The sequence below is a fragment of the Coffea arabica genome, chromosome 8c (genome assembly GCF_036785885.1).
Source record: "Coffea arabica cultivar ET-39 chromosome 8c, Coffea Arabica ET-39 HiFi, whole genome shotgun sequence".
NCBI classification, from domain to species: domain Eukaryota; kingdom Viridiplantae; phylum Streptophyta; class Magnoliopsida; order Gentianales; family Rubiaceae; genus Coffea; species Coffea arabica.
Window position 1 is genome coordinate 5,465,582 of NC_092325.1, and position 141,635 is coordinate 5,607,216.

The 141,635-nt window shown below is 34.5% G+C and overlaps 15 protein-coding genes and 1 long non-coding RNA gene across 27 annotated transcripts; 9 read left to right on the forward strand and 7 right to left on the reverse strand.

Annotated features, from left to right (window-relative positions):
• Positions 1-13,051: 13,051 nt before the first annotated feature.
• On the forward strand, positions 13,052-14,029 carry LOC113706531 (cytosolic sulfotransferase 5-like). Its single transcript, XM_027228452.2, has one exon. The coding sequence runs from the start codon at positions 13,052-13,054 to the stop codon at positions 14,027-14,029; it is 978 nt and encodes a 325-aa protein (XP_027084253.1).
• A 3,533-nt stretch (positions 14,030-17,562) lies between these two features.
• On the forward strand, positions 17,563-21,663 carry LOC113704436 (uncharacterized). 4 transcript variants are annotated; one of them, XM_072063989.1, is made up of 3 exons: positions 17,563-17,846; positions 18,870-19,100; positions 20,885-21,663. In XM_072063989.1, exons 1-3 carry the CDS (start codon positions 17,818-17,820, stop codon positions 21,360-21,362), a joined length of 738 nt encoding a protein of 245 aa, XP_071920090.1. In that variant the 5' UTR covers positions 17,563-17,817; the 3' UTR covers positions 21,363-21,663. The 4 variants fall into 4 exon arrangements, with proteins under 4 accessions (XP_071920090.1, XP_071920087.1, XP_071920089.1 ...); XM_072063986.1 differs by having other exon boundaries at positions 17,564-17,846; positions 18,090-19,100; XM_072063988.1 differs by having other exon boundaries at positions 17,564-17,846; positions 18,314-19,100.
• A 989-nt stretch (positions 21,664-22,652) lies between these two features.
• On the forward strand, positions 22,653-25,670 carry LOC140013289 (cell division cycle 20.2, cofactor of APC complex-like). Its single transcript, XM_072062510.1, has 5 exons — positions 22,653-22,915; positions 23,077-23,355; positions 23,469-23,738; positions 24,467-25,060; positions 25,173-25,670. Exons 1-5 carry the CDS (start codon positions 22,826-22,828, stop codon positions 25,311-25,313), a joined length of 1,374 nt encoding a protein of 457 aa, XP_071918611.1. The 5' UTR covers positions 22,653-22,825; the 3' UTR covers positions 25,314-25,670.
• Positions 25,671-27,957: 2,287 nt separating this feature from the next.
• Positions 27,958-39,963, forward strand: LOC113703865 (MOB kinase activator-like 1A). 2 transcript variants are annotated; one of them, XM_027225347.2, is made up of 7 exons: positions 27,958-28,241; positions 35,277-35,325; positions 35,872-35,980; positions 36,580-36,673; positions 38,245-38,378; positions 38,516-38,679; positions 39,664-39,963. In XM_027225347.2, the coding sequence occupies exons 1-7, from the start codon at positions 28,219-28,221 to the stop codon at positions 39,736-39,738; spliced, it is 648 nt and encodes a 215-aa protein (XP_027081148.1). In that variant the 5' UTR covers positions 27,958-28,218; the 3' UTR covers positions 39,739-39,963. The 2 variants fall into 2 exon arrangements, with proteins under 2 accessions (XP_027081148.1, XP_071919099.1); XM_072062998.1 differs by lacking the exons at positions 27,958-28,241; positions 35,277-35,325; positions 35,872-35,980; positions 36,580-36,673 and adding an exon at positions 36,725-37,834.
• Positions 39,964-42,404: 2,441 nt separating this feature from the next.
• On the forward strand, positions 42,405-46,842 carry LOC113703736 (growth-regulating factor 4). Its single transcript, XM_027225205.2, has 5 exons — positions 42,405-42,773; positions 42,896-43,258; positions 44,141-44,519; positions 46,019-46,488; positions 46,608-46,842. Exons 2-5 carry the CDS (start codon positions 43,000-43,002, stop codon positions 46,613-46,615), a joined length of 1,116 nt encoding a protein of 371 aa, XP_027081006.1. The 5' UTR covers positions 42,405-42,773; positions 42,896-42,999; the 3' UTR covers positions 46,616-46,842.
• Positions 46,626-50,745, reverse strand: LOC113703737 (cadmium-induced protein AS8). Of its 2 annotated transcripts, none has more exons than XM_027225206.2 (4): positions 50,586-50,745; positions 49,861-50,107; positions 48,940-49,215; positions 46,626-46,751 (listed from the first exon to the last, which is right to left on the reverse strand). In XM_027225206.2, the coding sequence occupies exons 2-4, from the start codon at positions 50,099-50,101 to the stop codon at positions 46,723-46,725; spliced, it is 546 nt and encodes a 181-aa protein (XP_027081007.1). In that variant the 5' UTR covers positions 50,102-50,107; positions 50,586-50,745; the 3' UTR covers positions 46,626-46,722. The 2 variants fall into 2 exon arrangements, with proteins under 2 accessions (XP_027081007.1, XP_027081008.1); XM_027225207.2 differs by lacking the exon at positions 46,626-46,751 and adding an exon at positions 48,000-48,026.
• Positions 50,746-51,865: 1,120 nt separating this feature from the next.
• On the reverse strand, positions 51,866-52,973 carry LOC113705045 (uncharacterized). Its single transcript, XR_003451727.2, has 2 exons — positions 52,817-52,973; positions 51,866-52,277 (listed from the first exon to the last, which is right to left on the reverse strand). It is a non-coding gene; the product is annotated as an uncharacterized lncRNA (long non-coding RNA).
• A 3,661-nt stretch (positions 52,974-56,634) lies between these two features.
• Positions 56,635-60,232, reverse strand: LOC113704437 (G-type lectin S-receptor-like serine/threonine-protein kinase At4g27290). Its single transcript, XM_027226340.2, has 7 exons — positions 58,927-60,232; positions 58,697-58,801; positions 58,205-58,425; positions 57,847-58,057; positions 57,521-57,758; positions 57,249-57,396; positions 56,635-57,135 (listed from the first exon to the last, which is right to left on the reverse strand). Exons 1-7 carry the CDS (start codon positions 60,230-60,232, stop codon positions 56,830-56,832), a joined length of 2,535 nt encoding a protein of 844 aa, XP_027082141.2. The 3' UTR covers positions 56,635-56,829.
• A 4,824-nt stretch (positions 60,233-65,056) lies between these two features.
• Positions 65,057-68,645, reverse strand: LOC140013814 (G-type lectin S-receptor-like serine/threonine-protein kinase At4g27290). Its single transcript, XM_072063963.1, has 7 exons — positions 67,263-68,645; positions 67,014-67,142; positions 66,529-66,749; positions 66,201-66,411; positions 65,883-66,120; positions 65,638-65,785; positions 65,057-65,527 (listed from the first exon to the last, which is right to left on the reverse strand). The coding sequence occupies exons 1-7, from the start codon at positions 68,557-68,559 to the stop codon at positions 65,222-65,224; spliced, it is 2,550 nt and encodes an 849-aa protein (XP_071920064.1). The 5' UTR covers positions 68,560-68,645; the 3' UTR covers positions 65,057-65,221.
• A 7,121-nt stretch (positions 68,646-75,766) lies between these two features.
• LOC140013887 (uncharacterized) lies at positions 75,767-80,110 on the forward strand. Its single transcript, XM_072064108.1, has 5 exons — positions 75,767-76,264; positions 78,367-78,462; positions 78,540-78,588; positions 78,808-78,922; positions 79,786-80,110. Exons 1-4 carry the CDS (start codon positions 75,842-75,844, stop codon positions 78,903-78,905), a joined length of 666 nt encoding a protein of 221 aa, XP_071920209.1. The 5' UTR covers positions 75,767-75,841; the 3' UTR covers positions 78,906-78,922; positions 79,786-80,110.
• A 516-nt stretch (positions 80,111-80,626) lies between these two features.
• Positions 80,627-81,371, forward strand: LOC113705541 (protein PAM68, chloroplastic). The gene has a single exon (XM_027227432.2). The coding sequence runs from the start codon at positions 80,702-80,704 to the stop codon at positions 81,305-81,307; it is 606 nt and encodes a 201-aa protein (XP_027083233.2). The 5' UTR covers positions 80,627-80,701; the 3' UTR covers positions 81,308-81,371.
• A 7,476-nt stretch (positions 81,372-88,847) lies between these two features.
• On the forward strand, positions 88,848-97,098 carry LOC113707302 (protein Brevis radix-like 1). 5 transcript variants are annotated; one of them, XM_027229568.2, is made up of 6 exons: positions 88,848-89,227; positions 90,867-91,071; positions 93,655-94,052; positions 94,622-94,751; positions 95,570-95,949; positions 96,464-97,098. In XM_027229568.2, exons 2-6 carry the CDS (start codon positions 90,964-90,966, stop codon positions 96,540-96,542), a joined length of 1,095 nt encoding a protein of 364 aa, XP_027085369.1. In that variant the 5' UTR covers positions 88,848-89,227; positions 90,867-90,963; the 3' UTR covers positions 96,543-97,098. The 5 variants fall into 5 exon arrangements, with proteins under 5 accessions (XP_027085369.1, XP_071919379.1, XP_071919377.1 ...); XM_072063278.1 differs by lacking the exons at positions 88,848-89,227; positions 90,867-91,071 and adding an exon at positions 91,340-92,551; XM_072063276.1 differs by lacking the exons at positions 88,848-89,227; positions 90,867-91,071 and adding an exon at positions 92,775-93,402.
• A 1,639-nt stretch (positions 97,099-98,737) lies between these two features.
• On the reverse strand, positions 98,738-106,049 carry LOC113705696 (cyclin-dependent kinase F-4). The gene is made up of 19 exons (XM_072063275.1): positions 105,761-106,049; positions 104,511-104,768; positions 104,370-104,421; positions 103,674-104,264; positions 103,520-103,598; positions 103,268-103,336; positions 103,099-103,188; positions 102,870-103,008; positions 102,641-102,743; positions 102,502-102,554; positions 102,354-102,420; positions 101,798-101,906; positions 101,379-101,444; positions 101,134-101,202; positions 100,989-101,052; positions 100,789-100,905; positions 100,071-100,108; positions 99,871-99,943; positions 98,738-99,227 (listed from the first exon to the last, which is right to left on the reverse strand). The coding sequence occupies exons 4-19, from the start codon at positions 103,679-103,681 to the stop codon at positions 99,019-99,021; spliced, it is 1,353 nt and encodes a 450-aa protein (XP_071919376.1). The 5' UTR covers positions 103,682-104,264; positions 104,370-104,421; positions 104,511-104,768; positions 105,761-106,049; the 3' UTR covers positions 98,738-99,018.
• Positions 106,050-117,422: 11,373 nt separating this feature from the next.
• On the reverse strand, positions 117,423-124,046 carry LOC113705697 (mechanosensitive ion channel protein 10-like). The gene is made up of 5 exons (XM_072062596.1): positions 122,848-124,046; positions 119,664-119,787; positions 119,179-119,472; positions 117,972-118,174; positions 117,423-117,824 (listed from the first exon to the last, which is right to left on the reverse strand). The coding sequence occupies exons 1-5, from the start codon at positions 124,044-124,046 to the stop codon at positions 117,554-117,556; spliced, it is 2,091 nt and encodes a 696-aa protein (XP_071918697.1). The 3' UTR covers positions 117,423-117,553.
• Positions 124,047-131,220: 7,174 nt separating this feature from the next.
• Positions 131,221-132,423, forward strand: LOC113705698 (mitogen-activated protein kinase kinase kinase 20-like). The gene has a single exon (XM_027227617.2). It carries the CDS (start codon positions 131,221-131,223, stop codon positions 132,397-132,399), a length of 1,179 nt encoding a protein of 392 aa, XP_027083418.1. The 3' UTR covers positions 132,400-132,423.
• Positions 132,424-133,339: 916 nt separating this feature from the next.
• Positions 133,340-139,162, reverse strand: LOC113705478 (probable methyltransferase PMT20). Of its 3 annotated transcripts, none has more exons than XM_027227337.2 (8): positions 138,853-139,162; positions 137,138-137,430; positions 136,877-137,025; positions 136,575-136,770; positions 135,779-135,989; positions 134,768-135,443; positions 134,585-134,662; positions 133,340-133,967 (listed from the first exon to the last, which is right to left on the reverse strand). In XM_027227337.2, the coding sequence occupies exons 2-8, from the start codon at positions 137,405-137,407 to the stop codon at positions 133,745-133,747; spliced, it is 1,803 nt and encodes a 600-aa protein (XP_027083138.1). In that variant the 5' UTR covers positions 137,408-137,430; positions 138,853-139,162; the 3' UTR covers positions 133,340-133,744. The 3 variants fall into 3 exon arrangements, with proteins under 3 accessions (XP_027083138.1, XP_027083139.1, XP_027083140.1); XM_027227338.2 differs by lacking the exon at positions 138,853-139,162 and adding an exon at positions 137,850-137,988; XM_027227339.2 differs by lacking the exon at positions 138,853-139,162 and adding an exon at positions 137,772-137,792.
• Between the last annotated feature and the right edge of the window lie 2,473 nt (positions 139,163-141,635).

Here is a 141,635-nt window from a genome sequence, read left to right on the forward strand (position 1 = left end):
AGTTGGAAGTATATTGAACTCTCAACTGGAAGTATTCAACCTTTAACTGGCATTGGCACTTTAAGAACCAAAGATATAAATGAATTAAAATAGAATTGATAATAAAAAATATAATATATTAAGCGGAAGTTTTAGTTCAATTGAATAATTTTAGATGACAATAAAATAAATAAAATGTTGACCTTGGTCCCTATCTTTTGATGATTACAAAACAAATGGGTGTTGTTAACATCTCCTCAAAGGTTTTTTCAGAAATGAAACAAATCAGATTCAAAGATTAAGCACATTTGAAAAAGACAGAGTATGCTGAACCTGTCGGACGCTCAAGAAGACAGTACCGAACGTCCGATAATCATTGCACAACTTCGGACGCATTCTTCGGACGTCCGATAGGATCTTTCGAAGTCAACAAAACTATCGGACGCTGAATATGTCTCTACCGGACGTCCGATAGAAACAAGATAATTTCTCAAATCTCTTTGTTTGCTGTCGGACACACAAAAAGTTTGCACCGAACGTTCGAAAGAATTGAAGAAAATCTCTTAAACTCACTGTCTGCTTTTAGACGCATAAAACAGGGCTATCGGACGCCCGACACTCCAACGGCTAGTTGACTCTTCAGCTACTTTCTATCCGTTGGAAGTATTATTGAGGCACTTTCTTGATCCTATATAAATAGTGGTTGGTCAGATATTTCAAACAACTTTGGCACACTGAAGATACAAAAGATCTAGAGAGATTTTAATGAGAAAATACTCTTCAAAGAAGATTTGTAGTCTTAGTGGTGTGAGGTTCTTTGTAAGCTTTTCATTTGTGAGTGAATACTTCATGAGTGTAGCTCTTGTCCTGAGGGATAGTAAAACGTCCTGACTTGACCGAGTGGAGTTCGGGGCAAGGAAGAGGTGAACCTTCCTTTGTACACAAGAGTGATTGTAATTCATCAACTTGAAATAACTTGTTTCAATTAATCTACAATCTCAAGAGAAGTTGGGTAGTTAATTGGTTTGCAATCCTTTCCTTTTTATTTACTTACTGTTACATTTGTAATATTTGCATTGTTTATGTATTTCACTTGGTTGTTTTCGATCTTTACAATTGGTATCAGAGCTTGGTCTCCTAGAGATTAAGCTCAATCGGTTTGGGAGTAAAAATGACAACCAATAATGCTATATTTTTTGAAGGACATTCTGTCATTAGACCACCGATGTTTAATGGGTCAAATTATGTGAGTTGGAAAGAAAGAATGATTATTTTTTTGCAATCTATTGATATTGAATTGTGGTTTATTATTAGTGAAGGTCCATATGATGCCTCTCTTATAGATGAAAATACTCATAGATCTAGACCAAAAATAAGAAGTGAACTGACTGCTATAAATAGAGCTCATCTCACCTTAAATGCAAAAGTCATGAATGTATTATATTACGTTTTAGACTCAAATGAATATATTAGAGTCAAAGGCTGCAAGTCAGCCAAGAAAATTTGGGATAAATTGAGAGAAATTCATGAAGGTAGTGAGAATGTTAGAGAACAAAAGAAATCCATTCTAGTTACAAAGTATGAATCCTTCAAGATGCAACATCATGAAAACATTGATGAGATGTATTGTAGATTCAATGACCTCATTAAGAATTTGGAGGTGCTGGAAAAAGAATACTCTCTAGGTGAGAAAAATAGAAAAATCCTGAATGTCTTGTCCAATGATTGGGAAAATAAAATGACTGCTATTGAAGAGGCTAAAGATTTGAATACTATGCCTATTGAATCTCTTATTAATTCTCTAACCTCTTATGAGCTGAAACTTAAGTCCAAAGTGCAAGAGGAGGAGGATGCGAAAGTAAGAAGGAGCATTGCTCTAAAGGTATCTCAAGATGAAAATGATTCTACCTCCCTAAATGAAAAAGATGCAGAAGTTGATGACAGTGATCTTGCTCTCATAACAAGAAGTTTCAAGAGGATCCTTAACAAAAGGAGATTCAGAAGAGGAGGATCTAGCAATTCATATTCTAATCAATTCAATAATGCAAGAAACAAAGAAAAGTATGAGGCCAACAAAAAGCAAGATGACAAATGCTATGAATGTGGTCAGTTTGGACACTACATGGGTGAGTGTCCAATGAAGAAGAGAAAAGGTGAAAGAAAATCAAGATTCAACAACTTCTAGTTCACATGGAATGGGTGCAACTCGACGGTGATATTGAAGAGGAAGAAAAATCTGTTCAATTGGTTTTCATGGCCATTGGAGATGATGCGGTAACTTCTTCTAACTCTCAATTTGAAAGTGATGATAAAATTGATGATGATCTTGAATCTTTCATTATAAAACTGCATGTTGAAAGAATCTTATGCTAGAAACAAGGAATTAAAACATAAAATTAGCTTTCTTCTTCAGGACAATGCACGTGTTTTTCAAAAAAATAAAAGGTTGAAAACTGAAAGTGATTTCTTAAAAAGGAGTGAGACTGTTTTACACTTTGAACTTGATAGAAAAATAAGTTTTTGTGAAATGTTAAAAAAGGAACAAGATGATTTGAAAAGAAGGATGGATAATTTAAATGAGTTGCTCCAACATAAAAAACAAAACTGTTTTCAAAGTAATAAATCAAAATCTCATTTTAAGATAAATTCTGCTGCAAATGAATTTGCTATTTATAAGAGAAGACAAGTAAGATTTATTAAACCTGTTCATGTACAGAACTCTTTGGTTATATGTAATTTTTGTTGTCAAAAAGGTCACATGAAAAATGATTGTTATGTGAGAAATAATTTGAGAAGAGGTATGAAATGCATGTGGATAGTTAGACATGATACTAACAAGTAGGAGATATTGTTAAGTTTGATGAGATTCTTGTTCATAATGCTCTTTTATAATTATCTTTTGATGTTTCTGATGTTTTGAACTGAGTTTTTCCTCGATATTTTTAAATTTTACTGAATTTGTATGATATCAAAAAAGAGGAAGAAAAAATAATAATTTTGAACTTATGATGATTTGCTAAACTTTCTGTCATATGTTGATACCTCTTTTGATATCAAATTCTCTGTGATATGTTGGTGATTGCTGTCATTTTTTTGTTCTTATACTCTGTTATTGTTGCTGGATTATGATAATTGATTTTTTACTCTCATCTTATGATGACAAAAGGGGAGAGAAATGTATGCTATGTGTAAGGGGGAGTTATTCTGAATTCATAAGTTTAGATGCTTTGTGTGAGGGGGAGCTTATGCTTATATGCTCAATTTTTTTTTCCATCCATTGTTTTGTCATCATCAAAAAGGGGGAGAATGTTGACCTTGGTCCCTATCTTTTGATGATTACAAAACAAATGGGTGTTGCTAACATCTCCTCAAAGGCTTTTTCAGAAATGAAACAAATCAGATTCAAAGATTAAGCACATTTGAAAAAGACAGAGTATACTGAACCTGTCAGATGCTCAAGAAGACAGTACCAGACGTCCGATAATCATTGCACAATTTCGGACGCATCCTTCGGATGTCCGATAGGATCCTTCGAAGTCAACAAAACTATTGGACGCTGAATATGTCTTTACCGGACGTCCGATAGAAACAAGATAATTTCTCAAATCTCTTTGTTTGCTGTCGGACGCACAAAAAGCTTGCACTGGACGTCCGAAAGAATTGAAAAAAATATCTTAAACTCACTGCCTGCTGTCGGACGCATAAAACAGGGCTATCGGACGTCCGACACTCCAGCGGCTAGTTGACTCTTCAACTACTTTCTATCCGTTAGAAGCATTATTGAGACATTTTCTTGATCCTATATAAATAGTGGTTTGTCAGATATTTCAAACAAATTTTTTTTCACACTGAAGATACAAAAGATCTAGAGAGATTTTAATGAGAAAATACTCTTCAAAGAAGATTTATAGTCTTAGTGGTGTAAGGTTCTTTTTAAGCTTTTCATTTGTGAGTGAATACTTTATGAGTGTAATTCTGTGAGGGTTGTCCTGAGGGATAGTAAAATGTTCTGACTTGACCGAGTGGAGTTCGGAGCAAGGAGGAGGTGAACTTTCCTTTGTACACAAGAGTAATTGTAATTCATCAACTTGAAGTAGCTTGTTTCAATTAATCTACAAGCTCAAGAGGAGTTGGGTAGTTAATTGGTTTGCAATCCTTTCCTTTTTATTTACTTACTGTTACATTTGTAATCTTTGCATTGTTTATGTATTTCACTTGGTTGTCTTCGATTCTTACATAAAAATACAAAAAAATGTAGATTATATTGCCAGATTCCATACTTTGTTTATAATAGAAAGACAAATGTACATTTACATTACACTAAACAAAACTAATAATCTTATTCTTTATAATAGGATAGGATAAACTTTAAATATTCTTTGTTTTTCATTAATTTTAAACGATAACTTATTTTGACAAATATAATCTATATTTGTCAAATATAAGTTTAAATGTCAATGTAAATAGTAGTAACTATAAATTGTAATTGAATTATACCTATTGAAAATGTAGAGATTGAAAAGCTTATTTATGATAGGATACAATGAATTTTAAAAAATCTTTTGCTTCACATTAACTTTAAATGATAATTTATTTGTTATAAATTTAAAATAACTTATTTTGACAAATGTAATCTATATTTGTCAGATATAAGGTTAAATGTCAATGTAAATAGTAGTAACTATAAATTGTAATTGAATTATACTTGTTGAAAATGTAGAGATTGAAAAGCTTATTTATGATAGGATACAATAAATTTTAAAAATCTTTTGCTTCACATTAACTTTAAATGATAATTTACTTTAACAAATATAATTTAATTGATTTAAATGATAAGGTTGGAAACTGGAATAGAAATAATTAAATCTTATGTTAATCTATCTTCAAATGTTAATGTACAGCTGATATAATTATATAAATTGGATAATTGAATTATATTATATCCGTTTAGAATGTTCAGGTTAAAAAATCAGCTAAAAATGTAGAGGTTGAAAAGTTTGCTAAAAAGAATGCAACTTTATAAAGAAATGTTAACAGCAATCTAATTTAAGTCATTGAGCACATCTAAAGGAATGTTATTAATTTCATAAGACAATGTCAAGACTATAGACAAAGCTGAAGAAAAAGCTCCAAATTCATCCATTGTGCCATGTGTCAGCACAAGAAGCTGCTACAGTAACATTAGGCATTTGCTTATCTTATAGTAAGGCATATGTAGACACACGTACATACATACGTATTCATACATATATACACACACACATATGAGGTGTTGGGTATTGGATATTGAGTTTTTAAGGATCTCTTATCAAACCCTATTAGGTTACTTGTTGGTAACTCTTTGTCAATATCAAAGCGTGACGAACATGTAAGACTTACCTCCTTTAGAGGCAAATTATGACCTACATGATTGATTGATATTCTAATTAATTGATTGACAATTAATTGGTATCTCCCATTAGGCAATGATTGGTGATTGGTATCCTGATTAATTGATTGATATTTTGTTAATAATTAATTAGTATATTCCATTTGTTAGTGATTGATTGATATCTATTGTTAATTGATATCTTATTCAATCAGTTAATCAATCAATTGGTCAGAAAATATGAATTTCAGTTATGAATTTTGGCAAGATTTCCTTGATGGAAGGAAACCCTAGGGATTTTTGTATTTGCCAGTAAGGGTCCCTAGCCTATCCTATAAATAGCCTGTAGTATTCCATCAATTGTACACTTTTGGGTTAGGTATAGGCTAGAAGATCCTTACTCTAAATTCTCTTTCTACTTTTCCTTCTTCTACATATTTTATATTGTTAGAATAGACAAGGAGAAGTCAAAGATACAAGAAGAGATCAACTTGTGCTTGACAATAATGGTTAGAGGTAAGTATATTTAAATTTCCACTGCATAGTACATTCACATGTACATAGTTAGTTTAACATGTGGTATCAGAGCCAACCTCTAACCATGTTGTTTAGCTTATAATTTCATGGTTTATTGGCAATCTGATAAATGTTTTAGAGATTCGTATCAAGTTTAAATGAATCAAATTTAATTTGCCATGGGATCTATGGTTTATTTTCTCAATAATTGAGATTTATTGACTAATCCTATGTATATGTATCATTCATATGATACCTTATTTGGTTATGCAATTCATCCAGATTTTCTCTAATAATCTGGTATGATTGCAAGTAATTTGAATGTTTCTTGGACTTACATATTTGTGATTGTAAGAGTTATATGTATTGATTGTTATTATCAATACAATATAACAATTCGAGAAACATATAAAGAGTTGTTATATTCAACAATCAAAAGATTAATATCATATTAATCTATGCAAGATAATTGGTTGACTTTATATGAATGGATCTAGTGGTTTATTGAATCTTTGCTACCTTATTATGAGATAAATATCTGAAGGTATGATTTCAATATGAGTTTGCCTCCATGTTTCTATTGTTATTTGGAATTATGTAGTATTTTGTGCACTACACTTATGTTCATTTATCTCATATTATAAGGTCAACATTAGTATGATTGATTACATTTAAATTTCAGAAAATTTCCTTTATAAAGTGTGTTTTGCATCTCAATTATTTGATGCATGTACTATTTTAATCACATAAAGGCTGGTGGTTAAAAATGAATATAAGAAAAAAAAAGGAAATTATGAAATTCTTTTGTCAAAATACAGACTTTTGACTATTTTGATATCCTTAAAAAGTCTAGTACACTTTATGTTTGAGAGTAGCCATATCATCTCAAACATTGATATACTATAATTTTGATCACATATGGTTTAGTGATCAAAATCAATGATTTTTTGGTCAATAAATTAACTACTGATTTTCTATGAATTTTCATTAAAAGTTTTCTTACATCATATATTTGGGAGTAGCCACAACATTTCAAATATATGGTGTAAATAACTTTAATCATATAAGATTGAGTGATTATAAAAGGAAAGGAAAATTCAATGAAATTCAGTCAATATAAAGTTTTTTGACTATTGATAAAATACAAGATGCCATGTTAAGAATTTCACTTTTACATTACTATTTGGGAATAGCCAAAACATCTCAAATATTTGATGAGAAAATTTTTTCATCACATATAGTTTGGTGATTGAAATTATGAATTTTTAGTCAACATATTAACTAGTTGACAATTTTTCTTATAATGCCGTATACTTAGGAGTAGCTACAGCATCTTAAGTATATTGGTGCTTGGAGAAATTTTGCATTTTTTTTTCACATATTGTTGAGTGATTAAAGAAATTTAAAAAAAAAATTGGCATCTATATCAAGTTGCAATTAATTCATTGAGATAGTTATCCGGCCCCACAGGGAGGTAATTATTTTGATGAGATTAATTGACATAAGATGGTAAATTAGATAGTCAATTAAGAGATATTTCTATGCCCACAGGTACGAATTATTTCTTTAATTCATTGTTCTAGATTACTAATCTTATGATTAAGTAAAGTAAATTCTATGCATATTTGCAACCTTTGTCCACAGAAAGGTTCGAATTTACTATTTGAATTGACATAAGGTTGATTCAAAATCAAGGTACAAATTTTATAGTTTTTTTTTGATATAGTTATTGATTGTTAATTCAGTGTTTCATTCTAATGATTTTATGGTTCTTATTAGCTTGATTTTTAAATTCATTCTCTTTTGTTTTGGTGCAAGTTTTAAATTAGCACTTCCATGAAAATGAACAAACCATTCTCATAATGTGGATATATTTGCTAATATAGAGGTTGAGTATGAGAATTAGAAGCAATTTAATAATTTGCTCATTTTGTCTCATATTCATATAAAATAGGGTTCAAACCCTAATTATTTAAAGTTAAATCTTGCATGAAAGCCATAAAAGAAATTGTTGCAAGTTTTAACTAGCACCATTAAAAGGCTTTCTTTTGTGACACTTAAATATTGAAGTGTATTTTAGCTCATTTCTTAGAGTTGAGAATTTTGCTATATCATTAATTAAAGTCCCCTCAAATTGAGATTGAGTTATTTCTATCGCATTTCAACCTTGATTCTTTCATGCAGAATTTCTTAACCATTTAAACCTTTATAATACACATAAAGCTATATGGTTAATTACTTGTTTTAACCATGTGTATTAAGAAAGGATAAAGATGTTAAGAAATAAGAGAAACTTAACCTTCATGAAAGAAGAAATGGAAAGAAAGGTATTTTTGTTCTCATTAAATCAAACAGCGATAAAGACCAACGTTGTTTGTAAGAGAATGATATTTGATACTCTACTTTGAGAGAAAGTAACTCAAAAGAAAATCTCAATTGTTGAGTGTTATAAATTGTGATATATTTGGTGAATTGACTAAAACTGTCAATTTACGCTGCCAGTATAATAAATTTTTGATTATATGAAAAGTGAATAAAAGTTTCTTTGTAGAAACTAAAAAAAAAATGTTCACATAAAGATAAGTGATGTGTTATTACTCATTTAAGAAAATTTGTTTTTTCAAAAATATTATTTTCTTGTTACTTTAGAATTTCTATTTTCAAATTAATTACTATTGGGTATGATTATGAATCTCATTATCCAGTAGTAGATTTTGAAAATAGTAAAGTTATTAATTCTAAAGTTTCTAGTACTATCCTTTGAATTGAGCAATAAACTGCACTTGATCATAATAATTTTATTGACAGCAAGTATGTTTATCACTGGAGAAGCTCCTTAAATTTTGGCATAAGAGATTGAGATACATCTCTATAAGGAAATAAAAGAGTTGATAAATCATAAATCTTTAAAGATTTTAGATTTATTGACTATAATATTTCAGGTAGACTGCATAAGTAAAGCAGACTATTCAACCATTATGGATGCCATAAGAGTTTCTTTATAACGCTAAAATTTTGTGAATTATTTTCTATCATTTTTGATTGGTGAGAGATATTTATCTCACTATTAGGTAACCATTCATCAAATATAAAGTTCCTTTCTTATTTGATAAAGGATCAATATTTGATACCTTTGTAAGTGTTCAAACAAGAAAGGAAATTTGAAATTTGAGAGATAGAAAATGAAGGCACACAAAATTAGAGGACAATCCTATATGTGCTCATTTTACAAATTCCTTAATTATGAAGCATTGCTAATGAGTAAAACAATGCTTGATTAGTTACATCCAAAATGATGTATCTTAAGGAAATAATGAGATAGTTGTGGATATAGTATTTTGACAATCTTTATATCTTGTGAGTAATGCCTTGAAATTGAAGTATATACTTAAACAATTTCCTCCAATGTTGTTTAAACACCACTTTGATTTTGGTATGGATGGAAATTAAGTTTAAAATATTATGTTCAGTTTTGTGAGGCTAATCAACCTACACATAAATAAACTGTACAAAGGAAATAAGGCTATTTTACTTCAAGAAATTTAGATTCCTTTACACTTCAAGAATTATTAGAACTGGAGATTTAAATTTCTTAAGAACATGAAGTAAGTGGGAGTGTTTTGACTCTCGAATGGAGTTTTGAAATGATAAGGATTCATATTGACTCCTTTGCATATGAAAAATTGATAGCTTTTCTCAAAATAATTATTTAATTATTTTAGATAAGCAATCAATTGAAAAACTCCTTGTCAAACAAACACATAAAGATAAATCCACTTTTAACCTACTGGTTAAGTTATCTTTGACGCAGTGGGAGGCAAAATGTTTTCTATAGAGAATTGAAGTTCTCTGGTTACTATGTTGTATACCTACAAGAGTTTAATGATGAATTGGGTAATGTTTTCATAAGGTGCAAATGGAGAAATCTCCATATTCAGGAATAATGTCACAAATTACCACAAAATCTCTACCAAGTTTGAGAGATTTTATTTAGGGTAATTATGACACTAATAACTCACTATTAGAGTTACATTAAATATGAAAACAAATATCCTTAACGTGACTCTTGATAATTAGGTGTACACATGTGTCACCATAATACATTTGTAGAGAATGCAATTTCAAATTTTTTCCCAATGGTATTCTTCATTTGATCTTAGAAGAATTTTTTCTAGTAAATTAATATACATTAAGGTTAGTGGAAGTAATACTATGAGAGTTTTTCTCAATCATGATATTTGTGAAATCTTTCTATCATTGATATTCACAAAATAGAATCTTAAGACGTTCATGCAAGAATTCTTTGATTACTTTTAAGTAATAATAGTGAACAATTGCATAATATTCACATCATGCATTGGAATGAATATAAATTCACCAAAGATGCTATGAAGTTATACCACAGGCATCTACTATTTGGCATAAAGTTTGTCGATATTGTATTATAGCCATTATAGTTATTTGATTTGACTATTCCCTTTCATTATGTATACATGAAAGAGTGGGAGTCAAAATAGGCAAGTCGACATAAAGTATACAATAATTATTTGAAAAGCAAAAAGTAACTATTGAGTATACAGTAAAGAGTTATTATTATTGATCAAACAACTAAAGATTGCCGGCTGAATTGTCAATGATCAAATAACTCACATGGAACTCAATAGTTCATTTCGTATTTTGCTTTTATTCTCAAACTATTGTTATTGTCTAGACACTCGAGATATTTATATGATTTTGTGCACATTGTTGTTCATGTATAAAGTAAGGATCATGTGATCCATAAAGTTAGACATTGAATAACTTATATGAAGTTATTCATAAAGTTTTTAAAAAAGCACTTGATTAGGAAGTATAATACATTGTAATACATGGAAGGAAGTGTTTGCCATGAGAGCATAACCGTCATGATTCGTGTATTATTATTTTCTAATTAAGCAACTGTTACATAACTGCTGAATTTGGTGAGTGACAAACAAGATTTATGGCCATTTTTTAACTAGTTAGTCACTCATAAGTTATCTGACTATGGCATGTGGGTCAAGTAGGAGAATGCAAGACATACCTCCTTTAGAGGCAAATTATGACCCATTTGATTGATTGATATTCTAATTAATTGATTGACAATTAATTGGTATCTCCCATTAGGCAATGATTGGTGATTGGTATCTTGATTAATTGATTGACATTTTGTCAATAATTAATTAGTATATTCCATTTGTTAGTGATTGATTGATATCTATTGTTAATTGATATTTTATTCAATCAGTTAATCAATCAACTGGTCAGAAAATATTAATTTCAGTTATGAATTTTGGCAAGATTTCCTTGATAGAAGGAAACCCTAGGGATTTTTGTATTTGCCAGTAAGGGTCCCTAGCCTATCCTATAAATAGCCTGTGGTATTCCATCAATTGTATACTTTTGGGTTAGGCATAGGTTAGAAGATCCTTACTCTAAATTTTCTTTCTACTTTTCCTTCTTCTACATATTTTATATTGTTAGAATAGACAAGGAGAAGTCAAAGATACAAGAAGAGATCAACTTGTGCTTGACAACAATGGTTAGAGATAAGTATATTTAAATTTCCGCTGCGTAGTACATTCACATGTACATAGTTAGTTTAACAGAACAATCCATCGATTGTCTAATCGAATTAACCATCTAGTACCCACGGATATCGGACTTGAACCTATGCATTGCCATCCCTATTATTATAATTGTTATCATGCTTTATAAACACATAATTAAAGAAAGCATTCCACTCCTTTTAGTTTATTTTATCTTTTTTTCGTGAAAGGAATGCATTGCAGCTTAGAACTTTAGATGCCCTAATTTTTTATGGATTCCTAAATTTTTCTGTTATCATGTATTACTTGTTTCATTTTTGAAGTGCAATGAATTATCGTTTGTATGCTTGCAGCTACTAGTACGTTTGCACGAATTTTTGTTTGAATTTCTTATCTTTAAATATTACATCCTGTTTTGTACTTTGTTTTATTTCTTTGTGTTTTCCCTTTTGTGATTAGCTTGATCTGTAAAGCTTAAGAAGCTTGCGCTGCCATGCCAGTACACCTTGTGGATAAATAAGGAAAAATTTATACCTTTCTCCTTGTTAAATTAAGTGATGTTAAAATACAAAAAGTGATCAAGTCAAGAAATCAATGAAGGGACTGTATATGCTTCCATACAACTGTGAAATGTAGTTAAAGAGAGGAATCAAGTAGATTTGGTTTAGCATTCTTACTGAATACTTCCGTATTAGTATTAATTAATATTAATTATCAAGAAATAGAAGACGCTTGGGTTCAAATCCCCCATTCTCTCTCCCCTGGCTTCTTAACTCCCATTTGCTTGAAAAATAAAAAAGAAAGAATTGGGATTAGTCCTATACAGTGTATAAAAGTCCCAAAGGGACATGAGAGAAGCGATCCAAAATATTTTCAACAACCGCATATTCGGTTTTTTCTGGAAAAGATTCTCAATAGCTGGAGTCAGCTAGACCATGAGCTGAGGCAGAATAGGGTTGCAAACGAGTCGAATCGAATCGAGTTTTGGGTTAATCGAGCCAAGTCTCGACTAAATTTTACCAAACTCGAACTCGAACTCGAGCTCGACAAGCCGGCAATTTAAAGCTCGAGCTCGACTCGAATCAATTTGAGCCGAGCTCGAGTTCGAAAAAAAATTAATTATTTTATATTTTTAAAAAAATAAATAAAATAATATTTTTTTCTTAATAAATAATAAAATATTAAGGATATATATGTAATTTTTATATTAAAATAAGAAAATAAGAAAAAAAAATATATATATACACTTAAAATAAATATATATATGCTCGAGCTCGCGAGCCTAACGAGTTTAATATTTTGACCTCGAGTTCGAGCTCGATTTCGACTTGAGCCAGTTCGCGAGCGGCTTGATTCGTTTACAGCCCACCTGCTCTCAGATTTGTACATCTAAGAGCTTGTTTTATTAGTTGTCCATTTTTTATTGTCAAGTTGTTTATTAAAGTGAGTTTTCTTGAAGTCAGTAGGAGACCGCCCTGTTTTTGTGCATTACAGCTAATGCAACGTGCTTATAATAGTCTATATAATGCAACGTCCGTGAAGCTATATAATAGTCTACAAAAGCACCGACGGACATGAAACTTGGAGCAAGTAGATTCGTTAAAATTCTTAGAGCGCCAATATGTCCACAACTGCATCCCTAGTCCCTTGCTCAAAAGATCAAAAGCAAGAGGAACTAATGCAAGAATACTGCAAGAACCTGTTGTCAACCCTCCCCAGAGAGAGATGGTTTGGTTCTTCTTATCTGTACAAGTACAATGGCTTTTGGCTCGGTCCTAAAGGGATGCCGGGGCTCATTGCATGCCAAAACCATTTCCAAGCTCGGGACACTGATTTCCTACTAATTACCACTCCCAAATCAGGCACCACATGGCTGAAGGCCCTTATGTTCACCTTAGCCAACCGAAAGATTTATCCAATCAACCAAAACCATCCTTTGCTCAAGCAAAATCCTCACTCTCTGGTGCCATTCATGGAATTTTTTTGCTCACCAGAAAAAATGAACCCTGACTTTTCTTGCCCATTGGGAAGACTATATTCGACTCACTATCCACTTACCCTACTGCCCCAGTCGGTGCTGAATTCAGGTTGCAAGATTGTCTACCTATGCCGAAATATTAAGGATACTTTCGTCTCATATTGGCACTTCTCCAGGAAGTTAGGGGCTGAAGCTTCACTCGAAGAGTTTTTCGACATGTTTTGTGAGGGAGTGAGCCTTTCTGGACCAGTTTGGGATCATGTTTTAGGCTACTGGAGAGAAAGCTTGGAGAAGCCTGAAAAGGTCCTGTTTTTGAAGTTTGAAGCCCTGCAGGAAAAGCCAAGTTTTCATCTGAAACTTTTAGCTGAGTTCATGGGGTGTCCGATTTCACCCGAGGAAGAGACATGTGGTTTTGTTGATGAGGTTTTGGGGCTTTGTAGCTTTGATAACTTGAGCAATTTGGAGGTGAACAAGAGCGGGACCCAGCCGACTGCTAGAAATGAAATGTTTTTTCGGAAAGGAAAGGTTGGAGATTGGAAAAATTATTTGACAGGTGAGATGGAAGAACGCATTGATCATATCACTGCCCAAAAGTTCTTCGGATCTGGATTGAGTCTATAGGATTGTGTAAAAGATTCAAAAACCTATTCGTTTGGATCTGGATTGAGTCTCTAGGTATTGGCATTCCTTAATCCAAGCATGGTTGTGTTGTTCCAAATTTACATGTGTGTGTTGTTGTTATCACATGTCTTGTAGTGTAAATTACAAATATCATAAAAAATTAATACTTGTTATTGATATTAAAAAGTACTAGCGTTCTATTGAGTAATTCTTCATCCTCCTCAGAACCTGTATTTGTTGTTGAATTCAAGCTAAAAACAAGCTTTGAGGTAAATTGAGTCTTCATCCATCTCAAAGCTGCAATTCAGAAAGTTTGCTCACTTTGCTCCTCCAATAAATGATTTCTAAACTTTCTGTCCCCAAATTATGAGAAAGGTACTTTTGATTTGTTGGCCTACTAAAAATCTAACGGTACCATAGTTTGTTGACGGCCATTGTCACGCTGAAAATAAGATTTGGGGCTGTATTTCTAGCTCTAAGTTAGTCGAGATAAGTGTTAAATTTGCATATTTTTAGTGTGCTTTATCGATTAGTTTTTGGTGTGTTTTAGTTATTTTAAGAGCTAAGTAATTTAGGTTTCTAGTTATGAAAAACCTGAAGGGAGGTTTTTGAAATTAGGGAGAATTAGAGTTTTGGTCCCCAATTTATTACCAACGCGCGAAATTAGTCCCCAATCGATTGCATATAACAAATGTGGTCCCTAATCTATTCAATTTTGCTCAAAAGTGGACAATTGACGGGTTTTCATCATTTTTTGACGGAAATAAGTCACGTGAGAGCATGTGCCCGTACTTAAAATCCTTTTTCCATTTTTTTAGCGGGAAAATTCATAAAAAACTATTTCCTGCTTTCTGGTGCCCTTATTCCTAATTAGCAAAGACAAAACTCAATTAGCAAATGGAGTTAATTATATTAATTAGTGATAAGGACGCCAGGCTCGACCTGAGCGACCCATTCCTTGGGCTCGTCTTCTTCCATAAACACAACGAACTCTGTCCGGCCGCTGACAGAGGCGGGCGTGGTTTCGCCGCTGGAAAGCACTTTCAATCTGGATTCCATTTCCCTCCCCCAGGGCCGCCTTGGCGTAGAATTAGAGCTACCAGTAGCAGCAGCAGTAGCTCTAGCGTAGGAGAGGTGATAGCGGCGGGAGACAGAGCCGGGTTCGGAATTGGCGTAGTCATCCCCGCGGTTATTGTGGTGGTTGGAAGAGCCAGAACAGGGCTTGCAATTCTTGTACGTACCCGAAGCCTTTATTCCAATGTCCCTGATCTAAAACACAATAATAATGCCTAATGATCAACAAATGTAAAACTGGAATGAAAATATTACTCCGTAGAGAATTATGTAGCAGAATGAAAAAGGCAGAGTAATGGATGGACATCAGACTACAGTACTTGAGAAGTGAGGGCTTTGATGGCTTATCTAGTGGAAGGAGTGGAAATAGCGGCGGCGGCGGCGTCGTCGTCGTCGTCGTCATCATCATGCTGGGGTTGGGGAAGAGATGCGGCATTGAGGTGTTGCTTAGAGCAAGCTATACAAGTCAACATTATTTGCTGCTTGACTGGACCAGAGCTGCGCGCCGAGGAATTGAGAATGTAGAATAGTTTTGCCTTTTGGGTGTGGGATCTTCGCTAGTAAATCAAAGTTTAGCTTTCGCCCCCGGGGTACCAGGGAAAAAGTGGGTCAGCAAACCAATGGAGGAGTACATGTACTCGGGAATTTGATCAGGGCATGATCAAGTGCGAAGAAAAAACGAGGAAAATGACTCAACTTATGTTATGAAGCATGAAGGGTCGGTTCAGAAAATTGCAGTAGAAGTTGGAGAAGGAGAAGGTTGGAGAGAGAGAGAGAGAGAGGTAAGCGTTAGCTTCATTTGCAGCAGGATTCCTTCCATTTATTATTCTCTCTATTTTTTGTCTGTCTACTCGCCCTCCATCACACTGCCTTGTTGGATATCATCTTTCATTAAAAATCTAAAAGCGAATCAAATACTACTGGGAGGAGTTCATAATAACTAAAGAATTGTATACATAAAGAATTGTTTGATGTGATTCTTTACTTCTACTCCCACGGTGTTGACTACTTTAAAAGAGAAAAGAAAATAATAATAATAATAATAATAAATCAGAGCTAATAGTAATAATAATAAATAAGGCAATAAAAGAAGAAGAGAATGTGAAAGGGAAAACAAAGAAGAGCGAAGATGCAGAGAGAGAAAGAGACTAGTGTGAAAGAAAAGCTGTTGAGATTTGTGGGGTTTTCAATGCTCTCTCCGTGTGGTACTGGTGCATATAGTAGGGAGCATTTCTGCAAGGAAAAGATCATAAGAGAGGCGGGCAACGGGTTTTGCTGCAACCTGCAACTTTCGAGTTTTTCCCGTCCGTTTTTGTCACATTTTGGGTTTAAGTTTCTGAGAGAAACACTTCACAACCTCGTGGGGGCATGGCCTCATCTGGTTTTTTGTTCTCGTTTCTGGAGCCTAAAGAGAAAAAGGGGGGACAATTAGTGTGTTTTGTCTTTGCTAATTAGGAATGGGGGCACCAGAAAGCAGGAAATAGTTTTTTATGAGTTTTTCTGCTTAAAAAAATGGAAAAAGGATTTTAAGTACAGGCACATGCTTTCACGTGACTTATTTCCGTCTAAAAATGATGAAAACCCGTCAATTGTCCACTTTTGAGCAAAATTGAATAGATTGGGGACCACATTTGTTATGTGCAATCGATTGGGGACTAGTTTCGCGCGTTGGTAATAAATTGGGGACCAAAACTCCAATTCTCCCTTGAAATTATCCCTTTTGTACGTGCATATCAACGGAACAAGTACGTATACTAGCACATCTAAAGTGAGTACTAAACACTCAAACACGGGCACACATACACACACATTCTCATTTGGTCAAAAGTAGGGGATGCAATTGATTCGAATGACTCGATTCGAACTCGATTCAAGTTCAAAAATTTTTGCTAGAGATTGAATCTAATCAAGTTTAAGAAATATAAATTAATATAATTTTAAACAAGAAATAAAATAGACATTTTATACAAATATATATATACATATGAAAATTAATTGCAATCGTCGAGTTTTCAAGTTTTATATATTAGGCTTGGAGTTTATTAGGTATTTTGAATTGCTCGAACTCGATCATTGCAATTTGAACTTGAGCTTTGAATGAACCTGCTGGTAAGCTACTCGATTCAGGTGGACTTATTTGCACGTTTGTCTGTTACAAGTTTTTTAAAAACTTTAGTTATAATAATCTTAAAAAATTTCTCAAAAATTTTAAATTATACATTTCAAAATATTCAAAAAAAAATACACTTCAAAATTTTTTTAAAAAACTTCTACAATAAATTACAATAAAATTCTAGATAAACATTCAAAAAACTCATCTTCCAAACAGGCCTCAGTCCAGTCAAAAACTTCACATACAAACACGCATAAACACACATAGTTCCACGTGCACGTGTGAGATGGACACACAAACACAAAGATCCAATCATGCTTTTATAGTTGCCATCATTTTTTTTCCAGTTTTTATTCTGCCATTTTTTCACCTTTTTTTTCCATTTTCGATCCCTATCATCATCATCAATCTTTTCGCCGACTTCCACTTCTTTTTCATCAAAACTCCTATCCCATACAAAAAACAAAATTTAAAAAAAAAAAAATTTACCCTTCGGGCTTCGTTGGCGGCTCTGGTGGCCCTCCAAAAAAGCCTACTTTTTTTGCTTGCTTTTTCGGACTTGGATTTTGTATGATCATCTAACCACCACCACATCCATGACATGCAAATAGTCAATATCATATTATTAATGTAAGTAAATCGTTCCCCGTTCTCTTTATTTCTACGGTTACATGTAAAAATGGCCTAAAAGAATATTTAAACCCGAAAAAAACGCCTTTTTGTCCATTTTTTTTTGGGTCTGTTAGGCTATAAGAATACTTAGTTTGATGGGTTTTTGGTGTTTTTATGATTTGTTTCAAATTTTGATGAAGGAAATGGATCTGGGCTGTGTTTATTTCTTAATCTTGACCACTTTTTTAATGGTGGGTGCAGGTTGTTTTCTCGTTCTTTAGCATCCAATATTGACTGTATTGGTAGTATCGAGACTTTTGACTTTTAGAGCGGCACTAGAAGAAGTTTGATAACAGCTCATTATTGACTATTTGTTGTAGATTCTCAAATATGCAAATAAAAAAAAAATCTGCTATATTTGAGCCCTGCAATTCTTTTCAAGAAGTACTTAATGGAAGTAATGAAACTCTTGTTTGTTGGAATAGGAAGTTGGTTGTTTCCAAGAAGGAAAGAGATAAGTGAAGTATTGCATCAAGAAGAATCTTTTGCAGTTTATTTTGTCTGTCTTTGAGAATAGAAGATATGGGGAAGACCCGTTTGGGTTGTTATTAGCTGTCTCTGATTCTGCGGGAATAATTGGAAAGTAGTACGATTCTTATAGAAAAAGAAGGGAGAGGACAGGGGTGATCAGAAAGAGATTGATTCTGGTTTGGAAAGATTATGCTGAAGATATTGAAACCTTCATAAACATGGGGTCAATTTTGGAAGTTAATTTCGGTTACGAAATAGAGCAGATACAGCATCGTTCTTGCTTTTGAGAACTTGCAGTCTTTTTCCAGGAGTGAGAATAGTTATTAGAGAAGGGTAATCTTCTGTTAAATTTAAAAGAAAAAGACCGTTAATCATTTGATTGTGTTTTTGGAAGATGGGATCATTTCCTGGTCATGTTCTTCCAGGAACGTTATTTCTTCTTGTTGGAATATGGCATACATGGTGTTCTATAGAACGATACGTATTGAATCCGAAATCTTTTCGTGTCAGGGTATGGAATCCTATTCCCGGTTTTGATGGGAAACTCAAGTATTTGGAGCTGTATGTTATAACAATTGGATCTTTTATTGATATGTGTATAGAGCTGCTTTATTCTACCCATCTTAAGTGGTTTGTCAATGGAATGCTGAATCCCGGACACATGAATAATTTTGAGCATGGTGGAATGCTTCTCATGTTTTTCATCTTCGGCTTGATCGCATTGCTTTCTGAGAAGACAAGGTAAGTCATTCTTTGCGGCATTCTCCGCCTTTAGTCACAGATTTTTTATCAGTGTGTGTTTCATGTTTTAGTATTTACATTTGTCGGCATCTTTTCTTTTTGTTGCTGGGTGCCTGGATCAAATTCACTCTTGGTCTGCCATGGTGAATTATTGACTTTTCATCAGCCAATTTAAGGAGAACTTAGGATTTGAATTTTTGTAATATATTATTTTTTCTTCTGAGAGATGAGGTATTTGTAAAAGACATTGAATAGGATAACCTTTTTGGGGGCTGATAAGTAGGGGAAAGTAAACTTTCCATAATGATATGCTTTGTGTGGTGAACAAGAGAAAGCATGCTGAAGGAGATGAAACTGAATAGCTTATAGCCTGACCCATGTTTGCTTTTGCATGTGCTCTCCTCCACACTCGTGTGGATTTCATATATGGACAGCCTATTGTTTTGAATGTTAGGTGAGAGCATAAACTTGCCTTCATGATTAGATGAGATGCAACCCATAGAAACAGATAGAACATATCACACATTTACATTGCCACATCAAATTTTTAATTCTATTCTAGGATGGTAATTGCTGCTTTATTTTTTGAAGTTTGCTGATTAATAATTTTAGTGTTCTGGAGGCCAACTTGTGATTATTGTTTAAAATACTCACATTGCACTCCATAACAGCTGATATCTTTCTTGTTTGGAATTTTTGGTTCTCTTAAAAGGTATTTTTATATGAGAAATGTGAATTGTCAGTCTTACAAATGATTAACACACACTTAATTAGAATAGAAGTTACAATATACTATTTTAAAAGGACACTGCTATTGTTTAACATACCCATCTGGTTGAAATCATCTTGTACACAGAAAAGGATCTTTTACTCATCCAGAAGGCTAAGGATGATGAGTTTGTAATTTTGGACTTTGTTTCTATATAATTGTAAAATAGAAAAGATGTTCAACCTATTACGACATGCTTTAAGGAGAATATAAAGTTCATATTCTTTTGGGACCATATGGCATTTCAGGCATTGGGTTACTTATTAGTGACATGGGTGTTCTCTGTGGTTGTATCTTGGAAGTTATGAAGGAGATGTGCTTGAAGTAAAAAGTTTTCGGAGCTAATCAGTAGAACATACCTTGTGTTAAGGGTGTCCCTTTTGTTCTTATTGATTTTTCTTGGAAAGCAAATCATTTATCTGATAAGTTCATATATTTAAAGAAGCCATGTTATGGAGTTTCAGATTGTGACATACAAAGCGTGTTCTGATAACTTCTTGGGGCTTTAATTTGCTAAAGCACATCTAAGTTGTATGCATATCTTCACTTGTAGAATGTATGTATGCACAATGTGTCTTTTATCTGTTTTCCTTTATGGGCAACAAGATATTCAAATTGAGAATACTTCAAAGAGTTGACTGAACTCTTTGCTGCTCTATTCTCCATTATAAAGTAACATGAAATTTTGTTTTCCAGTTTGTAACCTTGAATGCCTGCTCGAGAATGTAGACCAAGTATTGCTCTGGCTCTCTCTCTGTGTCTGTTTTTGATGATTGTTACACATGTTTCCGTTATTCTCAACGTAATCCCTGTTGGTACTAAATCCCACTTGTATGTAAAGAAGGTCCATTTATATTTGCAATATGGTCTTTGTGGCCAAGAATTTGACAAACCAAGTATCCTCTCCTACAACCTAATGCTTGTCTTTAAGATGTTGAGATCTCTTTTCTAGTTTCTGTCTTTTTTTTTTCCTTTTTTCATGTTGAAATAGCTAATATGTTGTCTATTCCTTCAGCTATCTTCCCTTGCCAGATGGAGCTTTGTGCTTGATTGCTTCCACCGCATTTTGTGCCGAGTATTTCTTGTTCTACTTTCATTCGACTACCCATCAGGGCCTTGAGGGATATTACCACCTCATACTCGTTATCCTCATAGGCCTCTGCATTTTCTCTACGGTTGCCGGAGCCCTAATGCCAACTAGCTTCCCTGTGGATTTGTTTAATGGCATTGTCATAACTCTTCAAGGCCTCTGGTTCTACCAAACGGCGTTCACTTTGTATGGTCCGATGATGCCAAACGGCTGCTGGCTCAAGGCAGACCAAATAGCATGCCGTTCAAAGGAGAGTGAGATCCGGGGTGAGCTGCTTGCTAATTTCCAGCTATTTTCTCAAGTTCTTGGAGTCCTGGTTGCCACCATAGGAGCTTACTGTTTTGCACATTCAGTAAATAGTCACACTGATCTTAGGAGTTCACAAACACCTGAGGATGGATGAGATGGCATTCAAACTGTAAATCAATTTTGGATTCTACTCCATTTTTGCACACTCTGTTACAAATGAGGCATATAGAGATAGGGTTGTGTGTGTGTGTGTGTGTGTGTATGTATCTATATATATACATATATACACCCTTAACTGTCCTGATCTTTAGAGCTAGGTGTCTGTAGGTACAAATAGAATTAGTCTTGACTTTCATGAATTACAAGAATGTGTTAAAGGGTTGAAGCAATCTGTTATCTGCGATTTGAACATCCTTATCATATGTGTGAAAGAAATACTGTGACATTTCTTTTCCCATAGCCTTTTTAAGTCGATCATTTTCCTTATTTCAGTCAGTTAGGGGACAAATAAGGTTCATAAAGCTTTGGCTACTAATTTTTCTTGAAAGTGAAATCCTGTTCTCTTTTCATAATTAAGATTTATGGATGCGTCAAAGGGGTTTTTCAAAGCCTTTTTCTGTTTTGTTAGGATGAAAAACAAAACCCTGTGTAAGCGTTTTCTGTGTTTTAGGATGACAAGCAAATAAGAAGGCGAAAACAAAACCCCATTGAAACTGTAAAAAGGGAGAAAAAAAAATCAAAACTCATATTTTAGCATCAAAAGAGAAAACCACAAGTGTTTGAGTATTTTTTTGGTAGTCTTTTATAGAAACAAGAGTATTTTTAGAATCTTTTTTTAAAAATTTAATGTAGAAACTTGATTAATGTATGCGTTCTAAGATAAAAAGGTAACAGGAAAAAACATGTTTGAGATTTAAAAAAATATATATATTTCTACCAAACAGGTAGATATTATTAATATTGGTATTCTTAGAAGAGTATCTAGCATTCCATTCTCTCTTTAAAAGCAAAAGAATTGAAGTTTTACAAGTTACTTTTTTAGAAGTTGTTAATAATTATTTGTCAACAAATATGTAATAAAAATGGAAAATGAGAAACATAAGCCCTTTTCCACATACCAAAATCCGTGATAACAGGCATTTTAATCTTATTCATAGCTAAATGAGCTCAAGTAGAATTGTATAGGAAATTGAAAAAGGTTCAACATGACTTTCAAAAATATTCTTCACTATAGCATTCTTTAATTGGGGTCAATTGTTAAATGTTTCAAAAATATGTAATTAAATCGAGAATGTTAACAAAAAATTATTAATTCGTGTAAACTTTGGTAGTTATTAACAAAAAACTTTTTTTGAAAAAACAAAAAATCCCCTGTTCATCCCCGGAGGGTCAATATGGTAATTTCACATGACTTTCTCGTTCCACAGCAAACCGAAACCAAAGCTATAAATGTAGCCGTTACACTAACTTTCCATAACCTACTCTACTTGCAACGCTCTTTCCTTTTCTCTCTTTCAGTCTTTCTCATTCTCATTCGGGTGAATCAAGAATTGGAAAATTTTCATACGTTAATTTTGATCGTTAGCATCTGTTGTCCCTCGATGTGAGAATTCGACTATGGATGCAGAGAAAAAGGACGATCATTTAAGATTTCGTACTACAAAGAATGAAGCAATTCAGCGCAAAAGAAGCCGTTGTGATGAAAACGTAAGCCAATTGACTCTTAATTCTTTGACCCTTGAGTGCCTTATTACTGAATTACAAGTAATTCTTGGAGATTTGAACTTTTGGGTTTTTTTTTGTTTATGGTTTTGATCAGTAGGATTCAGGAGGGTTTTGATTTTTTTCTTGTTTTCTTGAAATTGCAGTTGGATAGATACATTCCTAATCGCTCTGCTATGGACTTTGATTTTGCGCATTATATGCTGAATGGAGGAAAGGTTACGAGGGAAACTGATAGTAGTACAAATTCGCCATGTTGTTCTCCATCAAAAAAAGCTTATAGGAAGCATCTTGCAGATATCTTTAACATGAACAGGACAAGGATTCTTGCTTTCAGCAATAAGCCCCCATCTTCTGTGGAGAAGAGCTTTGAAGAACCAGCTTTTTTACCCAAAAAACCAGTCAAGAGGAGGAGGATTCCTCAGGTGAGTTTTTTTTTTTTTTTTTTTTTTAAATGGTGGATTTGGTATGTTGGTTATTGAAAACTGTCTAATTTATAATGGGCTGTTTTTGTTTTTTGTGTTTGATTATGATGCAGGTAGCAGAAAGGACCTTGGATGCTCCTGATATTACTGATGATTATTATCTGAATTTGTTGGATTGGAGCACCAGCAACGTGATTGCTGTCGGTCTTGGGAATTCTATCTATTTATGGGATGTAGATACTGGATCTGCTATTCATCTTGTGGAGAACGAGGAAGACTTGGGACCAGTGACCAGTGTTAGCTGGGCACCAGACGGGAAGCATCTTGCTGTTGGCTTGAACAATTCACAGATTCAAATATGGGACTCTGAGTCTTCCCGCTTGGTAAGTCTCTTTTTTGCGGCAATTTTACTGCAATCTTAAAGTTTCTGTTTTTGGGTGAACTGCTTGGCGAAGTGTTAAACTTAAGTTGTTTTTTTCTTTTTGCAGAAGTATGTCCGTGATTAGATTTTTGACTGAATATAAATTTTTAACCCTTTGGCCGTAAGTATATTCAAGGTTTAATCTTTTGATTGATGGTTTGACCTGGACTAAGCAGTTGTATTCCTGTCACATAAAAGCTGTACAAGTCAGAAGCCCAAATACTATTTTGTACAATTTCCGTACTTTTTTCCTTTTTCTTGATTCAACCATTAGTGTGTAAACTTCACATAGTACTATATGAGGGTCTATGTAGGCTCATATATGATGTGCATGCAGCTTTATAGATTCGAGTTTTTGTGCGTGCTTTGTGTGGACGGATTTTGCTTTAGTTTCTTTGTCCTGGATTTACTTTGCATTCCCTATGATAGAGAAAAAAGGAAAACAAAGAAGTAACATCATCTATACGATTCTATGGAAGCATTTTGTGGCAGTGCTAGTTAATTTTACCGCCGAACTAGGTAGTCATGCTTCTAAATATGGAAAGCAAAATCATCAGAATGCGAAGTTCTTTTTCGGTCCTTGAGTCAAATTTTTTTTGCATTAAGCACCCTTTGTTGAATTGTTAGGCTCAATCTTTCTTCATATTTGGTTCCTCATGTGTATTCTTCTGTGTTTCCTCTTGGGTACAGGTGAGGATATTGCGAGAAGGACACAGAGCAAGGGTTTGTTCACTCGATTGGAATAATTATGTTTTGACAACAGGAGGAATGGACAGTATGATCATAAACAATGATGTCAGAATTAGATCCCATATTATTGGGACTTACAGGGGGCATACTCAGGAGGTTTGTGGGTTGAAATGGTCTTCTTCAGGACAGCAATTAGCAAGTGGGGGGAATGATAATTTGCTCCACATATGGAGCATATCAATGGCTTCTCCTTCTTCATCTTCTGGTTCTCGAAATCCATGGATCCACCGCTTTGAAGACCATACAGCTGCAGTAAAGGCCCTTGCCTGGTGTCCGTTTCAAAGTAACCTGCTAGCATCTGGTGGCGGCATGGGCGATCACTGCATAAAGTTCTGGAATTTCAACACTGGAGCATGCTTGAACTCAGTGAATGCAGGTTCACAGGTCACTTGTTTGCTTTGGAACAGACATGAACGCGAGATTTTGAGCTCTCATGGGATGAATGATAACCAACTCACTCTGTGGAAGTATCCTTCCATGACTAGGATTGCTGAGCTTCAGGGTCACACATCTAGAGTGCTCTCTATGGCTCAGGTATTCATGGTTATCTGTACTTAGTAATGTTTTCCACACAAAATTAAATTGCATTGTCCTTTTTTTTCCGTCTATGCATCTTACTGATCGTTGTTTGTTTCACATGATTCAGAGTCCAGATGGATACACTGTTGCAAGTGCAGCTGCAGATGAAACACTACGATTCTGGAATGTATTTGGATCTCCTGAAGTGGCTAAGCCTAAACGTGAGGCAACAACAGAGCCATTTCCTGACATTGCGCGCATCAGATAGTTCTAGCTGCTATATACGGTGGAATTTGTATAGAACAATTTTGTATAGGCAATTTCCTGTCACCTTGCCTGCACAAGATAAAAGAGCTGCCAAATGTTGTAATATTGGATTTTGAATGGGCAGGGAAAGCTCCATTGAAGCAACAAGGAGAATTGTCTATAATTCTATTCAAGTTATGGGTTCCTTCTTACTCAAAACTTGCTGTGGATGGTTTGCTTTCGGGAAACCATTTCGCTAACACACACACACACACACACACACAGATACATATGTATGTATATTCTATCTTTGTACTAAAGCAGTAATATGATACCACTACTCTTAGCCATTATCAGTTCAAATGATTTTGTTACCATATTTATTTTTCTCACCTCTGTATCTTTTGTAAGGTTCATGTTTTATCAACACTCTTTAACAGTAGTATATCTGTCTAAAGAAGCAAGTTTTTTGATTGCCTCTCTTTTATTTTTTGGGTGAAAAGATTTCTTTTAAAGAAACTAAACATACACATATCTCAAATCTCCTCCTCATTGTTAAATTAGATCAAAGACCTAAACATTCCAAATTAAATTGAATAACAAGAGATTTGGGATGAAAGTTGTTGTATTGAATGCACTCATATAGTGTTAATGAAAACAATGATTCGTCCAAATAGCATATGTTGACCACCTCTGCATTTGAGGGTAAATCTAATCCACCCTTTTTTGTTATTCATTTATTAGAACATTATGCATCTCACATTTCCAACCGGATTGAACTTGGCATTATTGAGGTAATTTTATGAGATTGAGGGGTGTAAAGAAATTGCTCATTGAATGTTTGGTTTAGACTCGGTCAACACCTAGTCAGACATAAATATCTCTGGTTAACTTTTATAGTCATGTGAATTAAAAGATACTCGACTTATAGATTAGCTAAGCCTAGTAATATATATTTATGTAATTTACTTTTTACAGTATTCATTAAAGTAAAAGTCTATTTTATCATTAAAAAATTTTATTTGAGCTCGATTAGGCTTAAAATTCAAGATTGGCTAAAGTCAAACTTCAGCTAGTAGATAGATTGAGGGTGCATTTGATAAAACTAAAATCTGAAAACTAAAATCTGAAATGTTGAATTCATTAAATTATTGAATTGTTAAGTTGCAAATCTAATGCATTTGAGTATATCACATTTAGTGATACGTGAATAGTTTATCACTTATTTTTCAAAACAAGTTTTGTCTAGGAGATTCAGTGCTACTTAATTAATTCAGATATTCAATTTTTGGTCATCAAACGTATCCGAACATGTTAAAATTTGAATCCATTAAATTTAAGAATACGTTTGATAAAAATGAAGTTTGAAAATTAAAATTTGACATCTGAAATCTGAAATCTGAATTCATTAAATTATTGAATTGTTAAGTAGCAAATCTAATGCATTTGAGTATATCACATTTAATGATAAGTGAATAGTTTATCACTTATTTATGGGTTAATTCCACTTTTGTCCCCCCAAACTTTGGACGATTACTCACTTCAGTCCCTAAATCTCAAAATGAGACACTTAAGTCCCTAAACTTATAAATACCTCCCACTTAAGTCCCTAAACTTATAAAATGGGACACTTAAATCCCTAAACTCTTATAAAATGAGACACTTCGACCACCAACGGCATTCAGGATTTGTTAACAATTTTCCTTAAGTGGGAGGTATTTATACGTTTAGGGACTTAAGTGTCTCATTTTGAAGTTTAGGGACTGAAGTGGGTAATCGTCCAAAGTTTGGGGGGACAAAGTGGTATTTTTATCATAGCAAGTTTTGTCTAGAAGATTTAGTGCAACTTAATTAATTCAGATGTTTAATTTTTGGCTATCAAATGCATCTGAACATGTTAAAATTTGAATCCATTAAGTTTACTGATGTGTTTGATAAAATTGAAGTCCGAAAATTGAAATCTTAAATTTGAAATATGAAGTATGAATCCATTAACTTATTGACTTGTTAAATATTAAATCTAATACATTTGAGTATATCACATTCAGTGATAAGTAAATAATTTATTAATTTTTTTTGGGAGCAAGTTTTGTCTAGGAGATTCAGTGTCATTTAATTAATTTAAATGTTCAATTTTTTGTTATCAAACGCATCTAAACATGTTAAGATTTGAATCCATTAAATTTAAGCGCTGAATTGGATTATCAAACAGGGCCTCTGACAAGGATGTACAAGATCTGAACATGTACAAGAATGACTTATATAGTTACATAATATTTCCAAGAATTCTTACGTACAGGATGTGTTTGATTGAAAAATTCAGATATTTTATCGAATTAATTGTTTTCCGGCCAAAATTTAATTTGGGTAGTTCAAACTTTCAAATAAAAGTTTGGACAATGATCGCATATTGACTTTGGAGGAAAAAATAAAAATAATTGAATTTTTAAAATTTTTATTATAAATATTGTTTGAAATATTTGATATTATATAAATAAAATATTTTTTAAAATATTTTTATTAATATATTATTGTAGCACCGTATTTGAAATACTTGTTTTAAAAAAAATGCCTTGTATTTTCCAGGAAGCATAATTAAACAACATCCGATTTTCTCTGATACTACGGTTTATAGTGGTGTTGTTGGATGCTAAAGTGAGTGCATGCCAGCTTTTTCTGACTCTTTTATGATTGTAGTCCAACACATGTACAGTACACATCATTTCTGCCATCATCACAGGCCCCGTGTACCGCTGCCCACCCCTGCCCGCTATTATTTCCCTTTCAACACTATAAATACCCAGTTTCCCCTCCATTCCCGGTCAGTTCTTTCTTTCTGCCCGCCCCCTTCCTTCACACTTCCTTGAACGATCAAACCAGAAAATCTTTCTTCTTTCTCTCTTTCTTTTTCCCTTGATTTCCCAGCTATGAGTCTCTTTGGGCTTGGCAGGTAAGCATGAAAAAGAAGTGTATAAATATTTGTTTGTTATTTTCAATTCTGTCGAATTGTTTTTGTTTCGATATTGATCATTATGTGTTTTCTTTTGTGTGTGTTTTTGGTATATGATTCTTGATGATCAGATCTATTGATTTGGGATTTGTTAAATTTGTTGAGATGGGTTTTGAGCTATGTTATCTGGGTTTTATGCATTTTGATTGATGATTGTGGTTTTGCATTGTAATATCAGGATGATGACAAAGTTTCTTAATTTGGCTGTTTCAGCTCTGAATGTTGAAGAAGAGCCGAACAAACTAATTAAGAGGAACTGTATTTCGATATAAAATGCTTTTGCATAAATAATTATATCTAAATTTGGCTGTTTCAGCTGTGAATATTAAAGATGAGTTGAAAATGCTATTTGAGAGGAACTGTATTTCTAAAGCATGTCTATAAGTTGATGGAAAATACACAAAATGTTTTTGCATAAATAACACATGCATGTACATTTGCATAAGTGGAGTAGTGGTTGTGCCAGGATTTCAAAAAGATCCTATAGGGGGTGCTTCTGATAGCATTCCTAATGTAAATTTTTGATTGACTACAGTGAAAAATTTTCTTGACTAGAATTAAGTTTACAATTTTATACTCCAAAACTGGTGGCTTAAAATCGGCTATAGAGTAATGTTGAAGCATTTGACTGTAGTGTGATGAAGATGATAAGTCCCTATGATTCCTTGTAACTGGAATGCTGAACTAACCATGGAAACAGGTGTACCCAAGTAGTGCAATTCTGCATAAAAAAGAAGATATGAAGTATGCTTATCAATTTTGTACAAGGAACCAATTTCAGTTGATGGTAGGACTACTTTAAAGTCTTGAACTTGGATGCTGGGGTCGCTCCATCTGCCTTCTTACCCCCCATTCCCAACCTCTGAGGGAAAAAGAAAAACGAAAGTGGAAAATTTAGTGGTTCTTCTGGTGACTGCTTTGGAAGTTGAAGCGTCGGGTTTAGAAGAAGCAGCAATGAGTTTGTTGCTCTCAAGAAATGGAGGGGTACTAGAGTGAAGTTGATTATTTGTCATTGTAGGTACTAGGTTGTCGGTGCTTAATGTATGTAAGGAGTGCATCTGTTGCTAATGCTGGCATCCATTCAGTTTCTATACGAAAAACACCATTCATGACCATACACGTGTGCAAATTGGGTTGGTTAATGGACATGTTATCTTTTCCCTAAACCAGATTGGTTCGTAATATTTAAGTTTTGGGAAGTAGGTTGAATTTGTGTCATAGTGTTGTTAGTTGACAACTGTTAGATACTGCACAATGGCAGACATGCTTTCCTGTCAACATATGATTGTCACTTCTTATTTTGTTGGATAAAGAAAAAATCGTTGTGGTGAGAAACAAAAGCAGTCACAAAATTTGATGGTGAGAAATCCTTATATAGAAAAGCTAAACATGCTAATAAATTCTATTCACTCACAATTGAAAGTTTACAAGCGTCTAGATGGAGAAATTTGTTTTTTTCCTGATTTTAACAAGTCTGTGTATTGATTGAAAGCTTTTACCTCTAAGGAAACTTTCAATCTGCTGATCATATCACAGATTTAGGATAGGCATTAGATATTAAAGTATAAAAATGTATTGCTTTAAGAGAGAATGAAGAGCAGTGGTTTTTAGTGAAGAACGAGGGATTTTAAAAGAGCTATTTAATCTTTATTTGGACTCCAACAATAAATGAAGAAAATGTATCTTTATGTAGATTTACATAAATTGTGTCAAAGATCCTAACGTAAAAATAATTTTTCTTTAGTATGAAAAGTGAAGATTTGTCATTGTTCTCATTTATAAGATCCTAAAACGAAGGGTACTAGAGTGAAGAAATGGAGGGTACTAGAGTGAAGTTGATTATTTGTCACTGGAGGTACCAGGTTGTTGGTGCTTTGTATACGTATGCGACTTGATTTAAGTACATCTGTTGCTAGTGCTGGCATCCGTTCAGGTTCTATACAAAAAACACTGTTCATGAAAATACATGTGTGCAATTGGGGTTGGCTAAAGGGCATGTTATCTTTTCCCTAAAATGGATTGGTTCATAATATTTAAGTTTTGGAAGTAGTTTGAATTTGTGTCGTACAATTGCTCTTTTGGAACAATCATTGGCATTAGTGTAAGTGGGTTATATAGGATTCAGGATGGAACAACATGAATTCAAATGCGCTCTGTTCCAAATATGGCAAATTGAGTACATTTGATTTCAGGCTGTTCCATTCCGACTCTTATATGGCTTACTTACATATGCAGAAGGTCTTAAAAGGTTGTTCGTCACAGCCATGTCTTATCAATCATTTGACAGAAAATCAAATAGTTTAAGAAGTTGTGGTTTTTAGTACAAATGAAAGTTTACAAGCTTCTACATGGAGAAATTTTTTTTCCCTAATTATAACAAGAAGCTTTTACCTCTTAAGGAAACTTTCAATCTGCTAATCATATCACAAATTTGGTATAGGCATTAGATATTAAAGTATAAAAATGTTTTGCTTTAAGAGAGAATGAAAAGTAGCAGTTTGAGTGAAGAACAAGGGATTTAAGAGAGCTATTTAATCTTTTTTTGGACTCCAACAATATATGAAGAAAATATTTCTTTATGTAGATTTACATAAATTGTGTCAGAGATCCGAACCCAAAAATAATTTTTCTTAAGTATGAAAAGTGAAGATATATTGTTTCTCATTTACAATATCCCAAAGCGGAGGATACCAGAGTGAAGTTGATTGTTTGTCACTATAGGTACTTGGTTGTTGGTACTTGATATATCTAAGCAACATGTTTGAAGTGCATCTGTTGCTATTGTTGGCATTCGTGCAGGTTGTATACAAAAAACTCTATTCTTGACCGTACATGTGTGCAAATGGGGCTGACTGATAGACATATTATCTTTTTCCTAAACTAGTTTGGTTCATAGTGTTTAAGTTTTGGATTGCAACATGATGGAACAACCATTGGCATTCTTGTAAGCGTGCTATACAGAAGTCAGGTTGGAACAACATGAATGCCAATGCACTCTCTTGATCAAACTACTCCACATATGGCAAGCACATTGGTATTCAGATTATTTCACCCTGATACCTATACGGGTCCACTTACATATGCAGAAGGTGTTAAAAAGTTGTTCCAACACAGCCATATCTTATCAACAATTTGATAGAAAATCAAATAGTTTAAGAAGTTATGATTTTTAGTACAATTGAAAGTTTACAAGCTTCTAGATAGAGAAATTAGTTTCTTTCCTGATTTTAACGAGAAGCTTTTACCTCCAAGGAAACTTTCAATTTGCTAATCTTATCACAGATTTGGGATGGCATTAGATATTAAAGTATACAAATGTTTTGCTTTACGAGAGAATGAAGAGCAGCAGTTTTTAGTGAAGAACAATGGATTTTAAGAGAGTTATTTAATCTTTATTTGGACTCCAACAATAAATGAAGAAAATGTATCTTTATGTAGATTCACATAAATTTGTCAAGGATCTTAACCTAAAAATAATTTTTCTTTAGTATGAAAAGTGAAGATTTGTCGTTTCTCATTTGCAATATCCTAAAATGGAGGATAGAGTCAAGTTGATTATTTGTCACTATAGGTACTAGGATGTTGGTGCTTGATATATGTAAGCTGCTTGTTTTTAGTGTATCTATTACTAGTGTTGGCATCCATTCAGGTTCTATACAAAACACACCGTTCATGACCATACATGTGTGCAAATGGGGTTGGCTAATGGACATGCTATCTTTTCGCTAAACCAAATAGGTTCGTAATATTTAAGTTTTGGAAGTAGATAGAATTTGTGTTGTACTGTTGCTTTCTTTACAACATGATGGAACAACCATTGGCATTCATGTAAGTTGGCTATATAGGAGTCAGGTTGGAACAACATGAATGCCAATGTGCTCTCTTTACAAATTGCTCCAAATATGCAAATTAAGCGCATTAGTATTTAGGTTATTCTACCCTGATACCTATATGGCCCACTGACATATGCAGAAGCTCTTAAAGGTTGTCCCAACGCAGCCATGTCTTGTCAACAATTTGATAGAAAATCAAATAGTTTGAGAAGCTGTGATTTCTAGTACAATTGAAAGTTTACAAGCTTCCAGATGGAGAAATTTGTTTCTTTCCTAATTTTAACAAGAAGCTTTTACCTCTAAGGAAACTTTCAATTTGCTAATCATTTTTTTCATTAGCCATTAGATATTAAAGTATAAAAATGTTTTGCTTCAAGAGAGAATGAAGAGTAGCGATTTTTAGTGAAGAACAAGGGATTTTGAGAGAGCTATTTAGTTTTTATTTGGACTCTAACAATAAATGAAGAAAATGTATCTTTATCTAGATTTACATAAATTGTGTCAAAGATCCTAACCTAAAAATAAATTTTCTTTTATGCAAAATGAAGATTCATTGTTTCTCATTTGTAATATCCTAAAACGGAAGGTACTAGAGCGATGAAATGGAGGGAGCTAGAGTGAAGTTGATTATTTGTCATTGTAGGTGCTAGGTTGTTGGTGCTTGGTATATGTAAGCAGCTTGATTTAAGTACATCTGTTGCTAGTGCTGGCAGATCATACATGTGTGCAAATGGGATTGGCTAATGGACATGTTATCTTTTGTCTAAATTGAATTGGTTCTTAATATTTAATTTTTGGAAGTAGGTTGAATTTGTGTTGTACTATTGCTCTATTTACAACATGATATAACAACCATTGGCATTAATGTAAGTGGGTTATATAGGAGTCAGGATGGAACCGCATGAATTCAAATGCGCTCTGTTCCAAATAGGGCAAATTGGGTACATTTGATTTCAGGTTGTTCCATTCCGACTCTTATATGGCTTACTTACATATGTAGAAGGTCTTATTCGTCACAGCCATGTCTTATCAACCATTTGACAGAAAATCAAATAGTTTAAGAAGCTGTGATTTTTAGTACAAATGAAAGTTTACAAGCTTGTACATGGAGAAATTTGTTTTTTTTTTCCTAATTATAACAAGAAGCTTTTACCTCTTAAGGAAACTTTCAATCTGCTAATCATATCACAAATTTGGTATAGGGATTAGATATTAAAGTATAAAAATGTTTTGCTTTAAGAGAGTGAAGAGTAGTGGTTTTAGTGAAGAACAAGGGATTTTAAGAGTGCCATTTAATCTTTATTTGGACTTCAACAATAAATGAAGAAAATGTATCTTTATGTAGTTTTACATAAATTGTGTCAAGGATCCTAAACTAAAAATAATTTTTCTTTAGTATTAAAAGTGAAGATTTGTCGTTACTCATTTCCAATATTCCAAAAAAGAGGATACTGGGTTGAAGTTGATTATTTGTCACTGTTGGTACTAGGTTGTTGGTGCTTGATATATGTAAGTAGCTTGTTTTAAGTGTATCTGTTGCTAGTGCTGGCATCCATTCAGGTTCTATACAAAAAACACTGTTCATGACCATACATGTGTGCAAATGGGGTTGGCTGATGGACATGTTGTCTTTTCACTAAAGCAGATTGGTACATGATATTTAAGTTTTGGAAGTAGGTCGAATTTGTGTCGTATAGCTGCTCTCTTTACAACATGATGAAACAACCATTGGCATTCATGTAAGTGGGCTATATAAAAGTCAAGTTGGAACAACATGGATGCGAACGTGCTCTCTTTACAAAGGGCTCCAAATATGGCAAATTGAGCACATTTGCATTCAGGTTATTCCACCCTGATTCCTATATGGCCCACTTACATATGCAGGTCTTAAAAGGTTGTTGAACACAGCCATTTCTTATCAACAATTTGACAGAAAATCAAATAGTTTTAGTAGTGATTTTTAGTCCAATTGAAAGTTTACAAGCTTCTAGATGGAGAAATTTGTTTCTTTTCTAATAAGAAGCTTTTACCTCTAAGGAAACTTTCAATCTGCTAATCATATGCCAGATTTGGCATAGGCATTAGATATTAAAGTATAAAAATGTTTTGCTTTACGTGAGAATAAGGGCAGTGGTTTTTAGTGGAGAACAAGGGATTTTAAGAGAGCTATTCAATCTTTATTTGGACTCCAACAATAAATGAAGAAAATGTATCTTTGTGTAGATTTATATAAATTGTGTCAAAGATTTTAACCTAAAAATAATATTTCTTTAGTATGGAAAGTGAAGATTTGTCGTTTTTCATTTACAATATCTAAAACGTTGGCGCTTTTGGGGATATGCCTGTTGATGTCACATACAGTTTTAAAGGCTATTCCAATTTAGCCTATCTAGCAATTTCCTTAACTATTGTAACATGGTGGTTTGTGCTTCTAGAAGGAGAAAATACGGAGAACATGATTATTGGTTCCAGAAGCTCGGACATGTTCAGTCTGTTTTGCTGTTGTGGTTTATGTAGATAGGAATAGCTGTTATAAAGGGTCAATTTTGGAAGTATCATTTATGTTGTAAATGTTGACAGGGGAGGTTAGCGTAGTTTCATAAGTTAAAGGAAGATGTAAGCAATCATTATTAATTTCAAGAGGTCATAAAATTACTTTCTGGACAGCAACTATTCTATGCAAAGGAAAAGGTAATTTAAGTGTTTGTAATTGTGGACAGGGTTGATGGTTTAGCCCTTTGATGCCCATTTCATGAATTTTGACAAGGTGCTCACTTGATTAATGTGTTAAAAAGGAGAATGTTGAGCACTAAAGGATGTGAGAGGAGAGGATTTTGGAATTTATAAAATTTCATCGTATCATTTTAGATGTAAAGATTTAAAACCTTAGAATAACTGTTTGACAATTTTGAAAGAATTGGGCTTGAAACTATGTTCTTCTTCATTTCCTGATAAAGTGTGCTTAAAATCTAGAGGATTGCTTGTATATCAAGGCTGGAATTGAAGGGCAGCGGCACTTTGATTCTGAAACCTATAATTGGCCTTAGAGTTGAACATATTCTTAATATTTCTCCATTTAACATGTCTGGTTGCTCATTGGATGCATAAATTTCATGATGCCTAACTTAATTTTGATGAGCAGGAACCAGAGGACGTTCCGCCCCAAAAAAAGTGCACCCTCGGGAAGTAAGGTGCTTTTCTTTCTTGTATTGTCACTATATTTCTTATTTGATCTTTGTTATTGTGCTAGTGGTCCTGTCCGTTATTACTTCATTTGTCCAGGATATAGCTTATCTCACTTGTTTAATATCGTTAGTTTGATCAGGCATGCATCCTTTGTATTTTTTTTCTTCCCTTTTTTAGTGGACTTTGCTTTGCCTTCTACTTTTATCAATCTTTTGTCCACCTTTTCGTTTCAGCCTGCCATTCTTGTGAGGACTTTTAAATGGTCATGGCAGATGATGAAATGATGCCTGTATGCTTAAGTTTTTATAGCTTCTCAGTAACTCCAGTGGGGTAATGCAAAGTAAATTTGATGAGTTGCAAGTATTAAAATGCAATAGATGTATTGAATTTGATCATAAATATAGGGTTTAATTGTGTGACGAACATAAAGTTCAGAACAGCAAAGTTATCATTGACAACTTTCGGTGTCTGATAGTGATTTCAATTATGCTGCATGCCAATACACAAAATGAGTTCTCATGCATCTTCTTTTCTTATATTTTCTGTTGCAGGGGGCACAGCTGAGAAAGCACATTGATGCTACTTTAGGTAGTGGAAACCTGAGAGAAGCTGTAAGGTTGCCACCAGGAGAAGATATTAACGAATGGCTCGCTGTTAACAGTACTCTCTTACTTTCTTATATTTTTTCCCCTTTCACTACATGTTCTTGCTATTATTTAGCGAAGATGTCACATTTACATAATTGTCAAAATTGTCTGCATCACATGACAAATTCTAGAGAAAGAAGTTGGCTGAGAAGCAGAATTAACTTTTCAGTTGTTGCTGTTTTTCATTGAATGCCATCAAGATACCTTGCCTTCCTTCATTTCACCTTTTTCTTTAAGAAGCCAGACAATATTAACTCACTCTACAAATTTCTGTTACTTTCGTATAGGCTTCAGTACTTTCACTTGGAATGTTTCTTCCATCACTGTTTATTTGGTGCAAGTGCACGATCTTATTGCAATATACATAAAAATTATAAATAAAGCTAAAGATTTCGAGTATGTGAATGAGTTACACATCAAAACAATGTGAAAAGATGTGTTCTCCCGTATATATTGCAGAAACAGTTTACTATTTATTAATCAATCTACTCTTTGAAACTTTCCATTTTGCCACTTCATTGGTGGAAAGTTTCTTGCATAACATTTATCCTGCAATCACTTTCTTTTTAGGAATGAAACTGAGTGGGTGTTACTTGGTTTCTTAATCTCCAGCTGTAGATTTCTTCAACCAGGTGAATCTGCTTTATGGCACTCTTACAGAATTCTGTACGCCAGAGAATTGCCAAACAATGACCGCTGGCCCTAAGTACGTTCTTCTTATCAAATTGTGTTGATGTTGCTTCTCTAAATAATTGTCTACAAGGTATGATGCCATGTGCTCTGTGCCAAAAAAACTATGGCTCTTTCAAATTACAGAAATATTTATTATAGACTGCATTGTGCAGATATATGCATTAAAAGTATCTGGCCTAGTTTGACTTTATCAATTAATCAGTATGTCTTTTCATTTTCAACCTGATGACTCTTGGCCGAACTTATAATGAATTTCCTGACCTTTTCCTTCTTACGCCTTATCACTGTGGTACAAAGTTCCTACCTGGGGGTCATGTGTTCAGGGTTGATATAGATTTTGATATTTATAGCTTTTGGAACTTTACATTACTCATCAGAGAACAATATACTCTACTCAACTTGGAAAACTTTGTGAGATGGGTGGAGATAATCTGCTTGAAGCGGTCTATTAAACTTTGTGAGATGGGTGTTGATAATCTGCTTGAAGCGGTCTAATTCTTGGATTAGGTCTATTTCACGTGTTATCGTTGAAACAGGTTTTTAGATCTTTTCAGAGTTCCTAGTTTTCTTTTACAAGACAAAATAGATCTATCTGATAGATAAAGTGGCTGGCCTGCTTTCACACTGTTTTTATTCCATCATCTAAGCTTCTAAGAGCCGCCCTGCCTAGTTATTTGAATAAAAGACTTGGGAGATGCTCTATTTCTCATAACCTTGGTACACAAGTTCAATTCTCATGATGGGGGGAATTGAGAAGTACATATAACATGGTTAAAGTTTACATTCTGATGGAGTGTCTGTACATATCAGCATAGACTTATGGACGGATTTTCTGGTATGAGGTGCCTCAGTGGTCCATCTTCACTTGTTTGTATTTTATTGGTGGCTTTGCATGCCATTATCGTGATGCACTTTTGGAAATTCTAACCAACTGTGACACAAAAAGTCTCATGTATTGTATGAACAAAAGAGATTCAGTTTCATACCTTTGGAGTGGGGTTTCTCGTTGAGTTAGTATTTTGTCTAGATTTTGTTGTGTAACTGAGTCATCCTGGTTTGATTCTTCAAGCATATATTGTCTGACATTTGTTCAAGTGTCTGACCTCGTTGGCAGATCCTTTATCCGCTTATCACTTTGCTGAATGAACTAAGAGCTTGGCAGCATTTTAATAATGTAAGATGCAAGATTTGTCAATTACTGAACTTCTTGCGATAAATCTCTTGAAGGAGGTTCAGATACATTTCCAGATGTTTCTGATGTGTTTAGTAATTGTTGTATGATGGTAGTACATCTCCAATTTTTTTATGTATGGAACAAAGATGCTAATGGTTGAAAAAATAACTTTTACAATAGATCTTTTGGTTAACAGTTCCATTATCTTGAAAAGTACTTTCAATCATGTACAAACATTGCAAAGTTGCTATTCTTCTTTCAGGAGATGTTGATTAGAAAACAAGTAAATAAGACATTATCTGTATATAGATCTTCTTTGCATTAGTGGCAACAGAATTTCTTCCAATTCTTAGGAGTACTATGTTTTAGACATATGACTATCTTTCTGACCAGCAGATAAAATCCTTCAGGTATGAGTATAGATGGGCTGATGGTGTACAGATCAAGAAACCTATTGAAGTTTCAGCGCCAAAGTATGTTGAGTACCTCATGGACTGGATTGAATCTCAGTTGGATGATGAGTCCCTATTTCCTCAAAAGCTTGGTAGTAACTTCTCATTAGTTTTAAAGCTTCATGCTAATTCAAAATTGAGATAGGGAAGGTATCCACTCTTTATTTGTCAGGTGCAATAATTATCTGTCTGACCTCGGTTTATTACTTTTTATTTTTTAATGTTATAGGTGCACCATTTCCTGCCAACTTCAAGGATGTGGTGAAGACAATATTCAAACGCCTGTTCCGTGTATATGCACATATTTATCACTCTCATTTTCAGAAGATTGTGAGTCTTAAGGAGGAGGCGCATCTAAATACTTGCTTCAAACATTTCATTCTTTTTACTCATGTAAGTACATATTGCTCTTGGAATCTTAGTCAAATCCATGGATATTGAGGAAAATGTGCCTCTCTTAAAGCTCCTAAGAAATTGTGTCATTAGTCCATCATTGCGCGATTTTGTACCTTTTTAGCCATCTTGCTTTCTTTTTTCCTTTGGCTTTGAGTTTATTTGCTTTTCACTATCTTATTTTTACTTTTGCTATCCGGATTAATGAAATTGTTTCAAATTTTGCTGTCACTCCTTGATTTCATATGCATTGCCCAAACTATATAGTGAACTTTGATAATGAAGCCTCTATCCGTGCATCTATATATCTGTTATGAGACAACTGTCAGCTCTGGTTAAGTTATTGTGATGAAATAATTGAACTGGGCACGAAGATGGAACTTCCTTTGGCCGTCAAAGAGTTTACTCTGGGAGACTATCTATGATTGAAGTTAATCTTGGAGACAGTCTATGACTCTATCCTTAAGAAACTATGTTCAGATGGTTGTTTTAATTGTCACTTTTTATATAATCAAATTTATTTTACTGATGATATTTTCTTCCTTCTGTGTCCTTTTTCTTTTTAACTGCTTAATTCGTTGCAACTTACTGAAAAAAAGTCTCCAAGCTCTTGGGGCGTACAATATGTATAGTTCTTGCTTCAAACAAGTGGTGAAGTTGGATATAAATGCTTAGGCAGCGTATTGGCATTTGATTCGGAGTAACGTACAGAGTCCTATTATGGGATAAAGATGGTGGAAACAGGATTTCCTTGATTATTGTTTTAGATTCTTGAAACGTTGTAGTTACCTAGCTATGCCATTGCATCCGTACTTTTTCTGAGATATCCATTTTCTACATTTTTGGCTGAATCTTATTGTTTGTTCTAATTTAAGTGATTGTCAAATAGCCAAGTTTTGTTTTTCCCTGCATCAATTCACTTAATCCTATTGTCGCACATTTATAATAGAAGGTTTTGTTGATGAGGTCTTCTCTGGTATGCAGGAATTTCAGCTGATTGACAAGAAGGAGCTGGCTCCTCTTCATGAGCTTATAGAGTCCATTATTGTCCCTTACTGAACATTTTTTACATTTTGTCTGTTAAACTGACTTTGCTTATGGAAACAGTGATACTTCTATGTTGAGAATGTGAAATAGTGTTGTCTTAATACATAATGAGAAGTGTCCCGTACAGAACATTTTTTACATTTTGTCTGTTAAACTGACTTTGCTTATGGAAACAGTGATACTTCTATGTTGAGAATGTGAAATAGTGTTGTCTTAATATATAATGAGAATTGGGTATCTGCTGTATCATTTTAATTTCTGTCCGGATTATTTCCATGCAAATTCTTTCTTTCGGATTGTGAAGAGGGATTTAGAGCTACTAGATGTCCTTTTATCTTAATTAATATACACAAATGTCTCATGAATTTCCCTAGAAAATGGATGGTTGTGTAATAGTTCTGTCCTAAAATTTGTTAGAAGAGGGGCAATTAGAAGAAGTCATTGGGGCTGTTGGGCAGTAGATTTTATCTCTGCAATTGTCTGTCCTGTACATCCAAAACCTCAGCTGCCTGCACATTTCTCATGTGAGTTTACACTCCATTTTCTGATCTAGAAATCATTTTCATGAAGGATGTGGTAATGAATGGTTCTTGCTTTGATACTCTCCCTGAATCAGTTTGAGGAAGATGTATAACAACTGAATTGTTGTATAAAGATGAGTAGTTGATGGTTTATTACATGGTCCATTAGGAAAATTCATGACATCGTGACTAGGATCCTCTCCAAATGGGGTTTTTTTGAGAGAATGGGAGGATTTTCCATTTATACTTTCTTTTTGAAGTGAGTCATACCTTGCTGGCTAAACATCAAAATACCATCTGTCATGTTCCTTTCTTGCTTCACTCAACACTGGTTACCTTCTTCCATCTTGTCTAAATTGTACATTCTCAAACCTTACCATTTCTATGCAAGGTTCTATCCTACTATTACCCTGCCTTATCTTTACAGTCTGTAAAGAAAATACCATCAACTTTCCAACTAGGATAAAAGTGTACCAACAACAGTTCCCAAAATCTAACTTCGTTGGTAGGTATATTAGTCAGTTGATTGTGAGGTTATCACAGTGTGATTCGATTCTCAAGTCGATTCTCAAGTCCTTTCTTTTTTCTTTCACCTACACAGTGATTCGATTTTCAAGTTATCCTCTCTCTCTCTCTTACCTATAAGGTTTATAGTATTTAAAAACAAATCAGTAAAGCGTACAAAGTGTATAAAATCTGCACGAGTCACACCGTCATCTTAGATCTTAGCCCAAATTGCACATTAATAGACAACCAAGTAAGCCCATCCCACTCAAATTGCAGGCAGGCATGAGTGCAAAAGCAAGAGTTTTGGGCCTGTCTAGCATCTAAGCTCAATTTTCTCCTACTGTCACAATTCCTCTTTTATGTCCAAGTCCTATTCCTTTTAATTTGGTTGTCTTTTTCATGTTCGATCTAAAGTAGTAATAAATTCTAATACCTTTCATTAACTTTCATAAAAGAGAAAAAGGCAGCAAAAAAAAAAAAAAAAGGACCCTCATCATTTGTTCATTAAAGAATCTTGATTTATCTTTCCTGAATGGAATTTTCCTCGCCATTCTTCTCATAAAATAATTCGACAACATGTGAGAATTGAGAACTTTCATTGTCATGACTCATGAGCTGATGGGTAGATGGAATTTTGCTGCATCATCTGTCCTTTTCACCCTTTTACCTTATCAGAGAAAAACAGAAGTATCACTTCAAAATTTACCATGCAAAAGACAGAGGTATATATAGCTAAAAAGAAAAAGGAGATTTGTAGGGATAAACTTCATGCCAAAGTTTGCCATTGCACTGCTGCCATAATACAGTCACATGAGGTATCTAACATCATTTGCCTTTGGTCACAACAAGACATAATGTACTGCCTCCTCTGACCACTCAAAGCCAACCCCCTTTGCCCCCACCTCTGACCACTTTCTTACATCACCCACTGCTCCCTCTAATCTCAACATCCTTACCATACCTAAACCTTTTTCATTAACATCCTAAATCTCTTTCCATTCCTTTTCTTTTCCCTATTCTTCCTTCCAAAAATTGTTCTTTTTCTTCTACCATATAATTTTGTTCATTTTTCAAAACTCAGCAATTTGACAAAAAAAAAAGGAGGAGAAAAAGATCATATGGACAAAACCTTACCCTTTTCCTCCTCCTATATATATGTCTTTTTTTTTTTTTTTTTACTTTTTGAGTTATTATTCAACTCTGTCGTACGTATGCTTTTGCTGTTGAATTACAAGCAAAAGCTTCCTCATTTTTTAATAACTAGTAATGAATCACCAAATTATTTTTAATTTTCTAGGTTACTTTGTCAATTAGCATTTATGTTTGTGATACATGGACTATTTTGACCTTGTTATTCGATGTACTTGTACTAGTTTTTCAAACAAGTGAATTCTTGTCTGAATTTTAACAATAAAAAATCTCCACAATTTTATTCATTGCTTTAAGACTAAAGGGGAAGAAATAGGTGCCTCTAAACATTTTTAATAAACTCAACCCCTCATTATGAAGTTATATCTTAAAAGAGAAAAAAAAAACAGAAGAAAAAACCAGTGAGAGCTGAGAGTTTCTTTTGAACACTATCATCTTCCTTATGAGTTAAAAAGACAACTGTAGAGACTCTAAACACAATCAAAACTTATCATTAAGCCAAAAGACAAAGAATAAACCACTGTTACTACAACAGAAAAGAGAAATCTTGCCACAGAACTTAAACAAATATGTCAGCTCAAATTGTACTTAACAAACAACAAAAGCCAGCAACAATCCTTTCCCCTCACTCCTACTCAGTACTCGCACACACACACACACACTACACATACTGCACACACTGCAAACACTCAAACACACTGCTCTGCTGCTGTGAGAGAGAGACAGAGAGAGAGAGACTTGCTGTCTTGCAAAATCCTCTCCTTTACTTTTTGGGGTTTTCCCTCAGCTTTTCAGTTTTCCCCTCTCTCTCAATCTCTATCTACTGTACCCACCATGTTTGCCCAAACCCTAGATCTGTCCCCCTTCTAGGTAACCCCCCAGCCACACACAACACACACTTCCACACCTTCATCGACACACACTGCTGCTTTCTCCTTCTCTCTCTTTATATGTAAATTATTCACTATTTTTTTTAATCTTTCTTATTGCAGGTAGCTTTTTTTCTTACTTGGGAAGTTAAATAAAGCAAAAAGAAGAAAAGGGTCTTCATTTTTTCGCCTTTTTTTGTTTTTTGGGGGTAGGGGGAGGTGGGGGGATGAGTGGGACGTCATCGACGTCGGTGGTGACGGTGGCTTCTGCAGGAGGGGGAGGGGTGGGGGAGGGGGTGGGGGTTGGTGCGGGTGGAGGGTGTTATTATCGGCCACCGTTCACGGCGGTGCAGTGGCAGGAGCTGGAGCATCAAGCTATGATATACAAGTATTTAAATGCTGGCTTACCTGTTCCTCCAGAGCTTGTTGTCCCTATCCGCCGCAGCTTTGAAGCCCTTTCTTCTCGCTTCTTCCATCATCCTAGTTGTATGTTTACACTGCATGTTCATCAACTTCTCTATATTTTTGTGCGTGTACATGAGGTAGTGTGTGTATATATTTGCAGCTGGCTAGCTAGCTAGTTAGCTCCGGCGATGAGGTGGCGGTGGCTGCAGCATCTAATGCTAAGGGTTTGAACTTGATTTGTAGGTGGATTAATGAAATGGGGTCTTTTTTATTTTTATGTGTTTTTGGGTGTTGGAGTTTTGTTCCTTCTCTTATGCTTACTGAATATGTTTAAGGTTTTCTTGTAGTAGTGACTGAATTTATGAATTTTTTTTTCTTTGTGGAATGAAGTATCCTATAACTTTTAGTTGGGTGAAAAGCTTAAGTTTTGACATAACCTGAACAATGTGCTGTATATCACTTCTTTCTCTTGAAGGAATGGTATGAGATCTTTGCGAATCTTTACATGCCTCTGTTTCTTTAGTTTTGTGAGTTTGGGTATCAGGAATGAGTTCATTTGTACTGGACGTGAATTTTGTTTGTGGATAATCTGAAACGAGTAGGGTGCATAATCAGGGATTATTTTGATTTTGTTTACTATCGTGGAGATTTTTTTTGGGTTAGGCTTATTGGAATGAACATCTAGATTATCTTTTTGATTGCGGTGCAATTTGGTAGCACACACTTCGTTTTATGTTTTCTTTCTTATCTTTTAATATAGTGGGATGATTTCAGGTATGCAGGGTTCAGGTTGTATGTTTGTGTATTCTGCAAAATTGTTAAACTGAGCATGCCCTTTCTTCCCGAGAATTGCTTTTGATAGTGGCGCTTGGCCTACTTTAATGTGGTCTTGCTTATAGGTTAGAATTTCAATTCCTTTCTGCTATTTGCTTTCAAATCTTAATCTTAGATTGTTATGTGCAGTGGGCTATTGCTCCTACTATGGGAAGAAATTTGACCCAGAGCCAGGTAGGTGCAGGAGGACAGATGGGAAGAAATGGAGGTGTTCTAAAGATGCTTATCCGGACTCCAAGTATTGTGAGCGGCACATGCATCGAGGCCGCAACCGTTCAAGAAAGCCTGTGGAATCTCATTCTGCTTCGCAGTCCTTGTCAACTGCGATGCCACACATGGCTGCTGGCAGCAGCAGCAGCAGTGGAATCTTCCAAAATAGTGGAACTGGAAGCTTCCACAATATGCCCATGTATTCTGTTGCTAACTCGGAGGGTCTGTATTCCGGAAGCAATGTAACAAAGTTTCAGCTTGAGCCTGTGTCATATGGGGGTGATAATAAAGAATATAGGTAACTTGGTGATGCATTGCTTTGTACTCATGATAGTCTTTATTATATAGGTTACTCCATTCTTTGGGTATGTTAATCTCTGGAAATGGCAGTAATCATTGCTTTCTGAACCTATGAGGATCTTTGTTTGCTGAAATGCAACTTATTATTGTGCTGTGTTTTGCTGTCAATATAAATAATATACAAATGTATACGTCAATATGGGTGATTCTTCTGGGTTGAGATGGAGAGGAGATGCAGGATAATTGAACTTGGTAATCTCTTTAATTGCTCCGGATTGTTTTGTTGTCCCATCTCACATGTTGCTTAGATAGTTTTCTCTTAGAACTATTGAAGCTAGCCTTTGAGATGGGCTGAGAAAGATGATAAATATTATTTCAAGATACATATCCTTAACCTACCTGCATAACTTCACCACAGTATTACATTTCATCCTGTCACTAAGCTGCAAGATGCTAAACTTCAGCAGAGTACCGCATTTCATCGTATAACTGAGCTGCAAGATCCAATTATATCAAAATCTGTAATTGGATATCAACTTATCGTCTTAACAGGAAAAAATTTTAAGTGTTGTTTTTAGTTAGTTTGGTCTAATTATTGTAAGATATGTATAACTTAAAATGCAGGAAAGGAGAAGAATAAGGAAATGGAAAGGAGAAGAGTGGCTTATATTGATGCATTCAATGCATTTGGCTCCATCACCAAAAGAAATTTTGCTACTCTTTTGGCGGAACATAATGTTTTCTGATATTTAACTGAAAGAACAAAGGAGACAGTTTTGTATTGTTGGGCAACATCTCATTTAGACATTTGCATGCATCTTTTAGTTATGCTTGTGGTTGGTAAAATTGATTAAAAAAGCCTACTAGGTGCACTGATCCTTGAATGAGTTAAGTGGATTACATTTTTCCTTTGCTAGGGCTACGCTTTAATTTTTTTAATTATTATTTTATTATTATTATAATTTTTTTATGGTTCAAATTTGATATATAGATCATTTTGGTAAAAAGTGAAGCTACCGATTTTGGCTGTACATCATGCGCTTGAACTTTATAGTCCATGCAACAACATTTGGTGGAAAAAATAATTCTGTGGGATTGATGTCTCATTAGGTTGCTTGGTCAAAGTGCTACTTTTACAGAGATGTTTTTGTTCCTTGTATCAGTTAGGAGTACAACAAGGGACGTAGGAATCAGTTAGAAGTACAGCAAGGGAGGTACTTGAATATGATAATAAATACTCCCCAATAGCACACCTATGCTAGAAAGGTTTACTAGTGATAGATTTGAGAGGAATTGATTTGGGGACAGTTCCCTTGAATGCTTTGGATGGATGGATGGATGGATGGGTACTTTTGGTAAATTTATCTCGGGTCTTTATGCAGAATTGACTTAAAACTGTTTAATTCTTTTTGTTGGTCCTGTCTCTTGCAACTGAATTGAGTTGAGCAAACTTTTGTCTGAAGTAGGATGAATGACTAGAGAGATGTTCCGTTGCAGGTATATCCATGGACTGACTCCTGATGCAGATCAGCATAATTTCTCTCCAGAAGCTTCCGGAAGTGTGGGAAGTCTTGGAGTAGGATCTGATGTAGGTAATACATGGCGTCTACTTCCATCCCAAGTTCCATCGAGCCCCATGCTGAAATCTAAAAGTGATGCACATACACTGGGTCACTCCTCCGATCTGCATATTGCTCATGCTTTTGATCCCATGATGGATGCTAGACTGTCGAAACAGCGGCAGCAACATTGCTTCTTTGGCAGTGAGATTGGTTCCCCTGGGCCAGGAAAGCAGGAGCCGCATTCTATGCGTCCTTTCTTCGATGAGTGGCCTACGACTAAAGAATCGTGGTCCAATCTCGATGATGCTGGATCAAACAAGAGTACATTTTCTACAACCCAACTATCTATATCCATTCCTATGGCTCACGCTGAATTTTCTTCAAAGAATTCTCGTTCCCCAGATGGTGAGGAATTCTCTTCTTGGACAAAACATGACCTGCCACGTCTATGATTCCTTACTGAAGTCTTGTATCGTTCTGATCATGCAAATTCTTAGAACTCCCTTTATTTGTGTTGCTCGCAGATGCTTGAGGAAGCTGTCTCTCAGAATAACTCCAATCAACTGATGATGATGATGTTTTTTGTGTACTATTTACTTGGTTTATGGTTCAACACCTTTGTCTTGCGTTGACTTCATGTCACCCCTTTGGTTGGCTACCGACATTCTCTGAAAAGGAAAGTAGGTTTGTTGTAAAATGAAATACATGCAAAGTTTCGGATCCAGAATAAAAGCATTTTATGGCAGTTTTTTCCCAGAATGTGTTTCATTCCTTCAGTTCCTGTTTTGCTGGTTATTTGCCAAAATTATTAGCAAAAGGCCAAACGTGTTGGCACTGATCTTGAAATGTCAGGTCCAGTCTTGAGCAGCAAATCATAACATGCAACTGCTAAATTTGATTAGTACAGTGTTTCTTGATGTACCGTTCTCTTTTTTTTTTTTTTCTAGTTTCAATGAAATTCTTTCCCAGCTACTAGCGTCAGTACTTGCATTTTTTCACTTCTTTATCTTCTTCAAAGATACTGAAGATTACCAAACCCGATTACTTCTGTCAGGTATCTAATCCAATTGGATTCTATTTAGAATCTAAAACTATTGATCCATTTTATAACATTGAAATCGGGCAATAGTAACATAGCCCCATCGCCCCAATTTGACTAAAAAATAAAGAAATAGGGTGAAAGTCAAATAGGATTCTTCAAAATCTACATACTATGACTAGCAATGTGGTAAAAGAAATTCCCAGCATCTCGTAGAAAAAGTATAAACAAGCAACCGCAAGTCTAGAAATTCATTTCGGCCAATTGAATCTTCTCGAACTATGGTCTTCCAACATAAGGGTGGAGTACACAAGGCTACGTTGAACCAAGAAAAGAAAAACATTATAAGTAAAATATTCACTTGAAAAAACAAGCATGAACTATTCATCATGTGACTAGTTTTTTATTTTTCTCCTAATGTACCAAGGTGTTTCGTTTATATGGTTGCCTCCCAGCAATACCCTCCACTTCTTTGAAAAAAATTCTCCTGTCTTTTTCATGAACCTAACGAGCAGTAAGATAACTAGTGCAGCAGACCGATAAAGTTCTTTTTGATATTCAGGAGACAATAGTCACTCAAATTATACTAGTATGATGTTTTGTGATAGAACCGTAATTGTGAAGAATATACTAATCAATAATAGATAAATTTCATCGATCCTGCATTGAGCCCTTGTTGTAAATTAGAGACTCACGGGACAAGAAATAGAGCCCTCATGTCTCTGTATCATAAGTTCACAAGTGCACTTTTAGACTTGTCGTGAAATAAGTACTGAAAGTGTTATGAAAGATCAAAAAATGAAAACTGCCAAGAAGAAGTGTTCTTGGATGAGAACGTCTAATCTGCAATGACAATGATACAAAACATACCACACTCTTTGGGGTCTCTGTCATTCTTTTGAACCTGCAAGTTTAGGATTGATTTTCAATATTCTGAATTTGTTAACAGAAAATAAACATCTGAATAGCTGTAGTGAATGAGCAGTTTGCCATGTAAGAGTATTTGCATGACATTGCTGGAGCATGTCCAGAATTAGCATTTTAGTAGTTTACCACATGCTGGAAAATAGAATGGCCTTCGAATACCTATAGCTTGAGCGGCTTTGTCTCGTGTCTGGTGAGTGCAGGGTGGAGCTACAGTTGGGGCGATTGCCCCACTGACCCCATTGGAGTATCTTAAAATGGTAACATATATAAAATTTTCTGAAGGTTTATGTCTAATTTTCCCCGCTGCCTACTCATCCAGTCAGGCTACAGAGACTTTCAAGTATATCAGTGGGAGGAAGGATCATTCGGAACCAAAGAAGTCTACTCACGTCCCAGTGAACCATGATCTTCTTTAGTCTCATGGTATAAACACGTTATGGAAGGGAGGGTCATTTACTCAAGTATTGCCTTTTTATTGGAAATTTTAGGAAAAAAAAAAGTTTGTGGGTTTTAGTAGTGTTTCAAAATTATAGAAGTCGGAGGTTTAATAGTCATCACATTACTAGCAAAAGTTGCTTGACTAGAGTTATTCAGCATATCATTCATTCTTAAGCTTATATGGCATGCCAAAAAAGGGGACAGGGGGAAGAGATACAACATGTATAATCGTAGAAAATCTTGAATAAAAATGAAAAGAAAGAGGATTGTAGAAATTTAGTTAAACCAGAAGCAATAGATAATGATCCCCTTAGTCAAAATAGAAGTGCATGTTATAAAACCAATTTACTAAGGTTCAAGTGAAAAGTTGATTTTCTAGTTAGTGAATATAACTGTAACATACACAGTCATCACAGGTTATACAAAAACTCAAGTTGACAAGAACAACACACCTTTGTGCGGAGGAAAGAAGTGACTCCTGATTCTTTGTAGCTCGTTCATCATAGGTGTTGAGCTGGAAAAAATTGCGTTTTTCACATTAGAAATGTCCAACATGTTCTCTAAAGGATTTCTGATTCCAAACCCTGGCAACATTTGACTTCCTTTCTGTTGCAATCCAGGGATAGTTCCTCTTAAGTTGGACCAACCATCCCCTGCAACATTTTTCATGCTACGTACACTATTTGATTCAGCAATCCCCAAAGCACCAGTTCTAGCGGCCACAAAAGCTACAGAAACAAATAATCAGATGGTAACTATGGCATTCAACAAGTCTGAAGTCCGTTATCATAAACAACAATTAAGCATCATTTTCTCACAACCCAACAGAGAAGAATGACATCTAACCATAGAGTATCAGCTTGGAAATGTCCAGTTGTATTATACCAATCAATTTAAATAGTAATACAAATACATAAAATATATATAGAGTGCTGATACAATTTACCATGGAGAAGCATCAGGAACCATTATAGGGTTACAAGTGCTCTCTCATACTCATAGTATCGAGGATCTATTTTCATCTGCTTCAGCTCTTTCCAAACATACTGTTGTAACTGCCATTCATAAAATTGAAGATGCTCTTTCAATTTTCATAGTATTCAAGAGCACAAAAGATGATTTGGGAAACAACTTTCTAGCAGCTTTACAGAATTTGTTTTTACACCGTAAATTAAGCTAAATGCAGCGCTGAGTTGCAAAAGAAAACACGTTAAACAGCTTCTAACTATCCAAAAAGCATCAATCAATTGTTCCAAGCATATCCGCAAAGACTTTAGCAGAACATAAACCAAATGCATTCCCACAAGGGACAGTAGTGCACTGCACCAGTGATACATATAAATGACTTTCATCAAAAAAATCGATTAAGGTACCGTTGTAAGGAAGTGTGTAGACATAATTAGCCGGAAGACCAATGCCGATACCGGCAAGAGTGATCCCAACACAAAATCCAGCACCACAACCAGCACCAACATAACCGATCACCTCAGGACCGAAACCAGGTCCCCATCCAACACCACAACCAATACCTAATCCCATGCCCCAAAAGGCTCCTAACGTTGGATGCACTGGATTCCACCGCTGATATCTTCTAAACAACCCCTTGATGATCATTTCCGCCTGCAATCACAACTATATCAAGAACCACCAAGAAAAAATACTGTAAAAAAGATTCTTTTTTTTCTTCAAGAAAAAACAGAAAACTCTCAGAAATAAGTGCAATATCACATTACCTTAAACAACAACCCAATGCAAAAAGACGAGAAAATATAGACTAGTTAAAAAAAAAAACAATTTTTTGAATTGGGATTTTAACTGCTTTTTCACTGAACCCACAATTAAAATCTTTTCTTTTTCACTTTCTCCTTCTTTTCACCTTATTTAAAGATGTGGGTTTGCATCACATTTTGCAGATTAAGGAAAAAATTTTGACATTGCAGAATCTCCAAATTCAATCAAATAGTAGTGTTCAAGTATTTGCTTTTAGCTCAACTTGAATTAAAGAAGCATAAAATGCAGGAAATTTACAGCATTAATGGAACTGAGAAAACAAAAATTGAACAAAGAATGGAAAATATTTGCATAAATTGAAATTTACCGCTAAAGAGTGGGGACCGAAGAAGTTGGAGAAGCGCCAGGAGCCAGTAGCTGTTGGAAGTTGGGACTTGGGGAGAAGTTTTGAAATGGATAAAATAATCGGGGATAAATTAGGAGAGGAACCGGGGCGGAGCTTGAGGCGGCCTTTAGCTTCATCTGTGATGGACAGTGTTGGACCCACTTCAAAATTCCAACAAAATACTTTAATCGAAAAATTGAAACATAAATTAAAAGAAGAAAAGTAAAAAAAAATGGACGAGGGAGAGAAATAAATGTGTTTTTTTTTTCTAATTTTTTTTTTAAGTAGATGAAGGGTAGGATTTAAGAAGCGAAAAGGGGGGAGGAATTAAACATACGGTACTGCTGTTGATTTTTTTATAAATAAAATGATTCTATACTATGCATTTCGTAATTAGATTATAGTTGTATTTGCTAATAATAAAATCTTTTTATTTAGTGAATCAATGTTACTTCTGAACATGCGTCATTCATACCATTCATCATAGTCTCTCTCGGGAGCGAATTTTTATGATTTTATTTGATTTATATACTAATATTGTATGCATTAGCACCCTTACATGCATATTGTATATATAAAAAATAAAATTCAAATTTACATTGAAATTATGTGACATGTATCTAATGCAATAGTATATAAGATTAATTACTTTTATCTTCACGTCTACTCATTTCGACTTTTTTTTTTTATCTAAATCATTTTCTAGAAAAGGAAAAATTAAAAAAGAAAGTTGTAAAAGTTGACATATTTTGATTTTTTGCCTATGATGCATCAATTTTAGAGGGGATGGAGATCCTTTTGAATTCCATAGTTGTTTAAGGAGTGGTTCCCAAATGTCCCTCCCCGTCACAACTGATTTCCTATCCATCACAAGGCAAGTTAGGTCCGCAAAAATGGTTTAAGGCTTTGGAATTACAACCTTTTTCTTCTTTAATTAGTTCCAGCGGTTTGACTACCATGCACACTTATACATGTACAAAGACGGGTAAAATATTTCAATGGCTCTCAAACTGTTACGAAATTTAACTTTTAACTCTATAATTATTAATTGATAAGTTACCCTTCCAACTAATTAAACCATATAATCCTAACCCTTCCGTCAATTTGAGTCGTTATGTTTAACAACTACAGCATAACTTGATCCATAACTTGTAGGGCACAGACTTAAAATGTTTAATCTAACAGTAACTTCTAAAGACCAGATTAAATGATCAAAATAAAGATTCAAGGCCTCTCATCCGTGTACCAAATAAATGCCAATATAGATAACAATCAACTTTATTTCAGGATGACCCAAATCAAACGTACACTGTACTGTGAAAGACAAATACAAGCAAAAGAGTAAAGTGAACAACATCAAGAAAAGTACATATCGGCGCTTAATACATGACATGACTACTGCATATGATTGCTCACATGCTTTATTATTGAAGGCGCCCTACAAATCCCTTGGTTCTACAAGAGATGAAATCAAGTGATAATTATGGAGAAACTAGACACAGCGTTTGCGGCGAAGAAATATGCTATATTCACATCTAGTCTTGCCACAAAGTCGAGTCAGGCACTGGACATTAGTAACGCATGGGAAAGGGCAACGTCCTATAGCTTCAGCTTCAGTCTCAGCTGGTTGGACTCTTGAGGCTTCCACCTTTGCTATTGGTCCCCCTATGACCACTGCAAATGAATTTTGCAAGTTCAGTTCAATAGTTTATAGTTTAAACTACACCAATCATATTGGTTTATATGGTTGTTCGTTTTTCATTGTATCTCAAGTTATTTATTTCGAATGCCTAATGTCCCTGTAGATCATGAGCAGTTTCTATGTCTTCACACTAAAATTTTCAAATAAGATTTAGCAATTTAAGATTAAACAAGATTAAACTTAATAATGATCATTAGGCCTCAATAGTTACTGAAGTCCCATGTCAACGTGACTGTGCTTGTTTAGCGTGTCTGTGTGCTATGGTTGAACCAGAAGTTCATGAGATATGCAAAAAGCTCGGTGAGGAAGTCTAACATCTGCGTACAGAATAGAATATAATTGAGAGCTTTTAGAATTTCAGTGGAATATAAAATGATTTCTAAAATCTTATAAGCAGCGGCAAATTCTGCATTTTACAAAGATATGTATATGTAAGAACCACCTTAACTTTCATGGGATGTGGAAACATTTTTCTTTAATTTGTGTGTGCATGCATGAGGGAAAGACTTACACGAAGCAATCACAAAGAAAGCAAATAGTATCAGCTTTTTTGATGCTTTCTCCATTTCTTCTCAATGCTGAATTTTAGAGCTACAAATGACTGGCTAGAGATCTCCTAGGCAAGTCTGATGGTTCAAGTCTCAGTTCACAGAGCGGTATATATAGGGCAGAAAAGTGTGGTTGCTTCTTTTCTGCACTTTCAATAATTATAAATTCGTAGTTGATGCTTCGCTTCGCAGTATATATCACATGGGCTACATCCACTAAAAATAAACCCCATCAGCCATTCTGAACAAGAAACAAGTGGTAGTAAGCAAGACAAAAACCTGTGTGTCAATCCTAGTCAGGTTTTGTGATGGATTCAAATTTTTTTCTGTGAGTAAATATATCGGAATAATGTAGTTCCAATGGTTTGGTTTCCATGCACACAAAAATATATAAGTAGATGAGCTACATCAAAGCAACGAGTTAGCATTACATTTAATAAGTAGATGAGCTACATCAACTAAGATTAGGTCTTAATAGTTATTGAACTCTTCACACAAAAATTTTCAAAAGTAAGGAGTTGTTACGAGTAAAATTTGAAAAGATTTAGCAATTTAAGATTAAATAAAATTAAGCTTAATAATGATGTTTAGGTCTCAACAGTTATTGAACACCGAAGTCAACATGCATGTCCGTGCCTCTTTAATGTGTTTGTGGGCATTGGTGAAACCAGAATTTGAGATTTGCTGGGTATAAGACAGGTAAAAATAGTAGAATTAAGGGGGCACTCTTAAAAAAAAAATTGCAGACTAATTCACGAACGACATATACTACTTTTGTTATAGATTTTTACATGCAAGATTAAAAAGCCATCGATGGAAATTTGCAAAAGTTGATGGATTTAACAAAAAAAAAGGTTCTTTCACTGTGGTCCTCTCAGTAGGTACCCTTATCCATACTATATATATATGTGGCATATAATCAACAATATGGAAGAGTCATTTAAAATCTAGGAAAGCATGCAAGCAAGAAATTAATGTTGTCACCTACCCCCAAGAAAAAGAAATGAATATTGATACGTATCTTCTTACATTTTAATGTAGTACAGCATGATGGTTCCATTTTTATGTATTGATTGCTTCATTAATGTTGACATGGATACGTATCTAACACTCGGGCTCTCACCACCAATTGTTTTGGATAGCAAGTTATTTACATCAATTTATTTTTTGTATTATAAATATACTTTTAATCATATTTTTACTTTACAGGTGTCATATCAAAAAAGTGTCACACAATCGCATCGGCCAGAATGGAATATATTTAATTTCATTAAAAATTGCTACAATATTTTATAAAAAAAAATTATTCTAAATAATCTCCTATCCGACAACACAGTTGCATTGGCCAAAATGGAGTATATTTGGATAAGGGGCAGGAGCGGTCATCAGATGGACCGCTCCTGAGCTGTTCACGGCCAGATTTTAGCCCCAAGAAAATGTACGATCTAGATCATTTCTTGTGCTTCATTTTTAATAACGAGTGTGGGGCCCACAAAAATTTATTCTAAAGTTACACATTGTACAAATAAAGTTACGCTGTGTGCAAAATGCACAAAATCGTGTATATTTTCGTTGGATGAGAGGGCAGCTCCTCTGGCGCGAAAGATAAAGCGCCATATATATCATTCACATCTGATGTGATGTGGCGGTGGAACCCGCTTGATAACATGGCAATGTAATTTTAAACAAATCTATCATTTTGTGGGAAAGGTTTGATAGACAACAATAATTTCATTTTTATTTTGGAATAATTTCACAAACCTCACCTAAGATTTTTACAATTTCACTCGGCTCCTTTTAAGTTTAAAAAATTACACTAACCTCCCTTGGTGTGATAATATGACTATAATGTCCTTCACTTAATACATAATTCACAATACAATGCAAGGATTAAATAAAACCAAGAAAAAGAAACCCTATCTCTTCTATTCTCCATCAACACCATTCTTTCTTTCTTCTTTTCTTTCACTCTTGTAAGCAACGATTCTTTCTTCCTTTCTTTTATTATTTCTTTGCCTTTCCTTTCCTTTTACTTTTTCTCTATATCCACATCTCTGTTTATCTTAATGATGACCTACTATAGCATAACCATCATTGTTTACTTGATGAATATGGATCTATTTTACTTGCTGAAGCAGATTTCACTGTCAACTAAAATGAAATGAATATGTTTGTAGTGATGATAAATAAATAAATAATGCAATTGATAACTAAAACGCATGGAAGATGAGGGATTAGAGGGAAAATTGTTGGGTTGATTATTATCCTGAAAACATGTATAGGATGTTAATAAATGTATTTGATTTTCTTTACTTAATTAATATTGTTGGTTGTGGTTTTGTTATGGATGGCTTTATTCTGTTTTACAATGTTAATATATATTTCTATGGAGGTCGGAGTATTATTCTACTGGTGGTGGTAGGTTAGATTATTATTTATTTTGCGACAGTGCTAGGTATTGAATTGAAATTTAGAGTGTGAGTTTAGTTGTTGGTTATCAAGGGAGAATTGATTTTTCAAAAACATTTAGGCTGGGATGATATTACAAGACATATGTTGGGATTTTTGGAGTCGTTGAAATTCTTGAACTGTTCAAACTATTTGCTTAGTAGGTTTGGCGCATGTTTGGAAATAATTAGATTTTGTGTTGGAATTTGAAGTGTTTGCTTGGTGGTGGATAGGGGTGGCAATCGGGTCGGGTTCGGGTTGCGCGGGTCGGGTTGAGGCTTAAGTATAACAAGGAACCTGCTGACCCGAACCCGACCCGTCAACCCGAAACGGGTCAGGGTACCTGACACGAACCCGAAAATTTCGGGTTGGGGGGTCGACCCGAAACTTAATTTTAATTTATTAATTTATCACTGTAATTTCTAATAAAATCAATTTTTCACAAAATTAATTACATCATCAAGTAATAAAAATTTAAATAAATAATTTCAAACCAAATCTAAAATAAATTAAATACCATAAAAGTGTTTTATCCCAAACCAAATATAAAATAAATTAAAACAGCATAAAAGTAAAAAATAACATAATATATTATTTGTCCAAATATAATAATTTTAACTTCACACAAGTTAAATAAATTCATTTATGATTAAGTAATTAATGCCTTTGGAAAAAAAGAATGATTTAGTTTAGTTAGATAAAATAATTTTAATGTTTATTAAATTAGTTTTAATTCGTAAACGGGTCACATCGGGTCATATCAGGTCACCACGGGTTGACCCGAAATTGACCTGTTTTCTTTTCGAGTTCATCGGGTTCGACCCGATTCTGACCCGAACTCCCGAAACCTCAACCCAAACCCATTAACTTCGTGTTAGGTTCGTGTCGTGTTTTCGGGTCGTGTCAGGAATTGCCACCCCTAGTCACAAGGGCGGGGAATTAACACGTAGGATTGGTTGTCTGCAGACATGAAGTCAAGCATCTAGAAGACCGCCTTCATGCCACTAGCCATTTGGTCCAGTGATCATCACCCTCTTTGGTGATGTTGGAGGTCAGGGGTTCTACCCTACCTCCCTCAAATTTACTACAATATGTGGCTGGTCTTAGTTGACCATCTCCCCTTATTCTTTGCCCTAGATCCTAGCTATATTAGGTTATAGGACATTTATTGTTGTCCCAAAAAAAAAAAAAAGAGCGCCTTCAGGATTCCAATGGGTTGGTAAGCGTACTAAGGACCACGCCTTCAAGAGCCTAAGGTTAAAGGCGCTCAATGCAACATATGTAATGTAGTATACAAGCTAGTGTAATGCCGAGACCCTTGAAGGATCACGCCTTTTGCTCCAATCCAAATCCATTGAACATGAAGCTGGGAATTACTCCCCCGGCTTCCTCAGAGAATTAAGAAAAACTATGTTTTCCGAAACAGAATATTTGTCTGATTTCCCTTTTAAGCAGCCATTTGTTACAAAGAATGACATTGCTCTTGAATCATGCTTCATATTGTACAAATGGAAGGAATGGCAACTAATCATCTTGGTTCTAATGAGGAAAAAGTCAGTCCATTAACTGAGACACTTTGAGCATTGCTTGAGGTTGAGTTGGCCTTGATCACATTTCTCCTTGCTACAAAAGCAGGTTGTTTTGGTGGGGGAAGAGCTACAACTTCATTGCAAAGCATTGAGACAACATTGGACATGGTAGGCCGATCATTTGGATTTTCTTGCACGCAAAGAAGTCCTATGTTGATGCATCTTAGTACAGCAACAGCAGGAGGAGAACCTAGTGATGGATCCAGTAATTCCAGTGCGCGATTGTGAATCCACAAGTCCCAAGCCTGTATTGATCAATAACAGTTTCCATAAGCATGTTTCAATTTTGATTTTCAGCTAGGATTGCGAGGATTCACAAAGAAAAGAGAAACATTTGTTTTTTAAATTTCTTTCTTACATGTCCGATAAGATTAAGGGCGTTGCTGTTATAAAAGCCAGTGTTCTTCTTGCCACTCACTATCTCAAGCACCAAAACACCAAAGCTAAACACATCGGATTTGATGGAGAAAATGCCGTCCAGTGCATACTCAGGGGCCATGTATCCGCTAAATTAGCCATAAACAGGAAATTTGTGAGTAAATCAAGAAGTCTAGCCTTCCATTCTATTATATAAATACATTAAAGGAGTTGGTAACTGGTGCAGTAATGAAGGTTTTCTTTATTACTTACTAAGTTCCAACAATTCTTTTAGTGTTTGCTTCTGAATTATTGCCACCAAATATCCTTGCCATGCCAAAATCTGATATTTTGGGGTTCATTTCACTGTCTAAAAGAATGTTACTAGCTTTGAGATCTCTGTGGATTATACGCAATCTGGAATACTGATGCAGATATAAGAGCCCTTGAGCAATCCCTTCAATGATGCAAATACGAGTCTCCCATTCTAGTGACACTTGTTTCTTGGGATCTGCAAGTAGTTGTTGATCATAAGGAATACCAGAATACAACGTATTAAATAGAACAGATGGGGAAATCATTCTAGGAAGAACACTAACCAAACAGGAAAAAATCTAGACTTTTGTTGGGCATGTACTCATAGACTAGGATATTCTCATCCTGCTCAATACAACAACCTAAAAGTCGGACAAGATTCCTGTGCTGCAGTTTCGCAATCAATAGAATCTCATTTCTGAATTCTTGAAGCCCTTGTCCTGATCTTGTTGAAAGCCTCTTTACTGCTATCTCTTCCCCCTTCAGAGTTTTGCCCTATTTCACAAGAGGAGATAGGGAAAAAAATAAAAAAAGTTGCACACCACTGCTTAAAGTGTTATTCTGTGTGTAAGGTATATTGGAATGCCAAATATTTTCTGAACTTCACAATAGAAGCCCTTCAATTCAAGCATTTGATCTTACCTTGTAGACTGGTCCAAATCCTCCCTCCCCGAGCTTATTGCCTGCTGAAAAATTGCTTGTGGCAGCAGAAACACTTGCATAGCTGAATAAAGGTAGATCAAAATCATTCTTACTTCCTTCCCTTGCATTGTTTACATTCTTCACTTGATTATCTATTGCATGGTTGCTGGAACTAAAATCAAATGATAATAAATCCTGGCTGGAGTCTTTCTTCCCGTGACCTGTTTCCATGATAAAAGAAATATTTACTGTGTCTGCATTTGTTGACAGGTTCTGCAATCGCCAATTGCAACAGGTATATAATTGCTATTTTCTCCTAAACTAATAAGTAAATTAGCAAAAGATATTACTATAACGAATTGATCTTTTTTATTTTTTAATCTGTATCTGTAGTTTTGCCATTGAGTACTGTCCTAATATTAGCAGGTTTTCCACTTCAATCTTGAAGAAGAAAAGCATGCGATTGAAGAGTGTGATCTATAGTATGTTTACCTCTTCTCTTGATCTTCCTTGCTCCGAAAATTAGGAGTCCTCCTAAAGCAGGTCCAACCAATGACACCACCACTGCTACAATTACCATCAATCTCTTTTTGTCACCTGGAATTTATCATAAAAGAGTTATCGTTCTATAATCAATCCAAAAAAAAAACCCCCCATCTTGTAAAGTACAAGTGTGACGAAATTTTCTGCATAAAATAATTTTACTCATAGCCGACACAGACCTGAATCATCTTGAAGTTCAGAGTTTGCAACTTTCACATAGAGATCTTGTCTGTTGTTAACAACATCAGAGACTTGCTTTAAATTCAGTAGAGCTCCACTCCACATTGAGCACAAACTACCAACATTGGCATAAGCTATACAGAAGCAATTCTCCAAGCAAGCTGATTTGCATTCTTCCACAGTAAGCTGCTGTTCTTCCGAGTTATCAGGTGGATTCAAGTTTGAAATTCTTAAAAATCCATGCTTCTTCCCTTTTGGTGAAGTATCGTTTTCGCACAACAGAGGGGCTTTCCTTTCACAACCACGCATTCCACCATTTATCCTGTCATTTTCATTTGAAAATGGAACAAAACCTTGCAAACATGTGCAAGAGGATGGTGAACTACTGCTGGAGTAACTGAAATCCCCACAATATGCGTAAACATTGGATTGTTCCCTAGGTAGAGAAAAAGTTTCACTCCACGTTTGGTGGCAAAGCAAAGCTGTAAGCTGTTTGAGCTGTCCAGATACATCCATTACTAGTCTTGATAGTATGATTTTATTGAAGAGAGAGTAAGTGTAATAGGTCTCATTTGGGGTTGAGACCAGAGTGAATTTAGATGTGTAGCTGAATTCAGGAACAGATGCAAAAACTTCACCTGTCCAGGTTCCAGTACTATTGTATCTTTCAGACATGTTCCATTCCAGGAACAGCTGACCTCCTGATGTATCTTTGTCCATCACAAAGGAGTAAATCCCAGGTGAAGGATCTTCTGAATTTTTCCATGAAATAAGACGTTGCCGTTCCCAAGATGAAGTAGGAAGTATCCTCAAGCCCAATTTGCCTTCAGGAAGCCATGTATCAGTAGGATAATCAAAACTTTGCCAAAAGATTGTAGATGGCTCTGAACTTTCTCTGAGTACAAAGTTTCCAGTGTTAAGAAGCACTGCTTCAATTGAACTTGGTTGTGATAGTACCAAATTTGTTGACCACAAATTTTCAGACTCATCACGCAATACTAGATTGCCGTCCTCAGATATCTCAAGCTTTGAACTCCTGGAAGTGTTAGATATTGGTTTTTCTCTATTTGCTACCCAGACCGTGGTCTTTTCTGCAAAGTCTCTGTACCAGATGCCTACATAGGTGTTGTTAGACTTTCCTGTTGAAAAGAATCCCAACTCAAACGTTCCATCTTGTGATACAATGGTTTGTGATCCTGAAAGACTCTGGCCAAAAGAAATGGTTTCCACTGCAATGGACGAACAAAATTTAACTGCAAAGCATAGAAGCAGAAAATATACAGCAGAAAATATACAGAATACCATGGTATTATAACTGCTTTTCTATACTAATCAGTCTTGATTTGGAACATTTTATACCCGAACTAGAAGGTTTTAAATGTTTTAAACTCAATATATAAAATATAATCAAAACTGTGGGGTATCAAGAATCTCGTACAACTGAAGAAATTGTGATGTAACTGACATATATGTTATTTCCATTGACTTCAAATCAAGGACATTTGTCATTTGTGTTTCTCGTTTTCTGAATTTCCAAGTCAAAATTTTTGTGCGGGGGATTAATATTATAAAATGTATAGTAGATACATGCATTAATATTAATATTGTTTGGGTGTGTGTATTTCTTTCGCTTCGGCAAAAAAAAAAAAAAAGATACATGCATCAAGAATGTTCAACGTAGAAAAAAGTGTTGCAATTAGGTAGTGACTTACACACTACTTCAGTAGATGCAACAAAATAAGTCCTTTCTTTCTTTTTCTTTTTGTCGGCACAATAATTTCTATTATACACATATTCCTGCTATACACTAAAGGAAATGAGTGAAACCAAAATGATTAATTGAGAATTAAAAAAGGACTAAATTGCCACTAAATCAAACAGGTACCTTTACACCTATTGATAAAATTTTTAAAAAATTCTAGAAAAAAATACAAGCCAGGGATTAAAATCAAGTTTTTATGAGGGCCACAAATATAAATTTTTTATAATCAAGATTGACCTGTCACATAAAAGCCATAAAACTACGTCGTTTACCGACTTTTTGCGACCGGCACCTATTCCATGGTGTAAGTCATGAAATATTTAAGGTAACCATGCCGTGTTGACCTATTCTAGTCGTGCATGTCATGAAAAGGTCAAAGTAACTACGTCGTGTTGACCTATCCGCTGACTAAGCATTTTTTATTGTTTATTTCTGAAGGACTAAGCATTTTCATTTTGGCCATGAAAGCAAATAACTTAATGTCAAAATCATCTCCGCTTTCTTCTTCGTTTATAATCATAACAGTCAAATTGAATTATGGAAGTCTAATCTTTTAAAGAGATGTCCATTTTTCCTCTAACTCTCTCTTTTACCGCTTCAATTTTAATTTTTTTTCTTTTTGATATTTTTCCTCCTCGTAGTTTTGCATTAAAGCAAGAATTTTGGCACTTCTTTCCTCTAATATTTTCTTTTTTTTTATTATTTTTTGAATGATCAAAATTTTTAGGGAGAAAATGTAGCTCCAGTTTCATCGTGCTCATGAAGAGACCTCCTTGCTCGAACAGCTTCATCATGCTAATCTTGTTAAACTCATAGGGTATTTGCATAGGAGATGATCAGATCTAGAGGCTGCTTGTTTATGAGTTTATGACACGGGGAAGCCTTGAAAAACATCTTTTTAGAAGTAAGTCTGGATATATTTTTAAAGTTTAACATATAGTCATCTCATTACTTGAAATCTTTTCTGTTAAGTAGAATATCTATGTCACATTTTAGTCTGTACATCTGCCAAAAAATGTAACATCTGAAATTGATGGGAGATTCATTTACCATGCTGATGAAATCTGATTGCTTTCCATGAATATGGGCACTATAATTGTTCTTATTCCTCTTCAACACTGCTGTTCCAAACATGTTGGAAAGTCGTGTTAATGTCTATCAAACAGTTTAATAAAACGAATATGAAAGTCAAAGCAGCACAGACATAATTAATCCATTGACAAGGTAGACTCTTGAGTTCTTTGCAGTTTCTTATGAACTTGCTAGGTTCTATTTCCGATGGGATTTCTCTGGTACCCATGACCTGACACCTAGTTCTGGGGCAATGGTGTCGAAAATCTGCCATTATAAGAACTTTACCTGCAGAGATCCATACATAAATTACTCTTGACATTGGCTTACTGCCGTATTGTACCTCTAACCGATCCTAATTTGTTTCATTGAACCAATGCTGTTGTGAAAATAATTCAAGGGAGCATACCTCTCCCATGGTCCAACAGGATTAAAATTGCCCTTGGCGCACCAATATGTGGTTTAATGTTATTTGGCATGAATTATCCTCACAATTGGTGTTGGTACCCCATTTGGAAATGTTGAGGTTGTTTGTTCTGTTTAAGAATATCAGACATGCAAGTAGGTTAGGCAGTGCATTTTTCTTTTTGACTGGAGTTGAGATTATCCCAAGTCTCATTTGAAATTCAAGCCTTCCTTGCGCTCTTACCCTCAGCTGATGTTCCTCTTAGAGTTGTTGCAGAAAGCAACATTGCCTTACCTTGGTCTGGTAGGGTGTATGTTGCTTCCATGTATGGAAATCCTAGGCTACCTACATCTCAATTTGTTGGTCTTGCCCTTGCCCTCTGGCAGGTATCAAGAAAAAGGGAAAATGTATCTTACTTTTCTTGAAAGTATGGAGTTTGAGTTTTTAGTGCATTATATACAAATGTATTCGTGCTAAGTTTTTTTGTGATGCCTTCTCGTTGTTCTGAAGTTTGAACCACCATTTCTCACTTAATTATGTTAGTTTTCACGTGGAATTGAAGCATAAAGTTGGAACTGTTCAACTACTATTTGTATTTTGTTTTGAGAGTTTATTATTCTTTTCCTTGGATAGTAACATGCTTATTGCTTGGGTAGTAGCTTTTGTCCCAATGAATTCCCTTCTTTCTTGGTGGCTGCTTAATTTGTTAGTGTTTGTTGCAAAATTAATTATTCTTTTCCTTTTGCAGGTTTTGGATATTGTTTCTTGGATATGATGGAAGAATTAATCTAAAGCCTCAGCCATGACTTAATCTAGTTCTCAAAATCAAATCCTGGCTTAGTTAATTCATAACTGAAAATTGATAACATGGATTGGAGGAAGTCGTTGAAATTCTTGGGTCCTGAGTAGGGCTGTACACGAATCGAGCCGATCGCGGGCGGCTCGAAGAGCTCGACTTGAGCTCGGTCAATATCGAGCTTGAGTCGAGTTCTAGCTAATCAAGTCGAGCTTGAACTCAAAAACATTAAACTTGTTAGCTCGTGAGTTCGATTATATATTTATATATATATATTTTTTATTTTTTATTTTTATAATAAAATTACATTTATATCCCTAATATTTTATTATTTGTTAAGATTATTTATTTTAAAAAATAAAATAATTTTTTAATTATTTTTTAAGTAATTCGAGTTGAGCTCGAGCTCGAATTTGACATTTTGAGCTCGTCGAGCTCGAGTTTGAGCTTCATAAAATTAACTGGAGGCTCAGCTCGATTAGTCCAAAATTCGATTCGACTTGACTCGACTCGTTTGCACCCCTAATCTTGAGGAATTAAAATCTTGATCTGACCCTATTCATTATTCTATGCAACATTCATCAGATACAAGGACTCCTGGGGTGTATTTCTCTTGAACTTATGGACTTTTAAAGAGAAAATTAGGTTGTTCTGCTTCATTCGTAAATCTATACCATATTTGAACTCTCCTGACGATTAATATTTTGGGATGACTTTTGATCTTTTTTTTTTTTTTGGCTCTTTTGAAATTAATGGTACTTATTTCCTAGAATACAGAGAGCAGTTCTTGTTGAGACTTTAGATTGTTTCTGGAGGAATCATCCTGTAAACATGAATAGGCTCAGTTTAATTAGACTTCAGTGGTAAGCTACTTCCCTGCTGGTTTGACAATTTTGTTGTTTTCTTTACACAATATTCTTATTAGTGGCCTTTCCTGCAGGTGAGTTTCCGGAGTTATGGGCACAGAAATCCACTTGAAGACTACAAAATTGATGGTTGGTGATTCTTCATTACGAAGCTTGGTGCTACAAGAAGGTTAACTGTATAGACTGACTCGAGTCATTCTTTGTTGAAGTTGAAATGGCACTGTTTATTTGTATTTGTGGTATTGTAATTTTGATGAACATTAGTGTGTATTACAAGACTCGATTAGTGTGTTGACTAATGGAAGGTTTCATTCATTAATACTCGAATGAATAGGTAGTTAATTTGCTACAAATGAATTTCTATCTTTTTCTTATTTCTTGATGGACATCAAATGAGGAGGCCTGTGAATGGATTTCTTTTTGGTTTTGGCCTTGCCACAAAAAAAAAAAAAAAAAAGAAATTAAAAGAAAAAAAAAAGGAAAAAAAAAAGATGTTTTTGTGACTTGCAAGTCCGCTAGCCATAAGGCTTATAGGGTCTAATTCAACTAATAGGTTCCAATAGAATTTGTGACTCATAAAACATGACACAAAAGATCTTTTGTGATTATTATTTGCATGTCACAAATAAATTCTAGTTTTTTGACTTTTTATTACATTCAAAATACAAAGTACTCTTGTAAGTCACAATTGATAATGTGACATTCATATACAAGTCAAAAAAAAAATTTGTGACCATTAATTACATAACTCTCATGAACATGTCACAAAATGGTCACAAAAAGTTTTTGTGACTGTTAGGACCCTTTTATGACTATCATTGACGGTCACAAAAACAACTTTTTCTAGCAGTGTCTGGGGCGACGTGCCACCCAAAATAAAAAAAAAAGTAAAAAAGAATAGATTAGAAGTGAAAAATGAAACAGGGAGAGAGTGCAGCTTTAGTTGTCTCCCGAGTATGGAGACACTTGACTTATGTTGCATTATTGCAGGAACATTGCAATGTAGTTCATTGGTAAGAGATTAAGCAGGAGAACTATATCCTCATTTGGATGTCCTGGTCAGATATAAATATGATCATTGCTGATTGGCCATTTCAAAAGCAATTATACCGTAGCCATTTTTTAAGGATGAACGAGATTTTGAGGTGCCAAAGGCAGTAAAGAACAATAACAATTATTTTATGGCATGGCTAAACTGATATTGGATATTGAAAAGACAGAAGAGAAGGACAGAAATGTTCGTATTCATCTACTAGCAAAGACTGTGTAGCCTACAATATTCTTTATTACCATTTTCTCTGCTACACCTTATATATCACTGGGGGATGGTACACCAGGATAATAGATCACTTTGAAGTCCAAATCATAACATACAACAAAAAGGTGAAGCTACTCATCTTGGTTCAACAGATGAAATGGTTAGGCCATTTACTGAAAACTTTTGATCATTGCTTGAGATTGATTTGGTATTAATCACAGGTCTGATTGCAGTAAATGCAGGTTGCTTTGGTGAGGGAAGAGCTGCAAGTTCATTGCCAAGCATCGAGACAACATCAGACATGGCAGGTCGATCATTTGGATTTTCTTCAATGCAGAGAAGCCCTATGTTAATGCATCTCAATGGAGCAACATCAGGAGGACAACCTAGTGATGGATCGATTAGTTCCAGTGCTCGTTTTGAATTCCAAAGCTCCCAGGCCTTGCATCCATGAATAATAATATTCTTGTGAAACACATGCTGCAACTTTAATTATCATAAAACATTGAAAGGTTCTTGATGGAAAGAAAAATTTTAAATTTGATGCTTACATGTCCAAGAAGGTGAAGGGAGTCACTATTATGAAAGCCAGTGTTCTTCCTGCCACTCACAATTTCAAGCACCAATACACCGAAGCTGTACACATCAGATTTAGCAGAGAAAAGGCCTTCCAGTAGGTACTCTGGGGCCATATAGCCACTAAATTTTGACACACAGAAATAATCGCACAATTAATTCTGGTATATATCAGAAGAATTAGTTGCTCATGTGTGAAGGAAGTAGATTCTTTACTTACGGAGTTCCAACAATCCTTTTTGTATTGGTTTTTGAATCACTTCCACCAAATATCCTTGCGGTGCCAAAATCTGATATTTTGGGGTTCATTTCACTGTCTAATAAGATGTTACTGGCTTTAAGATCTCTATGAACAATGCGCAACCTAGAGTACTCGTGCAGATACAGTATCCCTTGTGCAATCCCTTGAACGATGCTAATACGAGTGTCCCAGTCTATTTGCATTTGTTTCACAGGATCTGCAATGCGTTTTCAGTTTCTCACTAATGAAACCAGAATAAGGTCTCCAAAAGAATTATCTGAGTAGAAGAACACTAACCAAATATGAAAGAATCTAGACTTTTATTCGACATGTACTCATAGATCAGTATACTTTCTTCCTGCTCATTGCAACAGCCTAAAAGCCGAACAAGATTCCTGTGCTGCAGCTTTGCAATTAACAAAGCTTCATTTCTGAATTCCTTCAGCCCTTGTCCAGATCCTCTCGAAAGCCTCTTGACAGCTATCTCCTGTCCCTTTAGGGATTTGCCCTAGTTCCAAAGAGGAGAAATGAAAGTTGAATATGTGTAAGTCTCAGCTTGCAAATAAAGGGGTCAATAACATGGATTGCTGAATTTGTCAGAGTTTTGTTAGCACTTCAATCTTACTTTGTAGACTGGACCAAATCCTCCCTCACCAATCTTATTTCCTGCTGAGAAATTGTTTGTAGCGGTGCACACACTTGCATAGCTGAAAAAGGGTAGAATAAGACCACCCTTTTTTCCTTGCCTAACATCATTTGCATTCTTCGTTTCACTATCTGTTTCACTGTTGCTGGAATCAAAATCATATGATAGTAGATCCTCGCTTGATTCTTTCTTGCGACCGCCTGTTTATCATAAGAAGAAGACAATCACTTTTCTCTGAACCTCAAATGACACGTTTTTCTACACATACCAGTTCGCAATCGCCAACAGATCATTATCATCATTTACAATACTAAATTGCAAATTTAACTGAAACTACTTTGCAAAAGGTAATTGGAAAGGATCTATACATCATTCTTTCTTTTCTACACCATGTACAGTTGTATTGTCCTGGCAATGGCATGTTGCCTGACAAATTTTGGAGAGTTGATATACAGAATTTTTACCTCTTTGCTTGATCTTCCATGTGACGAAAATGATGAATCCTCCTAAAATAGCGGCTGCCAAGGGAACCACCACTGCTACAATTATACTAGATCGTTTTTTGTCCCCTGAATTGTCTTTGTTCCCTGAAACTGAATACAACAATCATAGGTACATAGCCATGAATAATGACAAACATTACGTACATAAAATTAAAATGTGTGTTTTTCATGCAGAAAAGCAACTAAAATTTCTCAAGAAGCGAATTTCACCAGTTGGAGGCACTTGAATCTCAGAAGATGCAACCTTCAGGTGTAGTTTTTTTTTCACATCCACGGCCTGCTTTAAGTCTAATAGAGCTCCAATCCAAATTAAGCAACCGCTACCACCATATGAATAAGCTGTACAAGAGCAGTTCTCCTGACAAGCTGATTTGCAACCGTCCGCATTTTCAACAAGAAGTGACTGTGGATTACCAGGAAGTGTCATGTTTGAAATTGGTAAAAATCCAGCATTTCCCCTTTCTGGTGAGGTACTAGTTTTGCACCGCTGTGGGGTTTTTCGTGCACAGCCGGGAACCCCATCATTTGTGCTCTCAAAGCCTTCCAAACATGTGCAAGAGGAAGAATAGTTACCGGTAAAAACACCAAATTCCCCACAAAATGCATAGACATCAGATTGATCTATTGGTTGAGTAAACGTTAAAGCTGAAGCCCCATAGCCCAAGCCACGCGTAGCTTGTAGCAGCTTTAGCTGTCCAGATGTATCCATTACGAATCTCCATAGAACTACAGCAGACTCAAATGCCGAGTAAGTGTAATATGTCTCACTTTGGTCTGAAACAAAAGTCAAGTTAATTAAATATTTCAGTTCAGGAGCTGAGGGAAACATTGAACCATTCCAGATTCCACTATTCCAATAGCTTACAGACTTGTTCCACTGTATGAGAATTTCACTGCCTGATGTATTTGTGTCTAACACGAGTGAAAACATCCCAGGAGCGGGATCGTCTGTACTTCTCCATGAAACTAAACGTTGAACTTCATAGCTGTTATTGGAAGATAGCATCTTGTAGCCCAATTTTGCTCCTGGCAGCCATGTATCAGTAGGGTAATCAAAACTTTGCCAGAATAAGTTTGACGCATTTGAAGTTTCCCTGAGTACAAAATTTCCGTTATCAAGAAGTACAGCTTCAACAGAACTTGCTGGTGCAGACACCAAATTTGTTGACCATGCAATACTTCCAGAATGATCCAACAATACAAGATTACCGTCCTTAGAAATTTCAAGTCTTGAAGTCTGGGATGTGTTAAATATTGGTTCTACTCTATTCGCTACCCAGACTATGGTCTTGGGTGCCAAACTTGAGTACCAAATGCCTAAATAGACATTATTAGACCGGCCTGTTGCAAAGAATCCCAATTCAAATGTTCCATCTTTTGATACAATGGTTTCATTTCCTGAAAGACTTTGGCCTCTAGAAAGGGTGTCAACTCCTTTGGACAAGCAAAATTTACAGGCAAATAACAGAAGCAGAAGACATTGGGAATACTTGCATTCTTTATCCATAGGACTCTCTTCTTTGAAACATGAATGTCTGATAATCAATCGGTAGAGGGATATAGCCAAAAAGTTGAACTGCTATCAAGAGTCTAGCGAACTATGACCACTATCAAGAGTCTAGCAAACTATGATTAAGAAACTTCAGTGGCAGTTGGAATTGGTGACATTTTTCACTCGGTTTCGAAGCTTCTTTTTTTTTTTTTAATTATTATTATTAAAGCAACTATCAAGTAGTCTCCATTTTCTGTAAGAGAAGTATATTTTGGACATTAGACATGAGCCAATATCCTCAAGAATACTAAAATGGGATGGTTTCACAAACCACCCCGAGGTTTGTCTTAATATTATTTAGCACTCTTATGTTTCAAAAATCTCTTTTACCTCCCCTTCATTGACAATTTTTGTAACACTGTCCCCTCCTATGCATTAAAAATTCATAGAAGAGGAGCGATAACAATTTACTTTCAATTGTACCCTTTTGTTGTCCTTTCCATACATATTAGAGAGCAATTAAGACCAAAATAAACCTAATAAACAAAAGACAAAGTGAGAGATATGTAAGTGTGGCAGATAAGTAGTTTTACAACTGTACAACGATTGGTTCTTCAACTCTAGGATTACAAATGCAGCAAGATAATAACATAAGAAACACAAGTTTAGTGGGAAAATGAGAAACTTAAAGAGGAAATTAGTAGAAGACAATGTAACAGATCATAACAAGTTCTAACATTAGAAGGCAGTCTTATAATATTCATTAATATTATTCAATATAAAGAATCGATATTATATTTACAATATGAAGGTGATAAGTAAGATTTCATAAAGCGAAAGAAATCCAAATACACTATATTTGCTTCTAATGTCTGTTTGATGTACTTCTATTATATTAGGTAATAGTAGTGTCAGAAGTCCCATGCCTTGTATTGCTGTAGGACCATTATGAATTGTAATTTTGCTAATTATTGCCCTAATTTTTCTGTTTTCCAAATTCATTTTTTTGTGCAAATTTTGGTTAATCAATTAGGGGTTTCCAGGCTTTTCTGGAGATTTCGTTAGATCCCCCTGCCTCTAGTATAGAGTAGGAGTAGGTTTAGAATAAATTCTATCATGTACGGAAAAAAATCAGGGTTTCTAATAGGATAATATTACCAATATATCACCCATGATGAAGACAGCTTGTTTTGTCAAAATGACAGGAGAAGTAAGAGAGATTTTTGAAACTACATAAGTGATAAATGATATTAAGGCAAACCTTAAGGGAGGTTTGTGAGGTTATCCCTCCTAAAGTAGAGAGGAGCAAAACTGAAACAATTTTGATCTGATACATCATTGACTTCGGATCAAAGTTTACTTGTCCCCATTTTATAAACTTTTTAAGTCATTGATTATTGTGACATTTTCACTCGGTGCACAAGTCCTTTTAGACACTCGCATCTCTTTTGCAAAAGCTTCCACCTATATATAGCCACCAACAGCAGCTGAACTGCATTTTTTTTTTCAAATCGAACCAATCATAGCTGGCTTCAAGAAACTACATGAAAGACTGAGTCATGGACTGCCTGCAGCCTGCAGGATGAAAAATTAGAGATGACAACGGGGCGGGGGACCCTCCCCCATCCCCAGCCCCGTTGGGTAAACATATCCCCCGCCCCACACCTGTGGGGGAAAAGTTTATAATTGATAAAACTATATAATTAATAAAAAATATAATTAGTAATTTAGTACAAATGTATAATTAGTAAAAAGTATCTAATAGAATAAATGTAAATTAGTAAAAATTGTAAATAGTAATTTAGTATAAATATATTAGTATAAGTAATCAATAATAATATAAATATATAATTATTAGTATAACTAATAACATTAATTATATTACATATGAATAATTTGATATTTATAACTAATAATATTAAATATATTATGTATATAATTAATGTATATATATTATTTTATTTAAGCGGGGGATAGGACGAGGGATGGGGAGGGGGTATAGTCCCCCGCCTTGCCCTACCCCCGCCCCAATTGCCATCCCTATGAAAAATTATTCAAGTCTTCCTCTTCATCCAAGAATTCTCTAATACAATCAGGCCTCATTTAGTCATCTTTACATTGACATTATATACTTTAGGGAAAATCGTTACAAACGTCCCTTACATTTCACAAAATAACTTTTTTTATTTCTCACTTTTAAAAGTGTAATTTTACATCCTTTACAAATTTACATTGGTCAAATTTTGTCCCTCTCTAAATTTCTGACTAGTTTTTGGCTGGAATCCACCACGTGATCATTTTTTAAGGGCAAAATTATCAAATCACATTTTATATAATCCGATTTATAGTCTCTCACATTTCGCAAAATGAATTTGTTCATCCATCATATTTCATAAAATGAATTTTTTCATCCCTCACATTTCACAAAATAAAATTTTCATCTCTCATTAATCATGTGTACAAATAGTATTTTCTTGTTCTTAAAAAATCTCTCATTAATCATGTGTACAAATAGTATTTTCTTGTTCTTAAAAATTCATGTACATGTATATTTGATTTTACTTGAACAGTACGAATAGCATGTAATATATCTTTATCTGGTTTCAACTAAACAAGTTAATTGTAGTTGTAGGTGAAATCAAATAAAAATATATTATATACTATTCATACTATTTAGATGAAATCAAATAGACATATATATGGGTTTAAAAAAATAATTCATACACATGACCAATGAAGGATGAAAAAATTCATTTTGTAAAATGTGAGGGACGAAAAAATTTATTTGTAAAATGTGAGGGGTTATAAATCAGATTATGTAAAATATGATTTGATAATTATACTCCTAAAAATGATCATGTGCAATGCACATAGTGAATTCCGCTAAAAACTAGTTGAAAATGTAGATAAGGACCAAATTTGATCAATGTGAATTTGTAAGGGATGTAAAATTTCACTTTTAATAATGAAGGAAGAAAAAACTCATTTTGCAATATGTGAGAGATATTTTGAATTATTTTCCTGTACTTTAAACAGTTTTTTGGACGTTAGACTCAGAACAGCAACAGAAGGATATAGCTGAAAACAACTGTGCCTGGATATTTTTCTGCAACCTTTAGGTTGACACATGACTATGCTTTTCAAGAGATATATATAAAGCACACTATTTTAGTCAAGTTCATTGACATCTGTTTTGTCCTTACCATGGAGACAAATGACTCCTTTGCTGTATAATCAACAAGTCTAATGTATACGTCAATGGTACATAATTTTGAGTAAATCCAACATAAATGTTTAAAATGATTAAAAAAAAAAAGGAATAGCAATAATCCTACCAAGAAGTTTAATCTTGGACTTTAGCCAGTTTTAGATCAATCGATGAGTTAATTTCCACCGGAAAATCTATCTAAGAATCCTAGCTAATAATGGATGTCACCAAGTAATTTGTTTGGATTGAAAATTGCACGGGAAAAGACTTTTAGTTACTGTCATACTTCTTGTGATATGGTATATATAAAATTATAAGGTGATAGAGTAGCGTATTTATGGCATCTCCAAAATTTTTTTCTAAATAATTCCTCCAAAACAGTTGCCCTAGATATGTAGCGTATGTCAAAAAGAGTACTTTTCTTTAGTCAATGGTCGTCCGATTTTGCTTGTACTCCAAGGCGGTGGTAAGAATACATTGTGAAAATTCTAAGCTTATATCGTTGTGAAAATTCTACACTCCGGACGACTAGAAAGTGTTTTTTTTTTTTTTTTTTGCCCTTCAAAAATCTGATTTTTAGCTTGGAAAATTTCGAATTTAATCAAAGAAATTGCCGAGCAGTTGTTCTTGGTTCCCTACACATATATACCACAACATTATTGTCAACATTTGTTCTTGATTGCCTACATAATCCTCATCCTCTGAATTTTCAGCTAATTAATACTAGGAAATAGTGCGTGTGTTTCCATTTTCTTGTTTTGACTTCACATTTCTATAATTTTTTGACAGGTTGATCGGTTAGATTTTACAATTGGGTTAAAAACAAAAAATCCCCCTATAATATACCTAATATACAAAAAGCCCCCGTGATTTCAAAACATACAAAATGATACCTCATGTTTTGAATTAAATTGTAAATTAACAGCATTCATTAAAGTTAACAAAAATAATGGTTTCGACTGTTAAACTTACCGAATTCTGTTAAATTTACCGTTAAGTTTACCGGATTCCGTTAAGTTTAACGAATTATGTTAATTTACAATTTAATTCAAAACATGAGTTGTCATTTTGTATATTTTGAAATCACGGAAGACTTTTCTGTGTCTTAGATATACCATGGGGGGCTTTTTTATTTTTAACCCTTTATAATTTGATTTTGTTGGTTGGAAAATCAGTTTAGTTGACCACAATTATTATAAAGAGACATAAAATATTGCGCTTCCTGAGAGAAATAATTAAGTGGACTATTAGTGTTTAATTAGTACCACCCATAACTTAAGATTAGATTAAGTTTATGGAATTGAGTTCAAGATATAAGCAGTGCTAAATTTTGGTAAACCATTTACTGAAGCAGTATCAACTGACGAGTAATGGAAATGTTTTATTAAAGGAATGTATAAGATATATCGGTGCTCAAATCGATTTTAACTTTCACATGTCCTTTTATTCAAGGATAATGATTTACAATACCAACACGATGGACTGCGATATATGAATCATAATTTTGTAATTTTCTCTCTTATTTATCTTTACCTGATTTTACTCCCACGATCCTTGATTTCTATTTCAGTAAATTATAGGTTATTTAGATACGTTGTGATTTTTTTGTCGCTTTTTTGTGGCAATACTCTATATTTAATATTTTTTTTTACCTTATCACCCCTAGAAGTGTAAACGAGTCTAATCAAGTCGAATATTCTAATGATTAAATTTGTTTGATTATTTTAACAAACTTAAAATTTTGCTCAAAATGGACTTTTCTATTTGCTGAATCGAGTTTGAACAATCTTTTTATTGAGTTTAAGTATTATCGAACATAAAACACTATTTAAATTTAACTTGATTAATTAACGAATCAAGATCAAATGAACTTTTATCAAGTCAAACTCGATTTAAGTAGCAAATTACTTTGTCCATCTTTCAACTCTACCCACCCCTCGTCATACCCCTTTTTCCACAAACTGTCAATTATAATATTAGAGTCCTAAACCTGACAACGAGAGGAAGATTCGTCCTCTTTATTCAGACTCCGTTTGGATTAGCTGTTTTTGGGGTTGTTTTTAAAAAACAACACTGTAGCATTTCGTTTTTAAAATACAAGTCCGTTTGGATTAGTTGTTTTTGGGGTTGTTTTTCAAAAACTATATGAAAAACTTTTACTGTAAATATTTTTTGGATTATTTTTAGAGGTATTTTTAAAACATATTTTTTGAGTATTTTTATAATTTATAATTTTTATATTTTTATATTTATATACATTTATGCATTTATAATACATTTATAAATTTATATAAAAATATATAAATGTATTATATTATATATAATACATAATATAAATATATTTATAAATGTATATTATTATAAATGTATAAATTATAAATGAATATTATATAAGTGTATAAATTATAAATTATAAATTATAATTTTTACATTTTTATATAAATATATATTTATGCATTTATAATACATTTATAAATATTTATAAATAAATATATTTATATATTTATATAAAAATATATAAATGCATTATCTTATATATAATACATAATATAAATATATTTATAAATGTATAAGTGTATATTATTATAAATGAATATTATATAAATGTATAAATTAATATATTATAAATATATATTAAGATTATGTATAAATGTATTAATATAATTAATATAAATGTATAAATGTATTAATATTATGTATAAATGTAAAATTAATATTATGTATATTAATATAAATGTATAAATGTATTATATTATATATAATACATAATATAAATATATATTATAAATATACATTAATATATATATTATGTATAAATGTACATTTATATCAATGTATAATATATATTATATATATAATTTATATAATATATAATATTTATATAAATATATAAAAATCTATATAAATATTTTTAAATAAAATAAATTATTTATAATATGTATAAATAAATATATTAATATTTAATATATATAATTTTCAATTTGTATAATATACATTATATTGTATATGTATAATATAATATACATAATATAATATATTATACATAATATACATTATTACATTATTACATAATATATTATACATAATATACATTTATACATTATTACATATTATGTATATTATATATTATACATAACATTATTATACATTATTATACACAATAATGTACATAATAATATTATACATTAATAATGTATGTATTATAATATAATGTACATAATATGTTATGTATAAATATTTATACATTTATGTATACAATATTACATATTATGTATATTATATTATATTATGTATAATATTAATGTATATAAATATTTATATAATATATTATATATAAATATATAATTTTCAATTTTCAATTTGTATTAATATAATATATATATATATATAATATACATAATTGAAATATACATATGGAGTTGTTTTTGATATAATGTTTGGATATGGTGTTTTTTGAGTTGTTTTCGAAATACACATTTACTGTAGTATTTGGAATGTGAAAAACAGTTTTTCAAAATAGAGAAAAAAACAAGGAATCCAAACGGAGTGTCAGTTGACACACATTCACTACAAAAACTATCCAATTACAAGACTTTATAAAAGCGTTCGACTCTAAAGGCGTGATACTTGTTTGGAAAGGGATTTTTCATCAAAAAATCTCTATATTTTTCGTGAACATATTTTTGAATCACATTTTTATCTTACACATATCAAAATCGGTACAATATATTTTTTATAAAAACTCCAAAAAATGGCAATCAAAACATTATAGTTCTTGCATTATGAAATTAAGGGCATTACCACGCTTTTGAAATAAAGCACTGTCACGCCTTTTGCCTGACTCCTAAATTCCTAATTACCCAACTTCAGAAAAACAAGAGGTTTTTCTTCCAAAAAAAAAAAAAGGTCTTTTGGCTGAAAGACGACGTCGTTGGACGATTTCATTCATCACAGGTTCAAATTTGTTATTTTCAAAATTCCGGGATCCCGCCACTATAAATATCCCCCACAACGCGAAATCTTTTCAAACTTCATTTTCCCTAAATTGATTCCGGAGAGAGAGAGAGAGGGGAGAAGAGAGGGAGAGAGATGAGGACGCGATCGACTAAGAGGAAGACATCGGCGGTGAACCTATTGGCATCGCCGTCGCCGAAGACAGCAGAGGCGACGACGCCAGGAAGCCCTATGATGAAATCGCCGAGTGAGTCGCCGAAAGAATTCGAGTTCAGCTTCAACACAACCAGGCTGGCGTCATCACCATTAATGAAGAAGAAGAGCAACAGCAGTGGCGGTGTAGGAGGAGCATCATCGGCTTCGATGTTCATGCAGCGTACCGGAGGAGGGCCAGGAGGATTCTCACCCTCGCCGCTCAGAGGTATCAACTCCATTTCGGATCTGAAGGGGCTAGCTTCGTCTGGGTTGGATTCTATCAAACGTCAGCTGGAGCGATCGCAGTCAGAAATTCTTAAGGACATTGAAGCTTCACAATCTCGTCTCCAGAAACGATTTAAGGTCTCTTTCTGTATTTATGTACGCGTTTTAGTTCATATTCAACGAGTTATGAACTTAATTACTCTAATTAGTACTGTATGGACTGCATTTTATCTAATTTCGTTGGTGATACCAAATTTCAGCTTAATATTCTGTTTTGTGTACCTAAATTTCATGAATTTTGAAGCTATGGAGTACTCTGATATTTTTCTTTTGTATGTCTATTCGGTTCTTTGATACAACTATGAGTTGCTATGGTTTTGGATGTGTTTTGCTATAATCTTTATTTTATTTATCTTTATGGTTTTGTGATTTTTTTGACAGAAATTAATTCAAATCGTCTGTCTATGAAGAGTGAAGACACATACAGAAAAATGATATGTGCAGACATAGAAGTTTTGCTAGGATTTTCTTATCCTTGAAGTTAATTGAATAATTATACTGGAAAAAAATAATGATACAATCTAATTGAGGGTATGATGGGTCATGTGCGTGTATATACTTATGATCGGATAAGATAAAATAACAATTATTGTATGGTACAAGTATTTTTTTTTTGCTTCTCAAATTGCATGTATACTGTCAACTAAAATTCTCAAAGGATGTGTGCTTCGTGGTCTGAATGTTTACATATAGATTGTTTTTATCTATCTTAGTTGTTATTCTCCATCAATCTGCTTGTTTAAATGGAATTAGTGTGAATTTTCAAAATTCCGTTCAGGTTGTTCTTACCTTGTGATATTTCAACAACTCATGGTTAGATTTTAACATGCACACCCATGCTTTGGCACTTGCGATGCCGGCTCTTTCAACCATTGTGATAACACTAGGGCCCAGTTTTTGCAGATACTTTTTCTTCAATAGTTAAATAAGGCGTTCTTCATGTGTAATACTGCAAAGACTGTACCCAATCACTTTAGAATTACCATAATTTTCTGCTTGATATATATATATATATATATATATATATATTTTGCTAGTAATACTCTTGTATTTTCCTCTTAAAAGCTGCTGCACTTTTTTGACTGTTCGATTAGAAGTCGTAGGTGTTGGATATACTATACCTGTGAAAATGGTTATTTTTGTGGCACTGGCTTTGTTACCATTCATAAACTGTTGCATACCGTGACTGCATTGCAATAGATGTCTTAGACATTGGTTCTACATTACTTTGTAAAGTTTGATTAGTCAATATATGTACAAAGTTCCCATAGCCATATGAGACATCATATTGAGCATGTCATGGAAGATCCCTACTGTGAGATAGTTGCTCCTCTTGAGGTTTAGTTCACTTCTTGTTTGTGCATGGTATTGTACCCTTAAAATATGAAATGAAGAGTTTCTGTTGATTGTGCATTACATGAGATGGTCAACACACATCATATTGCATTGCTGGTTGAGAAATATAGACTCTCTGTTAAAAAATGAACTATCATTGTAATATTGTCTGAAATTATGGAAAGCTCACTCTCATTGATACGAGCACATGGTTCATTTCTTTCACCCTTTATTTCTCTTCTTCTATTTTTTTCAATAATTAGGCTTTCATCTATTCGCAAGAACTAAAGTGCAATGCCCCGGGGCCACAAGCTCAAGTTTAGCTTTCAGTACAGAAGTACTTAATTGTTAAAATTGGTTGTATTACTAAGTTACACAAGTCGACTTCAGCCTTTAAATTTTTGAACTGTATAGATCAAGATTTAGATTTTATAAGGGATTGCATTGCAATGTGTTTTTAAAAAGGTTGCACAGAAATGTGAGGAAAGGGTTCACTTAACTGACACTAAGCCATGCAGCAGAACTTGACATCACAAGATGTGGACTTACCTCCATGTCATCTTGGCATCAGCATCTAGAATCCCAACAAAGTCTTTATGCTTCTTTTCTCTTAAGATTCTTAAATTTGTTCTAGTACATTTTCTTTCCAAATCTCCTCAGTAGCTGTTATTGTATAAAGTCTAAGCGCAGTTGATTTTTTCTGTCACAATATACTAGCTGAGATTATGATGCTTTAGTTGCTAGTATTGTATTGCACTGCAATTATGGGTAATACTTGCAAATCTTTGTGAATCAATATCTCAGTGCACCTTTGCTCTGCTTCACTTCTTGTGCCATGATGACAGATTCAATCTCAAGCATGCCAGCAAGTGATGGACGAAGCAGAGAGAGAAAACAAGAAAATGTCTGATCGTATCACTGAAACTCGGGAAGCAATGAAGGTAGGAGTCATGACTATCATGTCACTATAATCACCCCATTATCATTCTCTAACTCTGCTGTCTTGATGGACTTTCAGGCTTCATACAATGAATTCATGATTGAAGCACAGTCCAGTGCATCACGTTGTGAGTTTCTTAATTTTTTTCAAAATGTTTGTTCCATACCTCAAATTTACTTCAGCATGGTTTATAGCTGCTGTTCTTCATACCGGCTCACCCAAATTAAGGAATAACCTTGTATAGGGCATAAGCAACAACCCATGTCTACATATGTGACATAATTCTTCCTGCCTAACTTTCTCAGCCCATGAACTGTTTCTTTTCTTGGTTTGTCCCAAATTGCAGTGTGCAAAACTTCCATTCCCGAAATTTCTCAGTCCTTTGAGAAATCCATCAACTCTCTCAGAAGCCGCTATGGGATTTCCTCAACTTCAGCTTTGTAGACTTACTGAGTTTCTAGGTGAGTGTATTACTAAAGATTTACTGTCCTGTGAATCATATTTTCTATGGTCAGCTTTGGCGTTTAATTTATACATCTACATGAAAAGTGCATGTCTTGGTACATAGTCTTATATGCTTATTTGTGTATGTAAAGCTGGATTCAGAGTTTCTCTTTCTGGAAAGTGACAATTCCAGCAGGAGACATTTACTCAGTTTACTAGCAACTTGTTTTAGAGGTAAATCTTGTACTGGCTTTCGGAAAAAGAAATAACTGTGGAAATTTGGAGTAGCGTTGACGCAAGACAAACTCATAAATCTTGGACAGGATAGTTGATAATATTGAAGGATTGGCACACAAACATTTTGCGCACTGTTAACCCTCGTTTATATTTACTTTTATGCCACTCAATGTTGATCTTTGCCTTGGGTTATAAAAACTGCATTGTATCACACTTTAAGTAGCAAATCACCCAAATTTTGGTTGTGATAACTTCTGGTGTCATATGGAAATACTGAAAATTCAGGATGACAGAATACACTCTCAGCATTGAATTTAGAGGGCTTCTTAAATATGATGAGGTGCACGCTTGGTTTCTTTCATCCGTCATTGTCCATCATCTTTTGCTTTGTGCCCCATTAGACTAATCTTTTAGATGCTATGTCTATTCTATGCCATCCAAACACTAGACAACACTTGTGCTTGAATTGTGTTTACAGTTCTTAAACATTAATGTTGCAATTTATTATTTTGATTTCTGGACTGAATTTCCACTCCCTGCCCTTCCCTTTCCCTCAAAGTAAGAAGAAAAACGAAACAGAATTCTATACATATGAACAATCCTCCTGCTATGGAATCTTTATGTTTTTTTCCCCTTTCTGCAGAGAAGTTGCGGATGGTATGAAGAGAAGCTGCTGGGGGTGTCTTATTGTAATATGATTTCTTTCTTAGCTTGTAAATTTACATCGTCTGCATAAATCTGGCTAGCTACATAAATAGAGAGGATACAAAAAGGGTAAACTTGTCTTCAAAAATTCATAAGCTACATTAGTGCTTCTTCCCACTTATTTGGTACCATCGCTTACTTTTCCCTTGTTCAGCTCCTGAACTTTGATTAATGCGTAATCCATACTGTAAAAAATTTGCAACTTCTTGGTCCTGCCGATTATCCCTACAATTTAAATGTTAATACTGCTCATGATTGCCCAATAGTGAGCCTAAAATGTATTGTATGAACTTTATAAAGAAGTTGAGGTTGAGAAGTGAATTTTAGTTTATTTGTGCATTATGACAATTTTATCTTTCTTTGAAGATGCTAAAGAATGGATTTCAAAATGTGCAAGACTACAGCCTTTGCCCACTCTCCTCCTCGTGTACGAGACATGAAAATGATGGTGCTCAGTGATGGGTTATTTTCCATTTGTTTTTCGTTTATTATTATTATTATTATTATTTTAGAAAAATTATTACCATTTCCATAAAGTCTCCTGAGTTCAAAAGCTGATCAAACTTGTCATCCCGTATAACTTTTGTCAGAAATTGTTATGCGAGAAAACTGGTCAAACTGATTCAGACATCGGTGACATGCAAATCCCATCAGGAATAGCTGTTCCCTGTTTTATGGTAAATTCAGCAGGTTCTTTTCTTTTACTTAATTTTTTTTCGGGTAGTATAGTCCTTTTCGTACGTGTAAACAGTAAAACGAATCAGATAAGCTTTTTGCCTCGAAGAATCTGAAGAAAGATATCCCCGACCAACCATTTGAGCCCTTGTAACTGAACCGAAGCAGAGAAAGCAGTGATGGAAACCTTTTCCTATCCAAGACCACATCCCTTATCCTCACTCTCTTCAACTTCACTAAGCTCATCAAAACACCTTCTTCAACTCCCAATCTTAACACCAACATATAGGAACCAATCTCGTCAACTACAATTTACCTCAATCTCCGCAACTCTAAAAACTCCAAGAGGCTTCGGACCATCCCCAAAAAAGGCCAAGAAGACCAAGACACCAAAGAAAGACTATGATGAAGAGGAAGATGATGATGATGATGATGATGAAGAGGAAGAAGATCGAGTAGAAGGAGTTATACCAGAGATAGTCACCAACAGAATGATGAGCAGAATGGGATTTTCAGTGGGTGTCCCTTTGTTTATAGGGCTATTGTTCTTCCCATTCTTTTACTACCTGAAAGTTGGGTTGAAGATAGATGTGCCCACTTGGATACCCTTTATTGTATCATTCATCTTCTTTGGGACAGCCCTTTTGGGGGTTAGCTATGGGATTGTGTCATCCAGTTGGGATCCTTTGAGAGAAGGGTCATTCTTGGGTTGGAATGAAGCTCAGAAGAATTGGCCTGTGTTCTGGCAGTCAATTTGGGGTGGTGGATCAAAGAAGAAGAAGTAGAACTTGTACAATCTGCTGTTATTGCATAATCATTCATCAACAATTAATGCCCCTTTTCTGGGAATGACTTGCCTAAATTTTGATGATTGCCTTCTCTACATTTCTTTAGTTCATATACTCCACAACACAAGACCCCATTTATTTTCCCCTACATATAATGGCTTTGCCGTTTGTAGTTGTTGCCATTGATTTCCGTTTTCTTTTCTTATTTTACTTCTTGAAGTATCGCCTGGATGAGAAATGTTCTGGCTGTTATTGATAGTAAATAAGTAGCTGAGAAGGGACATCAAATTATTGAAAGCAAAGGTCTAATCTCCATACCAGATTTAAAATGACTGCATCCTTGTGCTTCTTAATTATCTGTTCTCAAATTCATGTCCTTTTACACCTATTTAATGCTGCCATTCTGGGAATATTATTAAAAAAAAAAAGGAAGAAACCTTTCTTCATGCTATCTTCAGTTTATAAAAGTGGACAAGGGCTAGTGCAGTTGTGATTTGATCCAGTTTTGTGTCGTGTTTATTACATTATTTGGTATACAATCAAATTATCTTATTATATTTGTTAAAAAATTGATATATACATATATAATATTTGATATATATTCAGTACAATAATCGTTATGTAACATTGTTAATATAGAATTAATCTTTCCTTCACTAAATGTATACATTGTCAGTGTTGGATGAATGACAACTATATAAAATTTGAATTTGAAATTCAATTTTTGCATATGTGTCATGGATCCAACGGTGATAGTACACGTACTGTCAGTATAGGAAAGATTTACTCTGTTATATATCAAAATTATGATATGTACAGTAATTAAATACAATCAGACAACCTTACCTGCATCCAGTCCACATTGTCGACGAAAGAGGAATTATTCAAAACTATGACTTAGACACCTGCGGTGTCATTGTTGAAACAAAATAATTTGAATGGCTCAACGATCTGGGGTTACCATTTTTCAGCAATGGGATCGGCAAAAGTATGAATCTGGCAGCGTTAAATAAGGCGGACAACCTGCTTTAAAAATCTCTAAAACTTCTTGCTGTTAAGGAACATTTTGCAGTTCCAGGCACAGCCCATCCGTCTTTCAGAAGGGTTGGGCCTGCTATGTGAGGTCCACATCCAGATTTCGCAATCTCCTCCTCTTTCCCAGTTCCCTCTCCAAACACATAAATTAAAGTGGATTATGCGGAGGTTTTCTCCTTTATTATTAGAGTAAATTTTATGTAAATTACCAGTGTATATATAATCATGATCGGATACATGATATATATATAATTTAAATTTTAAATTCAAATTCAGATCAGTTGTCATTTATTTAGCCATAATGGTGTATATACAGTATCAGTGTACAATAGATTAATACTCATTTATTATTATTGTTACTTTCAAATGATAATATTAAAAAAATTTTGTATCTTAGGTAGGAAAGGACCCCCAAAAAAACGGAAGAAGAAAACTTCAATGCTTGGCATCCATAAAGCAAATAAATGTTCAATTTCTCGCATGCAACAATTTTATGGACTCTTTTTATGTTTACATGGACCAAAATTCTAGTCTATGATACGTATGGTTATACTATGATTCATAACATAATTCGAATTTTCCAATTCTGTATGAAGTAAACGAATAGGACAATTACGTAAATTAACTCTTTCTTTCTTTTTTTGTTTTCCCTTCGTTGGCTGGTGTTATTATTTTGTTCCTAAATCCTAGGAGAGAAATGAAAATTGCATGTTTTTATAACATAGTGATTTCTGAAGACAAAACGAAGTGATTGGAGGGAGGTTGTTTTGAACAAGCAGTTTTACAGTTGGTCTCTTCTTTTAACACTATTAATCAGTGATTTTTTTTTCAAACAATATACAAATCTACAAAAAAGAAGCAAGTAATCAAAGTGTTCTAACATTGGAAATAGTGAAAGTCTTAGGATCGAGATTTGATCTACTTTACGCAGATGATTGATCGCTGAATATCTTTATAATCACTTTACAAACTGCATGGCATTGCTTACCCGAACCAACATTCCTAACGTTGGAACAAAGTTTAAGCTCGACACAATGCTTTTCTTTTCATGCCTCCCAACCTTTGCACATTACTTTATACTACATTATTTTGTGGCTTTGCCTGTGTGGTAAGGTACCCCCAACACCCTAACTAGTTGAGTTGCTCCCCTTCTTTACTCTTCTTAATTTTGTGTTTTTGTAATGGAAGATTTAAGGTTATCCCCCTAGCAACAAAAAATATTCATACATTTAAAGAGTAGTAAAATAAACTTTTATTAACATAGATATTAAAGGGACTTGAAATCAAGTCCTTTTATTTCAGGGCTCTCACCCTTTTTCTTTTTTTTTTTCTTTTTTTTTTTGGTACAAATTTAAGTGCTTTCGGGAATGTTCTTTAGCTAAATAAGACTTTGACATATTGTTATTTGGTATGTTTCACATAAATAGACACTAAGTAAGTTTTTCTTGCTTATACTAGACTAAGACGCTGTTTGATAATCCAATTCAGCACTTAATTTTAATAAATTCAGATGTTAACATATTCAAACGCGTTTTGATGATCAAAACTAGAACATCTGATTTCATTAAATGGCATTGAATTTTTTAGACAAAATTTGCTCCAAAAAATAAGTAATAAACTATGTCACTTTTATCACTTAATGTGATATAGACTCAAATGTATCAAATTTAACAATCACTAATTTAATGAAGTCAGATTTCAATTTTCAGATTTTAGTTTCATCAAACGTAGCCTAAGTAATGAAAATTAACAAAAATGACAATCTAATTTTGCATCAGAAATTGTCATCCGATTTTGTGTAATGGATACCACAGGAACAACAAAGGGACAGGACAGATTAACATATTTAGTAATGCCAAACTTGTTGCTAGGTTTTGTATGCTCCCATGTAGCATGGCTTATGCTCATATAATTGGCCAATAAGTAGGCTAATCAACAATAGGCTTTTTAGCCTTTGAATTAAAGGTTTCCGTTCAAAATCTGGTAGCATTATGGTCCCATTTAGTCGTAGCATTTGTACGATTAACATAATTACTAATGTAATCCACCTAGCAATGCACAAAAGGGGTGAAGCAATACAAAAGTTTTCATTCAAAGCCTATAGAGATTTTGAACTTTACTTCCAAATTGCAAGAGATAGGATTGACAGGTGAGCTTGAAGAGGGGTGCATGGCTTTGGACCTTGACTATGCTTTTCTTGCTTAAGAAGATCTCATGGGGAACCTCTTTAGGGCTGGGGCGGATAAAAGCTTCCACACTCATAGCAAACCACGTGGCAAAAACCCATTTGACCACAGACAGAGAGAGAGAGTGAACTAGAGACAGAAATTGAAGTTATAGAGGAGAGAGAAGGTTGGAATTATTTTTTGCTTCTTGTCTCGTTATTCCAAGCATTTTTTCTTTGCTTAAAGAGAGGTTAGCCCCCATTGGAATAAAGCTAAGGGACAGACAACAAAACTGGTTAAAGCTAAAGCACACAATTGCCCACATTGCCAAAGCAGCAAAATTGCAACAACAGCCAATGCTGACAACACCCGCAGCAGTAGGTAAAACAGTAAACAATTCTGCGTGAAATTTGGTCATCTCTGCCCAAGGAAACCCAAACAAAATCTCAGTACAGTGAAGGGTCACAGCCGGCAGGTCAGTTTGAATCTAACGTTATGTAGGAACCAGTAGTCGATGGTGGATTTTACCTGTAAAGTCTTGAACGTCAGATTTTGGATTACTTAGTTGTGAGGCAAGACAGAATCAGACATTAAAATATTGGAGGATAACATCATCAGTTGTTAGGTTATTAACCATCATATGATATCCACTGGTCATTATCACTTTTGTCGAGGACGACAATTTTTAATCAACTAAGGACGTTTGTGCTGTCATTGGATATTCATTAATCAATTGGGTTCTTGTCTAAATTAAAACGCCTGTCAATCTTAACAAGAAACGGTCAGAAGTTACATTCAGCAATTATGTAAAATGGGGTGCTGACGATTGGCCGAGAAGAGGGTCGGTCTGCAGTAGTGTACGGAGGTTAAGAATCATCATCATCATCATCATCAAATGCATGGTTATTGCAATCTTTTATGAAAACACACAAGGATGATTAACTTCTTCCTGTAACACTTTTATAAGAAATACGTTTGTGAGATAAAAATATGATTAGAATTTCTCAGAAATCACGATTAATTTATTACCATGAGATCGCCCCATCAGAAATGAATGCAGAATCCTATTTGGTTATTTGCCTTGATGTCTGAGTCATGGAGGAGATGGGAAAAGATCAATGGTAGATTCCAATTAGGATTATGTCTGGGTACTCGACACCAGTATTTCTTGTTTAAAGCTTTAGCCTTTCTTAAGCAAGTTGAAAAGACCCTAGAATCTCACAGGAACCTTATATATAGATGTAAGCCTCTACTAGCTCCTCTCAGAATTCATGCAGCATCACGTACATTTCTTCTACTTTAAACTACTATTTTATTCCCTCATTTTGCAGAAGATTCTGTTTTGAATCCAAGTCAAAGCTCAGAAGTGGGAAATGAGAATTTTAGCGTATTGGAAAGTGCAAGCCCACGGTGGGAAAAGAACAAACGACACCAATACTATTCTTGGCATCAACTGGAAGGAACAGTCTTTGGTTTTTGGCTCCTTTTACGTGGAATTTCCAACATTTTTGGGGCATACAAAGGAGGATTAGGAGCATAAATGTCTTGTACAAATAAGTCGTGGTTTCCCTGGGGAAAAGCCAATAGGTAAATAAACTGCATGAAATAGTTACGTGTGTTTGATGTCAACAATTACAAGAAACAGACCTGAATCTTAGTTGTAAATTAAGCTGCATAATCTTTGTCATAGGGTTAGAGTTGTTCAAAAGATATTTTTTGCATCAAGTCATTTATATTAACTTCTTCTCTGATATTTTTTCTACAAATTTTGCTAAGGCCTGAAAAAAAAACATCAAAACGCTGATTCAATGCTTAGAATGGCATTTTCCTAGTACGACTAAGTGTTAGAATATTAAATCTAAAATTTGATTTAAGGAATGTATGTTCTTGGGACATCCGCCCATTGCATAAGATTTGTCTAGTATATTTTATCCCTCTACGCGATTATTGGCGGGATATTGCACGGAACGAAATTTATTCAGAGCGAATTCTCGAATAACGATTATGGGTTCCTTATCAACAAAATAATAATAATAAAAGAATGCGTGTATAAAAAAGGTTGTAGGATTGCTTGCTGAATATGTTTTTCAAGATTTGTGCATCTGAACTCTTTACAGTTCTGCTACCAAATGAAATAGCAACCACGCACTAGGCACACTTGAATCTTTGTGCCATGGCCTTGTAGACATAACATTTTGGTATTTCAGAAGTTAACTTATCCTCGAGTGGTTTACTCTGCCAATTTGTAAGTTCTACATACGCAAGAATATATGACTGCAAAATTCGCCTTGAATAAGTTTCATCTTCAAGAAAGTATATGAATCAAGTGGAAATACTTTTCGCAAAAACAAAAAAATTGACAAACGATTCAAAATGAAAATCTTGTAGTATATATCTTTTCATGTTAATTTCTATGTATGATACCTTGTTGGCACAAATCAAAAGTAATTTGGAAAATACAACCTCATGTATCCTAGTATCACTTTTTTATATAATGTAAATTTGATGCATTTAGAGTTTATCTAAGACTTATATACACTGTCAGTGCATTATTTTTATAATTATAAGATGCAAATGAAGGTTTAAAATTATCATAAAACTACACATATAACTATGAGTTCCTTCAACCATTTTCTTTTTTTTTTAAACATTTTTTCTAACGATGAGTTGCATAATTTGCAATTTAACCTTCCTCCTTAACTAAATTCATACAGATTAAATCCATTGACCTATATCATAAATCAAGGAACCATGTTGTCAACATTTTTCCTTTTTTTTTTTTTTTTGGATTGTATGCTTAAATGCTCCTTTCTTTTTGAGACAACCATGAAATTATAAGAGCTAGAACTTTTAATATGGAGTATTATGTTTACATAATACTAGATTCAAAGCGCCTAATAGGTGGACAACCACATTTAAGTTTGGTGTGGGAGGAGTGGAATATGGAGGGATCAAGGATACAACTATGCAAGTATTATCAAGAAAAAGAAGAAAGATTTTTTCTCAAGGACACTCATTAGTATATTTAGTTTAAAATTTTAGTTACTATTTCAAATACATATTCACAATTATTCCTTCTTCTTGTATGTAGACATTTTCTTGATTTAACTTTGCTTTTCTAGAAGAACTCATATATAGCCAAAATGAAAAGAACATTTAAAAATCAAATAGTACCAAATATTTTCTTTTGTTTAACTCTTGCAACTACTAAAAACAACATAGCTATATAGGAACAACTAATTAAAATTGATCACAAGTACTATTGGCTGGCTCAATTTGTAAACAACTTATCCAACTCACAAGATTTATTACTAACATTTTGTTAGTGCCTTGGGCACAAGATTTTGTGTATTGCTACTAATATTTTTCACGAAATTAAAACTAATTAATCAGAATCAGCAGAAACTACTTTTGGTAGGTTGGAGATTCCAATTTTTTTTTTTGTGTATTGTAAAATATACATCTAGCTACAAAATCAAACAAAAAAAATCAATGAAACTGATTTCCAAAATGAGAATACAAAATCAAGTGGAATAATTGAACCAGAACAACCCTAAAACCACAATCAACAACTATTAACATCCAATTGTGTTTCTTTTCATTTCTAAAATTAAGAATGAAAGTTATATAAGGGCTAGTATATAGTAGATTTTATTTTACCATAAAAATTGCACATTTACCACTTTCATTGACATTTAGACACTTTTGATTTAATCTACCTTTCCCAATAATGTTTTAACATTTGACAATCCATTGACAAGTGTTCATTCATTAGACATTTGCCTAAGCATTGACCTTAAAAAAAAATTCAAAATGAGCTTCTCAAATTAAATTAAATTCCCATTTCCTAAGTATGACTAAGAACCCCAGAAAGCAAAGAGAAAATCATGATTTGATCTTTCATGATCCTTACAGAATCATTTCCTTAAAATCAAGAAAATACTGACTATTGCACACCAAATCCAAAATTAAGCCCCATCAAATCCATCTTGACAAGAGTAAATGTGAAAATCACCCATGACAGTTCAAAGACCAATACCTTCATGCCACGTGTCAATCATCACATCCACATCAGCCCCATGCTCATATATAGGACATCACCTAGACAGGTGGGCCCGTACTGTCTACACACTTCAAGACCGTCTGTAACGTCGGCCCCACATCACAAACATTGTACGAAACAAAGTCCAACTCTTGATCCACAACGTACAACCCCTGTCGTCCAACCCCCAAACCTCCGTTAACTATAACGGCGACACTTGACGGCGTCACGTCCCTCTATAAATACCCTCCTCGCTCTCTCCCTTTATTCTCTTTCTTTGTCTCCATTCTTCTTTTGTTCCCATTTATACATTTGAAAAAAAAAAAAAAAAAAAATCCTGCGCACTGCGCAGTAGTGTATATAACGTAAAACCTGGAGCCAAGAGAGAATCCAAACTTTCCATTTTCAAGCCAAGTTTTCCGCCAGAGACTCGCCGGTGACCTGTCACCGACGATCCTCCGCATCATTTCCCAAAGATTTTGTTTTAGCTCCCGAGATTACGTCGAGAAGCAACAACCTAAATGCATAGCATATATTCATCCGTCTTCATTCATTTGATTTGATCTCATCGTTCAAATATCGGAACCATCTCTTTTTCCCTTCCCTCTCATCCCTCAAGTTTCAACGCCCAAGTATTCACAGAGTCTCCTCGGATAGATAGTTGTTTTAAGCTCGGTAAGTCTTCGAAGAAACACATAGCATGAGTTGCTTCATTCCTTCATGCATGCCATGCCATGAAGTTTTGTTTTCTTTTTTTTTTTTATAGTTTTTAAAACTTTTTTTTTAAAGTTGGATTTTGAAATGAGCATTCACGGAAACGAACTTTTAGTTTCGTTTCTCCTTCATTCAATGAATGCTGATCTCAGTTGTTGGGTGAATATTCTGTTCACCATGTCGGTTGGGGTTCACAATACCCCAACCAACATGGTGAAGAGAAGAGTGGTGGGTGAAGAGGAGTAAAAGGGGGTAGAAATCAAGGAGCAGCGAAGCAACAGCAGAGGAAGAAAGGGGAGGGGAGGGGAAAGGAAAGAAAGTAGCAGTACAAGCGTGGTCTGAAGGGATGGCATAGGAGAGTCGCTTTCAAAACGAGAAGAGTAGCCTAGGAGAAGGGTAGCAGTACGTTTTTTCTTTTTCATTCTTTTGTCTCTGTGTCCACTGACTCACCGCTTTCAAAACTCGACACACTCAGCATTCATTCATTATCACCATCATTTTTAATCCAACAACCATATTCATTTACAAGATCCCACAGAAACAGTACCACTACTACTGGTATATTAATCCACTCACACCACCACCTTATTTAAAGATATTTACCCATTTTTGTTTATTTGAGTAGCGTGTGACTGTGTGTGGATTTGAGGAGATGGGATCTTTTTTTTTTTCTGAAAGAAGTTAGCTTTTTTGAGTTTATTGAGGAATGATGATGTGAAATGAATGTCGGATAAAAGAAAAAGGGGGTGATTATTATGGCTGCTGCTGCTGTTTCTTGTTGTTGTTGTTGCTGCTGCTAAATATAATGATGATGGATCATGATCATGGATGATGATGAAATATGAATGAATGAATAAATCTGTCAGAAAATTCGGCTGTTAGGAAAGTGTGAAGGGCGAACAGGAATCCCAAAAATCTCTCTGGCTGCTATATCTTCCCTGTACAATTTCTTTATTTTGTCACCTTCTTTATTCCGTCTGGGGTTAGTCTGTACATTAAAGCACATACATAGCTGACCTGACCACTTTCCTATATTTGCATTCAATTATTGCTCTCTCCATAAGTAAAACCACCCCACTACGTAGTATTTATCACCCTTCTCTAATCCCGAGCCCTTCTCTTCATCAGTGTAATTTTTCTTTTTTTTTTTTTTCCTTTCCCTATCAAAGATTTTGAAAAAAAAAATGCAACTTTTATCGTTTTTTGGGGAAAAAAAAAAGATACTACTTGTTTTTTTTTCGTCCAAACATGTATATATGTTCATTTTACTGTATTTGTTCTTGGACTTATCTCGTTACGTAGTTGGGTTAATGGCTACAAATTTTCTCGTTTTAGTTTTTTTGCCTGTCGAAGATTTTATCTTTTTTGGACAAAAGGGTACTCGTGTTTTTTTGTCTGAATATTTTTTTCTTCTTATCTTGTTGGACTTACTATATAGTCATTTTCCACAATGGCTGGAATATTTCTTTCTGTTTTTCTTCTTCTTTTCCTATCAAAGATTTTGAAATCCAAATTTGATCTTTATTTGGACAAGAGGGTACTTGTGTTATTTTCATTGAGGGATTGATATGTTTTTGTTGATTTTTTTTTTTTTTTGCAGATAAAAGAAAACACAAAACACAAAAAAAAAAAAAAAAGGGTACAAGAAAAAGGACAGAATTTTGGAACAAGAGGAGGAGGAGAAGAAGGAAGAGAAGATGTTGACGTGTATTACGTGCTCCAAGCAAAGGACGGAAGATGGGGGAGAGGAAAGCGCGCGTGGGACTCCCAGTACAAAAGAAGCCGTCAAAAGCCTGACGGCGCAGGTTCTAATCCTACACCCCCTATTACTCTATTAAGTTTAGTATACTCGGCACTCCTAGTTTATTTAGGTATAGACTGGACTATAGAATAGACTAGCATTCACGTTATTGGCTAAATTGTTCTTTATTTCTTTTTGGCCAGTTTCTTTTTCTCTTTACTTCTTCTTTGTGAAAACAGACAAAGATTAGTATCTAAGACAATGCTTTTGCCAATACATCTCTTAACTGGGGTCCACTGTTTAGTAGGATCCACTTACCAACCATTGGTTTGTGTGTTCCAAAGTCTTTAGCATGGGTATCTGTATCCCTCTTTTCTTTTCTTTTTTTTCCCTGCCTGGGTTGGTTTTGGTTTTGTACTGGAAATATTAGTTTATATGGATTGTTTATTTTTGTGGGTTTTCTTGATTCTGCAAAAGGGGGAGTGAGAACTGAGAAAATTGGGTTTTTGAAGAAGATTCCCCCGCTGGAGAAAGAAATATGCTTTTGGTTTTGGTCCATATGGGATGGGAGGACCAAAAATGTGTTAGTTCACAGCTAATGAAGCTTTAAAGCTTTATGAGTGGGGCATATGGGTTGGGATTGGCCAACGACTATGACTTAATTTGATGCAGACATGGTTCACCTTGGATCATGTGTCCGATTTAATCTTGGTCCCATTCTCTTCCATCGTTGATTTTCTTTTTCTTTTTAACCTTTTTGTGGAAAGACTTTGAATGATCAAACAGTGTGCTTTGATTTTCTAATGACAGGATCATCATAGGAAATCTCAAGCTTATTGACCAGATTTAAATGGAATGTTTGAATTTAAAAGACGACTGAAGCTCTTGAGTTCAAATGAAAGCTCATATTAAAGACAGATCTTCATCTGATACTGTTTTTGTTGCTTTCATGAGTAAATCTTCATCTTACTGATTGGAGGAATTTCCAGCTTTGGATCCTCTGTTCTTTGTCGGGCTTATTTGATACGATTGAATCTTCACTGTCAGAAGATCCAATGTCGGAATTACCAATATGGCTAGATAGTTTCTTGTTAAATCTTTGGTTGCGTATGTGTTTTGCTTTTGTCTTAGCAACAGAGCTTTCTCTAGCCACTTCTGCATAGAAACCATCATACTTATACGTGAATTTAACTTGATAAATGGTAGTACTGAGAAAAGAGTGATGCAAGAACTGCTTGCTGCTTTTCCTATTCTACCACTTATAACTAATTTTTGTGGAACTGGGATTTTCACACCAGCAGGTCTGCTCTTCTCAGTTCTATTTTGTAGGGCCACCTGAGAGTTTTTTTCAGGAAAGGTCCCAACCAAGCAAAAGACTCTCACTCTGAGACTGGCATTCAGCCCCTCTAATTTATCGAGTAGTCTGTTTATGATTGAGAATCAAAGATAGCATTGGGATTGGTAACTGATAGCTCACCAGGTCTGCGAAAGCAAAGCATGACCCTTCTGATGATCGTATCTTTAAAACATGAAAGCCATCTCAGGTATTTGTGGGATTTTGGGGGGGGAGGGGCCAACTCAAATTTCACTGAAGCTCAGAACTAGAAGAGCTCCTTTTCTCTATTTTTGACAACTTAAAATGAATGATGCTCTCTTTTCTTTGTTTTTTTTTTTGGCGGGGGGGAGGAAGGGGGGAATTGTGGGGAGTGGGATGGGGAGGGATAGTTTAACGTGGTATGTCAATCTTTAACGTGGTATATTCCTAAGATGTGTTTTGGGTCAATTCATCCTTATAAAATGCGACTATGCAACGCCATAAGAACAGGGTCACTATCTCCAAGTGGGGATATTGACAAAAGACAACACGCATGTTTGATAAAGACTCGTCCAAGTTTCTATGACTTGACCCACCATTGAAATCCTGTCTACCCACAGTTTTGCAGATGGTACTCAAATGTCAAGTGCCACGAGGCCAGTTGGGTTGTGAGGAAATTAAATGCTAAATGTGACTCTACCTTGCACCATCTGCCTGTATACAGCTCCTGCTGGTCAATTCAGCTTATTTATGTACAGAAGAAGATGTGGCAAAACCATGTTAAATTGTTTGTGATGTACTTCTTCACTGATTTCATAACAGTTGGTTAAATCATTGCCAGTTTGCGGTGGGATAGAAGGAATTGGTGTATCATGTATTTTACTATAATACATGATTGCACTTGCTTCACTAATTGATGTTATTCACATTTCTGTTGTTTAAAACATGAATTTACCATCCAAGCTTGAAAAATTGTGGATGGTTCTGCAATTTTTATTACTGATGTCGGTGCAGAAGACTGCCTGTGTGAGTTCTATTATTCTTCGTGTAACTTCTGCAACCAAAAATAAAGAATCAACAGTAAGTAAAATAAAAACTATTTGACGAGTGATAATTCCTCAATAATTACTTTGAAACAAGACAAATAGTTGTGTATACAACTCCCATGTCTATCTAGTTTATTAGCACAATTTTCATGGAAGGTGATTTTGCTTAATACATGCCAATATCACATGTTTATAACTGATCTTCTTTCCCTTGTTGGTTAATAAATGAAGTTGCTTTTCTGGTTTTGTGTAATTATCACTGATTGTTATCATCATGTGTGTGCAGATTAAGGATATTGCTTTGAAAGTATCGGGTAGTAAGCAAGGCAAGCCGAGCATAAGCCCAGGTGGTTTCAGAAAAGGCAGACCATATCCAGATTTCGACACAATTTCAGAGGGAGTGCCCTACCCTTTTATGCAACCAGGAAGCTCAAATTCCACTCCAGCTTGGGATTTTACAAGAACTGGCCCTCAATCTGCTGGCCGACATGACTCAAGATTCACCGGGGCATTTGGTGGTGACAGGACTCCTGGCGGACAAGAGTCTATCTCACAGTCTGGTGATGTGGTGCTGGAAGATGAGGATGAACCAAAAGAATGGATGGCACAGGTGGAACCTGGAGTTCAAATTACTTTTGTTTCACTCCCGAATGGTGGAAATGATCTAAAGAGAATACGCTTTAGGTAATTCAAAGATACTTTCTGTTTCTTTACGTCGATTGCTTTAATATTTCACCTCCTGTGTTAATATCTTAAATGCAATGCCCAATTCATTCTTGCATTTCCAAAATATCTTTCACAAATTGGGGCTGGAAAACATGGATTACTACCAAAACATCACTGTAATGAATCTTTCAAGGTGTTGTCACAGTCCCTTTGAACAAGTCTGGTCCTTTCTTGAGGCTTGACTTGAATTCACCGAACTCCCTGTGTGGTGTGGACCTCATGTAATGAAGTCCAATCTTTAAGGTCCAACCTGGAGACATTCATTACATTGATATGTAAAGTAGACCCACCAATACTTGAGCCATTCCTAATTCACATGCATACATTATTTTTGGTCCTTGGGAAAGGCTGGTCTGACTAATCATGCTGCATGAATGAGTCCATGTCAAGTGGTTTCTAACATGATATGAGAAAACCTGGCCCTATAGGATGCCAGATGGTTCTCAAATTTCAATCCTTCGCACCTTACTTCAAATTGACGTTAGTGATAGATCATGCTCATCTTATTGCGACATTTTGATTTGAAGTCGTGAGATGTTCAACAAATGGCAAGCACAAAGGTGGTGGGGTGAAAATTATGATCGAATCATGGAACTGTATAACGTCCAAAGATTCAACCGGCAAGCTCTTAACACACCCTCAAGATCAGAAGATGGGGTAATTCACCTTCTTTTACATCTCTTAAATTGCCAACTTTCATACTTGTCATTTTCTTTTCAAACATGTTTGTATCTGTTAACTGATGTTTGGCCTGGCAAGAACGATATATTAGCTCCGTCAGGACTGAAATGTCGGCAACTATCGTGAAATCCTGAGATGGTAGTAGTGCCCACAATAAAAAAAAAAACTTTTGTTTTCATTCAAGCTGCACCATTTCTGTGCTTGTCTGTGTATTTACACCTTTAAGCTGATCAGCTTAGAAGAACTCTGGTTTTTCTCTTGGAGTATCAATTTATTCTTGACAATATCAATTAATGGACCATTTGACTGGGCAAACGAATCTGTTGAAAGACAAAACTTAGGTTTAAGTTACACCAGTTGTGCAGAACTTAGTTTCTCTCGCTGGCTTTTTGTCTCTGAAAGGTACATTATAAATTAAGTGCCTTTTTTTAACTTGTCCAACTTTTACGCAACTTTTTGACTGTCCTCAGCATGGTTGAGCCATTCTTTTGTATAAACTACTTGGATGGATCCATTAGTGGACTATATTGTCAGTTTCTGGAACTTAAGAATGAATGTTCTAAACAACAATATGAACCAAAAGTGTATTAATCTTTTAAGTTTTGCATTTCTGGGAATGCTTGTACCTATGGAAAACGGTGTCTTCATTAGACACGAGCAAATGCACTAATTTACTCGTAAATAGTAAATACCAGTTTAAGTTGCACATGACAACTGAAAACTCAGATCCTCTTGCATAACAATCCCATGCCAAATATCTCAAAAGTGATGGACGCTTCTCTCTTCTGATGCAGAGGGATTCTTCTTACTCGAGGCTTGGATCAGCTAGGGAAAGCCCAATGATGACTCCATCTGTTAACAAAGAATGGACCCCAAGAAGTTACTATAGACCTCCTGGAAACAAGGGTTATTTCCCCTCTGATCCTTCAGACCAAGGCAGCAGCCAACATTATATGGCTGGATCAAGTGCTTATGCACCAGGTGGCCCAAGGGGTGAGATGTCATCAATGGATCCATCTAGAACGACAACCTCCTCCAGGGACGAGGCTTCAGCCTCAATAAGCAATGCCAGTGACATCGAGTCTGAGTGGGTGGAGCAAGATGAACCAGGGGTATATATTACTATCAGACAATTGGCAGATGGAACCAGGGAGCTAAGGCGTGTAAGATTCAGGTAATCAAATCATCTGACTATCTGCCTACAATTGGCTAGAAATTTTGAGTAAATGCTAAAGAAAAACCAAGACTAGTTTAACAATATAAGATTCTTGTCAGCAGCTTATCAGGAGATAATATTGTATAGTGATTGTCTTCTTCTAAAATATTGGCCCCCTCTTGACTGAATTAAGTAGGATGGTACTTGAAACGAGTTCAAGCTAGGATTTATGTACAGCGCCCTAACTTCAGGTTATTCGTGTTTGCTTTTGTTCCTTCTTTCCATTTGTTGTTGCCTGGATCTTCAGGTCTGAACTATTTGACAAAATGTCCCTTGATAGCAATTTTTTCTGTGCTCTCTCTTTGCCAAATGGATTTGAATAACTGCAGTGTCAAGCTCAATAGATGATGCGTTAATTATTTCTGTAGGAAGATAGTTTTTTGGTCACTAGTTGAGAATTGCTTGATCATTAATGCTAAAGGTTAGATATGTTTGTAAATCGTCTCTCATTTCCTTGTTCAATTTTCTACAGCCGTGAGAAGTTCGGGGAAGTACATGCAAAGCTCTGGTGGGAATCCAACAGGGATAGAATACAAACTCAATACCTCTAAAGGAAGTAGGCTTCTGGATGGAGTTTACTGGGGAAAGCGAGTACTAACTAAGTTGCCTGAAATTTGAAAAGAAAACATTCCAATATTTTAGGCCGATATTCTGCCAACAAGCATCTGGAAATACCACCCCACCTGCCAGCCAAACTACAGTCAAGATAGAATGATCAAAGAGGCTCAGTCCTGGTAATGGGACAATCAGACTCTTCTCAGAATGTAGTATTGCTTACTTGAAATGGCTCCACCCCATGGACAAATGCTGTAAGCTAGCTTGGCATGCCATTTTTGTTACTATTTAGTTATCAGTGCCTACACCCTGATCTCAAATTCTTTCGAGCCTCGTCTTCCCTTAAATTTTTTACCTTTTTAACAGCTCTGTTGTGGGGATTATTTGGCTCTTGACAAAATTCCATGCTTTTGCTCTGTAAGTCAGCTTTCTAGCATGACAAGAGAAGTTGAATCAAAAGCATGTAATGCTAGAACATGCATGCTGTTCATAGTTCTTGTTTCATTCTTGATTAATTTCTGACATGAAAAATCCTTCAAGTTCTGTGTTTGATGCCCATTTGTTTGCATATTTTTCAAGCATAGCATGCCAGGATTAAATTCCAGGATTCAACAAGATCGTGGGAAACCTCAGGAACTCTTGGAGCTAATTGTTGTCACAAAGCTATATCACATTATCCAAAACCCCAGATGCCACTCTGCTTCCCATTCTACAAAAATTAAACTATTCACCTAACATATGATATTAACAGGTCATTTTACCAAATAAAAGTCACAAGCATCTTGGGTTTGGGCTCTTAATTGCATTTTATTACTAAATTGAGCAGATAATTTCGAAAATTTTCAAGTGACTCTTCAACCAACAACTCAACAATAGTTTTTCAGAAGTGTAACTTGGAATTTGGTTGAATGCTTATCTTTCTTTATATAGGCATAGTACCATTCTTAGTTGATCTGCCATAAATGCTGTGGAGATATAACTAAAGTCTTCTCAATCCTAAAGCTCAGATGGCAACATGTTTTCAGTGCTTCTTCAAGATCCTGACTTCCACATCTTTACATCTTTTCTCCAAAGCTCATTCCACATCTCAGGTGGTTTTGATATCTCTTGCTCCAAAAGTATCTGTCTATATGAACTTAATGAAAAATGTTCCAAGACAATGCAACATAACTGTTGCGACTTTAGAACGATAACAATAGAGCATCCAATCCAGAAGAGCTGAATAACATAGGGATGTTTTTGGGAATTATTAATATCATGCCCAAAAAAAAAACACACACACACATTTACATTTCAGGTCAAGGGTAGTGGACCATCTCTCATTGCCAAATTAAGAAAAGTTCTAGATTGCATCAAGTTTCTCAGCATTGCCTTCAATATGAAGAACCATAAGACTGTCAATTCTGATATAACGTACTACAGGAGGGGAATGCAGTGGCCTCTGCATTCAAATCGATCGATCTTTGGAACATCAAACACGAACTGTTTTAACATTCTGTTTAAGTTCAACTATGTGGTTTTGAGCAAGGGACAACAAATTTGGAGTCCATGCAAATCATAGCAATGACTGATCTTCAAATGTTCAAATATGGAAACTTTGATTTGGCGTATTGTCAACTTGATATTCTGCATCTGGCCAGCACAAGAACAGAAAATTCCTCTAGGTTCTCGATGCTGTTTACCGTTACCTTATTCAAGAAGTTTGAGATTGATCTCGTGCGATATTAGCATCAGATCATTGTGTCAGCCGTCAGGGACACGTCTGCAATGGGCTTTAGATTCAAGAATCAGACGAGGCATGCAGAGATCAAGCCTTTATTTTTCAGCCTTTTGCCCCTGCACACTTCGATACTAATCTAATTTGGGATGCTCTTTTGGGTGTTGGAAACGAAAGCAAATGCAGCACGATGGGTTCTGGCAATTTTGATGTGCCATGTTCAAGGGCTTGTCCTCTTTCCATGGATGTACAATAAAGCTCCGAAAGCAGATTAACGCAATTTCTGGAGGACGGAAATTGGGAGTGAGTTCTCAGTGGGCAGAATTTCAACTCTCTCTCTCTCTTATTACCTTTTCACTTCAACATAGAGCTGCATATGCTAAATGACATGCACATTCACAGAGAGAGAAGGAAAAGCGACGAGATTTGTTACTTAACAATAAGCTCACAATTGTACAATCAATAACCCATCAATAAAGGAACAGTAATATATTTCTTTATTCCAAGGTTTTGACAGAATGCAACCAGCAGAGAATGAACACACTGTACCTCAGAGGACCAAACGGCAACAAGAACTAAACACAGGACGGCATTACAAAACCAGTACTGCAGTCATAATAGTTTTGTACCATGTTCATCAAACGGACGGTTGACTCTTTATTTCAGCCCCCAAATAAGACAAGACTTAAAAAGTAAGCACACAACACCACATTATTCAGACTACTAAACACCAAAATCCATTTTTTTAGATGTCTTCATCCTGCCACTTTCCTGGTGAAAGTTCTTCCGGGAAGCATCTCTTGAGATCGTCCAAGGAACAAATCAGATTGCCCGTGCCATCCTCCAGCCTTCATGGGTGGAGGCTGCTGTGACTTTAAAGACGGTTTTCCAGATCCAATGGTCATGTTTGAAAACTTCTCAGCTGTATCAGAAACTCCACGAGTCTTCCCCATAAAGGTGGAAGCTGCAAAATATGAAGTTTATAACCACTTGGATAATAGGGAATTGCAGATCTCCCTTTTATTACCACCGAAAAAAAAAAAGAGAGAATTGCATATTAAGGAGAGCCCATTTATTGCCCAAGGTCAACATGAGAGACGACATCAATATACCCAAGCCAGACTGCCTTCACAAAAGGTTGACCATGTACCTACCTGACTACTGTATAGCATTTATACAAAAATATGCATAACCACCCCCCCCCCCAACACAAAACAAAACAAAACAAAAAAAAGGGACGATCATTAGCAGACAATCAATTTCAGTAATGTTACTCAAGAAACACATAAAAGTTGTTCCAGTATAGAAGACATCCACAATAACCAAGCAAAAGTCACTCAAGGCCCAAAGCCATCCATCATTAACCCAACCCAAAGGCCAAAAAAACCCAATAGCACCCCGTTCGAAGCAAAATGGAACAGAGTAGTGCTGTGGTATCCAAGGCCATTAAAATCCTCAGAAAGAACAAAAATATCTACAGAACTTCCAACCGACTCCAGAATATTCAAATGCTTCTTACGGATTGGGTTGCTTAGTAGTAATTGTGCCAACAAATCTCCCAAGAGACCACTCAAAAATACAAGCTATGCTATGAAAAGGGGGCTCACCTGGACCATTCTTAACAGGTGGTCGGTATCTTGGTGGTTGCTTCAAAGTGCTCTTAGAATATTTCTGCTCATCCTGAAGTGTGAAGCAAGGACATTATACAGGTGAGTAAACAATGTTCACTATCCCATCATTACTGTGAATGAACCCAAGCAAAGCACAGGAAAAGACAACAGCAGAAAAGGCCATTGAAAATGTGTACCTGAAACTGAAAATTCATCTCCAACTTCCTTTGTACACCTGGAAAAAATTAACTCAATTAGAAGATGTTCTACAAGACCTCTGATATGATCTGTCAGAGGTAAATATTGGCTATAATAAGCAAATCAATCTTGAAACCAACACCAAGGTTCAAATTATGTATCACATCTGCAGCTCCCAATTTCAAGTAAATGTACATATTAGACAATATTCCAGGATCCGACCTCTGACCAGATTTCCGTTAAAGCTAAACATTGACATTAAAAACAGATAACTAGGCAGCTGCATAGACCAGACCAACATCCAGGTTTGAGTAACGTTTCAAATCTGCAGATTTCAATTTCAAGGAATTAAATGGAAGAAGATCACCTTCTCACAGGACACCGCGTCTGAAACTACTAATTTCATATGGTACAACATAAACAAATTACTAGTCAGAAGCAAAGGAAGACAACTTATTAATACACTAAACAGAAATTTCATATCAAATATTCTCACCAAAAACCAATCTTTGACATGCACAAGTTACATCAGAATCACATCTAGAGATATGTCAAAAATGCACTTCATTTTGACCTATCACCTCAAAATATAATCAAAATTATCAAAATACAGTAAGCATCCAGCATCAGAATAATTTTCTTTGCAGTGGTGGCAGTTCTTCAAACAGGACTTTAGAATATCATGAACTCCAATCACAAGTATAACTAAGATATTACCTGCATAGGAAGATGCATTCGACTTGACGGAGGAGAAGTTGTTTGCGGACTTCACATTTGGCAAACTGCCCGAATATCTCCTACCAGTCTTTTGCTCCACCGGCACCCTGGTTCCAGCTGCAAAATGAAGAAACACGAGGCATGTCACCCGAGAAATCCACACCAAGAAAAAGGAAAGATAATCTGAGAAGAAGACAAACCTGATGGAGGCGTTTTAGCAAGAGCAGCTTTAGTGCGTAAAGATGGAGGAACATAGAAACAACTCTGCAAAAACACAATAAAGTCAGTCACAGAAAAGTTTGCTGCAGATAAAATTCTCCTCTGAAAAAAGGAAGAGCTCATCACCTGAAAGAAAGGATGTTGAATTGCCTCTGAGGCAGTTGGCCTCTTACATGGATCCCATGAGCATAATGACTACAAATCCAAAGTAGTGCAGACAAATTAACAAGTGGATTTGCAAAAATTCATTTTATTTCCATTTTATTTTCAAGTTCTAACCAATAAGACAATCTCAGCACATTAAGATCAAGTCAAAATTCACAAAACAAATGAGAGAGAGTAAACTCCTGTCACCATAAACTGCTACTTACTTGAATGAGGTCGATTGCATCCTCACTAGCGGAAGGCATCAAGGCGGACAGATGGACACCAGCAACCTGATACATCAAATTGACAAGTTAATACTTAGTTTTGACTGTCAACTTCAAAACCACCAAAAAATATCAGCCAAGTGCAAATAATTCACTAAAGAGAACTGGAGAAAAAACTGTCCTCTACACTAAGCAAAAGTGCCACTGAGATTTTCTAAATGAATCTTTAGACTTCACTTGTACTAAAAATGAAAAAGTTGTGGGAGGGGCTCGAATCAATGGATTTTGCATGGTACTAAAATGGAACAAAAAACAAAGAGCAGAGGCACAGACCTAGCATCTTGTCTTCCTAACGTGGCAATAGAAAATTTAAGGCCTATAGACAACCAAAAATAGATTGAGGATCAGAACCAAGATACCTGTGGAAACTGGTAGTTAATAAAACTAGCTAGTTCAAGTCCTTCAGACCAGTCATTCTCCGTTGGAGTTCCTATAACACTGCATATCTTATATATTTCATCTGCCTCACTGCAAAAGTACAGCAGAAACAAATGTCAACAGTGACTTGCTACAGGCTTATTCCACTACAAACGACAGGTGAATGCATAAAATGCGTGATGGTGACGAAGAAAGTTAATTTTATAGACTTTCAACCCAAACCAACCAGATGATCCATGCAACTAATAAAAAACCACGACGACAAACTTAACAAAGATCCATAACTTTACATAGTTGCTGAGAACATTGTTAAGGAATATGACAACAGACGTAACAGACAAGATATTTGAGCCAGTATGACACTAATATAGGAGTAGAAAAACAAAATGCAGAAGTCAGGGCTTTTTACATAAGAGTTGAGCCACATGCACAAAAAACTTTACTGTCTGGAAGGACAGAACCAGAGACAAAAAAAACTTAAAGCTTCTTTTGTCAAAATTGCTTGAAGAAAACATATAAAAATAACAAATCGTATACCTTGACCCTGGAAACAGAGGACGAAGTGCAAATAATTCAGCCATTATTGCACCCATTGCCCACATATCTGCGCATAACACAAACAAAACTGAGTTGCAGTTCAGAGTACTATTAGAAAAGCACAGGAAAGATTTAACATTGAACTCACCAACAGCAGAACCATATGTTGGTGATTGGAGCAGAACTTCAGGAGCACGATACCTGAATGCTGACACCTTAGTGACCAAATAAAAGGAAGAAGCATTCATATGCCTCCAAATGATGGAGTAGAAAGGTGGAAGACATACCATCGAGTTGAAACATATTCAGTGTAAGGTGGTCGAGAATTGATTTCACGAGCAAGACCAAAATCGGCAATTTTAATCATATCCTTTGAGACCAGCAAATTCTCTGGATAACAAGATATATCATTACATAAAATGGAACTAAATTTGACACCAACTTTGCATACAAAAGTCAGTTGAGGATCAAGCAATTATCTTTTTCCCTAAGCGCATCAATGAATGAAACACTCACCTGGCTTAAGGTCGCGATGAAAGAACCCACGTTGATGCATGAATGCAAGACCTTGGAAAACTTGGAAGCACCAATTTTTTACTTCAGCTTCTGAGAATAGTTTTGGCCTGTCCTTCATAAGTTGGTAAAGATTGCATTCCTAGAAATTACAGAACATTACTCCAGTCATGCCTCTAACAATTAACACTGTAAGGATAAAAGCCCTTTCAAACCCAAAGCCACAGCATACCATGTACTCAAATACAAAGTACAGAATGTCATGTTCTCTAATCACTTCCTTGAGCTTCACAATGTTTGGATGGTTCATTTTCCTAAGAGACTGGGAGGACAAAAAATGTCACTTTCATGTACAGGCATAAAAGAAGAGGCAGAAGACAAAAGTGGCAAAACGACATCACCTTGACTTCTCTCAGATTAATGCACTCTTCCCATGAATAATATTTCTTCTTCATTTTTTTAATTGCAACCTGAGGACAGAAATAATTAGTCTATAGCAAATAAAAAAAAATAGCAGTGACTGAAAACATACTCTTGCAATTTTCTTCTCTCATCAGATTTCTTTCCTATTAGACTCCTACATCTTTCTGAGAAAACATAATACAACATTATCAACATACTCAACAAGATAGCCTAACCGCAGATATGCTTACCACTTCGCCAGTCTGTTTATTCAATGCTCGCCAAACACTTCCAAAAGTACCATTTCCAACTTCCTTGATTATCTTGTATCTGTCAGACGTTTGATCATATTAAGAAATAAACAACAAAAAAATGTGCCAAGAGTCATAAAGACCACACACTAACCTTTCCATTTCTGTGATCTCAACAGCAGGAAACACCCAGTTTATTCCAGAACAAAGAACAAGTAGTAGACTTAATACTAAGTAGATGACTGTAAAGGAAAGCTATTAAATCGAGCTAAAATGTGGCTGACTCAGAGGGGTCCAAATGTTAATCTTCTCCGACTTTGAATGCAGAGGCAAAACCAGTATGATTATGGTGGACAGCCTCCACAGCCTTATTTATAAAATTTAACACATCAAAGGTTTCCTGACAGAGATGCAGCAAAATGAGCACGGAAACACGAGAGCCGCTGATCATCTTGTTGCCAGTCCAAAAACTGATAACTGAACCATGAACAACTATCTCTGACAGATCTGATGCTTAGATCAGAACATGGTTGACTGAGACTTCAGTAGAAGGTATGACAACTACCTCAACCGTGCTATATAGGTGTATGCAAAACCTTTAGTAAACAACACACCACACTTAGTAGGTATCCATCAACTTAAAAGACTACACATAGTAAGAAAAACTAACTATGCACGAGCAGTGCAATAGATTATCTATGACTTTTTGATCATGTATAATTTGTATTGCTAGCAGACTTCAGTCCTGCAACAAGGAAAAGTGTAGCAAGAGTAAGGGTTAAGAGACAGGCAGTACGCGGGGAAAAAACTAAATAGAAGAATAGGATGAATAGATGCAGTAAAAGAATACCTGAGAAGACAGTTTCCAAAGGATCTCGAATGGACGATGTATCAACAAAGCACTAGCAAAAACCAACAAAGAACAGATTAACTCTATGGCCACAGTTAAAATAACCAGCTATGTGAATTAGAGTAAAAAAGTCCAGCTCACATATAGAAGTGTTCTAAAGATCCAACAGCTATCTCAGAAAAAATTAGCATTTGGCCTCCTGTACTGATCATTCATGAGAAGCTGTTCACTAAGTGCAATTGACAAAAGAAACAAGAAGAAAGCCTCCAGCGATAAGAAACCGCCAATCAAGAACTTCCTGGAATGAGAAACTCCGAAATTTGTCACAAATTGACCAAAGGCATACTTGCTCCATGTCCTAAGTGAAATTAATCCCTTCAAATCGAAGTCGGATATAGCCTGCAACATAGCAACTAGTTAAAATTGAATATAGCAAAATCCAAATCCAATAACAAAGTAACCTAAATACACGTGTAACTTCTAACAACAAAGAAAGCTACTGAGATGAACTCGTATTCAGGCAATAACGCATATTAAACAAAACTGGCAGACAGGAACACTAGCAATGCAAACAGCGAAGCAGCAAAAGTTCTGCAGAGGCTTGATACTGGACTAGCTCCAACTTCAACTAAACTCAACCAACTAGAAAGAGGGGGAAACCAACACTGTTCATTGTTGAGTTTATACTTCATCATTAAAACACCAAAATATTCAAATCAAAATGTTAATACCATTATCTGTAATGATTACCACAATCTATTTTCAAAAACATGATCATAAATTCAATCTTAAACATCAACGCATTAGAGATTCAAATCCGGAAGAAGCAAATTAGTTTCCTGGCCGATATCTCTTGATAATTCATGGACAACATAACTCCGCCAGTCCTTACCCCAATACAACCAAATTCAATACTTTCACTCTGTACATAACCCCTTAACCCTTTTATTTAATTTAAACCCCATCAAGATATGCACATAGATATGGAACTTCTTATGACTTACCAGGCAATCACTGTCAAAAATCACAGAAAATACTCGAATAAAATTAGCATAAGCCAATAAGAAAAAACCCAGACCAGTATATGTACAAATCCCCAAAAAGAACCCATATAACCACAACCTCACCCTTCTCTTTTTGGCATCGAATTAAGCATGATATCAAATTCAAACCACTAAAAAACCCCAAAAATAATAGAACCAATTTTAAAAAATCCCTGATAAAAACCCGACCGGAGATCTCAAATCTCAATACAAATCAATTTAATTACCAAATCTGAATCGAACCCATTTCAGATCTAATCGTATAATCCCTAAATTCAAACATAAAACATCAAAAAGTTAAAATAAATAAACAAATAAAAAGAAACATAGCAGAAGGAATTTTAGTACCTGAGGGGAAAACGGCATAACCTAAAGAGGAAGCCACGGAAGAAAGCAAAGGGTAGAAAGCCCACAGAGAAATAGTCCCACCAAAAAACCACACCCCCTCCAAAGCGTGAGATGTAAAACTGCGTGAGTGCGTTTCTCTTTCGATTAGGTATAAATATATATATATATATATATAATTTTTTTTCCCTCAGAGTTTTCTTTTTTTTTTTTTCTTGTAGCAAAAGCCAATTAGCCAACAGCCCCCACCGTCCTTTCTTTTCTTCTTCTTAGTATAAATATGCAGTACTCGCCCTGGTACTTATCCTTTTATACCGCAAATATAAATACTAATTTTATATACTGTTATATATGCGATCATAATGGTGGTGATGATGATGATGATGATGATGATGATGATGAGGAGGAGGAGTATAATTATGCATGAAGTAGACAGGCATGGAATGATATAATGAGGAAGGAATGGAGGAGGGGCAATGGGTGGAAAAAAGGGGGATTAGGTTTTTTTTGTGAGAGAAGGCTTGCCTTTGTGGGCAAGTAAGGAAAGCACCCTTTTTGTGACAAACAAACAAGAAAATTGAAAGTTAAAAAAAATGAAAAAGGGTAAATTTTTGGGTAGAATAGTTTTTTTTTATTGTTTATGATATTTTCTTTTTGACTAAATATAGAGTGCATTTGTAGTTGGAAAAAAAAAAAAAAAAGAGTTCATTGGATTAAACTTTCGGAGTTAATTTAGTGTAGTTTGCTGATTCGAGACCATATAAATAACTATTTGGATTGACCCAGGATTAGGGGAGGGGAGGGCCTTTAGAGTTTTTTCTGCAAGATTTGAATCATGGATTTTGGTGGTTAGGGGTGGGAAGGGTATTGGGGGAGGTGTGGGAGGCATAAGAAAACTACAAAAAAAAAAAAAAAAAAAAGTCGATATAATTAGCAAAAAATGGATTTTCTATGAATAAGTTGCAATTTGATTTAGGTTGTTAATTGGCTTTCTAAATGATTAGCTTCCTTCCCACTTCTTGATATAGTGTCAATCTAGGTTAGGAAATAGCGGTATTTTTAAATTAAATGGAAATGAAAAAGTTTAAGGTTTCGTTTAGACGGAGGGATTTGATAAATAATTTGAAATTCTTTCAAATTGCTCTAGTTATTTGGATTATTTAAAAGGCCTTTAAATTTATTCACCAATTATCAAAATGCATTTTAAAAACTACAATAATATGTGATTTACAAATTCAAATGCTTCTTAAATAATATAAATAATTAGAAGGATTTTAGAATATTTCAAATCTTTCATCAAATCCCTCGATCCAAACGAATCATAATATTCTTTAATCAACAATTGAATCGACTATATATATTGCTCTTCAATCTGGACCACTAATTATTTTTCCAGATATTTCATGCATGAGGCTAGAATTCAACTTGTAGTAGACTTGTATTTTGTATGGTAATTTTGCCTTCTACTTTGGCATCTTTGTCCTTTTAGGCTTTCGCGTTGAGAATCTCATACAGTGAAATAAGTTGCTAATAAATTAGTCTAAATATTAGCTGTATTTTTATTTTTATTTTTTTTGTGGGGCTGGGGGGAGGGGAGGGGCAAAATTATTAACAATGGGTACTGGAACACGTGGATTTTGGTGGATCCATGAAAAAAACGAGGAATGATGATCTGGATTCTGGAATGGGGTCGGGTGGCGGCGTTATACGCTCGGCCTGGTTTGGGTGCCTTTGCTTTTGGCAATTGACATGACTTCTCCTCAAGTTTCTAATACTCTCACTTGGCTACTCTATAATAAAATTATTACATTAACCTTCCTTGATGCAACAAAGTATCTACAATACCCTTGACATGGTTAGTACTTCTTAGGGCCTATTTGGGGTTGCGATAACTTATTGAAAAGTACTTTTTTAATAGAGTTTTTAATAAAAGTATTTATTAATCATTTAAATACTTTTAAATATATTATTTGGAGGCATAATTCAATTAGTACTTGTTGTATCGGATAATGTGTAATTTAAAAATTTTTAAAAGTGTTTTTCTCTTTATTTTGTTCATAATATAGGATAACATGATTAAATTTAATATTTTATTTTTTAAATCACAAAAACTACTCTAAAAGCACCAAAATTGAGCTTTTGCTAAAAGTAACTGTTAACACCAAAAACCCCACTTCTAATTTTATGAAATAATATTCACCAAATACTGTAAAAGTAATTTTAGTACCTAAAAGTACTCTTTTATGAAAAGCACTGCAACTCCAAACGGAGCCTTAGTATACTTGAGGATCATATGAAACAAGGAAAAAAAAACACCTTTATTTAAGACAATGAAGGAGAGATAAGGTAGAAGTATTTATTAGGGACGGAGATGAGAACTTAACAATAGTTCTCTAATTTAGTTAAGGTCGAAATCAAAATAAAATTTTAGTATAATTAGATATAAGATAAATCACTTATCCACTTGGTCTAATCTAAGTCAAAAAAAAAAAAATTTTGACCATGGTTAGACATATGGTGTGCAATTTGTTTACTTCAATGACCTTGGAGGTCATTGATTCTTGATAAAGATACTATTGGTATTGGTACAAGTATATAAGCAAAAAAATAAATAAATACCGAAATAAGAATATATACTCTTTATATTTATACTATCAAGTTGTTTCTGGCATTTCAATTATTTTATCAAGAGTGACACTTTAGAATAAGTATAAAAGTCACTTGTACATGTTAGCTTTGTCCTTAACAAGATGGTGCTTTAGGATATGTATAAAGTTAAATGATTTATTGGCGCTAGTTTTGTCCTTAAATTTGTTATCATAATAATAAAGGAATAATATCAGAAACCTCCCTTGAGGTTTTTCCTAATATCACTCAGCATCTTGAGATTTTAAAAATATTACTTACCTCTCTTAATAATTACAATAAAACTGTATTAACTCTCACTTGATACATAATTTACATATTAAATAAATGAAGTTCAAAAAATTAAAAAAAAAGAAACAAAGGTCATTTTTTTCTTTTTTCCTTTTTCCAACATCCTTTCTTACTCATTTTTAAAAAATTTTTTTCCTAAACGGCAATGTTTACTCATTTTTTAAAATGACTATGCAATTTTTTATTTGTAAATAATAGTAAAATAAATTTTATTTATCTTTTTCCTTTTTGTGATTGTAATGGAATGGGATATGATTTCTCTATTTATTTTGAGTTTATTTTTACAATGATTAGTACAACTTAAATGCTTGGGCTATGAATTGAGAAGAAGTTAGAAAAAATATAATATTCATAAGAGGTCGATTTTGAGCATATAGAATTAAATTGATGTTAATGTATTTCTTTACAAATATCTTTTTTATTTTTCAAATTTATATTTTTATGGATTATAGTCTCATGATATGGTGGTACTACTAGAAATTATTTTTCAGATGGTGATTTTTCTTGGAGTAAACAAAGTGGCTTGTGAATATATTTATTTAGCAAAATAAGCAAAATGGTAGTTTAGGGTTTTTGAAAATTTTGTTACACAAATAACAAAAATAAAGAAAGCAAGTGATATTTTTAAAATTTAGGAGTACAGATGATATTAAAAGAAACCTTAGGAGAGGTTTCTAATATTATCCCAATAATAAAAGTAGGGAGTTAAGTTTAATTTTTTCAAACTTGGAGGGTGCATTGAAATTGTCATAAACCTCGCGGGAGATCTTTGATCCGCACCTACTCTAATGTCTAGATCACAAAAGGGAGGGTGGGAATTGGTCGGACCTTTGACCACATGATCATGTCATCATTGATGTGATAATGAGCCATTCCTCTCACGTGGTTGGCCACGTCTAAATACAGCAATGGCCATAATTAAAACCAGCTCAGTCTTTCTTGGTTTCTTCACACCTGCTACAAAATCAATGGAGAAACCGTGTAACCCAATTAATTAGAGGTCCCATTTTATTATTTTATTGTTATGAAATGGAATATGCTGGTCTAAAATATCATACATTGCAATACATATATACATACACACATACATATATATATATATATATTTACACATACATATATGATATATATACATACACATGTATGTATATATGTATAGACACACACACATATATATATGTGTGTGTATAAACCCACACATATATATACACAGAAACTGCAGCGCGTGCGCACACTCTACACATACACACAAATAGATAAATGTATGTATGTGTGTGTGTGTCTATATGCATAGATATATGTATATAAATTATGTTGGCGCTACCAAAGACAAAGAATAAAGTAAGCGTTGTAGAATAATATAAAATCGAAGAGTGTGAATTAAACTATTCAAAGTTTTATAGAAATTAATCCATGATGATAATAGAGGATACAAATGTAAATCTGAAAAGTTGACATGGAGTACTATTAATTGCTATAAAATTTAAGAGAGTTAATATTCACCATATCATATTCATATTTGTTTATTTTGCAATTCACATTTTCACCAATTCATTGAATTTACAAACAGCTGTCATTGAATTTTTTTTATTTGTCTTTTAGTCAGATTTTAATAAATAGTACTAAGACAAGATGAATTCAATCCTCTTAGTTTTGGGTGCTGAACAATTTCTCCATCTAATCTATAGACTAATGGCTCATTAGACAAATCGAGTAGACAAATTAACCAAGTTGATAAGCATAGACAACCACTAGGGAAACAAACTACACACTTCTAGAAACAAATCATTTGATTCAAGGGACCATATGGAATTTCCACGGTTTTACCAAGGATAGATTGGGTTAGTAGATGAGCAAGCAAGGAAAATTAGATGATTATGCCACTATAGTAGGGAACCAATCGAGCCCTAAATGCTAATGTGGCACAAAGTTCATATAACAAAATGTAGTAATTGTGGATAATTAAGAAAAATTCATGCAATTCCACCCCAATAATCAGGGAAAGCTCTTTCTACTATCTGGTTTAGAGTTCAGATTCTTGGTTCGACCGTTAGAGATAAGAAGGGGTGAGAAAGAGAAAGAAAGGTATATATATATATATATAAAAAAAGGGAAAAAAAAAGCCGTGCGGGCAATCCCAAGAATTTTTGCTTACAATCCACAACTTTAAGAAAAGTACAATAATTCTTGAAAGTATTTCATGAGTGTAAAGGCTTCCTCGTTGTATTCCAACTTTGAAGGAACACAAGGAAGAAGTAGGTCAATCAAATTTGTCCAACTTTTTCAATGGGCTGAATAGAATAATAGTGCAGTTTTTCCTGTGGAGATAAAACTTCCTCAGGTAGGTACCATGTGAAACTTTTATACTTCCTAAGTTAGGTAGTACTAAATGAACATTTTAATTTTGCTGACTATGATTTGCCAAAGATCATGGGACTTAAGGAATCAAATAATGTATCTTGGAGATTCTCGATGTTTCTGGTTCTAAGTTAGCTTGTTGGTTTCTTTGTTTCAATTAATTATGCTGACCCTTGTATAATGGAGATTGACTGAGGAAAACATGGTGCGCAAAATCTTTGTTTTGTAGCGCGCACCCAGAAAAACAGGGTGCGCGCAGCTCTTATATGGATAACATTTTTATACACTGTTAGTACATAATTTTTTTACACTAATAGGTTTAGGTCATGTTATATAACATGAATTTAAATTTGAAATTTAAATAATGCATACGTAACATACATTTATAATTACCAGTATAAAAAAAAACCACTGTATTGTCAGTGTATAAAAAATTAATCCATCTTATAAATACGAAGTACGTAAACATTGGAACAAAAAATTACAGTTGGCTTCCAATGATGAATGTCAAACCTTTTTTTTTATCATGATTCATGTGTACAAAGCCAACATGATTCATCCTTATCTTGGCAATATAGCAATCATAACATGGCACATTGCAATTGCAAAATTGGCATAAAAGGAAGAAATTTATAAAACTTAGCACTAAAGAAAAAAACTAGTTCTAGTTCTTATGTGTTTTTCTTTCTTTTTCTTCTAGGGGACAACTGTTGTGATTAAAACGTTGTAAAATAGCACCTTGTAAAAGGAAATGATTTTAAAAGTTGATATTCTTTTCTTGCCCCAAAAGTGCTTCGCTTTATACCTTTCTTTCATAGGTATATATATTTTTCTTTTGCCCTTTTCTTAGGGAGAAGAGTTAACAAAAATGTTGGCGAAATTCAATAGAATCCAGAGATACCAAATTTCATGAGACAATTCTTATGTGATCAAAGTAATTAGGAATTGTGCTTATTATTCCTATCTAAAATAAGTGCAGAATCCAAATGGCGGCTTGGATCCTCAAATTGTATCCACCATATATGCCCAAATACACCCAACAACTACATAAAGAAGAATATTACTCTCTTAATAAAATACTAATTAGAGTTAAACAACAATCGCCAAAGTTTTACCAATTACTGCAACCATCGCTTAACCCTTTAAAACATGTTCTAAGTTATTGGTGCAATTTAATAGATTAATGTAGGTTCACTAAGAAACTGTGAAATTTATGTCGCTGTTGATGTGAGAATTGTGTTGACGAGTAATCTGTGATAATTCTTCTGAGTGATTTATAATTTCCAAATATATCCTAATTCACAGCGATAATCGGAATCGAACTGATCAAAATTTTTAAGCACAAAAAGAAAAAACCACCAAAACTTTTAAGCACAAAAAAGGGGAAAAAAAAAAAAGAAATCTGCTAGATGGATCCCATTTACATGGTGCCAATGGCATAATGGCATATGATGTTTAGGTATGAAATTGGAATAGTAGCAGGGAATATTTTGGTCACCAAGTTAGGTCATGAAAAACGAAAGGTTGGTGGCTACAGATATTGAGATATAAGATATTCTATCTTATCCAATCGCCTTATATTCCAAGGAATTAAATCGATTGCTGCATTCAAATTTGATATATGACGAATTACACGAAAGGCGCAGGTGGATGGTGGATGCTGAGGTGTATCTGTTGCTATTTGCGGTGGCGCCACGTTTCCAACCACTAGTCCATGTGTTGCAATTGGGTAAGTCGGTTAGGGATTGAGCGGAGACCAGAGAGTCAAGACAAAGCCTCCACTTTTATCGGACACGAAACGGAAGGTGAGGAGAATTAGAAAATGTTTTGTGTCGTGAATGAGCTAAGAGGAAACAAAATCGAGAAGATGTATGAGTAAAGCATATATAGATAATCATTTCTGTTCTTGTAGATGAGCTTGAAAGACGAATCAAATTGCTCAGTAGTGCTGGATGAGTTTGATTCGGAGCTTATTTGAATTTGATTCGAAAACTAAGTAAGTCAAGTATGAATAATATTTTATATTTGACGTTGTTTTAAATTTGGTTCGAATTTAATTCGATTAAAATAAAACTTTAAAATTTATACGTAAAAAGTTCAAGCTAATTCAAGCTCATATTGATCCATACTCTGTTTGATTTGGTTACATTCATTTACAATTTCATTCTTAAGCCGTTACACAAGATAAATGGAGAGTTTTAGAGTTTCTTTTTTTGAAACAAAAAAGATTTTATTTCACAAAATTATTGCAATTTAAGAGGCGGAATTTAATTTTAGAGTTGTTATTAGAGATGTCAGAATGGACGTATCCCTTGCTTTGTTATTGAGAAAAATGCAGTTTTAATACCTAAACTTTGACGCACGAGCGGTTTTAGTCCCCAAATTTTGGACGAAAATAAATTTGGTACCCGAACTTTCAAATTTTGAGTACATTAAGTACCCTTGACGATTTTTTCCCAAATTGTTACCTGAAATAGCCATATGACTGTCACTGTCCAGCCAAAATGGAATAAAAAAAGGTCAAAATGCAGTTTTGGTACCTAAACTTTGACGCATGAGCGGTTTTAGTCCCCAATTTTGGACAAAAATAAATTTGGTACCCGAACTTTCAAATTTTGAGCACATTAAGTACCCTTGACGATTTTTTTTCCAAATTGTTATCGAAAAAAGCCATATGACAGTCACGTGTCCGGCCATAATTGTATAAAAAAAAGGCCAAAAAAATGTCAAATGCCATTCTAATACTATGTATTAAATTTAAGGACTAATAGCGTAATAAAGAAAAAATTCAAGGACTAAATAACATCACATGAGTCAAAACCCAATAACCGATACAAATGAGCTCCAATTCCAGTACATTAATCTAAGAATCAAGTCACAAAATTTGTCTGGAATTGGAGCTCATTTGTATCGGTTCTTGGGTTTTGTTGAGTCATGTGATGTTATTTAGTCCTTGAATTTTTTCTTTATTACGCTATTAGTCCTTAAATTTAATACTTAGTATTAGAATGGCATTTGACATTTTTTGGGTCTTTTTTTTTATAAAATTGTAGTCGAACACGTGACTGTCATATGACTTTTTCGATAATAATTTGGGAAAAAATCGTCAAGGGTACTTAATGTGCTCAAAATTTGAAAGTTCGGGTACCAAATTTATTTTCGTCAAAAATTTGGGGATTAAAACCGCTCGTGCGTCAAAGTTTAGGTATCAAAACTGCATTTTTGGCCTTTTGTAATTCCATTTTGGCCGGACACGTGACTGTCACATGGCTTTTTCCAGTAACAATTTGGGAAAAAATTGTCAAGGGTACTTAATGTGCTCAAAATTTGAAAGTTCGGGTACCAAATTTGTTTTCGTCCAAAATTTGAAGACTAAAACCGCTCGTGCGTCAAAGTTTAGGTACCAAAATTACAATTTTCTCCTTTGTTATTAGAGTTGCAATTTTCCGCCTTACTTTGTTATTTCTGCTCTTGAAGCAGATTTAGCATGCTATTAATAAAATTTGACTCTCTTTTTTCACTTTAAGAAAAAAGGAATAGGCGTATCCCCTTTTTTGTGTAATAGAGATCACACGACGGAAAAAACTATGTTCTTCTTATTTAACTTTAATAGAGAAAAGAAAACCATTCGATAAGTATTCTTACCAATTGTATGAAAGTAAATAAATCTTTAGACGCTCATACAAACCGACAAGCAAAAAAGTTAGGTCTATGAAACGTTATAACCACGAGTATATTTTCGGTGGGAAGATGAGTTATCCAACCAATATTGTGGTTAAAAAGAACCCTAAAATACTTCATAGATTATTATGGATTAATAGGCTTCACCCATCGTCACTATATATATATATATATATATATATATATTTGTTTAAGTCAAGTAACAAATATATCCAACAATCAAGCAAAATGCATCATAAAGGTATGCAAGAAATTACTTTTAGGTGCCTAAACATCATTCCCTACATATAAATAGAAGCTACAAACTAATTTAGCTTCTTCTAGTTCAATAGTTCATACATTTGTGACGTAAGTCAGAGAGGTGTCAAAATGGATAACTGGAGAGATTTGAATGAGTTATAATTAGGTCAATCCATTTAATAAATGGGTCAAAATGGATCGACCCATAAATGCTCATTTAATAAATGGTTGTGAGTAGGGATGGCAACGGGGGCGGGCACCCACCCTGCGGGGAGTGGGGCGGGGGCGGGGGGGGGGGAAGAAATGGGGACCTGTTTGAAAAAATATATATATATGTACATAATTATATATATATATAATGATATTATCAATTATACTATTAATTATACATATTTATTAATAAAAATTATTAATTATTTATACTAAATTTATTAATACATTTATGTTAAATTCCTAACTACACTTAATGCAATAACACTTTTTTCTAAAAAAAACACAATAATAATTTAGTGATTGTATATGTATCAAAAATGAAAACTTGATTATTTTAGTTATATTTGTTTTATCATATTAGATTGTATTAAAATAACCTTTTAATTATTTTTATGAGTTTCAATTATGAAGTTACAATGAATAATAATTTGGTGATGTGTTGATATTTTAGTACTTGATTATTTGCTCAAATTTAATTATAATAAAATTTTTTTAGCCCCACGGGTGCCCCCGCGGGAGAAGCGGGGCGGGGGGAATTAAAATGCAACGGGGCGGGGGTGGGGCGGCCACCCGTAGATGTGAGTATATCCTCAATTATCCATTTACGATCCAATTGAAATTCTACTTTTTTTTTGTTTGATAAGAAATAATGACATTTTATCATTATTAGATTGGTAGAAATATCAAATGCATCATCTTTACACTCAGCAAAAATTGTGTTTAAATGTGCAATTATTTTTAATTGAATATAAATAAATGATATGAATCAACCCACTATCCGCAAATTAAATGGGTTTAACTCATTTAAATCCATTCAAAGTTCATTGTTTACCCATATTTATTTATTAATTGACTGAGTTTGGACGGGTCAATCAATTTAGCTGTGTGATTCACACCTCGACCTTTTCTCTCTTTCTCATGTGAATGAATAGTTTATACCCTCTGGCTTGAATGCATAAATGCTGGATTGAAAGTAAATTTGTTGTCAGATTTACAAGTCCACTCCAGAGTGAGGAATCTATACTTGCACTAGATCTTGGGATGAAAGGCGCAAATGTGAAGCATAATCTTCAGTTTCTCCATAAGGCCTACAAAATGAGAGTCTAGCCCAGCCCAACTAAAATATATGCAAGCCGTAGAACCTTGGTTAATTTTTTGCTCTTTCCCCCGTATTATTTCAAAGGGAAAATGACCTTTTTTATCCTTCACATTTCACAAAAATATTCTTTTCGTCCCTCACTTTGAAAATGAAACAAATTCGTGTCTGACATTTAAAAATTAAAGCTATTACATCCTGAACCTAATTTTCAATTTGAATCAAACCATCCAATAATCCAGTAATAAATTTCGAAAATAGAATTGATAGATCATTCGATCAACTTCATCATATTCACATGACATTTATTAAACCAAAAAAATAAAAATTATAACATAAAAGGCCATTCTTTGTCTTGGAATAGTAGAGTTTTTTTTTTTGATAAATCTTTTCATGCACCGTTAGTATATCCGCTTGCGAATCTAGATGTGTATCATAAATATAAAATTTGGTATTTAAATTTAAATTAAAATGATATGGCGGTACATGAAATCGTCAGTGCATACAATGATAATGTAGAAAAGCTTGATCTTTCTTTTTTATGTTATAATTTTTTATTTTTTCTTTTTAGGTTCATTAAATTTCACATGAATATCAAGTTGAGTTAACCAAGTGATCTACCAATTACACCTCCAAAATTTGTAATCAGGTTGATTGGTGGTTTGATTCAGATTGAAATTTGGGTTCAAGGATATAGTAATTTCAGTTTTTAAATGTCAAGGATGAAATTGCTTCATTTTAAAAGTGAGGGATGAAAAGAATATTTTTGTGAAATGTGAAGAATGAAACCGATTATTTTCCCTATTTCAAATAGGCAATATCCTTAATTTGGTATGATTCTTTTTTTCATCACCGGTAAATTGCTCTTAAGTTTACTTCAAAAAGGGTAGATTAAATGAGATTTGATGGAATTTTAATTGCCAAAAACAAGTGTGTAGGAATGCTTTTACTTCAAGCGATCAACTCCTTATTTCCACCATTTGATATGTATATTTATCATCATTTCATCAGTTCTTAATTTCACATTTATAAGAACAAATGGAAGGCCTAAAATCAATATTCCACTATTAAAATGGTAAAAGATCACATATGCTCCATGAACAACTTAATTGGTTTCTAGTTTTTATACCATCCTAACAATGTATATGCTATATATTTCCACAAAAAACCTCAAGAAAGTATTAGCAAAACAAGCACAAAAACCAGAATGACACAAATTGACAAAAACAACGAGATCATTGGGTGGATAAATTACTTATAAGCAAAGCAACTTAAGAATGTGTTGGCATCATCCAATTGTTCATGTTTACTTGAGTGAGGTGGACTTCTTGTGGAAGAAGATGATACTTAATATTGAGGGTCTCAAAAATCCTTTTCAGCTCAAACATAAGCTCTGTAATTCGGATGTTTCTATCACCAAAGTTTTGATGGTTGATTGTGTGTTGTACACAAAGTGCCATTTTCATTTTGTCCACATTTTGTATCTCCTTCACTATCACACTATGCTTTGGGTTCCAATACTTTGGTTTGCTTTCTATATATCTGCATCAGCCAAAAAAAAAAAAAATAGTTCAAGAAATGATAGATAGAAAGAAAAGTAAGAAATAAAGTATGATCCCATAATTGAAATTGCATAAGCTAAAGTACAAGAAGAAAATTAAGATAATAAGGATTTTATTGGATGCTTACATTTGTATGGCCTTCTTGAGTGCAACAATGGTGTCCATAGGTGTGGAGAGATCAATGGTGAATTGAACGGTATCTCCCATTTCTGGACTTCTATAGAAGTTGCTAATTGGCTTAGTTATCAAAACTGAGTTGGGATAGTAGATCTTTTCGTTGTCATACCTAAGGAAAACTGTGCTTAGGATGTTCATCTCTTCTACAATCATCTGATCACAATCAACAAATTGTACGAAATCAGTTACCTAAATGTGGCATCTTACATCAAACAAAATTGCTGATACGCAGTGTGAAACTTTTTTTTTTTCCTTGTAATGGAGGGGGCAGGATTTAAGAAGCGGGGAGGAGGCAGGAGGTAGGGAAAGTTGAACCGAAGACCTTTAAACCCTGAAATCTCAACTTTAACCACTAGATTAAGACCTCATTAGCATATAAAATTTAATTATTTTCATAAGTTCCTCTGAGTTCTTAAAAATTTAAAAGGTGGTAAATATACGTAATTTTTTTTCCGAAATTTCATTTTAGGATTAATGTGGAGTAGAATAATTTTTCTTTCACAAAAGTAGGCACATAAGTTTTAAATAATTATTGAATCACAAAAAAAAAAAATACTTAAGGCCGTGCTAAGGGATTTTAGTTATTTAGAGTATATTTAAGCACTCAATATTTTGTGGTACATACAGTTATAGTTTGATGCAGTTATGCCCAATTGTTGTACTTTTCACAATGTTAAACATATATTTACAAACTATTGCACTTTTTATGGCATTTGGTACACACAACTAAAATTCACACTTTTAGCAAATAAAAAAAAAATTATGCGTACAATAGAATAATAGAAGTATACACTAAAACATATAGCAAGTATAACAACTCTACGTACTGTACTTACCACAACTGTATCTATTTCAATTCCTCATTTTATAAGCTAGATCCGTAATTATTAGGATTAATTTTTCCTATACTGACATTATATATATACTGTCAGTGTTGGATGAATAATAATTATACAAAATTTGAATTTGAAATCTAATAGTGTATATATGTCATGGATCAAACGATGAAACAGTGCATGTACTTTGAGTATATATAAGATTTACTCTTGTTATTAATAGTATTATTTTTTTTGGGAGATGCAGTAAGCATGGTCACAATTTCAAGAAAATAGTATGCTATAGGTTGTATATAAGACATGTAGTCAACAAGAATGTACCTGGACGCCGTCCACCACACACCTGTCTCCAATGTCAAAAGGATGCACGACAAAAACGAAGACAATGGACTCAAAAACAGTCTTGCACATGTTCTGGAATGTAAATCCCAGGAGAAGAAGCTGCGTTATGATGAAGGCTACAACTTTGGTTGATGCCAATCCCATCACCAGGACGAACACCACAGCAATGATCACACTCACGATTGCACTTGCTAGCTTGTGAAGTTGATGCACTGCTGTTTTTGTATCGTTCAAGGAATGTGCCAAGTATTTTCTCTCATAATAAGCACGAACCTGATGTTCAATTGCAAAACCATGTTTACATATCAAATTCATGAACAAATTTCAACTCAAGTTTCTTCAAGAAATTATCAAAATAGAAACATCAAATGCTTATCTTTTGATTTTTTTTTTTTTTTTTGTCTGTGATGCAATTTGGTTACAGTTTAGGGTTCATGAGTACATGTATAGCAATTTAAGCTTACCACCCAATTTCTGAAAGCTGATTTTGTGATCCTTCCTGTCTCAAGGGCACCTTCAAAAAGTGGGAATATGGTGTGAATTTCAACTCTGGTTAAGAATCTCATGAGATCTTCCTCTTCAATATACCTTCAACAACACAAAAATATACAGCATTTAGATAGATCAGTTTGAATTTCTTGAATTCCAAAACCTCACATATGCACTATTCATATTATTCTGCATGGAGTTTAATTTGTATAGAAAAACCAATTAAGCCAGTCTGAATGAGTTCTGTGTTGGTGAACTCACTCATCAACCTTTGGCCAGCTACTCAGTTACAAAATTAATGAAATTATGTACCTACTGATAATAAAATTAAGTTGCTTAATTCAATTAGTAAGTTTTCATTAATTTATAAGCCAAATTAACTCAAATGGAATAATGATAATATGCCAGATTAGTTTAAACTAGACTAAAAATTGCTTGTGTCTGGTATATAAAAATTTAGTTGCTAATTAATGTCTTCTCGTGCTTTTGTTCTTGAACCCCTTTTTTTTTTCTTTTGTGTCATTCTTTTGCAAAATGCAGGTGTGATTTGCAATAATATTAAAAATGCAAATTTTTTTAGGTATATAACATATTAAAAATGTCAATCATTGGGTTGACACTTAATCTTGTTATTTAGTCACATCCTACATTAGACATTGATATGGAATTCTATCCAAATAATTACTGTTTAGCTGAGTGAAATCTTTAATGATAGTAAGGTACCACCTTTTTCCCTCAACTTTTATGATAGTAAAGTACCACATGCACATCCTTTTTCCCTCTGTCCTAGAAGTGTCTAATTAATCCAAGTAATTTTCAAATTGATTAAAGGCCAATGCATGATATAACGTGCTTAAAAGTTCATAGAAGTGAATAATTATGTCGATTAAAGGCTTAAAACATTCTTACCACTCGCTAATCTATTATTAGTGATTTTAGAATCACTATCAGTCAAATGATTACTTGTCTTGGCAAGTGTCTTGGATTGTAATAACATCTAAATATAGTTTCAGATTGAAAAACTTTCCCAAAATAACTAGGAATTTTATTTTGTCAATCTGAGCTTGATCTATGATGGAAGACTTGAGAATAAGGTCTCATGCACAATTGAAGCAGCCTAACTGGGGTTCTACTCTAACTTCATATTTTAGTTCATTTGTTGTGTTGAAAAATCTATGCCAAAAGAGCAATTCTGTTTATTCACCACATGCAAGTTCTTTTCTCCTTGCAATTCTGTATATTTCGAATCCCCAAAAAAAGGTGTGGCAGTGACTTAAGGACTTCCTGATTCCTGAGCTCCAAGAAAGACTTCAAATGGAGGAAAACAAGAAAGCAAAATGGTACACTATTAATTAAGTACCTGGATATCTATTTACGTCTGCATATAAAACAGTATTGTACTCACAAGCAAAATAAAAATATGTTGTTGGTCACAAAGAAAAAAAAATTAATTATAAGTGCTGTTTGAAGAGATGCACAAAAATTTACATGTGTTGAATCTCTTCAAAAGTATCTGGACATGTGAGAATAATCTTCACTTAAGCAAGTGTATACTTCAAGGACAATTTTGTAAGTGGCTAGATCTTGTCTGAATTTTTTTAAATTGTTACTGCTTCTCAATTATTGTGACTAAGGTTGAAGTGTTTAGGAATTAGAAATCCTCAATTCAAATCGCCGTTCTTTCCTTCCCATTTCTTGAATTCCGCTCCTCCTTTACTAGAATTTTTTTTTTGTAAAATCATCAAGTTTATAAACAATTAGAGGGGCCTCAGCCATTCACGCTACTGTTCTACATTATCTCTTACTCTTTTACTTTTCTTATTTTTTATATACCACTTTTGCTTTTTTTTTTTTGGTAATTCATAGGTATCCGTATCCATTTTACGGTCTGTGATTAATTCTGTTCGAACCGAATAGGTCTCTTGTAGGGAACTCTTCCAACATTGTTTTTTCCATTTCTATAAATTTCGAATCCGATACCTCATGATTAAGGGATGCAAGCCCGTTCCTTGCACCACTTTTGCTTATGTGGCTTCAATATTCCTCACATTATGAATTATGATGGCCGCAATCCACATGCTAGACAAAGTGATTTGACCAACAAACAACTAGGCCATTCCACAATCAGTACAAGCAATATTGCCATGAATACAGCTAATTGGCCACATTTTTGTCATTTGGATTAATATTCTAGGTTTGGTGACATAACTCAGTTCATTGTTCACGTTTTAACAAAAGATGTCCTCATTCAAGCTAGACCTACAAGTTCTAAAGTGTGAAATTAACTATAGGATCATGCTATATCTCCTATTATCAAGTCACAATTAGTAAGGCTAACTCTTGTGATATTGTGAGTTGTGACTTGATAATAGACGATATAAAATTAGTTAGGCTAACTATTTTGACTTAATTTGATAAGATATAGCATGATCTGATATTAACTGACTAATTTCATGTACACTGAGTTGTGATAATACTAAGACGTTTTCATGTCTCCCACAATGAATTCTACTATAGCCATTCCTGTCTCTTTTCTGTGTTTCTTTTTTCCCCTTTGGAATTGGTAAATTGACCATTATGATTTTCGGTTAAACATCTTAAAAAGCTTTTCCACATGTTCAGATGCTAATGCTTCTTAATGCAATTAGAATTCTTTGGTTACTTTTGTCAGTAAAGTTGCAAAATATTCGAATTGCATTTCATGAAATACTAATTGGATGCCAAACTAATAACGAGTGAAACAAAATGGATAACTCCCAAAACACGATTCAAGCTTTGCCAAATTGAGCAAAAATACATGTTATATCAAGCAAATAAAGTTAAGAGCAACTATATATGTAGCATAAAAGGTAAAACAATTAAAAAACAATTTTTTTTTTAAAAAAACAAGGTCTGCTACTTCAAACACTGAGTTTTTAGGTAAAACAAGCTCTTTTCTTTGGAAAGGTGTACAAGGACAAATATTTGCATGATCTTCTGAAACCTAATAAGTATAAAATTCATAAATTTTAGTATGAAAAAAATTCTTATTTGAGGAAGATTGTACTAAACCATGGTCTTTCTTCTTTACAAAATCCTGGCTTAAAGAAAGCAATAGATTTTGTGCATTTAGTGCAATAATATGGATGCATGAGACTGTTGAAGAGAGAAAGCACTTACTTGGCACCCGGTTTAGCAACATTCTTGAAGATCATCTTGGCACAATTTCTTGCCTCCCATTCACTAGCAATCTCCATTGTCCCAAATTCATCAACACTCCTAGAAATGGTGGACAGGCCAAAAGACCTAACATAGTTAACCAACCTCTTCACGTTCCAAGCAGAAGCTCTACTTTGCATGCTCAATTTCCTCAGCTTCTCCATATCAATCCTCCTCGTCCCAACCCTTTTGAACTTCAAACTCTTGGATTTACTCAGCTTCGCCGGCAGCGATTTCGATGCAGTCAAGGTCTTATGATGTGCTTTTTGATAAGCTACATCATCCATGGGAGGCCCTGAAAGAGTATCCAAAACATAGTGATGGAAAACACTCTCCTTCATACGATCAAAATATGTTGCCACGTGAAATGATGAGGCCAAAACTTTTACTAGAACAATTTTGATGAGCCAAATTGTTGCCCCGATTAATACAGCCACCAAAGCTTGGAAAACTTTTTTGAGCATTTTGTTGTTTTTCTGGACTTCCATGTTGAACATAAATGTCCATGCTAGTAAAACCAGGCCTAGCCATACACAGTTTTGGAAGCTCTTTCTAAGGCCATAGACGAAATACAAGACTTTTTCCCTTAACATGAAGTTTCTTTCGATGAGAAAAACTAGGAATTTGATTAGCCATCCAGACACTAATCTGCCACTGAAAACTACCATGATCATCAAGCACCATTTCCATATCTCAAGACCCCATTTGAGTTTATTCTTGAGAGATGAAATTGTGAGAGAACATATTAAGCAAGTCAAGATAATGATAAACAATATCCATTCAACCAAAACCCTGCAATGACTCTTGATCTTCTTCTTTTTGAGCATCTTGACTTGGCCATTTCCATCTTCTTCCCCTTCTTCAAATTCTTCTTCATCTTCGGAGGTTTCTTCATCACTATCACAATCATCAATAGGAGAAGGATTTTGTCCACTTGGCTTATTCAAGGGTTCATTTTCAGTACCGGATAATTGAGATAAAGAACGATGATAGACTGGATTAAGGTTGAATTCTACTGATCTTGCTTTTGGTTTCGAAAAGCTGAGACCACGTAAGGTTTGAACTCTTGTGCGGATTGGAGAAGGGGGCTTGTTTTCTCCAATTATGTTGTCATTTTGTTCATTGATTAGCACAACATGGTCAGAGATAGGTTTTTCCATCCTTATGGTTTCTACACACTACACCTCTGTGGTTTGGTTTTGCTTGTTCTTTAACATCTTTTCATGGTAATATATATAGGAAAAGTCTATATACGTGAGTGGGATTGAGACCCCACAACCCTACATTACATTTTTTTTAAAACTCAAATTTGCATGAATGTTTACAGGATCAAAGTTCGATTTTCAGTTCCAATTGCTCAAAATTTTGCGAATATAGATATTAGAATTACATCATGTTAAACCAGCACACTACGATGAATTGTTAAATCAACATACTACATTGAATTTTAAATTTGGTAGAGCCATACAGAAATTGAACATTTCATGAACAGTAAATTTAACAGTCTTTCAAAAAAAAAAAGATTAAAAAAACTATCTCATATTTTCTAACATGTGTGCCAACTGAATCTGAATACAACCTAAAGAAAATAAGTGTGTTCTATAGACGCACCTGCAATTTTTACCATATTTTTAGATTTTTTTTAAGTGTCAATCTTCATTGCATAATCTTCTCAGAGTGGAATCACCATTCACCACCATAAACTTTTGTAATTGTATACATTTAGGAAAATACATCAGTCTAAATCCGAATAAATAATTAATCTCAGCCTCGCCTAGCTAGTAGTTTTTGTTGATGCCAAAATTGGGATTAATTGTCAAATTAGGTAATACTAGTTGATAAAATATGAGGGTTTATGTCCAGAGAAAGCTCTCAGATAACTTCTCAAGTGTGGAAATTTCCATGTAAATATGGAATGAATTCAAATTTGAAAACGAACCTCCCTTAAATTTTTGGGATAATTTCATAAACCTCCTTCAGGTTTCTAACAATTTCAGTCAGCTCCCCTTAGGTTTATATAATTACATTGACCTCCCTTGTAGCAACAAAATTACTAGAATGTCCTTCACTTAATTAGTTGATCCATAAAGAAAGATACCATTCCACTACAACCAGCAAAACATTCCCAATTGTCGTATAATCTAAAGAATAAATTTGAAACCAATAACTGAAATTATGAGGGACCGGATGATTGATGATTGGTTATTGTTGTGTCTATTTATTCAAAAAAATTTATTAGATATTCGTAAAAAAATTTAATAGATATCCATAACTGCATTTGTCGCCTAAAAAATGAAAAGCAAAAATGAAAAATGCATCTTTCTGTTTTTTATTTGCTACTATGAACAGTGTTTTTTATAATGGAAATAGGATTAGTCTCTAATGGAGATTATGGAGTAATAATGGGTTATTCTTTGGATCACAGTGGGGTTGCTTCTAGTATCCATATAGGTGGTGATGGGCTAGATTAGCTATTGTTAGTAGGTTGAGAAAGTTGCAAGTAAGCTTTTAGGTTTTTTAAATGGGGGTTATATTTGATCTCTTAATTTCTAGTGAAAGCCTTTGGGATGCCAAATGATTCTAAGGCTGCAAATATTGTTAAAATCACTTGAAATGAAAACTGAGTTATAAATAATAGTTTGCTCGATTGGTTTCGTATAGTGGCAGGTTTGTGGTGGTTTAAGAAAAAGAAAATATACATGATTAAACTAACCTTTTCTCTTTGTTGTTATGTCAATAAGGGTATATTAGGATTTTTTGAAGAAAAATGTAGTATATTGAGTCTATATAGTTACGTAAACAGTAAAAGTAGGGGAGGTATGCGTAATTTTTAAAATTTAAGGGGAGGTGATTGCAATTGTTGTAAATCTCAGGAGAGGTTTGTGAAATTATCCCTAAATTTTTTGACGAATCTTAATGGCCTCGAAGATATTTCTAAATCAAAGGCAAAAGTTTTTTTTTTTAATTTAAACCCAGAAAAAAGATTTATTTTTTACCAAACAGTTGCCTCCCACTCTTGGCCGAGAGGGTCCATCTCACTTCATGAAAACATGGGGATTTTTATTAGTAAAATACAGAAAAAGTCCACACGGTTAAGTGAACCTACAAAAAAGTTCTCTATAGTTTCAAAACATATATTATGGTATCTCATAGTTTGAATTAATTTACAAAGTAATGGAAATTGTCTGAGTTAATAGGTTTGAAATACACGCTCCTCTTTTCTGAGTATTTGTACTGGAAACAAATAAAATTTCAATTGATATACCTATTATACCCTTAGAAATGTAATGCAAATAAACCCCTATGGTTAAACAAATCTACAGAAAAAGCCCCTATGATTTTTTCTTTAGCAAACGCCTATAGTTTCAAATCATATAATTCAGTATCTCATGATTTGAACTAATATGAAAAATTGATAAAAATCATTTAAATTAACAAGTTTAAGGGTGCTTGACCTGAAAAATAATTTTTAAATCAAAATTTTAGCTGATATACTTATTGAACCCTTTAGAGTTCATAAAATTCTCAAAAACAATCCAAAACTCCTAAATACAACTCATCTTATTTCTATACATAAAATAAATAAATAAAAACTCCCAACTACAACTCACCTTATTTCTATGCACTAAATAAAAAAATTTCCAAATACAATTCACCTTATTTCTATATACAAAATAAATAAATAAAAGATCCTAAATAAACTCACCTTATTTCTATACACAAAATAAATAAATAAAAATAAAATACCACCCCCTCCACTACCAGCCCCACCTCTATCCACCGTTACTCTCCACCTTCCACCACCATCCTTCCCTTCATCGCCACCCCTCCCTCTCTTTCTTCCTTTTCCCTCCCCTACATCCCGCTGTCTCTCCACCTTCAAGGCCACTCTCCTACACCTTCTCTCGTTCCAGTGATCATGGCCAGTCATGGGAGATAGGGCAAGGGTGTGGGGAAGGTGTCACGACCAAATTGCCTATTCTCCGCATCCTCTTTCCTCCCTTCTATGATAAATTAGGTCATGGGAAGGAGGTGAGAAAGTGCAAAATAGGGCTGCAATTAATGGGAGGGAAAGGGGTGCAGGGGAGGAAAAGGAGTGAAGAGAGAGGGGGAAAAAGGAAAGGGATGGGGGTTGTGATGGTGACAAGGGTGGCGCTAGAAAGGGGTGAATGATGGTGGTAGCAATAGATAATCATACGGAGATTTTCCATAAGTTTGCATAACCATAGGAAATTTTTTCGTAGATTTGCTAATTCAGGATGATTGTTAGGTAGGCCTGTCAATCGGGCCTAATGAGCCGGGCTTTGATGAGTTCAAGCTCAGCTCATTTAATTTGAAACATTTTCGGGCTTCGGGCTATGAGTTTCGGGTTCGTAAATGTGAAGCTCATACTCAGCTCACATAATATTCGGGTTGTGAGCCTTAATCGGACTTAGCCCAAGCTCACTTATTACTCCTTAATTTTCTTAATATAATTACTATAACTATTAAGTTGTAAAACTAATTTAACATTTACAAGACTATAATATTAAAACTAAACATGAACAAATAATAGTTCTTAAAAAGTATATAAATCAAAAAAATTTTCAACAATATTTATATTTAATCCCTTTAAAATGCATGAAAAATAGTAATAAAACATGCGATCATAAACCAATACATCTTTAAAAGTTGAAACTTTTTTTTTATAATCTTGTGATTTAAATCCAAATATGCTTGATGATTTTTGTGTTTGTAGACCAAAAAAAAATAACCAATAATATGCCAATACAAAAATTTACTCAACCAATAAGAAAAATTAGAGATTTAGTTATGCATTACTAATATTGGCTCTCAAGAAAGCTCATGAAAGAGTCTTTAGATGTATTTTTGTGTTTTGTAATTTATATATATATTTAGTATTTAGTAAAAATATATTTGGATATATAATTATACATAGTATCAAAATATAAATATTATATATATAGGTAATTAAAGGGCCGGACCTATATCGGGTTTGAGCCTAATAAGGCCCAAGCTCAGCTCACATTTAATTCGGGCCTAATTTTTAGGCTCAAACTCAGACCGGCTCACTAAATGATCGGGCTCATCGGGCTTTTTGTCGGGCCGAACGAGCCGAGCTCGGGCTGGCCCAGCCCCATTGACAGTCCTATTGTTAGGTGGTCTATTTTTGCTCTTATATATAAGGGTAATTGTGTCATTTCACCTGTCTCTGTTAGTTTTGATGATTTGCATTGTTGTTTCAAAGATTTTCATTGTTGTTTCAAATCAGTGTTTGAATCACAAGGAGTCGAAATGTATGATTTGAAACTGTAAGGAACTTTTCCGTAAGTTAGCTTAACCATAGGGAGTTTTTCTATATTTTACCCCCTTTTTTTTTTAAGAAATAGTTGCAAGTATGAAGGGAAATAAATTTGCAATCTTTTATGTACGAGTTCCGACTCCTTGTAAACTCCGGTTCTACTTGTGAGCTTTGGCTATGATAAGAGCTTTTATTTTTTTTAAAAAAAACTACTAGAAATTGTTCCCCAACTACTTTATAGCCTTGCTCTCGATTGCTTTAAGTTTTACAAAATCTAATTATAGAAACCAATTATGGAGAATAATAAGAATCAACAAAAGCTACCCTTTGAATAATTATAGATTTTAGCATTTTTTTATTATTAAAAAACCAATAACCAAAATACAAAAGTAATCATGAACATCACAAAAACTAATTATCTGAAATCAGAATCTATAATCAGTTAAAATGATCAATAAAAAACAAGCCTATATTCCCAATCCTCACAAGTTAAGATTAAGAGTGGGATAACGGGTGTTTTTGGACAGTAGATTACTTGAGATAATTTTTTTAAAGAAATATTATTTGATTATTTGGATCCAAAATTATCAACCTATTGGATCTAAATGCTAAGATTTCGATCCCAAAATAAATGTAGGTCTAAATTGATCATATTGGGTAATACCATTAAATTAAAATTGCAATAATCAATCTTATTATCCTAGTAATATAAAATTTATTTTACAAATCTCACCTAGATTTATGCCACATGATCTTTATAAAGTTTTAAAAATTCTTCATCGAAATTCAAAAGTTGTTTAAGTTATTCTCTACACTTGATACGTCTATAGATCAAGCAATGTAGAAGTTTTTGTACCCCCATTGCATATGAAAATGATTCTTCAATAAGCATAAGATTCCAAAATCCAACATGAGAAAAATTAATTAAAAAATCGACAACTAATAGTTTTAGACAATTACAAAAAGAGAGAACAAGAAGCAAAAAAAAAAAAAAAAAATCAGCTTATGGTTAGATAAAGTGGCTTACTAGAAAACAAAAACACAAATATCACAAGCCAAAACCTATGTATAAAAGGAAAAAATTATTACCATATAAAAATCCAAGGAATAAAAAATCTATTGGTGATGCCATATCTTAGATTTTATTTTTCACAACAATTCTTTTACAAAAGACCAAACTTGCCCTTTCCAAGTTCAAATGTGTTTTGTATTTAATATGGATGCTTTTTGTCATTTTAAGAAGAGTTAATAAAGAAATAAAATATGCGATGTGACAATATTGTTTGCCGAATATAAAAAAAAGTGGGGTCGCTCCAATGGTTAAAAAAAACTGTTAGTTCTTCTCTGTCAGTGGATTCACGATTCGAGTCCCGTGCTTGACATGTTGAGACTGAGAAGAATATAAGAAAAAACGAAATGACTAAAAAAGAAAAAACGAAAGCCTACAATGACAACGTGAACTGTTAAAGCCCATGCCATAGCCCTAATTTAGACCCAAACAAAGCCCATTGGTCAAACCTCCACGACCCCAAACAACATAGCGAGTGAGACAAGGATTTGCAACCGTGTGGAACAAGGATTAGGATCTGCAACCATTCTTGCTACGTAAACATATAGGGAGCGGATACCCCTGTGTCAGAAAAAATATATATGTATATATCTTCGAACTTTTTCATTCTTGAGCCTCGGTTTCCTAACTTCTTGTTTTTTTATTCTTCTTGAAAGAATTTGATACTGTATGGATTTTATACCAAATGTAATGGTTATGATGATTAAGAAATAAATAAACATTTCGGCAAATACTTTTCGAATTTTCTAAATGTTGGACGTGATGGTTGCCAAATGAATTGGCATTTAGGTTTGTTAGCAAATGTGAAGGATATGATGGTTGAAAATAAATTAACATTCCGGCAAATAATATTTGAATTTTCTAAATGTTGGACATAATGGTTGTGAAATGAATTGTCATTTAGATATATTACAATTTAATCTAACATGTTTTATGTGTTGTGTCACAAATATATATATTTTTTTGTAATGCATATTTGTACTAGGTAGACGCTAGCTAATTTTGTTTAATTTTTAAGCAAACTACGAGTGAAATTTATGAAGCGAAAAGGTGGAAGGGATGACTACAAATTATTTAAATATTTCATAAATTAAAATATTATTTATTAAATTTCTATATTTTATGTATTTTCATATCTATTTATTTTTTTTTTATAACATTCTTTATAACCGTGCATAGCACGGATTTCTAGACTAGCTAAAACAAAAGAGAGAAGAAGAAGAAAAAAAATACTCAACTTATGATTAAATGAAGGTGGCTCTACTAGACAACAAAAAACACAAATATCACAAGCCAAAACCTATATATATATATATATATATATATAACTACTACCATACAAAAACCCAAGGAATAAAAAATCTGTTGATAATGCCATATCTTAGATTTTATTTTCACAACAATTCTTTTACAAAATACCAAACCTACCCTTCCCAAGTCCAAGTGTATTTTGTATTTAGAAGGGGAACTTTTTTGTCATTTTAAGAAAAGTTAACAAAGAAATAAAATATGCGATGCGGCAATATTGTTTGCCGAATGTAAAAAAGTGGGGTCAGTGCAATGGTTAAAAGAGAGTTTTTATTATCTTTTTCACTATTAGATTCACGATTCGAATCCATTATGTACTTGAAAGTTAGAGATGAGAATGTTGAAAGTTAGAAATGAAAAGGGCACGAGAAAAAGCGGGAGAATTAAAATAAAAAAATGAAAACCTAAAATGACAACGGGAAGTATTAAAGCCCAAGCCATAGGCCTAAATTCAGACCCAAAGAAAGCCATAGGCCTAAATTCAAACAGCCACGCCCCTGGAAGACAAGGTAAGTGAGACTAGGATTTACAACCGTCTCGAACAAGGATTGTGATTCGCCCGTTGTTGTTACGTAAACATATAGGGGTGGATAAATCTTCGAACTTTTTCATTCTTGTGTCTCAGTTTCCTAACTTCTTTTCGCAACAAAACAGGATGTGGATTAGAGGAAAAACCCTCGGCAGTGGTAGCTTTGGCTTTGTGTCGATAGCCAAGACTATCCCATGCAGCTTCCCGGACGATGAAGAAGATCAATTGTTCTTTGATCTTCCGCCCATTATCGCAGTCAAGTCAGCAGAGTTTTCCTGTTCTGAGTCTCTTCAGAGGGAGAGATTATTGCTTCATGAATTTCAGAACTGCCCACAAATCATCCATTGTTATGGTGCCGACGTAAGCAAAGAAGACGGTCATTTACTGTATAACATGTTGCTTGAGTTTGCCTCTGGTGGAAGCTTGGCGGATTACGTTCATGACTCTCAATATGGTTTGCTTGAGGGGGAAGTTAAACAGTTTACACGATCGGTGCTTCTGGGATTGAGTTACATTCACGCAGAGGGTTACGCGCATTGTGATATAAAGCCGGCCAATATCCTACTGGTTGATGACGAAGAGGGAAACAGAACGGCAAAGGTTTCTGATTTTGGGCTCGCAACAAAGGTTTCGAAAAGGCGGACAGGGAGGAAAAGAAAGAAGGGTAACAGGGGAACGTTGTTTTATATGGCTCCTGAGTCAGTTATGTTGGGTGAATGTGATTCTAAGGTGGACATTTGGGCACTTGGTTGTACTGTTATAGAGATGTTTACCAAGAAACCCGCCTGGGACTTTGATTTTGATCAATGTACTGATCTTGATGATTTTGATGAGTTCTTTGACCGGATTAAGAATGAAGAGGTGGAAATTCCACGTGGGTTGTCGAAGGATGCTCAGGATTTCCTGGCAAAGTGTTTGATCAAGAATCCTGGATTAAGGTGGACTGCAGATATGCTTTTGAGTCATCCGTTTGTTTCAGGTTTGGACAAAGCTCCTGTTGATCAGGAAATCTCAGAGGAATCAGCGTTTAGTACAATCGGAAGCTCTGAGGATGATGAATCAAGTGAGGACATGGATTCGATCAAGCCAATGTTGCTGCTGAAGAATCTTGCTAGACTGGATAAAGTTGCAGCAGAGAACTCTGTTTCTGACAGGAGCTTGGGTTTGAAGCCAACACTGAATGAATCCGTTTCAGAGAAATCCTATGAATTCCCACTCTTCAAGAGGAGAAAAGGATTGGATCCTGAAGTTCTTTATGAAGCAATCCAGTGCAATGCCAATTTTGGATTTTTACAAGCCTGTTGATTTGATTGGGCATGAACAGAGAAGTCACAAGACTGCATCTCTTTTGGGGTTTCTTAATCTTTTAAATGAGGGAAGTCACAAGACTTTTTTTTTTTTCTAATTCAGATACTGATTAGTGATTAGAGCGTACATTCTTCAAAAAACACGTAGGTTTATACTTTGTTATTCAGGCTAAGCTTATAAGGTGGTCGTTTTTTACCTTTTTGAGCCTCAAAATTTGAGGATATTCAATTACATGCTTGAGCATGTGAATGACTCTTATTCTGCAATTGTAATTGGCAGTTGTTTCTGGAATCGATTCAGGATTTCAAGCTATGCTGCACTTTGTCTTTTCTTCCTTCTACTGAAAATATTCAATTTGCCATGTATGTTTTACTCCAGATTTTTGGCTTTATACTGGTTAAATTGTACTGGAACACTACTGTCAGAATGCTGAAGACCCCTTTGTTTTTTTTTTTTTTTTTTTTATAAATTTCTAGCTGGGAACTTCAGCATTATTCATTGAGCAATTTCTGATTCTTTTGGATATCCATTTGTTTCATAGTGGATGATGTCTATCCTTTTTATTCATATCCAGATGATGCCTCTGTTATTTGGGGTATATCACAAGTCTTCTATTTGTCCATCTGTTTCACGATTAGATGACTTCTGTATTTTAGGGTATAAGATTTCTGTTACTGGTTCTAAATCTCCAAACAGATAGGCCCATCTTAATGCATTTTATGATTTGTTCTTGTAACTTCTTTTGTTGCTGCAACTTCTTTTTTCTTACAGGAATATCACTGTTTTCTTCTTTTGTGGAAGTTGTAGCCGCCATGAGATGAAAGACTAGTGAAGTTAGATCTTTCCTAACAAAATTGCATTCTCATTCTAAGTTTTTGGAGCACTTTTATTGACCTAAAAGCCTCTTTAAGAAATGAATGCAAAATGCAAAATGTGATTGAAAGTTGGAAACTTGAATATGAGAGCAAATTTCATTACTAAATGAGCCAATGAGCTGAGATGATATGCATACAACACATTACATTACCACAGCTGGCCTTGGCATGGGAAAAAAAAGAGTAAAAAGGAGAAAAATTAGAAATACAAAAAAACCTAAACATTGAACCTAATAAAGAATATAGTATGGTTTACAATACACTAAGAAAAAAAAATCAGGAAAAAATTATTGGGATATAGCCAATTCTCCAATTGAAAATTGTGTTCATATTTTCTCAAACAAATATCTTCTGTGGTTTGTATGGGACATTGTCTCCTATGGTTGGTGTATATATATCTGATCTCCTTTGAGACTCTTCACCAGAACTATAGTATCTTTTGTTCTTTGCATGTTTCATCATCTTTGTCATGAAGTCTGCTTAGTGGAAGAATACCAGAGCTTCTTCTGGCAAATCAATATCTTCTCCTTGTCAACACCATACTCTGTATCTTCTTTACGGCATCCCCATTTCATGCCCTTAGCTATGGCTGCAACAGCATCAACATAAAAGCTGGACTCGCGGACGATTGCATACCCGTTAGGCCGCAATATGCGATCCATCTCCAGCAAGACGTACTTCATTTCACATCTGCACATATGAAGAAGTGATAATGAGGAACAACAGAATCAGCAACTGAGTCTTAGATTATATGCACCATTTATACCATTTTCGTTTAGTATACGCAAAAGTCCAGCAACCCACAAGTTTGTAGCTGGTATTATAAGGACCAACGACCGGTGTTATAATCACGTCACATATATCAGCCAAATGCAGGCCAAACACAAATCTAACAACATAAAATTCTCCTGTATAATCTAAGACTTCATGGATTGCCATGACTTGTATATTGGCACAAGCATGCACACACATGCACAGACACAAAGAGAGCAAGGAGGTAGCAAAATGAACTCCAAATGCTTCTGCAGCTACATACAGTGGTATACTTACCCCCAAGCAATGCCTGTGTTTCAAAAGCAACGGCCGAAACTTAAACATAAAAAAGCATTACTTGAACATCAAAGAAAATCCTAACAAATACTCTTCAGAACCAGCAAAGAAGAAACAGGCCCAAGCTGTTTCTTCGAACTTATTTCAGGTCCAGATGGCTAAGAACTTCAATTATATTGCCGCATAATAGACCCACATCAACAGCAATGAAGATATGTGCAGACAACTAGCAGAAGGAATCATAAAGATGCCCATACCTGTGGCTTTCAGCAGTGAAGAGGCCATCTACATGAAGTATATCGTAAGTTCTTGGATATGTTGAAAAAGCCTCGCACCTACAAATTCACAGAAAAGTAAGTAAGAGAAACAACAACCCAGAACAAAATTTATGCTGCAATACTTGCAAACCAGGATAATACACATTTTGCTTCACACATTACCAGTCATGGTAGGTTCCAATAAGGCCCCGGTCAAACACCACAGCAAGTGTATTGCTTGCATATGAGGAAACCACATTCATCACCCACAAGGGATCATCAATCAAAGCCGCCGCAAAACCTCCATACAATGTGTTCATATCCATCACATTTCTTATCTTATCCGTCCCGATTGCAGGCAACAACTTCTTATAGTGCTTAGCTCGTGCCTTCCATTTACTATCATCATGATTGAAAGCACCATCACTGCCACCACGAACATCTGTAACACGTTCAGGAGCAACATGCAGTCTTTGGGGCCATTTGGGAATTGAGTTCAACCCTAATTTCTTGTACTTATTATCAGGAACAACAGCACAAGGCCGAAGTGGAGTGTACCAAGCTGAATCTGGCTCAGTACCATCATCGCACTTTGTTGGGTAGTTATCTGGAGAATCAAGCTTCTTGTAGCAGTTATTATCTGAAGATTTCTGCCACACAGCAATATCATCCTTCTTCTTGTAAAATGTGAAGCACATGGAAGTAAGCAATTCTTGCAATTTTTCATAGTCTGATTTCTGCTCTTCAATAGTAGTATTCCATCCTCTCCAGCGGTTTTCATAGTTCACAGGTGGGCCAGAGAGAACCCAAAAACCCCCAGGACGAAGTATACGATGTATTTCAAGAAGGTAAATTCCACCTGAAAAAAAAAAAGACACCCATCATCCAATAATGCCTTGGAAAGCATTGCAGCATTCCCTATACCTACAGCTATAAATACAGTGCTGAAGAATTGCAGTGATCAATTTTTATTGCTGAAAAAAAAAATGAGATTCCCATCATCCAATAATGCCTTGGAAATCAATGCAGCATTCCCTATATCCACAGCTATAAACACAATGCTGAAGAATTGCAGTGATCAATTTTTATTGCTGGTCAAATTAACAGACATTATTCTGTCAAACTTTGACTCTCAAATGATAGCTAGATAATTCGGGGGATTCTATATCCGAACATTTGCTTAATACTACTCACCGAATTCAGTCCATGGGATGAGGCATCTTGAGCAATGAGCCATGTCAAATGAATTTGATGGAAAAGGAAGTCTCTGTGTTGAAATGATTCCCAAAATCGCAGGAATCCCACGTTCAAGAGCAAACTGAACTTGAGCCTCGTGATTATCTCTTGGTGCAAGGGAGACTGTCAAAATATTGTGGTCTAGTAAATCACCTCCCCAGCTTGCAACCTAGAGATAGCAATGAAATTTAAAAGAATAAGAAATCAAGTCTTAACCATTTACTCGAAAATGTTGCACGAAAGCAACATGCCTAACACCTTTACAATCATTAGTTTTCTTATGTTACACTATTGTTTATTCTAGTAGATCATAACACTCCTCACCTCATCCCTACCAAAGCCCAAAAGGATAATAAAACTAGAACAGCTTCAAAACCCGTTTGTACAATTTTCTTCATCAGGATCAAAAAACAGACTGTTATACTGAATCCGAATGTAGAGGTCTTTACTTATGATCCCTAAAGGAAAAGTTAAAAGCACAGTTTACCATAGGGGCTCTGATCTCTGGACAACTTGAAGCATAAAAGTTACCGTTGAAGCAAGAAGGACTGTATCCAATTATCAGAATTAAATTACATCAACAACTTAAGAGAACATCAAAATTCCTATCGATAGACCATTGATGAAAATAATAGCTTTCCAGATATTTTATAATCCAACGGAAAAAGGGGACAATGAAAAAGGAAAAACAATATTGGTAGTGTTGGAGGTGTTGATACAGAAACCAAACACATAATAAGTATCACAGACTCACCCCACACCCAGTATCAATGGCAGTGCGGATAGTCCCATCCTTCATTCCGGGAATGAGTTTCTGCATCCGATCAACATACTCTCCAACTCCGTTGGGGAACATGGTACCTCCACCAGGAAAGAGGAACTTGTCCCCTTCTTTCTTCAGCCAATGTTGATTGGACTTTTGTTTGTTAATCCAGTCATATGGAACATTTCTAAATAGCAACCCCATTTAGGAATGTCAGAACAAGACAAAACGTTTCAAAATTTGAACTGCCAAGCAAATAGATGCAAAGATGAAATTATATCATGCACTATTACCTGTACCAACACTGATCTCGGCTCTTAGGCCATCTGATGGGCAACTTATAGCCATCTGGCGGGGGAACCAAGCATTCTTTCCTTTCAAATGCTGGAGGGCAATGCCTTTCTAGAAAAGTCAGCCTATGCAAACCATACTTCTTCCATCTCTGTTACACTAATCGTAATTAGTGTCACTCAATCAATGGAGCACAGGCAAGTAAATTTCAATTACCAGCTCCTAAAATGCTCAATAACATGAGATAGTAGTTAAAAATTTACCCTTGGATCAGTGCATGGAGTGTAGGCCTGATAATCGAGGCCACATTCAGGAAAGGAAACATCTTTTATTTGGAGAGGGCCTGCAGCAATTGACTTGGGTGATTCAATTGCATCTTCAACAGTTTCATATCTGTCCTTCTCAGAACAAAAGATTCCTCCAAGATAAAATGAAAAGCCACATAGCACGATAAACATTATTGCCATGGGAATTGTCCTTGAACTTTTATCTGGATGAGATGACGGTTTTCCATCTTTCTCCCTGTGCTTCATGATCCCAAAAATTGATCAACTAACTGCAAGTGGAAGAACAAGGGTTAAAATCAGTGGACAAGTTTCATCAGAAAATCAAAACCAAAATATAACTACACAGCCTGCTCTATCGTTGCCAAGGACTCCAAATCAACTTCTTCACTTTTCTCTTTGATTAGCAATTAGGAGGGGTGGTGGAAGGGGTGAAGAAGCTAACTGTAAGCTACTACTAGCACTAGAAACTTCCGAAGGAATTCCAGAATTTGATCCAAAGGAATTTATAGATCACAAAAATTTTCGGGCAAAAGAATAAGAATTCATTGAAAGAAAACAATTCGGTAGCTTCAGATAATCTATATGAATAGCGGAGCTGATATCTCTTTACCAATCCAGGCAATTACTTAAGTATGGAGTCTTCTAAATTAGAACCAAGAAACTGGTGCAAACAGAACCGAAACTTTACCAACAGCTCCACTTCATGAATGCAATTGACTGTCTCAAAAAAGAAAAATAGGGACTGCAGAGTTCAATGCATGCAGATCTAGTCAAAAACTAGGAGATCTGATTGCATCTACTATGGAAGAATAGAACTTTGATGTTACTTTAAAGACTTAAAATTCCACATGATATGGGCCCAAATGCCTGGCCTTTTATAAAATTCCGCCGTCCTAAAACTAACTGAGGGCCCTCTTGGCCAATAAGTCAGCAAAAGATAATGGGGAAGAAAAGGGGATGCTGAATCAATCAGTCTCACACAAACAACTCAACTAAACCATGCAAAATCCTCCGAAAGGAAGAAAAAGAAAACTACTCCTATCATATTCATTAATTGGTAGGAAAATCAAATAAAACAACATATAAACATTTACTGGTTGATAAAATCATCACTTGAAATTAACGAAAAGTTGCTACTTTCTAATGATCACTATAACCTGAATCACAAGAATTCAATCAAGACACAGGCAAAGCAAATCTTCCGACACACACCTTCCCAACTCCCAAGAATGCATAAATTTTAGATCAAAATCATGACTTTGCAGTTCATTTCCTATAAATTGCATAAAACTTTTCTACATGCATTGACATGTTAAATTTTGAAATGAAAATCAAGAAAGCTGCAAGTGTTTCTTGAAACCCAATTTTTTAAAAATCAAATCTTGAGCTATGCATTCATCTATAGTAACAGAAAACAAAGAACCAAGAATGAAAAAGAGTCCAAAACTCGATCTATTTCAGGTAATTGAGGAGATCCCTTTTCGGAAAATAGGCAAAAATTATCAATCGAAACCAAACAAACAACAAACAGGGCCATAAACAGAAGAGTGAAGGAGAAAGAACAATGCAAATGATCTGCCAGAGATCTGACAAATGATAAAGCACTAGCCAGCGAGTATAAAACAGAGCATGAAAGAGAAAAGGACCATACAATGCAGGTTCAGAGATAATCAACAAAGATGAGAAAGTACCTCTGTATTATGTATACAAGTATCTCTACAAAAAATTTCTCTATATCCAATTTTCCCTGTGCCGACTCTTGCAGAATTCTAGTTAACACTCGTAGGCTAAGAGAGATCTATATTCAGAGAGGAAGAAGAGGAGAATAAAGGCAAAGGGTCTTATTGTTTCTTATATGAAAAGTGAGAAATGGGAAAGAGGCAAAAGAGTGAAAGATATATTATATTTCTGTCCTCGGTCTCAGCCTCAGAAGAAGGACAAGAGATCAAGAAACATATCAAATTCAAGACAGAGATAGCGAGAGAGGAAGAGATGTGAACCAGGGAAAGGTGTGAAGGGGTGGAGGCCTTATAATAAGGAAGGAAAATCAGAAAAAACAATTTTAATGTTAATCTGTTTCTAAATCAATCCACTTCCAGCTATCCATTTGGTTTTTTCACATGCATGTCAAATCTTTTTCTCTTCAAATTTTAAAGAAAAAGAAAAAAACACACCATATTTTTTTTTTTTGGTCAATAAAATGTTTTTCTCTCCTCTCTGGTTTTATGCCTTGTGTCTTGCTATCTCTCTCTCTCTCTCTCTCTCCCCCTCACACACGCACACACACACACAGTAGGCTTCCTGCCTTTCTTGGTCCCTTCCGTGAGATTTCTCTCTCTGGGATGAATTGCATGTCATGATTATGATTATCAGGTGAAGTGTGAGAAAGCAAATGATATCTATTTTCTACCAGTTTACTATTAATCAGGTAGGCTAAACTCTTCTGTAGTTATCAAGTTTGTCCCTCTGGAGTTTTCTAACTTCTAAGCTGGGAAGTGGTTTTTTTGCTATTGACCAAAAAATAAAAAATAAAAAAAAGGAGAAAGAGTAGATTTTGTTAATCTTTATGGGTTTTTTCTCTCTTTTTTTTTTTTAACATTGCTTAAAGGTTTTATAATGTTTTGGGAATCTTGTTCTTCTTAGACATTACCAATTGTTTAACAGAGGTTAAGTTAGCCAATGACCGGTTTCCACGTAGGCAGTTGGAGAAAAGTGTGTGCTTTGTAGGACTAATGAAGTATAGGTAAAGCTTCAGGTGGCTAATCACGAACTGCCACGTAAGTTTCTGGGGGAAAAGGTTTAGTTAAAGCGGTATTTGTAAACGAGTGAGGTCCGCGATGAGGATTTGATGCATGGGTAAAGCTATAAAGGTCTGACCCATAGTAAATCCAAAGGCCAATTATTGGTTCTGAATCTTATAAAAAAAAAATTATTGGTTCTGAATTTTATCTTTTCTTTTTTTCTTTTCTTGTCTTCTTTTCTCCTGATTGTCAATTGCATGCATGGATAAAAGTTCTTCAATATTGTGAAATTATAGTCATGTGTCTATATATATGGGTGAGATTTAAGAAGCCGGATGGGGATAAGGGATTAAAATTCAGGATTTTCAATTTTTGGTGTTTCAATTTTAATCATTAGATCAAGATTTTCTCGATCATGCAAAATCGGTTTTGCATATTTGTATTGTCAATTAATGTGAAATCATAGTCATACAAATTTTTTTTGCTAGCTATTCAAGTTTGAGTGGTTAAAAGTTTTAGTGAAGTTGAATTTGGACGAGAAAGAAAATAATAGTGTCGATCACTCATTGTCATGGGCAATAAATAGTGAGATGATCTAGAAAAATCTAGTTGTAATTATTAAGAAGTGCACTAGATATTGTTCTTTTTCACAAAAAGGTAAAAATTTCTTTTGCAAAAGTGTTGCATTTTAGAAAATAATTCTAAAATTATCATTGTTTTTTTTTTGTGTGCTTATCATTTAACCGCAGAAATGAAAAAAAAAATCCTTATTAAAATATTTGACATGATGAAAAGACAAAAGTAAATAATTGCAAAAAAGTTTGGGTTGCTAAACACCAAACAAGATGAAAAATATTGATTTATTTTTCTTTGATGACCAAGAAAATCTCTTCCTTGAATTATTGCATAACAAAATTTATTGCATTATGAAATTAAGATATTTATACAAATTAAACATCCTAATTGAGTTGACCATAAAACATTGAAAAACAAAAATAAAATAAAATAAAATAAAATAAGGCTGCTAAGAAATTTATAGCAAAAAAGTGAGTGAGAGCCAGCCAAGTCATTGAAAAAAAAACATTTGTACTTATTATTGTTTAAGAGTAAGTTGACGCCCTTCACATGGTTTTCCTTCCACCGCTAGATTTAAGGGGCTTTCATGGAAACAGTCAACGCGGCTTTGAGTTTGACCTTGTATTGCACGTTTTCACCTCGTCGGTTGTCCCCTCGGATCTTATTTATATTCTGACAAGCGAATAAACGCTAGGGGACAAAAGACCATTACAAAGAAAGGAAATGTAATTTAATAGTATATAAGATTTTTTAATCGTCGGTGTAAGTGGAAAATCGTTAGTATGTATATTGTACTTGACTTGCTATTCTTTCGTCTTACTTTGATAGGGTTGATATTTTTTTTTGACGCAGTTTAAGAAAAGTTAAATAAATCTAACTCGTTATCTATCTAAAATGCTCTTACATTAAATGGAATAGGGCTAATTAGCTTTGCATCAACTTAGGTTATACTTAATTTTAATCTACATTAGACAAGAGTATTTTAGAGAAGTTACAAGTTAATTACATTTTTTAATTGAAAAATGCAGTATAATTTGGGATGGATGGAAAAAAGGAAAACAAACCTATCAAAATGGAATAGAGTGAGTTTTTTTTTTTTAAGGGATGGATGGAGTGATTTGGGGGATGGAATGTAAGTAAGGGGTTTTGGGTTCGAA

Bases quoted from the DNA above. Each gene is read 5' to 3' on its own strand.
- LOC113706531 (XM_027228452.2), top strand. From the start codon at position 13,052: ATGTCCACAACTGCATCCCTAGTCCCTTGCTCAAAAGATCAAAAGCAA.
- LOC113704436 (XM_072063986.1), top strand. From the start codon at position 18,754: ATGGGATCATTTCCTGGTCATGTTCTTCCAGGAACGTTATTTCTTCTT. The intron at 19,101-20,884 runs GTAAGTCATTCT...CTATTCCTTCAG, and splicing joins TTGCTTTCTGAGAAGACAAG to CTATCTTCCCTTGCCAGATG.
- LOC140013289 (XM_072062510.1), top strand. From the start codon at position 22,826: ATGGATGCAGAGAAAAAGGACGATCATTTAAGATTTCGTACTACAAAG. The intron at 22,916-23,076 runs GTAAGCCAATTG...TTGAAATTGCAG, and splicing joins GAAGCCGTTGTGATGAAAAC to TTGGATAGATACATTCCTAA. The intron at 23,739-24,466 runs GTAAGTCTCTTT...TCTTGGGTACAG, and splicing joins ACTCTGAGTCTTCCCGCTTG to GTGAGGATATTGCGAGAAGG.
- LOC113703865 (XM_027225347.2), top strand. From the start codon at position 28,219: ATGAGTCTCTTTGGGCTTGGCAG. The intron at 38,379-38,515 runs GTAGTAACTTCT...TTAATGTTATAG, and splicing joins CCTATTTCCTCAAAAGCTTG to GTGCACCATTTCCTGCCAAC. The intron at 38,680-39,663 runs GTAAGTACATAT...TCTGGTATGCAG, and splicing joins ATTTCATTCTTTTTACTCAT to GAATTTCAGCTGATTGACAA.
- LOC113703736 (XM_027225205.2), top strand. From the start codon at position 43,000: ATGAGTGGGACGTCATCGACGTCGGTGGTGACGGTGGCTTCTGCAGGA. The intron at 43,259-44,140 runs GTATGTTTACAC...TGTTATGTGCAG, and splicing joins CTTCTTCCATCATCCTAGTT to TGGGCTATTGCTCCTACTAT. The intron at 44,520-46,018 runs GTAACTTGGTGA...GTTCCGTTGCAG, and splicing joins GGTGATAATAAAGAATATAG to GTATATCCATGGACTGACTC.
- LOC113703737 (XM_027225206.2), bottom strand. From the start codon at position 50,101: ATGATCATCAAGGGGTTGTTTAGAAGATATCAGCGGTGGAATCCAGTG. The intron at 49,216-49,860 runs GTACCTTAATCG...TTGTTTCTGTAG, and splicing joins CTACACACTTCCTTACAACG to CTTTTGTGGCCGCTAGAACT. The intron at 46,752-48,939 runs GTGTGTTGTTCT...TTTCCTTTTCAG, and splicing joins CTTCTTTCCTCCGCACAAAG to AGAATGTCGGTAGCCAACCA.
- LOC113704437 (XM_027226340.2), bottom strand. From the start codon at position 60,232: ATGGTATTCTGTATATTTTCTGCTGTATATTTTCTGCTTCTATGCTTT. The intron at 58,426-58,696 runs GTAAACATACTA...TCATGGAAACAG, and splicing joins AAGGAAGATCAAGAGAAGAG to GTCACGGGAAGAAAGACTCC. The intron at 57,759-57,846 runs GTTAGTGTTCTT...AACTACTTGCAG, and splicing joins TCTAGATTTTTTCCTGTTTG to ATCCCAAGAAACAAGTGTCA.
- LOC140013814 (XM_072063963.1), bottom strand. From the start codon at position 68,559: ATGGATAAAGAATGCAAGTATTCCCAATGTCTTCTGCTTCTGTTATTT. The intron at 66,412-66,528 runs GTAAGATTGAAG...CTTTGGAACTAG, and splicing joins GATTTGGTCCAGTCTACAAA to GGCAAATCCCTAAAGGGACA. The intron at 65,786-65,882 runs GTAAGTAAAGAA...GTCAAAATTTAG, and splicing joins AAAAGGATTGTTGGAACTCC to TGGCTATATGGCCCCAGAGT.
- LOC140013887 (XM_072064108.1), top strand. From the start codon at position 75,842: ATGAGGACGCGATCGACTAAGAGGAAGACATCGGCGGTGAACCTATTG. The intron at 76,265-78,366 runs GTCTCTTTCTGT...CCATGATGACAG, and splicing joins GTCTCCAGAAACGATTTAAG to ATTCAATCTCAAGCATGCCA. The intron at 78,589-78,807 runs GTGAGTTTCTTA...CCCAAATTGCAG, and splicing joins ACAGTCCAGTGCATCACGTT to TGTGCAAAACTTCCATTCCC.
- LOC113705541 (XM_027227432.2), top strand. From the start codon at position 80,702: ATGGAAACCTTTTCCTATCCAAGACCACATCCCTTATCCTCACTCTCT.
- LOC113707302 (XM_072063276.1), top strand. From the start codon at position 93,268: ATGAATTTACCATCCAAGCTTGAAAAATTGTGGATGGTTCTGCAATTT. The intron at 94,053-94,621 runs GTAATTCAAAGA...TTTGATTTGAAG, and splicing joins CTAAAGAGAATACGCTTTAG to TCGTGAGATGTTCAACAAAT. The intron at 94,752-95,569 runs GTAATTCACCTT...CTTCTGATGCAG, and splicing joins CCTCAAGATCAGAAGATGGG to AGGGATTCTTCTTACTCGAG.
- LOC113705696 (XM_072063275.1), bottom strand. The intron at 102,555-102,640 runs GTATGTCTTCCA...GTCAGCATTCAG, and splicing joins GAATATGTTTCAACTCGATG to GTATCGTGCTCCTGAAGTTC. The intron at 100,906-100,988 runs GTTTGTCTTCTT...TTCATTTTGCAG, and splicing joins TGCTAAAACGCCTCCATCAG to CTGGAACCAGGGTGCCGGTG.
- LOC113705697 (XM_072062596.1), bottom strand. From the start codon at position 124,046: ATGGAAAAACCTATCTCTGACCATGTTGTGCTAATCAATGAACAAAAT. The intron at 119,788-122,847 runs GTAAGTGCTTTC...GTGTTGTTGAAG, and splicing joins GTTGCTAAACCGGGTGCCAA to GTATATTGAAGAGGAAGATC. The intron at 119,473-119,663 runs GTAAGCTTAAAT...ATTGAACATCAG, and splicing joins CAGCTTTCAGAAATTGGGTG to GTTCGTGCTTATTATGAGAG.
- LOC113705698 (XM_027227617.2), top strand. From the start codon at position 131,221: ATGTGGATTAGAGGAAAAACCCTCGGCAGTGGTAGCTTTGGCTTTGTG.
- LOC113705478 (XM_027227337.2), bottom strand. From the start codon at position 137,407: ATGAAGCACAGGGAGAAAGATGGAAAACCGTCATCTCATCCAGATAAA. The intron at 137,026-137,137 runs GTAAATTTTTAA...TTAGTGTAACAG, and splicing joins CTCCATGCACTGATCCAAGG to AGATGGAAGAAGTATGGTTT. The intron at 135,990-136,574 runs GTGAGTCTGTGA...TGCTATCTCTAG, and splicing joins CCATTGATACTGGGTGTGGG to GTTGCAAGCTGGGGAGGTGA.